The sequence below is a fragment of the Hevea brasiliensis genome, chromosome 18, assembly GCF_030052815.1.
Source record: "Hevea brasiliensis isolate MT/VB/25A 57/8 chromosome 18, ASM3005281v1, whole genome shotgun sequence".
NCBI lineage: Eukaryota > Viridiplantae > Streptophyta > Magnoliopsida > Malpighiales > Euphorbiaceae > Hevea > Hevea brasiliensis.
This window is the reverse complement of record NC_079510.1, coordinates 49,502,448-49,621,331: the sequence shown is the minus strand read 5'-3', so window position 1 is coordinate 49,621,331 and position 118,884 is coordinate 49,502,448. Positions and strand designations below refer to the sequence as shown.

Sequence of the window (118,884 nt, the reverse complement as noted above, 5' to 3'; positions counted from 1 at the left end):
GAATCCAATAAACCTGCCTAGAAGCTTCGTATGCATTCTTATCAACATATTTTCCATCAGCGGTGATACTTCGAGGTGTACTTTGCCTGTTATCTACTGAGAATTACTTTAGTATAGTTGGAAACACTTCTAATTAATCATCCTGGAATTACAGAGTGTCTCAGCCTACATGGGAGCCAAGCTTTCGGGAAAAATTTTGGCAACTTTTTTTAGGGGAAACCTCGTGTGCATAGAGGGAAAGCATACTCATGCTGCTTGTGGTTCTCCTATCCTGGCAAAATAAGGTGATGAACTGGGAGTGTAAGCCATGTAATCAATTTCCAAATGTTTAGTTGCCTTGTCTTTCTGTTTTTGAAACTAATTCCATATTTGTGGTGTTAGATTTAACTCTTCAAACTGATATTCTTTTTACTTATCCAGGTTTCAAACTTGTTATCTAATTGAGGGTCGGGTGCCAACCAGTTGACGGAAACGATCGGTTCGATTTCGAACTGAAATAAATAGATAAAATTAAAAATTAAAAATTAAAAATTTTGAAAATCGAACTAAACCGATCACTAAATATTTTTCGATTCAGATCAAAATCTGCTCAGCCTGGTTGCCAACTTCCGCATCAGCAATTTGCTGGCACTAAACATTTGGGCTTGGAGTTGATAGTTCACTACCTGCAACTAACTGTGAAATGTATGAATGATCCACTGCCAAAATGAAATTATAAGCAACATTTTAAAAATAAACTATTTGGCGAAGTCCATTCTAGTCTATCTCTATTATAATTTTCTATTGAAATCTTAACCATAATAATGTTCCTCTCTCTATGTGTGACAAACTAGGGCCAAATAACAAAAATGCATTTCACGCTTGAAAAATGTCAGAGATATTTAGTGCAGTGAATTAGTTTAGGTAAATTAATTATGATATTTATCATAATTAATATCTATTATATAAAAAATTTATTACTTAAAGTTAATATTTAATAAAAAAATAAATACTAAAATTTGTTTTTGTCACACAATTTCTCTCTATTAGTTTTTAACTTTTATATTTAATACATTTTATAATATATTATTATTTTAAACCTAAGTTTTATTATTATTATTAACATTTGTATTCTTAAATTATTATTATTATTATTATTATTATTATTTTGATTTTTTTTCTCTTGGTTTATGGCTAAATTAATAAAATCAAGGGAATGGATAAGAGTGTATAATAAAACTAAACTTCAAAAATGATTTGATCTATTTTTTTAAAATATAAATATTTAAATGCTGATATTAATTATGCGATAACAATATAATAAAAAGTTAATTTATCCATTTATTTAGATACATGGCATGTTCCCACGTCATCATCTTATTCATCTCTGCCATCTATACATTCCAGTTTTCAGTTAATAACTGAAAGGAAAGGGATAAGAAACCTGAAACCCTAATGAAACAGAAAACTGAACTTCAAATGCTAACGATAACCACCGTTCTCCACTAAAATCCCTCTATGGAACTCTCCAATCATTTCATCTCCTTTAAAAATTCTCCAATTCAATTCTCCAAACCCTTCAGATTCAATACTCTAAAACCCCTCTTTTCTCTCCCCACCTCGCCCGATTCACCCTTACCTCGTCTCTCTCTGTATCGTTCTCTGCAATCAGAAACTCTGAAAGCCCTAGAATGGAGCTCTCTTTGCGAGCGTCTCTCTGTCTTTACGTCAACCTCAATGGGCTATTCAGTAACTCAAAACGCAGCCATTCCCATCGGGAAAAGCCTTCAGGAGAGCCGTAAGTTACTCGACCAGACCGCTGCGGCATTGGCCGTAACGCAATCTGGGACGTTGGACTTTTCGGGGATCGAAGACATATCAGGGATTGTGAATTCTGCGGTTTCCGGAAACTTGCTTACGGTTAGTGAGCTCTGTGCGGTGAGGCGGACGCTGAGAGCTGCAAGGGCCTTGTTTGAGGGGTTAAAGGACAGCGGAGATTGCTCGGAGAGGTATACAATTCTTTTTGAAAAAAAAATTATTATATTCTTTCTAGCTTGGTTTATTGTTTTTATTTTTAATATTTATTTATTTATGCATTAAGATTTATACTGGCATTTTAAATTTCAAATGGTAGAGATATGAGGTAGGATACCTGTGTGCAATGGTGAAAGTCTGAAAAAACAATGAGGTTTATTTTATTATTTTAGACAAATATTGTTCAATCTATTTTCAGAATAACAGATAGGAAATGCATCTGTTCAAGGCATCTTAGGCTTTCAAGGTCTTAATGTGATCTTATTTTACGCATAAGAAATCTCTGATGCATCTTTGAATAGGTATTCTCTTTTGCTTGAACAAATTTGGAGAGGCATAAATTTGTGATTGTCATGGATTCTCTTGTCTCAGTGAGCACCAAAAGAAACCTGATTTTGAAGGTATTGTTGCAAGAGGGTTTATTGCTTTTATCTTTTTATCTCTTGGAAAATTTGAAGCAGAGCTTGCCAGCGTTGAATTCCATGTTTTTTTTTTTAAGGAACTTTTTTTTACAGGATCTCATCTATCTTATTTTATTTGGTTAGGTATATGCACCTGCTTGAAATACTCCAGGGTTGCAATTTACAAATAGAGTTGGAGCAGAAGATAGGATTTTGCATAGACTGTAATCTCTCAATAATCCTTGATAGAGCTAGTGAAGAATTGGAAATCATTCGGTCTGAAAGGAAGAAGAACATGGAAAATCTGGATACTTTGTTGAAGGGAATATCAGCACAGATTTTCCAGGCTGGGGGTATTGACAAACCTTTGATAACTAAGCGCCGTTCTAGGTTGTGCATAGGAGTTAGGGCTACCCACAAATATTTGATTCCTAATGGTGTGATTCTCGATGTTAGTGGTTCTGGTGCTACTTATTTTATGGAGCCTGGTGATGCAGTGGAATTGAATAACTTTGAGGTCATGCTCTCAAACTCTGAGAAAGCCGAAGAAATAGCCATTTTAAGCTTGCTTACATCTGAAATAGCAGAATCAGAGGGGGACATAAAATATTTATTGGATGGAATTCTAGAACTTGATCTTGCTTTTGCTAGGGCTGCTTATGCTCAACAGATGAATGGGGTCCATCCAATTTTGACTTCAGAAGATTGTGAAGGTGGACCTTCCAATAGAGTAAATTATGCACTATCAATAGATATTGAAGGTATACAACATCCATTACTTCTTGGATCATCTCAAAGAAGTTTGTCTGAAGTCTTTGGGTCCAACTCCGAGAAATCAGCTGAATTGGATGATGGAGACAGTGTAATGGCTACTGAAAGCCTGTCCAAAAGAGCATCTGAATTTCCTGTGCCAATAAACATTAAAGTGGAATGTGGAACCAGAGTGGTTGTAATTTCAGGACCTAACACTGGAGGAAAAACTGCATCTATGAAAACTCTAGGTATAGCATCTCTTATGTCAAAAGCTGGCTTATTTTTGCCTGCTAATAACACCCCAAGGATTCCGTGGTTTGATCTTGTTCTAGCAGATATTGGGGACCACCAGGTAATTATTTCCCTTATCATGTCCTTGGATCAATTGGTTGGTCCATTTCATTCTGACTCGGTTTTTCCCTCTTTCTTTTTCTTTTTCTTTTTTTTTTTAATAATTTTTTTTAAACATTGAAGTCACTGGAACAAAATCTCTCAACATTTAGTGGGCACATATCACGCATTTGTACGATCTTGGAAGTGGCCTCAAAAGAATCACTTGTCCTTATTGACGAAATTTGTAGTGGAACTGATCCTTCTGAAGGGGTAGCGCTTTCAACCAGCATCTTACAATATCTTCGAGATCGTGTTAACTTAGCTGTTGTGACAACTCATTATGCCGATTTAAGTCTCCTAAAAGATAAGGATACTCGATTTCTGAATGCAGCCATGGAATTTTCTCTTGAAACCTTACAACCTACCTATCAGATCCTCTGGGGGAGCACTGGTGATTCAAATGCTTTAAGCATTGCTAAATCACTTGGTTTTGATAGTCATATGATTGAACGTGCACAAAAGTGGGTGGAGAAGTTAATGCCTGAAAAGCAGCAGCAGCGGAAAGGTTTGCTGTACCAATCTCTAATGGAGGAAAAAAACAGATTGGAAGCTCAGGCCACTAAAGCTGCATCTCTTCATTCAGAAATAATGAGGCTCTACCATGAGGTATAGTTCAGAAATTCCAGCATAGCACAACATTTGTTGCCTTATAATGCACTTTGTGCTATGTGGTCAAGATTTTTCTTTGTAACTTCAATTCAGTTTTAGCTAAATCCTCAGCAATGATGGTGGAATGAAATGCTTTGCTGAATTGCATCTTTTAGTGGCCCGTTTAGAATATGGCTATTAGCTTTGACCATTGACTTCAACCATTGGCTTTGACCATTGGCTTCAACCATCGTCAGTCCGGCTGTTCTATGCTGCCACACTTTGCTTGGCTGGCCCTGATGGTGAATACTTGAATCAGTATTTAGTTCTGCTATTGCATATGGTTGCACATAATCTAGTAATTTCCTCGCTGGGAAGTCAAAATTGGTCTTTCTTACGGTTCCCAAATTAGCTTTGTTAGCACTTGAGAAATGTGATTTGATTGTTGGTACCTTGAGTGAATATCATGGTACTAATTCTTATCTCTTGGTTTCTTTTTCTGTGTTTTGTCCCTGATTTTAATAATCAAGATTCAGCATGAGGCAGAGGATCTTGACAGGCGTGTGATAGCACTCTTGAAAAAAGAAACCAAACAAGTCCAACAGGAGCTAAAGGCCACAAAGTCTCAAATAGAAATTGTAGTTCGTGACTTTGAAAATCTCCTTAGAAAAGCCACTCCAGATCAGTTTAATTCTCTGATTAAGAAGTCAGAATCAGCAATTGCATCCATTGTTGAAGCTCATTGTCCATCTGATGGTCTCCATGTTAATGAAGTAGATGTTAGTTCATACACTCCACAATACGGAGAGCAAGTCTATGTGAAGCGACTGGGAAGTAAGATAGCTACTGTAGTTGAAGCACCAGGAAATGATGAGACAATCTTAGTCCAATATGGTAAAATCAGAGTTCGTGTGAAGAAAAGTGATATTAGAGCCATTCAAGGTAATGAAAGGAGTGATGCAACAAATGTGGTCCCACGATTAAAGCGGCAGGTAGTTGCTATATACCGCTGTGGAAAAGTTTACTGTTTTGGTATATGACAGGCTTTCCACTATCATGTTTGCATTTACTTGGGCTGATTCCTAAGAAGCTAAACACACTTCCCTGTTTAATGAAATTTTGCTCTATAAGATTCATGAGTGTATTTATTTTTTGCAGTATTCTTGAGTTTCATATGAGCATATAATACCAACTGCTGTTAAATGGCTACACTTCTCAAGTGTATCCTCTGTAAAAGCATGTGGATTTAGTAGACTTGTGAACCACACATTCTTTAGTTTACATGTTTAACTGACTTAACAATGTCTTGCTCACTACAAAACGTGTTTTTGGCCAGTGATTGGCATCTAATTCTCTTCAAAATAAAGTCCATATTTGCTGAATCTGCTCCTCTTGGTCAATATTGCAGGGTCAGCAGATTCATCCTGAGGTCAACCAGAATGAGGAGGTTTCCTATGGCCCTAAGGTACAGACATCAAAGAATACTGTGGATCTACGTGGTATGCGAGTGGAAGAAGCTGCTTTCCACCTCGAAATGGCATTATCTGCAAGGGAGCCAGGTTCGGTTATCTTTGTTGTACATGGTATGGGCACCGGTGCTTTGAAGCAGCGTGCACTGGAGATATTAGGAAAGCATCCACGCGTGGCCAAGTATGAACCTGAAAGTCCAATGAATTTTGGTTGTACAGTTGCTTATATAAATTAAATGACATTCTCTGATCGCTCAGGATAGTTTAAGTGTCATATCACCTTCCCGAAAAGTCATCAACCTGTTAAACTCAATCCTGGTCGATCAATTCACCTTTTAAGAGAATTTTTTTTTTTTTTTTAAATGAATTTGAGGGGTAAATCAAAATGGTCAAGCGACCGATTATCCTAGTTTCAAAACTAGGATCACAAGCTTATTCAACTTACAGAAGACTATCGGTTTGTGTAAGATTTGTAGAATTAAGAACTTCACTAGATAGTCCAGATTACTTCCATGCTTCAACTCGAATCTATACTAAAATCTAGTTTATAAATATGAAATGTCTCTGGTAACAAGGGCTGGCATTGAAACTCTAAAAGGCCTTATTAACCTGCACAGCACTGCACATTAGGACGCCTAGTTTACGCTACCAGGCATATCCATGGATTCTTTTGGCTTTTGATGGTGATTAGTTATGCCCTGCAGCCACTTCTGAGGGCCAATCATCTTGATTCTTTTGGCTGGCATGACTATTGGTCCAAAAGGAAGTAACATAACCAAGGTATCCACCATCTCCTCCACAAGCACCACCATATGCGCAATTTATTGGTTTGCAGTTTAGAGGCTGACCGCCCTTGCATCAAAAGGGGAGAGTACCGATCCCTGGTACTTGACACCAGTAGGGAGCGCTGCTGTCAAAGTATATCCTATATCCCTCACAATAGCTAACGCTATCATTTGGACAATTCATTGGCCTGCAAGTAGCAGGCGAACCTGAAGGATTTGAAGGGGTGGGATATCTGCCTCCACTGGAGATGCTTCCACAGCCACCTCCACCACTCCTGGTAGAGTCACAACTGCAACCACTAGGCCCACTATTACCACCTTCAAACCATCCGCTGCCGCCTCCTCCACCACCATCACCAAAAGAACCTTCTCCAATAGCACCTTTACCACTACCAGTAGTGAATCCTGGAATGGTAAAAAACGGAATCCAGCTACCACCATTGACATGAACAAAACCGCCTTTCCCATCTCTTGCATAATTACCAAAATCCTGACCATTACCAATACCAAGGAAGCCAGCACCTGGTCCGATGCCTAGAAAGGGAATACCTTCCCATGTTCCTCCAAGTCCTGCTTGGAAGCCTGGATTGTTAGGTTCAAAAGTTCCTTGATCCTTTTCATCAGTGAGGATTCTACAAGAACCGAATCCAAACCTAAGTATAATCAAGAAGACCACGTAAATCAATTTCAGCGCTGCCATTCTCTGAATGATTTCCATACCTTGAATGGCTCTCAGCATGAGGTTGATTAATTTATACCGAGGAAGTTACATGGGCTTTGTGAAACATTATTCTTGTTTGGCAGTAAATAGGCATCAAAACTGGTATTGGTTGAGGAAAGATTTCAAGAAAGAAGATGATTTTCTGCAACTCTGTTCTTGAAATCCGGAGTCATGGCGCTTGCGTGAGCAGAAAATTAATTGCAAACTGTCAATTCTTAATTGAGTTTATATAGCATATCCAATTATCCATGGGCTCTGACCTGTTTGGTTGTACCCCATCCTAGTTGTTACGCGATGAGACTAGGAATTAAGGGATTAATGTATGTATATTTTTAAATTTTATTTGCTTATTCGAATCCATTTCTTATATTGAAATATTATTGAGGTAGCCGTTAAATTATTGTAAACAGAAGTACTTCACTCATAGATAATTTGCATTACTTGTCTTTAAATTGATCAGTCTGGAGATTTTATTGAGGTTTAAGCTTATTACATTAACTATACATAACCAGTAAACCAAATAGCTGGATAGTGTGTAATGAAAGTGCTTGCTATTTGCTATGGCTTGCTCAGTCCGACTGGTTTATTATGGACTCTAGAGTCGATTGATGAGAAAGCCCCGTTCTTGATCACTTTATTCAGTTTTTGGATTGCAAGATTGAGTTGATGGATAATAGGTTCGCGCGGAGGAGGAACAATAATGGGATCATATGTCGGTTCACACCGAGGAGGAGTAGGAATAGGTTCGCAAGGGTTGCCAAGATGGTCTCCTTCTGAGGGAGCAGGGTGAGGATCAAAGGCAATAAGATCTTATTGAATTGCCTTGCTAGCATCCGTCGGGTGGGCACCGCGTATAATCCTATAAGCCCTTTTGCTTTCAGCATGATCAACCTTACTGTGCTCAGGAGCTGTGACTTTATAAGCATTGTTACTTATTAGCTTTTTTGTGGCAGTTTCGGGCTTGCCCTCCTTGCGGACTGGAACTTGTTTAGCATCTTTCACATCGGAAACAACATTTCCATGAGCAGTACACATCTCTAGGGTTAGTGAAGCAAACAAAGCTACGTAAACCAATTTTATTGCCATTTTTGAAGGCGATGTGGATAGCTCCACTACCAAGCGATGATGAATTATATTGTGAAGACTGAAGAGTTTAATTACAAGTACAATTAAAACACGAAACTAGCTAGTAGGCTAGCTTCAATGGACTAATGATCATGCTCTTCTAGTTTAAATATTAATTCATGGTTCCTGCATGAACTGGTAGCATTTGTTTCGTGCTGTTAATTGCTTGTACCAATTAACAAGTCAATGTGAGCTTGTTTCATTTAGCTCAAACTTTTAAGCCACCTCCACCAATACACTGCCTCCAGCCACCACAACTACCACCTCCACCGTATCACGGAATGACAAATTAAACCCAGAATCCTGCCACACCACTGGCATGATCTATCAGAATCAACTCTGAACAACAAAAAAAGCAAGAAAGCCTAGTTCCCCCTCCCTCTTTCCGACAGTAAGAAACTCTATGGGATATGTTGGTTGGTTGCTTGGATTTGTAGCTCGTGCCTAGATGGATTGTCCCAAAACATTCTCTGCTTCATTCCCTGTTGTTGTTCAAGGCAAAGAATGGTCTTTTGCTCTTACCCTTTGGTTGTTTTGTTTTGGGCTGCTTGTCTGTGATATTTTTTCTGCATTTTTATTGCTTGGCTATTATCCTATGGTATGGTCTAGGCCAACTAATTTCTTTATCATTTTCTGGCTTTCGGCTTCTCAATGAAATGGGAAATTCTTGCTTAATTTAAGTCATGGAGACACAGATAAGTAAAACTCATATATTTAATAAATAGATTAATATATATATATATCATAAAATATTAATGGCATAAAAGTAACTTCATATGATTTATTTATGCTATATTAAAATTTAATGTTTTAATTTATGTGTCTTTTTTAAGAGTAGTGTATATTTTTTTCCCTGAGAATGAGTGAGGTGCTTTTTCTTAATAATTATTAAAAATGTTATTATTATGTAATGTGTGATGACAAGTTATTCATATTTATTTATTTTTATGCATTCTATTTAATTTAAATTATTTAAAGACAATTTATTAACAAAATCCTTGAAATTAATCCACTCTCTTAACAAATAAAAAAAAAATCTTCTAGAAATTCACTTGAATTCAAATAAAAATAATAATAAATGAAATGCATCGTGGATAACGATGTCTCTTATGAATCACACCACTTCCTACTTATAATTAACTTTTTTTTTTTTTTTTTTTTTTTTTTTTTGTCTCGTACCCATTTTAACATTGTGTGGGACGAAAATAGAGAGATTTTCTCACCATCTTAAATTCTATAGCTAATCTTAATAATAAGATTTTTTTTATTAAAAATTAATTATTTTAATATATTTGTGTCTTTTATGGCTACTTGTTTCATACAAAATATAATTATTTTATTATAAAAAAATAATTTAACATAAATTTATAACTCATCTCATCATATTTTTATAAAATAATTTTTTTCATAAAGCAATTAATTATGAAAATTTTATTAACTTATGAGAAAAAAAAATTTCCTCACATAAAAAATACACATAATATTTTTTATCATATGGTAAATTTTATTAAAAAGTTATAGGATATATTTTGAGTTTATTAAATATTTTTATTTAATTTTTTTAAAAAAATATTATATATATTTTTTAAATGAAGAAAATATTTTTTCTCATTAAGTTAAGGAAGTTTTCGTAACTAACTACCTTACGAAAAAAGAAAAAAATTTCATAAAATGAGTTGTAAATTTATATTAAATTATTTTATTTTTTATAATAAAATAATTATATTTTATAAAATTAAGAAATGATAGAATACACCATAATTTTAATAAAAAAAATATATTATTATAATTATATTTAAAACTTATATTTTTTAATAAATAAAGTTATATTTTATAATAATATATTAAAATAAAATGGGAAACTCAGCCGTCCTGCACTCCTTGGTGAAGAAGTTCTCTTTCCAAGCCTTATTTTACGCAGGAAAGAAATGAAAAGGCAATGTCCCTATATTTATTAAAAATTTTAATTTAATTAATTTTTAATTTTTTATTTAAATTAATTCAAAATTTTAAATTAAAGTTTAACTTACTTTATAAATTAAGAAAGTAAGTTTTTTTTTTTTAATTTTTAGATTTAAATTACAAAATTTAGTTAAAAATTAAGGAATTAAATTTATTAATTTTTTTAAATAAAAAATAAAAAAATCAGCATATAAATTTTAATTTTAAAATTAAATTAAATGTAAATTAAAATTTCGAATTAATTAAAAAAAATAAATAAAAGCATCTAAATTTTACTTGTGAGGGCTCAATTTGAACATTTTGCCATTATATTTTTTCCCAGGATAAATAAAATCTAACGTGATGCGTGGACTATAAAATTGGGATCAATCAACAACTTCGCGAGGGGGGGGAGGGTCAGGGTTTCTACTTTGTACTTTATATTTTTATCCACGCGCCGAAAATACAAAGGATATTACACGCTCCACGAGGAGCTTTCAGAGGAAGTAGGAAGAAGGAAGCAGGAAGCAGGAAGCAGGAAGCAGGAAGCTAGCCAGCAGTATAAATTGTATAGCAGTTACAATGAAGACGCGTTAAGAAGGGAATCAAATCCCACTGTTGCAGATAAGCAATTGAGCGCCAAAGGAAGTTCATTTTGTTTTTCCGCTGCTCCTCCTCATTTACTCACTCGAAACCTCGCAGGATAATCCATAGCGCCTCCAATCTCTCTCCTTAACTTCTCTGGTAATTCCCTTCAATTTGCATTCTCATTCATAGATAGAAACAGAGCCCGATTGCGGTGTTTCCGTTCTGATTTTGATTGATTGGTTTTGTCAATTTCTTTTCTCTCTCTCTTTTTTTTTTTTGGTAATTCGTTAGATTTTGAATGCATTTTGTCTGTGTACTCTGCTTGCTTGAATGAATGAAGTTTTAATTTGTTATTTCTATTGAATTGAAATATCATTGATTGTAGATATCTGAATGTGCCTCCTGTTGATTTCTTTTTCATAGTTGATGAAAGTGGCTTTTAGTGCGCGATTTTGTTGTGTTTTCGGAATGATATGGTTGCTGCTTAGGTTAAATGCCCCAATCATTAATAAGCCAATTGAGTGTATGCTGGTGGCTGAAACTTTTGCCTTCTAAAGCAGCCATTTGGTTGAGGATATCACATGTAGTTTCATTATTTAGGTGAACACGTTTCACATTGTGGATTTGGCTTCTCTTTATTTCGTTTGATACTTGTGTTATTAAGGATAGTGTTGTTGTTGGCTTATTTATGAATGGTTGTATTGAAAGTTAATGGTAGCCTCTGGAACAATTTCATTATTTTTATTGCTTTGCATAGTTTCAACAATTTTACTCCTTTTAGTTAGCAAATATGCATTTGAATAGTCATTCTTGTATATTGAGCATTTAGAGAGAAAAGTAATGCATATGTGTAAATGGGGTGAGCAAGTCTTGCTGAGCATCTCTATAAAGCTGCCTTTGCACCTAGCAAATAATGTGTTTTACCTCTCTCTCTCTCTCTCTCTCTCTCTCTCTCTCTCTCTCATCATTTTCTTTCCATTGTTTTGATTTTGATGTTTCATTGCCTCTTTAGCTATTTGTGTTAAATTATAAATTATGTCATCCTTCCATGTGAAGTCCTGAATTGCATATTAAACCCACCTTTCTCTTTTTTTTTCCCCCCCAAATTTTCAGTTTCAAAATATATTTAAATGGAAGCATCTATTTTGAACACAAAATATGAAGATAATGATGGAAAGGCGTTGAAAGCTTTGTTTGAGGCATTTGGCTCCTTGTTTTCTCTTCAAGATATAGCTTCTGCTTATTACAAGGCAGACCAGAATGCAGATTTGGCTTGTGAAATCCTTTATGACATGCAGGAAAGCACCTCTACCTCTTCTGTTGTTGCAACCAATGGAGGGGGAAGAAGTGTAGAATCTTCCAAATCATCTTATGATATAATTTCTACGAGATCGTGTTATGCAAATGGAAAGTTCAGAGCTTCAAAGCAAAAATGGCGTCCAGTTTCAGGAGGCACTATTTCAAGCATTCTTGGCAAAGAATATACTAAGTCCATGCCAGTAGCCAGCAGTTCCTGTATGGGAACCAAACCAATGAAATTGGATGCAAAGGAATTGCCAGCGTCTGAACTATGGGGAGAGGAAACTAAACTGAACCCATCAAAGAATTATCATATGTATAAGGATATGGAAAATTTTCTTTTCAGAATGCTAGGAGATGGTTTTCAGCTGGAAAGAGATGAGATTCGACAAGTTCTTGGTATATCGTGCTTTATATCTTTGCTATTTGTATTTTATTTTGGGAAAGATTGGGGGGAAGGGGTTCATATTCTTAAGCGATGTATTTGATTTTGCATTATATCATGTTGCTGCAAGTAAATGGAGTATTTAGTAAAACTGCTGATCAGGTTTTAATTTTGAATATGCAGATAAATGTGGATATGACATTGAAAAGGTATGTATACTATACTTTTTATGCTACAAATGCCCATTTATTTTCCAATCGCATAACTATTTTATCAAAGGAAAATCTTACATATGCTCATTGCCATTCATGTTGATGATACTTATACGTGCCCTATATACTATTAGTTAACATTTACTTCTATCACGAGATTGGAAATAAGCCACTATTGTTGGTTTTTCAATGATTAAGCCTTATAGATTAGTTAACTGAAAAGACTAAAATGGTTCCATGGACGAAGGCCTTGATAAATGAGGGTAGAGTCACCAACCACAAAACCTCAGGTGCAAATGTGATAAAATTTGTGATTACATCTCATCATTGTGTATACCCTCAAAATTTTTGTCCTTGATCACTTTTGAATGCCTTCTCTTTTTCCCCCCATTTTCTCCTTAAAAGCCTGTTTCTTTTTGGTGCTCTATTCTATAGCGGCCACATGTATGGCTATATTAAAGGATATAAGTTTAAGGACCTTTGTGGCATGGAAAAATTGAATTGAAAAAGGAATAGAGTAGGTTTTTGCCCCATCGTATCATATCTGCTTGCTTGTCAACCATCTGAATCAACTGCTTTATTGTTTTCAGCATATTCATAAGAAATCAGGGGGTGTTCCTATTAGGTTGCCTTCCCTATGAACTTTACTCTTATCTTCTGTCATCTTCCTTGTGATAGCAAGTTGAATCTCAAACCAGACCTCAAGTTGTAATTTTGGGAAATTCAATTGTGAATTCTTCACCTCTTTCTCTCTTTCTCTCTCTCTCCCTCCTTGTCATAGATGTTTGGGGATTTTAGAGCCTACTCTATAATTCATTAGTTGTAATATTGACATCACTTCTTCTATTTCCTTAGATCTGGTTGATTGCCTTTTCATATTACTTCGTTGGTGTTTTAAATGTTGATTTGGTTTGGTCATTTCAGATTCTACAGGGATTTTTAAAAAACCTTGCCTGTTTGGTAGATTGTTTTTTACTATTTCTATTTTTCTCCTTCCAATTTGTGCAACCCTTTTCCCCTTTTCAAGTTGGTAATGCAGTTAACTTTATTCTATCAGCTCTGATCCCTGTTTTTGGATGCATGGAAGCATATTTTAAAAACTATCAAATACTTAAACAATCTAGTATCATTAATTTTCATTCCAATAAAAGGAACGAAACACACATTTTAATAAGGTTTACTTCTCTGAACAGTAGGGGGTTTATCTATGTGTCCAATCATGTGCTAGGATCTTGCATTTAAGATAACAGAATCTTAAGAAAATATTAAATTGACCGAAAGAAAAAAGAATTATATCAATGTTTCTTTCATCTATTCCTTTTGTGTGGCACATTAACAAACCTAGAATATTGATCATATTTTATTCAAGAAAACTTGGGTATTCATTATCTACAAAAATAAAAAAATGTTAGGGTTAATGATTCTTTTCAATTTGTTCAGTTCCTTTTTTTTTGTTCTATTTATTTTTAGAAGCAATTTTTATGCTTTTCTTTTATAACTCAGAGAATGCAGCAAATGCTTGAACATCTTTGATGAACATGGCCGTACCTATTGTGATTAACATTTTTTATAAAGTATTTATGTAGACACTACATAGTTTAACCACTGAAATTTCATTGAGCTTCAAACTTTTTCTTTTATCTTTTTTGAACCTTTCAGAGTATGGAGAAACTGTTAGATTTGTCTGCAGTGAATTTGGAAGAAGAGAACAAATGCCTTGGTAAATCCACTGGAAAGGTCAGTATGTCTGCCAAAATTTAAGAATGCATCTTGTTGGTTGTAGCATGCTGAAAAGGCAGTTGATCCTCTTAACTAATTGAAGTCAAAGGGAAGGCCAATTTAATTAGTGTTTTATGGAGTAAGCATCAATTGGTATTACTTTAGATAATTTGTAAGGCATGCAACTACCACATCTTTGAAATTATGGATTTTTGAGATATGCATGTAGTGAATAGTTTCTTCTCTTGCTTTCTTTGAATCTCTGGGAATGGATTATAACAAAGTTTTATATGCTCAAATTTATATTTGTTCGGTGATTTGCCCTGAACAATATTGATTTTCCCTTCTGATTCTTCTTTGTCTGCTTGCTAGTATTGCACATTATCTTCAACTTGTTTACAATTTTGCTTAATCTAAAATGAGGAAAAAAAAAACTTGGTATTGCTTTTTTTTTAAGCTCATGCGCTTCTTGACTTTTAACTGCCATTTACACATTTTACAAAGTAAATTGAGGTATGAATGTCTCAAGTGTGCAAAAATGTTCCTAGCCTTTTTATACAGCAATAACTTTATGTTGAATATTAGTTTTTTTTTTTCCTATCTACCTATATTAAGCTGTTTGATTAATGCTTCTTTTTCTTATTAAATGTTCTTTTTACAGATGGTAGATGTGCATTCAAATTCTGAAGAACATTCATATCAATGCAAATCACCACAAATGAATTCCCTCGGGGGGTATGTTACTTGTACATTTCTAGTATGTTATTGTTATCTTCCAAGAAGGGGATGTTCATTAAAATTTATGCCATAAACTAGTTTTCCTTATAAAGAGGGAAAGATAGAATTAACTTATGATTTTTTTTTTTTCAGTATCCTGATGCTCTCTTTCTCTCTTCTCTCTCTCTCTCTCTCTCTCTCTCTCTCTCTCTCGTTCTTGTATTCATCCAGTGATGCAAATGGAATTTCAAACATAAATGATGGAGGACAACCTGAACAAGACGAGAGAAACGATCTTCAGAAGGAAGTATTAGTTGCATTGTTTAATTCTGCTGATAGATCTGAAGAATTATCTAGAAGAGCAGCAAAGGGAGCAAGGAGATCTAAAGTATTTGGAGAACTAGTGGTTGAACCTCCAAGAGACTTTACCTTAGAACACAAGACTGATTCTGTTGGTTCAAAGCAAGATAACGGCAATGGTATGTACTTTCTTGCATGTTTTGTGAATCATCATTGACCAAGTATTTTATATGGAACTTTGATGCAGGCATGCAGCCAGCAAGAAACTTTAGAGAAAGCAAGTTTAAAGAAATTTAGAATCATATAAATAAGCTGTTGGACTATTATTCTGTGACTTTTATGAGTCACAATTTTTAACCTTGTTGGAGGGGTGTAGGATGTACTTCTTGGTTATTACTTTTACTTTTTTACTTTAATGGTTTTATTTATTGTTGAAGAGTTCAGTATTTAATTTTCTTAGTTTTGCATTTGAAGTCAAAATTACATAAATATTAGGAGTTTGTTGAGTGTATATTTATATATATTCTTGTAGTATTTTATTTTCAGAGTTTTAGCTAGTAAAAAGGAAAATGAATTTACAACAATTGCTATTTTGGATTGTGTAATGTAATTCAACCCCAGATGTTATGCTTAAGGAAATATATTTAAAACTTAGAATATCATCACCTTTTTTTTGTCCAATTTTGCAAGCTGACTTTTATATAATTTTAGGTCTGAAATCTCTATTATGAAACCCTAATTAAGTTACATCAATTTATTCACAACTTACTGATCACAATGCTAAACCTCAATTGCAGAAAGCTCATAAAATCTGTTCTTTTATCTGTTATTTTACTTCCTAATTGTATTCATTTGCAAACCCTCGTATTCCAAGTTCATTTGTACTCTTCTGAGCTTTCAAGCCTACCCAAAACCAGTCCTAAATATTCTAGTTTGCTGGATGTCTTATATCAACCCTGCAGAAGGTATGAACACTTCAGAAATATGGGGCTTGATGTCCTTTTAACAGAATCTCGTTGGTTTTCATCCTGAGTCAATTGTCAATTGCAGATGAAGATGAAGAGGGTAGTTACCAGCAGCTTCGTAGGGCTGTGAAGGAGTATCGGGTCACAATGAAGGAATATTATAAAGCTGTAAGTTGCTTGTCCCATTATTGTCTCCTTAATCATCCTTACACAGATAGTAAAGGCTTTTACATTTATGTTCTATTAATTTTTATTTCTAATATTTAATAAAATTGATTGTTATTTTTGGTGCAAAAACTGTAACATACTTTCAATAATCTTACTAATGGATAAAATTTTTCTGCACATGAATAAATGATTCATAAATAGTTAAGGGCCTGCTGTGCTTACTTGCTCACTTGTTTATACATTTATAATCTGCAATATTGTTCGTGTCTTGCTTTTTATCTTGACATGATGAAATAAGCATATGCTTGTTTCTTCTCAGGCTGTCAACGCATTTGCTAAGGGAGACTATGATTGCTCTAACAAACTTATGGATGAGGTAAGGCTTCTGACTGTCATCACAAAGGAGTATAACAGTGTAAAAATTTGTTCTACTGATAATTATAATGTTTATTTTTTTCTCTGACAATGTGTCTGGCACTCAAAATATAAGTGAGGTTTACTTATTTTTCTCAGTTGATAAGGTGGGTGAACCCCAAGATAGAAACCAAATTGTGCAAGGTTCAAAGAGTATAAGCAGCAAAAATGGAAATGATTTCAAATGGAAGTGTCATGTGATTGACCTTTAAGCTATATGAATCTTTGAAGGGCTCTTGTAGAGATCAATATTATGTTTTAAATTTTCCCTTTGTATGGTTTAATGTTATTAGCTGTAAATGTCATTGGTGTTGCAGGGACATTTTTTTCATGGAAAGGCTCGCGAGGCAGATGAAGAATCTAGTCAGAAGATTTTTGAAACCAAGTTAGTGATTATCTTCTCTAGTGTTTGCATCTAATATTTTTTTATTCTCTTTCATTTATATTGTACTCTTTTGTTTTCTCTTTCCATAAATATTTATCTTTCTTTGTTTCTTCAGAAATGTAGATACAAAAGACGAATTGACACTTGACCTGCATGACCATGGTGCCAAGGAGGCAATGCGTCTTTTGAAGTGTCATCTTTCTTCACTTTCAGGCATCTCATGTATGTCAACATTACCTTGTTCTTTCATTTTGCTTTTAAATCATGTCAAATAACAAAAAATGATCCAAGTCACCTTTTGCGCCAGCAATTAAGTACCTGAAGGTCATCATTGAGACAGATGAGGAAGATACCTCAAAAGGGGCTCGTAGGAGATTGGTAAGTTTTCCTAATTTATTGAACCTTGCCTTTTCTGTCTTGAATTCAATGGGACTGATGGTGTGAATACTATTTTCGGTTCTTTTACAAGGATTTAAAATTTTCAGTTTGATAGAATGAAACTGATAATTGTAATTTTCTTTTTGAGAAGGGATATTTGTAATTTTTATATTACCTCTATTATAGAATTGAAATTCATGATTCTCCACAAAGATAAAACATAAATGAAGGAATGCCATGAATCATTATTGATTTGTAAACTGAAATCATTTTAGTGTTGTCAAGAGCTATATGTTTGCCACACTCTTCTCTAACTTCTTGTATGTTGATTTGTTTTGATACTTATTGTAAGATTTATTCAATAAGCATATTCTAATCTGTAAGCTTTAGTGCTAGAGTTTCAAGGTTTCTTTTGATTTCCAACCTACTACTTCTGATGAAAATTATAGGGTTACATTGACTTCAAGTTATTATTTTGCATAGGTTATGAAGCTGTTGGAGAAGGAATCAATCAAGTGGGCAGAAGGAGAAAATGCTGGGACACTATTAATTCGTTTAGATAACATCAACCGAAAATCATTGAGTTTTGCTAAAAGATAGTATGCAGCTTGGGATATTCGTGATTGCTCATAAATTTTTCATTTTCAACAAATTGCAAGTCACTATCGTGATGAGAAATGGGAAAAGATTTCCCCAGTGAGATACATTTTGAAAGTCAGGAGTTTTCTGTTTATTTTATAAGCTGCGACTCGGAAATTATTGTCAGAGCTTGTAAACTCGAGCATCATTCGAGTTGTCTCAAACTCCAGAATAGCACTAGATGAGGTCTAGGCATTGTTTTGGTTTTAATTTTTTGCATTTTGAGTATGAAAAATGCCTTTTCATTTAGTTTTTAATTTATCATCACACGAGTAATAATTTTAAAAAATAGTTAGCTGAGGATAGGTTTTTTTATTTTTAAAATCTATATTTAATACTAGCAAGCAATATGTAAATTAAGTAAATGGTAACCAATTTTTTATAAAAAGAACAGAAAATATTAGTGAGTCGTGGGTGGTGCGACCTACGATTAATATATTTAAACTGTTGATTCATACAAATTTTAAATATATTAAATAATGAAATTTATATGAATCAATGATGTTTTCATTTTCATTTTGATTTCCATTTAATTTTGATTTTATTTAAATTGAGATAATCCCATTATTAAAATAACTTTCTAACTTTTGTTAAAGAAATTAATAAATTAAATCACATGGATCTGTTTGATTGAATTAGGGCTAAGTATTCGATTCAAATTAAATTAAATCAAATCAACTGTATCATCAAAATTGAATTAATCGAATTATTATATTTTAAAAATCAAATTATTATATTTTAGAAATCAAATTGAATCAAAATGAATAAAAAATTAAATCGAATTGAATCGCTCTATTTTGGTTTGATTCTGCTTGAACATACTAGTTTTTGAGTTTTGATGGATTTTTTAATTTAGATTTAATTTTAAAGTTATTTGATTTGATTTTGACTTTGATTTGGGCCTAATAACAATTAATCAATCAAATTAAACAATATATATATATATATATATATATATATATATATATATATATAATTCATAAATTTCCTATAAAAATAAATCAGTTTAAAAATTAATAAAATAATTTAGTTCGATTTGGTTCAATCATTTTTTTAAATCAAACCGAACTGAAATAATTAACTCAACTCAACTAAGCCTTTATTCCAAAAATTTAGGATCGGCTATATAGTTCTCTTTCTCCATTTTAAACGATTTTGGATTAAATCCTCGGAAATGTGTAATGCTTCTAGGTCATATTGTACTACTCTCCTCTAGGTCAGTTTAGGTCTACTACTTTTTTTCTTTCTATCATCTAACCTAATGTGCTCAACTTATCTAATTGAAGCCTCCGTATGTCTACGCTTCACATAATCAAACCACCTCAATCTCCCTTCTCTCAACTTATCCTCAATTGGCACCACTCCTACTTTTTCTCTAATACTCTGGTTACAGACTTTATCTAGTCTAGTATGATCACTCATCCATCTTAACATTCTCATATCCGCAACTTTTATCTTAGACACATATGACTCCTTCAAAGCCAACACTCACTACCATATAACATGGCCGGTCGTATAGCTGTACGGTAAAATTTTCCTTTCAACTTATTGGGAATATTGCGATCACATAAAACTCCTGTGGCACGCCTCTACTTCAATCATCTGCGTTTAATCCTATGACTAACATCCTCTTCACATCCCTTATCTACTTGAAGGACTGAGCCGAGATATTTAAAGTGATTACTTTGGGACAGTACCACTCCATCCAAACTAACTCATTTCCTATCACTAGTTCGACCTTCACTGAACTTGCAATGCATATGTTCTGTCTTTGTTCTACTTAACTTAAAACCCTTTGACTTTAAAGTACTTCTCCAAAACTTTAGCTTTCTATTGACTCATTCTCGCATCTCATCTATCAGAACTATATCATCCGCAAACATCATGCACCAAGGGATACTCTCTTGTATATGTTTCGTCAGTTCATCTAAAACTAATGTAAAAAGGTAAGGGCTTACAGCTGAACCTTGGTGTAATCCAACTGAGATAGGAAAATCTCTTGTGTCCCCTTCCACTGTGCGTACAATAGTAATTGCTCTTTCATACATATCTTTCAATACTTGTATGTACCTAATAGATATCCTCTTTTGTTCTAACATTCTCTATAAGACATCTCTTGGAACACCATCATAAGCCTTCTCCAAATCGATAAAAACCATGTGTAGATCTTTCTTCACATCTTTATATTTCTCCATCAAGCTTCTAATGAGAAAGATCGCTTCCATAGTTGAACGATCGGGCATGAAGCCAAATTGATTGGGAGAGATAGAAGTGTCATGACATAGTCGATGTTCCACAACTCTCTCCCATAGCTTCATAGTATGGCTCATGAGTTTAATTTCCCTTTAGTTTGAACAACTCTGTATGTCTCCCTTATTTTTAAAAATGGATACTAAAATACTCATCCTTCATTCATCAGGCATTTTCTTTGAGTTTAGAATCTTATTAAACAATTTAGTTAATTATGCCACCCCCATATCTCCCAAACACTTCCACACTTCAATTGGTATTCCATCGGGTCCAAAGGCTTTACCTACTTTCATTCTCTTAAGTGATTCTTTTACTTCTAAAGATCTAATACTTCTAGTATAATTCACATTCTTTTCTATTACTTGTAGTCTATGTTCATACTATTACCATTTTGACTATTATTAAAAACATCATCAAAATAATTTCTCCATCTTTCTTTAATGTCCTCATCTTTCACCAACACGTTTCCTTCTTTATCCTTAATGCACCTAACATGATTGAGATCTTAACATTTCTTTTCTCTCCTCCTTGCTAATCTATAAATATCTTTCTCCCCTTCTTTAGTTCCAAGTTTCTCATACAACTTTTCAAAGGCTTGCACTCTTACTTGACTAACTGTTTTTTTTGCCTCTTTCTTTACTATCTTGTACTGTTCATATGCCTCATTATTATCACATTTAGATAATTTCTTATACTATTCCCTCTTTCTCTTCACTGCCTTTTGTACTTCCTTATTTCACCACCATCTCTCTTTTGAGGGTGGTCCATGTCCTCTAGACTTTTCAAGTACTTTTTCTAGCTACTTCTCTAATCTTTGATGCCATCTGTATCGACGTACCATTGGCCTTCACATCCAGCTTCCATGCTTCGGACTCGAGAAGCTCATTTTTGAACTTTACTTGCTTTAATCATTTCAACTCACATCACTTTGTTCGAGCTATACTATTTCTTCTAACCTTACTTGAATTGTTCTTAAACTTGACATCCAAGACCATTAATCGATGTTGGCTTGTTAATGCCTCTCCCGGAATGACCTTATAATCTTTACATAGAGCTCTATTTGTCTTCCTGGTTAAGAGGAAGTCAATTTGACTTTTATGTTGCCCACTTTTAAAAGTCACTAAATGTAACTCTCTTTTTATAAAGTAGGTATTTACTAGTATTAGATCGTATGGCAAAGCAAAATCCATGATACTTTTTCCCTCCTCATTTCAGCTGTCAAAATAAAAAATCTTAAAATTTAAAATTAAATTAAACAGAATTATTTTAAAAATTAAACTAAATTACTGAATTAAAACACTTTGATTCGATTTATTCAATTTAAATCAAACAACATTCATTTCTAAACCAACCCGTGGATTTTGGTACGGACTACTAACGAGTAATGACTCTATAGCAGGCCCAAATCCTTAGACACAGCCCATGTAATAGTGAATCAATCAGGAGCAACCACGCAGTCAATGCTAGGCTTATAGGGGACCCACTAACGAATAACCAAGTGGACGGTGACAGATTCTAATGTAGTGTATTCCACAAGCGGTCTATGATTCCTCAACAATAATAAACCACCACGTGATAGATATAGGGAGTGATTTTGAGAGTAGGGTTCAGGTTTGGACAGAAGGGAGCAGAGCATAAACAAGGAAAATAATTTGTGGGTCAGTGAAGGAAGTGCAGTGTAAGGATTTGATTGGTATCGAATTTGGAGGTCAAAATTATTTTTTTGAGGTCAAAATTATTTTTTTAAATAAAAATATTATTTTAAATATTATTAAAAAAATAATTTTAATATTTTTACAATTATAATATTACAAAGAATTGATTTTCTGAAGAGCTGTTCTAACAGCAACAATGCCAAACAAATCTTTAAGTCGGAGCTAGATAACTTGCGCAGCAGTGGCACACCGTTAATCGTTCACTTCTGGGGGTCATGGTGCGAAGCCTCCAGGCACATGGACCAAGTCTTCTTCCACCTTGCCACTGATCTCCCCAACGCCCACTTCCTCAGGGTTCTCTCTCTCAACAAAAAATATGTGTATATAGATGCTTCTTCTTCTTTTATTGGGATTTTGAATTGGTTATGGTTATTGTAGGTGGAGGCTGAGGAGCAACCAGAGATATCGGAGGAATATTTTGTTTCTGCTGTACCTTTCTTTATTTTCTTCAAGGTATGTTTTATGCAGGGCATCTACTCTTTGCTTGTTACTTCTTAGCCAATTTCAAGTTTTGGTTTTTGGGTTAGTCTGCAATGGAAGTTGATTACTATTGAGTTTTACCATATACAATAACAAAGAAAGATGATGCTTTTATGAAAATTTTAAGTTTATTGCAAATGTTTTTCTGATAAAGTTATTCACAGAAGGCGCCAAAAACGTTTGTTTGTTTGTTACTCCAGTTTGGCATTCCGTTAAAGGCTACTTGTAGATTGTACAGCTCAGCTAGCTAGCATTCCAGAATTATTTTCTTGTGTTCTAGATTATTCTTTTCACTCATATATATAGAGCCTTCTTGTATCATATCAGACATATGAAATGAGAATATAATTCTCTCAATTATCTTTGCTTTTCTGTTTGGCTATTTTGCCTTACTTGCTGCATGGTATCAGAGCAACGATTACTGTGGCCTGAGATACTCTGAGTTTTTTCTTCATGGATGAGGAAATTCTGTCCAGCACTCAGAATGATGGGGTTCCTGCCAACACTGCTGATTCTGCTAATGATGGGATTCTCATCAACAATATAATTTCCGATAATGATCCTTACAGCCTCCAGAACTCTGATCACCCAGGAATGCTACTGGTGAGTGCTCCTTTAACCGGGCTTAATTATTTCTCATGGAGTCGATCTATGAAAATTGCTCTCAAAGCTAAGGATAAATTGGGTTTCATGAATGGGAAGTGCGTTATGCCTAATGTTGAGTCTCCATCGTTTGAAAAATGGGAAAGGGTTGATAGTATGGTTTTGTCATGGATACTAAATTCTATTTCTAAAGACCTGGTGGAGGCGTTTCTGTATGCATTTACGGCATGTGAACTATGGAATGAGCTTAAACAAAGGTTTGGTGAGAGCAACGGCCCGTTGCTCTACCAAATCAGACGTGAAATTAGCTCTTTCACTCAAGGGAATCTATTGATAATGGTGTATTTTACAAAGCTGAAAAAGCTTTGGAACGAATTATCTTGCTTGAGAAACTTCCCAGTTTGCAATTGTAGGGTTGCCAAAATTGTTGCAGATATTAAAAATGAGGATAGATTAATTCAATTCCTCATGGGCTTGAATGATGGGTATGACCATGTTCGTAATCAAATTCTTTTGCTCGACCAGTTACCTATTATGAACAAGGCATATTCCATGGTACTACGTGTTGAAAAACAACGCGAAGTTCTTTCTCTACCAGATTCATTAGATCATGCTAGAGTAATGATGGTTAAGGAATCAAATTATAAGGCTGAAGGTGCAAAAGAAACAAATGTACAGAGGAATCAGAGTTCTGGTTGTAAGAAGCTTGATTTTGTTAAGAAGGATGATCATTTTTGTACTCACTCCAAAGCATCAGGTCATATGTGTGATTCTTGTTTTAAGCTTCATGGCTTCCCAGATTGGTACAAGGAGCTGAAGCAAAAATGAGCTAATCCACAGAATCAAGCTTATACAGCTCGTACTCATGACACACCCATGGATGATGCCCCAGTTGATAACTCCCCACAGTCAAATGATTGGACTATAAATCTGTCCTCTGTTATCCAACAAGAAATAGCCAAATACATGAAGGGTAAAGCAACTATAGAGACAAACACTGCCAACTATTCAAATTTTACAGGTAATGGTCCCCATTATTGTTTCTTTAGCAAAGGTGATGAGGATACCAGTACCTGGATTATTGATACAGGTGCAACCAGTCACATCTATTCAAATATACACTTGTTTATCCAAACACAAACCAGTTTTTTTACCTGATGGAACAAAACAAAATGTCACATATGTAGGCACTATTTTTCCCCACCCAAAATTAATTCTCAAAGATTTATTATATGTGCCTTCTTTTAAACACAACCTTCTCTCTATTAGCAAGCTATTACAGACCACTAACCTTTTGATTCACTTTTTCTCTTCCCATTGTACTTTGCAGGACCGCTCGACTAAGGAGGTTGTTGCTATTGGAAAAGAATGTGCAGGTCTATACAAGCTGAATATATCATCTTTTTTTATTACCTCTCTACAGTTTAGCTTGAATTGCAATAATCATGGTTTAGTCACAAACTCTTGTACTCTGTGGCATGAACGGTTGCGTCATGTAGCCAAGTCTACCATATTTAGAATACCTACTCTTAATATTTTTGTGAATGAATCTTCACCTTGTGAAGTCTGTCCTTTATCAAAGCAACATCGTTTACCTTTTCCCAGTAGCACAATATCTAATAAAAGTGTGTTTGAATTAATACATGTAGACCTATGGGGGCCATATCATATTCAAACAATATCTGGGGTAAGGTTTGTTTTAACCATTGTGGATGATTTTAGCAGATCGACTTGGGCTTACCTAATGAGGGATAAAACTCAAACTCTCTCTTACCTTATTATGTTCTTGAATTTAATAGAGACACAATTTCATAAGAGAGAAAAAATTATTCGTTCAAATAATGGCTCGGAATTCATAAACACCTCTTGTCAATCTATGTTCAAAAGCCGAGGAATAATGCACTAGAAAACTTGTCCACACTCACCCCAACAGAATGGGGTAGTCAAACGAAAGCATAAACACATGTTGGAAGTGGCCCGAGCATTACTGTTTCAGTCCAACCTACCTAAACATTTTTGGGGGGAAGCCGTATACTTAATAAATAGATTGCCATCTTCAGTCCTACATTGGAAAACACCATATGAAATTTTACACCACAAACCACCAGAATATGGGCACCTCAGAATATTTGGTTGTTTGTGCTTCGCTACCAATACCAAACCACATAAAACCAAGTTTAAACCTGGAGCTATAAAATGCTTGTTTCTTGGGTATGCTACTGGATACAAGGTCTTTGATCTCAATGCCCAACAGATGTTTGTATCAAGAGATGTAATCTTTCATGAGTCAGTTTTCCCTTACAAAAATAAACCCTCTGGTTATCCTCACTCAAATACAGTTCCTCTACCCATTGTTCCTCTCACCACATCTAAGCAAATTGATATATTTCCAGCTAAAGTCCAGTCACCATCTAACACTACAACAGAGTCACCCATTGTTCTCATCACTATCAGTCAAACTGAAATTCCAGCATCTTCTTGTCAAGAGTCATCACCTAATAATTTTATCGAGTCATCTCCTCTTCCTCTCCGTAGAAGTACTAGACAAACATCAAAACCAACATAGCTACGGGACTTTGTGGCTCACATCACATATGATACTTCTTTTCCAATAGCAACATTTCCACATCAAGGTGGTGCTGCAGGTATAACTCTTCCTTATAATCATTTTATTTCCAATCCTGTCCTTAACCATGAATATCTTGCCTTCATTGCTAATGTATCAACTGTCAAGGAACCTTCTTCTTATCATCAAGCTAAGGATGACATACGATGGGTCCAAGCGATGCATCAAGAATTGGAGGCACTTGAAAACAATAATACATGGCAGTTAACTGAACTTCCAGCAGGGAAGAAACCCATAGCATCAAAGTGGGTATATCGAGTCAAGTATAAAACAGATGGTACAGTTGGCAAATTCAAAGCCCGGTTGGTAGCCAAGGGCTATAAACAGGTTGAAGGAATCGATTATATTGATAGTTTCTCACCAGTTGCCAAAATAGTTACTGTGCGTATCTTCCTTGTAGTTGCTTCAGCTAAGCAGTGGCCAATACATCAGATTAATGTAATAATGCATATTTACATGGTTTCATTGATGAAGAATTGTACATGACACCTCCGGAAGGCTACACAAAAACATCAAATGGGTAAGTATGTAGGCTTGCAAAGTCCCTTTATGGATTGAAACAAACAGGTCTGCAATGGAATAAACAATTTACAAGTAAACTCAAGGAATTTGGTTTTCATCAGTCCCCTTCAGATCACTGTCTATTTATAAAGTCCTCCAGAGATGATTTCCAAGCACTTCTTGTTTACGTCAATGATGTTCTTATAACTGGAACCCATAAGCAATCCATTCTTCTAACTAAAAGATTCCTAGATGCTGAGTTTACAATCAAAGATATAGGATATGTTAAATACTTCCTGGGTATTGAGCTTGCACGATCAACAGAAGGATTGTTTATTAGTCAGCATAAATATATACTTAACATGATACAGGATGTTGGTCTTTCACATGCAAAATCAGCTTTTTTTTCCTATGGCAAAGGGCCTTTATCTATTTCTAGATATAGGAGAATTAATGGCAGAACCAGGAAAATATCGAAGAATTGTTGGAAAATTATTATACTTGAGCTTAACAAGACCAGATATCACATACCCTATCCAACAGCTCAGCCAATTTCTTCAAACACCAAGAGTTCCTAAGTGGCAAGCTGTAATTCAAGTACTCAAATATTTAAAGGGATGTCCGGAGAAGGGAATTTTCTTTCCAACTACATCATCTTTTAAACTTCAAGCTTATTGTGATAGTGATTAGGCTGCATGTCGCACAAGCAAAAGATCAATTACAGGATTTTGTATTTTTCTTGGCTCAGCACTTATCTCATGGAAATCAAAAAATTAAACGACTATAAGTCGTTCCTCCGTAGAGGCCGAATACAGAAGCATGGCTAGTACAACGTGCGAGCTCAAATGGATCACTTATCTCTTGCAAGATTTCAATATTCCCCTCCATACTCCTATATCGTTACATTGTGACAACTAAGTCGCCATTCATATCAGCAATAATCCAATGTTCCACGAACGTACAAAGCATATAGACATAGATTGCCATGTTGTCCAGGATCATGTAAACAACGGCTTTCTTTATCCAACTTACATCCCATCGCAGCTTCGATTGGCAGACGCATTCACTAAGTCCTTATCTGCAGTTGCCTTAACATTTATTATGTCTGAGCTGGGTCTAGTACAACTTCACCAGCCTCCAGCTTGAGGGGGGGATGACAAAGTTATTCACAGAAGGCGCCAAAAACGTTTGTTAGTTTGTTACTCTAGCTTGGCATTCCGTTAAAGGCTACTTGTAGATTGTACAGCTCAGCTAGCTAGCATTCTAGAATTATTCTCTTGTATTCTAGATTATTCTTTTCACTTGTATATATAGAGCCTTCTTGTATCATATCAGACATATGAAATGAGAATATAATTCTCTCAATTATCTTTGCTCTTCTGTTTGGCTATTTTACCTTACTTGTTGCATTTTCTTCCCTAGATTAGTATTAACAAAAGGTTAAACAAACTCATAGTGGTTGGACCCGCTTAGTTGATTGACAGAATTGTATGGATCTGATGAAAGACTTGTGAAAGAAAAAAAAATGAATTTAGATATTGTAAAAAATAAGTGATTGGTAGAGGTGTAGTTTTATTACTTAAATAAATTGAATAGCTACTCTTTTAAGCCAGTTTTTAAACCAAATGATAACTTTTCCTCTTCTATTTTTGGGAAAAGATGTTGAATATGGCAAATAAGTTGATTTTCTAACCAGAATGTTTCTTGAGGAGTTTGTGTACTGCACAAACTATCTAGGTCAGCTGAGTATGGACTATTTTTCTTTGTTGTGGAGTGATTATTTAGGCAAGAATTCTGCATATGAGGCTTTACACTAAATGCAATGTCAATAAAATGGTGCTTACGCTAACAACTAGGTTATGTGCAAATTGGATAAGTCCCTAAAATCAAAGACGCCTTGGTGAGCAAATATTTTGTGAGAGGAAGATAATCTGTTTAGCATCATTTTTATTGTTCATTTAAGACATGGACTTGCACAATTGTTGACAAAAGTTGAAACCTACTTACTTGCCTTGTGTTGTTGTTATCGCAAGAGTTTTTGCGGTCGCCAGACGAATTCTCACCGAAGTAGGAAAAATAAGGAGTCGCCACTTTAATTTTGAGGGCAATTAAAGAAAACTGTTTGCTAAAAAAAAATCCACTTTGAAAACAGAGATTCTAGATTCGGGGTCCGTATACAGGTGGGGAAGGTGTTAGGCACCCCACCTCGTCCCTCAATGAGGATAAGCAGATTTAATGTTATGCTCTTTATAAATTGATAATTTAGGGGGTAGAATGACGATGTTAATCCTTTGTGCGAATAAAAGGAATATTTGATATTTCACTATTTAGGGTTGCCCAAGAACACGAGAACATGAGCTGATCCTTCAGTGAATAGGTCTTGTGTAATGGATTTTTGTTAGGGGTTAATTTGAATGCTGAAGTTGTGATATTTTAGTTTGAATTTAAGCTAAGAGAATTCGGGTAAGAACTCTCTCCCGATCTCTTAATGTATTCTGTTAAATTTTAGCGGATTTCGGGTAAGAACTCTTTCCCGATCTCCACATATTTTATTAAGATTTTGACTGAGAATTCGGGTAAGAACTCTCCCCTGATCTCTTAGTATATTCTGTTAAAATTTAAGCGAAAGATTTTAGATAAGCACTCTCCCCCGATCTCCACATATTTTATTAAGATTTTGACCGAGAATTTGGGTAAGAACTCTCCCCCGTTCTCTTAGTGTATTTTGTTAAAATTTAAGCGGAAGACTTCGGATAAGAACTCTCCCCCAATCTCCATATATTTTATTAAGATTTTGACTGAGAATTCGGGTAAGAACTCTCCCCCGATCTCTTAATCTATTTTGTTAAAATTTAAGCAAAAGACTTCAGGTAAGAACTCTCCCCCAATCTCCACATATTTTATTAAGATTTTGACCAAGAATTCAGGTAAGAACTCTCCCCCAATCTCTTAGTGTTAAGAATTTAAGTTGAGAACTCGGGTAAGAACTCTCCCCCAATCTCTTAGTGTTAAGAATTTAAGTTGAGAACTCAGGTAAGAACTCTCTCCCGATCTCTTAATGTATTCCGTTAAAGATTAGACTGAGTTCGGGTAAGAACTCTCCCCCGATCTCTTAATTTGTTGCATTAAAAATTAGACTGAGTTTAAGTAAGAACTCTCCCCCGATCTCTTAATATGTTTATTAGAATGGCATTTTATAAGAACTTTAAAGCTAAGGATTCTGATAAGAGGTCCTTCTTGACCCCTTTTTATATGGGAATGAAGTACCGAAGGCGCAGGAAACCTGTGTAAAGCTTTTCCTAGCCTACGGGACCTTATAACTAGATGGTGGACGAAAGACAGAACTCCTTGCCGATCTTTCGCATGATCGCTTTATCAGAACTCTTCGATTTGCGACATCCGAACTCTTTTTAATCGCTCGCCCAGGATCCAAACTTATCTTAATTCCCGATCTATTATCTTATCGACTGGGTTCGTTCCAAGACCCGATCTCATAACCTATTTATTTGACATAATTTTGTTCACGTCCTATTCAACCTTTGCTACACCTATCTTCCTTTATCATTTTTTTTTCATTTATTTAGACCAAAAAAAAAACTCATGTTAAAATACTCTCGCCTATACTCTTTAGAGTATTTACGAGTCACCGATGACTCGAACATCTAGTCTTGAAAGGAATGAAAACTAAGAGACGATAAATGGAGTTTACGAATGAATAAAAATAAGGGACAGGAAATAACTACTGGCCTAGATAACCTATTCTGAGATTTAATGTGACTGGATATAAAAGAACTTTAAAAGAAAACTGAAGAAAACAAACTAAGGATATTCAACAAAATGAAAGTTTAGACGCTTACCTGTAGAAAGTTAAGGAGACAGGCAAGCTGACTCCGGTATCCCCAAATCTTGGAGAGGTGAAAGCTAACGGTCGAAGGACTTGAGCTTACTCGAGGTAACAGGAATGGACCAGAACGAAGTTGAGCTCGGAAGGTAATGCACTGATATTAGAGCGGTGGGAATGAAGCGGAGTGAAGATGGTTTCACAAGGTGATGCAGAGGAACTAAAAATGAAAATCTCAGGATTTAGAGCTCCTTCGGATGAAATACTTCAGAAAACTGGTTTATAAAGTTTCTCAACACTTTGAAAGCTCCGAATGACAAGTAGGAATACTGAATCAAAATCCATAGTCTTTCCACGATAATACCACCTTCTTTTTTTTTTTTCAACAGTATTGCATGCAGGTATTTATAGGGAACGGGTGTCCAAAATGAAGGGTCAGGATCTTATCAGGGGGAGACGGAGGGCTTAGATCCAAAAGGACATAATCTGATGTCTGAGAATTAAATAGAATCAAAATGGAGGGTCGGGATTCCATTCAGATTATCTGTCATTTCTCTCCTTAATCCAATGGTCGAGGGTCTCTCCTTATGAAATGGATCCCAAGGCTGAGAATAAAAAGCACTGAATCTTTCATCTGCTTTTTGATCCGAGGGCTCCGAATCCATCCTTACGATTATAATCAACGGTGTAGATCGGGATGTACATGGCTACTTTAACTATTTTGGCGTCTGGCAGCTAGGAGGGTGTCCTTGCTAATGAAATGTGTGGTGAGGATCTGATCATGCTTGCAATGCATTAACTAACTCGGATCTGACGTTGGGGAAAGCTAATTGAAGGCCATGATTGGTAGTTATTCAACTCCCTGAGTTCTCCGATCTCATGGGTCGTTCCTGGCTTTTCCAATATTCCCGTTGTGACCATTCCCTTTTTAGGGTTATTATTCCGATCTCTACCTCTTGCATCGGGTCCCCTCTCATTTCCTGATCTCTCTCACTCGCCCAACTGATGCAATCAGATCTTTTGAGATCGCCCAAATGATGTGATATGATCTTTTGGAAATGAAATGAATTTTTTACTTTGAATGTTTTTTTGTTATTTCATTAGTTATCTTTCCGATCTCTGATAAGTATACTCAATCTGATCCCTAGATAGATCGCCATTCGCCAATCCGTGGGTTTGGAAGTTTGTTCAATCCGATGACCTTAGTTGACCGATCTCATTTATCTGATTTTTTACTATGTTTCTGGAACCTTCTTACGACGTATCAAGGAGGCGGCCTGATTCCGCTAACCGATGCGTCACTTGGGACTTTGTGAGCATTTAATGCTCAAACGGGTATAGGTAGGGGAGATGTGAGTCACTTGCTTCCTTATGTCATTTTCAGACTTTCCCGTAGCAATTTCAACACTTATTCTCGCTTTCTAAAGTTTTCAGGCACCGATTTATACTCCGGTAAGGGTTTTGATCTTTTCTCGATTAATTTTCTTTTTATTTTTTGAAAATGAGCGGTACCGACGGTCAGAGAGCTGCTAGTCCTCCCTCCGTTCATATCTCATGGACATCGGACGAAGTTAAAGTGGTCAGGCCGAGCGGGCGACCCGAACCTTCTACAACCTCTGTCTCAGCCCACGGTCAGGCTGCTCAATCAAAGTAAGCATCTTCTTCAGGGAAAGAAAACTTACCCATGGATGAGTTGTCGTTAGTCCTCAAGAAAACCGATCTGCAGTCCATTAGTTAAGAGTACAACCTTCGGACTGACTTCTTCAGGCTCATCAGATGTCATGGCGATCTCCGAGCTGATCATTTCTTTGAAGAAAATGACATGATCATGGTATATGAAGAACAATTGAAGGCCAGGCTTTGATTCGCCCTGGACGAATTCTTTAGAGCCGTTTTGAAGTTCTATCAAGTATGCGTAGCCCAAGTGCACCCGAAATCTTGACGGATTCTGGTGGCTTTTAGAGGCTTATGCTGAGCTAAAAAGCTCGAGCCCACAGTAAAGGTTTTCGCTGAGTTGCATAGACTCACTCGATGAAAGGACGACGAGTATTGGTTTCTCCAAGCCAAGCTGCACTATGGGCTTTTTACTGATCTCCCTTCTTCGTTGAAAAATTGGAAGAACCGATTCTTTATATTGAGGAGTAAGAACCCAAATGGCTTTAAGGGTATCCCACGCAGTTGGTAGTATCTAGTCCCTTCAGTTCCAAAGAAGATCGCCCTAAATAGAGACGAGGACATTATGGTAAAGGAATTAAAGGATCAGGCGGCTACTTAGAAGTATTCATGTCTAGATGCAGTTGTGGCCGAACTGAAGTGGTGGCTGATGCAGATGATCGCCCATGAGGATTATGAGCTACAGCTCTCTGACCTCAGACCCGGGATCGGTATAACCTAAATCTTTATCCTCCTGACTAAGATGATCTCACTAACTTATTTTCCATGCAGGTATGGCTGGAGGCGAGGGCGCGAAGGAGAGCCGTAAAAGAAAAATGGAGGTTGCCCGAAAAGTACGGGAAATGAAAATTGCTGTTATATCTCAGACGCCAAGGCGAGACTCGATAGAAGTGCCGGGCTCTTCGTCCTGACCTTCGGGACAGTCGACCCCAGAGATAGAGATCACTCCTTCCCCTCCTCGACAAGATGAACCGCCACCTCCGCTGGTGTAACACCCCTAATTTTTAAATTTATTATTTTGTGGGTAAATATTAATATTTTATTTTATTTAAATTTTAGAAAATTATTTGAGATTTTTTGGGTTTTAGAAATCGGGTTTGATTTTCGAAAATTAAAAACTTTGATGATTTTTAAAAATTAATTTAAAGACCACGTGGCAAAACTAAAAATATATTTAGACTCTACGAATTTTTTTGAGTTTTCTAGAATTTTTTCAGAATTTTTAGTCCTCGTTTTCGGTCCCAAGGCAGAGTAAAAATTCAAAATTTTGTATCTTAAATTGGACCAGCCTCTTTCTTCCTTTTCTTTCTTCCCCGCACGGGTCCCATCTCTCTTCCTCTCTCTCTTGTTTTCTCTCTCCTCCCTCCTCCCTCCTCCCCACGCTAGCCAGTCACTGCCCTAGCCTCCCCAGCTCATCGGTGCCCCTCCAGCAACCATCCCCTCGCCGGCCGCCACTTGGAACGCAGGGAAAGTGCGCGCGAAGAAATGCGATGGGTAGCGCGACACCTCACCTTCTCGGCTAAAATCCGACCGATCTGACTACTGTTTGGGTCGGATCTTGTATCTAAACTCATCTACACCTCGAGAGCTTTCCATAGACACCAAGAACACTAAAATCCATCGAGCGGTTTGCCCAATTTTTCTTCGGGAAGTTTTAGCCCATTTTAATTTTTGGGTTAGATTTCTCGCAAACCGTGAACCCCACGAGAAAACTGAGAGTACCAAAGCACTCCACTCGTCAAGAGCTTTGCGGCAATATAAATTTCAAAATTTTTTGACATCGTTTTTTGGTGGGTTCCACGAAACTTCGTAGTATTTTTTTGAGCTCTAAATGAGCTTAGAAAATTTCGTAAAAATTATGTACTAACCTCCGTGTTGTGGGCTTCGTGTAGGTATCTTCAATTCATGAAAATTTGGCAGTTGTCCAGGTCTGTGAATTTTTTGCCAGACAGACAGGCTACCGAAAAAGTCTAGGAATTGGGTTGAGATTTTAGCTACCCCATTATTGTCAGACATCTCGAGCGCGTTCCAGAGGTCGGAATCGGCATAGGTAAATCCGAACCTTTCTTTTTCTTAATTGTCTGGTGCTCGAATTGGATTAAAAATCTATAAAATATTTGTGGTAGCTCAAAAAATTATGATTCTTTTTGCATTAGCTTAGTAATATTGCTAAGGACCGCGGGGCAAAGTTTTAGAATTTTTAGAGCTCATTTGGGTAGCTTTTGCAAAAGGGTCAATTATAAATACTAAACTGTAATTTTACATATTGTGATTGATGACTGTTTGGATGGGCCCAGGAGGGGTTGTGTGATGTGATTGAGTTATGGGTGTATGGTTTGTGGATATAGAAGTGTGTTTTAAGTCCTTTTGCAGGTTAAGTAGGTCCTAGGTATAGGGGAGACTCTGCCGGATTTTCAGCACGACTTAGGACATCTTTGGTCTTTTTCTTAGCTTGTATTGAGTCAAATGTACTAAATAATTGTAATAAAATTTGTAAGGTGAGCCGGGACAGCCTTCCTCCTCCACCCAGTTGCCACAGTAACTTCGGTTAAGTATGTGAGTAAAATATTAATTTTAATTATAATTTTGATATTATTATATGTCTAAGCATGTCCATGTATCACTTATATGTATGTATCTATGTAGTTAAAAATAGGCATGTTTTACATTGCATTCATAAATATTGAAGTGCCATGGATGTTGTTACGGTAATTTGGAGCAGTGTGCGTGTGTTGGCGTGCGTGTGGTATAGTGTTGGATATGGACAGGACGGGTAGACACGGCTTGAGATCTTCACTGGGACCTGGTCCTTCGGGGTGGACGTGGCTTGAGTTCTTCGCTGGGACCCTGTATTGGTTTATTAAGCGAAAGTCCAACTTGAGTTCTTCACTGGCAGAGGTTGGATTAAGAGAGCTGTATAGGGGATCAGCTCCCATATATTTATGGTTTGACATTACTGGGTGTGTGAGTGCTTCAAATTACCTTTTTGCTGTTATGATGTGAAAATATTGATGATGTTGCATTTCACTCTACAGGGTACATTAGCTTTAGATAGTTATAGAGATTATGGTTAAAATTAATATTTTACTCTCTGAGTCGAACGCTCACTCCTGTTCATTATTTTTCTAAGCTACAAGAGGATATTTGTTGTGGTTAACCTGCTTTTCTTCTTCGCAGGTTGTCTATTAATGTTTGTATAATTCTGTTAACTCCTAGAATTTCGCATGTGTTAGAAATATTTATTTGATTTGGGTCTATAATATAATTTGCCATGTTGGACCTGTAAACTTATTATATGCATGTATGTTGGACTGGATGAGGGAGCTGAGCTCCCATTTGACTTTATGTTATTATGAGTATGTAGAGGGTGAGTTGAGCTCCCTAATTGATTATATATTGTGTTTACAGGTCGGGTGAGTAAAAAACTCCCCGTTAAAAAGTTCATTTTATGGTCGGACTCTGTCCGGTTGAATTCTTGAAATTGGGCCCAAATGGGCCCTAGAGTTGGGTTAAGGAATAGTTAGGCTTACTATGGGCCTCGGGGGCTTTAGGCTGGCCCAGGTCCTAGTGCTGGTCCGGCCCATAGGTTGGGTCGTGACAAATATGGTATTAGAGCTTAGGCTCCAGATTCATAGGAAAAAACTGTCTAAAGTGTTGGGAAGAGTCTAATAGGAGTCACATGCGGAAAATAGTGTCCATATTCGTCTTGCATTATCATCTTTGCTTCTAGTTTCTGCTTTATATAATTTTGTGTAAATATGAGTCTAAAGAGTTGTGTAACATGCCGTTTTGAATTTTGTGGGCTAATGCTGCTGAATTTCAGGAAAATGCGTAGAAGGTAAGAGCCGCCATCGCACTGAACTGGATGTGCCTGACGAGGTGTCGGCACAGGATGAGGTGCCTGCCCCGAGGAGGCGGGGTAGGAGTCCTAGAGCTACTCAAGTAGAAGAGCAGCTGCCACTAGTTCAGGATCAGTCTTTTATGGCTCAGGGTCCTGTGGACCCAATGGCAGCTACTCTAGCTGGTTTGCAGAGAACCATCAATATGATAGCACAGTATATGGTTCACCCTCCCTAATAGCAGCAGTCCACCGCACCAAAAGGGGAACCTTATAAGCAAATAATAAATTTCAAGAAGTTGATGCCTGGTACTTATGATGTGTCAGACGATGCCTATCAGTTTTTGAATTCCTGCAGACAGGCAGGGACAGAGTTGCAGTTGAATGATAAGAGACTTATAGAGTGTGCGCAGCATGTCATGGGGCCTATGCCTAGACAATGAATGAATGACTACATATTACTTCAGATGGAAGGTTTGTCATGGACTCAGTTTGTGGAACTGTTTATCAACAGGTTTGTGCCAGAAAGTTTCAGAGACCAAAAGCAGTGGGCCTTTGAGGCCTTAAGGCAGAATGGCAGGTCTGTGATGAATATGCTACAGAATTTCTGAAACTGAGCAGTTATGCCCCTACAGCAGTGGTTACAAAAAGTATGAAGGTAAAAAGGTTCTTAAAGGGGCTGGACAGGAGGTATGCAAACTTGGCCATGATGTCTGATCATTCTTTTGATGTGGTAGTTGATCGAGCCCGATAGAATGAGATTAGCTATACTGGAGATGACAGTGGAAGGGCAAAGAAAAATAGAGCAGAGGATTCTTCAGGTGTTCCCCACACAGGTACTACGGATAGCGGAGGCCAAAGTAATTACAGAGGAAGAAGTAGGAATAAGAAGAGTGGTTTTAGACACAAGTCTCGAGGATTCAGACTAGGGTACAGATCCAGCAGTGGTCACAGTTTGGGAAACAGCAGTTCTGGGTCTGGTTCAGGATCCTCCTTTGCACCTTGCGCACAGTGTGGAAGAGGATATTCAGGACCTTGTATGATAGGTTTAGGAGTATGTTTCAGGTATGGCCAACAAGGTCACTTTGCTAGGGAATGCCCCGTGTTCAGCGAGCCACAGATGGGGTCACAGGGTTCTATTGCAAATGTTCCTCATCGATTTTATCCTGGTGCTTCCAACATGGCAGGCAGTCAGTTCAGTGGCCAACAAGACCGGGGACAAGGAGGACGTGGATTTGGCGGCAGATCAGGAGGTAGAAGTCAATATCAGGGTTCTGCAACGCAGGGTAGGGGTTAAGCTCTGGTTTTCACCCTGACCCACTAGGATGCTCAGGCTTCCAATGCAGTTGTGGCAGATATTCTTCTAGTCTGTTCCTATGAGGCTCGTATTTTGATAGATTCGGGTACTACGCACTCATTTGTCTCCTTAGTGTTTGCCATGAGATTGGATAGGAACCTTACAACTTTAGAATGCCCTTTGTCTGTAGCTACCCTGCTTAGTGATAACATAGATGTAGATATGGTTTTTCCGGGTAGTCCAGTAGTAGTGGATGAAAGAATCCTCCCAGCAGACTTGGTTCCTCTACCAGTAATGGATTTCGATGTAATTTTAGGAATGGATTGGTTGGCAACTCATTATGCCACTTTAGACTGTAGGAACAAAAAGTGTATTTTCACATACCTAGTATGGAAGAGTTTAGCTTTAATGGTAACCAGAGTGTGGCTCCATATAATTTAGTGTCAGCAATTAGTGCTAGAAAAATATTGAGGCATGGATGTCAAGGGTATTTGGCATTGGTGAGAGATGCATCTGTTGAAGGTGTCAACATGGAAAATGTTCCTGTTGTCAGAGAATTCATGGATGTCTTCCCTAAGGAGCTTCCAGGGTTGCCACCAGGAAGAGAAATAGAGTTCTGCATTGATGTTGTGTCGGGTACAAACCCCATATCAATGTCGCCTTACAGGATGGCACCAGCAGAATTGAAAGAGCTAAAGGAGCAACTATAGGAGCTTTTGAACAAGGGTTTCATACGTCCAAGCACTTCACCCTGGAGTGCTCCTGTTCTATTTGTGAGAAAGAAAGATAGGTCATTGAGGTTGTGCATTGACTATAGACAGCTGAATAAGGTGACTGTGAAGAACAAGTATCCACTTCCTCGGATCGATGATCTCTTTGATCAGCTCCAAGGGGCTAGATTCTTTTCCAAGATAGACCTATAATCAGGCTACCATCAGTTGAGAATCAGGAATGAGGATGTGTCCAAAACAGCATTCAGGACAAGATATGGTTATTATGAGTTCTTGGTGATGTCTTTTGGACTCACTAATGCACTAGCAGCCTTCATGGACTTGATGAACAGGGTGTTCAGGCCATTCCTGGACCGTTTTGTCATTGTATTCATAGATGACATTTTGGTATACTCTCAAACCAAGGAAGAACACGTGTGGCATTTGAGAATGGTGTTGCAGACTTTGAGGGAGCACCAGCTATATGCTAAATTTTCAAAATGTGAATTTTGGCTAGAAAGCATCTCATTCTTGGGACACATGATTTCTAGTGAAGGCATTCAAGTGGATCCCAAGAAAATTGAGGCTGTAACTGATTGGTTTAGGCCTATAACAGTCACTGAGGTGCGAAGTTTTCTAGGCCTAGCTAGTTACTATAGGCGTTTTGTGCAGGATTTTTCCAGGATAGTAGCTCCCCTAACTAAGTTGACTCAGAAGAATGTTTCATTCATTTGGACAGATGATTATGAGGAGAGTTTCCAGAAGCTTAAGGAGTGTCTAACCACCCCCCCTGTGTTGACACTACCGATGAGTGGTGAAGGATATACCGTGTACTGTGATGCGTCCAGGGTTGGCGTAGGGTGTGTTCTGATGCAGAATGGAAAAGTAGTGGCTTATGCTTCGAGGCAGCTGAAGAGGCATGAGCAGAACTACCCCACCCATGATTTGGAAATGGCAGCTGTAGTTTTTGCACTAAAGATTTGGAGACATTACCTGTATGGTGAAGTGTGCGAGATATACACCGACCACAAGAGTTTGAAGTACATCTTCCAATAGAGGGATTTAAATTTGAGACAGAGGAGATGGATGGAGCTTCTGAAGGACTATGACTGTACCATCCATTACCACCCTGGGGAGGCCAATGTAGTAACAGATGATTTGAGCAAAAAATCTTCTGGAAGCTTGGTACACATATCAACGAAGAAGTGACCGTTGATTCAGGAAGTACATGAGTTGATGGATCAAGGTCTGATCTTAGATCTTTTAGATGAGGGGGTATTGTTGGCTCATTTTTCAGTGAGGCCAGATTTGTGAGACAGAGTCAGAGTTTCTCAGCACAGAGACTAACAACTGATGAAGATCATAGAAAGAGTACAGCAGGGTGAAGGTGGTGAGTTTGGATTTGCCAGTGATAGCGCCCTTATGCAAGGTTCCAGGATATGTGTGCCCAATGTAGACAATCTCAGAAATGAAATCATGCGAGAGGCACACTACACACTATACAATGTCCACCCAGGCTCCACCAAGATGTACCATGATGTGAAAGATAGCTATTGGTGGAATGGTATGAAGAGAGACATAGCAGACTTTGTGTCCAAGTGCTTGACTTGTCAAAAGGTGAAGTTTGAACACCAGAGGCCTTCAGAGAAGCTGCAAGAGCTCCCTATCTCAGAATGGAAGTGGGAAATGATTACTATGGATTTTGTGACTAGGTTGCCTTGTACCACGCCAGGATACGATTCGATATGGGTGATTGTAGACCATCTAACTAAATCAGCTCATTTCTTGCCTGTGAAGACCACATATTCTGTTGCACAGTATGCCCGGCTCTATATTCGGGAAGTAGTCAGATTGCATGGAGTTCCTGCTTTCATAATATCTGACAGAGTGCCCCAGTTCACTTCTCAGTTTTGGAGAAAGTTGTAAGAGGCACTTGGCACGCAGTTGAATTTTAGTACCACTTTCCACCCTCAGACAGACGGACAATCCGAAAGGACAATCCAAACACCGGAAGACATGCTTCGCATGAGTGTTTTGGATTTTGGAGGTCAATGGGATGATCAGCTATCTTTGGTGGAGTTTGCCTACAACAATAGTTATCATTCCAACATAGGGATGGCACCCTATGAGGCACTATATGCCAGAAAGTGTAGGTCTCCTCTGTGTTGGACAAAAATGGGAGAAGCGAGGGTGCATGATATAGACCTAGTGCAGTACACTTTAGAGATAGTTCCTTTAATCAGGGAACGATTGAAAATAACTTTCAGTAGGCAGCAGAGTTATGCAGATCCCAGACGGAGGGATGTAGAGTTTGCAGTAGGCGACTATGAATTCTTAAAGGTTTCTCCCATAAAGGGAGTCATGAGATTTGGGAAGAAGGGCAAGTTGGCACCTCGGTATATTGGACCTTTTGAGGTTACTGATAGAGTTGGAACAGTTGCCTACCGGTTGGAGTTACCACCCAACCTTTCTCATGTTCATCCTGTATTTCACATCTCCATGCTCAGGAAATATATACCTGATCCTTCTCATGTGCTACAGCTGGATGTAGTAGAGCTGAAAGAAAACTTGACGTTTGAGTAGCAACCTGTAGCCATAGTGGACTACCAAGTGAGGCAGCTAAGATCAAAATAGATCCCTATGGTTAAGGTTTTGTGGAAGAGTACACCTGGGAGTCAGAGCGGGACATGTGTAACAAGTATCCTTAACTATTTAATGTGTAATTCTGTACTTTATTCTGCCTTGTATAAAATTCGAGGATGAATTTTCTGTAAAGGGAAAAGAATGTAACACCTCTAATTTTTAAATTTATTATTTTGTGGGTAAATATTAATATTTTATTTTATTTAAATTTTAGAAAATTATTTGAGATTTTTTGGGTTTTAGAAATCGGGTTCGATTTTTCGAAAATATAAAACTTTTATAATTTTTAAAAATTAATTTAAAGACCACGTGGCAAAACTAAAAATATATTTGGACTCTACGAATTTTTCTGAGTTTTCTAGAATTTTTTCGAAATTTTTGGGCCTATTTTTTGGTCCCAATGCAGAGTAAAATTTAAAATTTTGTATTTTGAATCGGACCGACTGAATTGAACCAGACCAGATCGGACCGACCTCTTTCTTCCTTTTCTTTCTTCCCCGCACGCGTCCCGTCTCTCTTCCTCTCTCTCCTATTTTCTCTCCCCTCCCTCCTCTCCATGCTAGCCAGTCACCCCCCCAGCCTCCCTAGCTCACTAGCGCCCCTCCAGCAACCATCCCCCTCGCCGACTGCCGCTTTGAACGCTGGGAAAGTGCGCGTGAGGACACGCGATGCGCTGCTCGATGCCTCACCTTACCGGCCAAAATTCGGCCGATCCGGCCACTGTTTGAGCCGAGTCTTGTGTCTAAACTCATCTACACCTCGAAAACTTTCCATAGCACCAAGAACACCAAAATCCATTGAGCGATTTGTTCAATTTTTGTCCATGAAGTTTTAACCCATTTTGACTTTTGAGTTAGATTTCTCGCAAACCGTGAACCCCACGAGAAAACCGAGAGTACCAGAGCTCTCCACTCGTCGAGAGCTTCGCAGCAATATAAATTTTAAAATTTTCTGATATTGTTTTTTGGTGGGTCCCACGAAACTTCGTAGTGTTTTTTCGAGCACTAAATGAGCTTAGAAATTTCGTAAAAATTATGTACTAACCCCCATGTTGTGGACTTCTTGTAGGTATCTTCAATTCGGGAAAATTTGACAATTACCCGGGTCTGTGAATTTCCTGCCAGACAGACAGGCTATCGAAAAAGTCTCAGAATTGGGTCGAGATTTTGGCTACCCCACCATTGTCAGACATCTAAAGTACGTTCTCGAGGTCGGAATCGGCATAGGTAAACTCAAACCTTTTTTTTTCTTAATTGTCTAGTGCTCGAATTGGATTAAAAATTCATAAAATATTTGTAGCTCAGCAAATTATGATTTTTTTTTTGCATTAGCTTAGTAATATTGCTAAGGACCGCGGGGTAAAGTTTTAGAATTTTTAGAGCTCATTTGGGTAGTTTTTGCAAAAGGGTCAATTATGAGGACTAAACTGTAATTTTACATATTATGATTGATGACTGTTTGGATGGGCCCAGGAGGGGTTGTGTGATGTGATTGAGTTGTGGGTGTATGGTTTGTGGATATAGAAGTGCATTTTAAGCCCTTTTGCAGGTTGGGTAGGTCCTAGGTATAGGGGAGACTCTGCCGGATTTTCGGCACAACTTAGGACATCTTTGATCTTTTTCTTAGCTTGTATTGAGTCAAATGTACTAAACAATTGTAATAAAATTGCAAAAGGATCTATTAATGTTTGTATAATTCTGTTAACTCCTAGAATTCCGCATATATTAGAAATATTTATTTGATTTGGGTATGTAATATAATTTTCTATGTTGGACCTATAAACTTATTATATGCATGTATGTTGGACTGGATGAGAGAGCTGAGCTCCCATTTGACTTTATGTTATTATGAGTATATGGAGGGTGAGCTGAGCTCCCCAATTGGTTATATATTGTGTTTACAGGTCGGGTGAGTCAAAAACTCCCCGTTAAAAGGTTCATTTTATGGTCGGATTCTGTTCGGTTGAATTCTTGAAATTAGACCCAAAAGTTGGGTTAAGAAATAGTTAGGCTTACTATGGGCCTCGGGGGCTTTAGGCTAGCCTAGGTCCTAGTGCCGGTTCGGCCCATAGGTTGGGTCGTAATAGCCGGTTTCTTCAAGTGCGGAGGGAGGGTCTTCCCAACCTACTGTGAGGACCCTCTCTCATGATGCCCAGGTCCTCATCCACTTGCTAGAGAAGAATCGCTCGGTTCGGGGGAATCCTGGACTGGCCAAGGTTTTGGGTGCCACCATTTGCTTCAAGGATGACCGGAATAGGCTGACTCTGGATAGTATTGACGATCTCCTGGCTCAGACGATGAGCTTGAGCGTAGAGAGCCTTGTGAATCAACATATAATCAGAGAAAAGGCTCATCTCTTGAGACAAGAAATTCTGAAGGCGGTCCAAGACGTGACTTCCGCCAAATCCCAACTTTCGTCTGCTCAAGACTACATCGCCGAGATTGAGGGTCGGACGAAATCTTATGAGGATAGGATAGCTAAACTGGAGCGGGAACTCGAAGAAGCTCGGGCCTGCCGAACTGCCGATGTCACTCGCCTTACCGAGAAGATCAGAGTGAAAGAAGAAGAGGCCGTGATGAGGGAAGCTGGTGCTTATGTGAATGCGCATGGCGATCTTCTGGCCGAGCTTGTAAGGCGCTATCCTGAGAAAGACTTCTTCTGGATGGTGGATCTTGTCCCTAGAGGTGAAGAGGAGAGCAAGGAGGAGCCTGAGAGAGAGAGAGATGATGATAGAACTGATAATGTACCTGGAGAGCCGGTTGGGGGAGACCCTCCTACAGAATGACTTGTATATTTTTATTTTGAAATGAATTGAAGTCTTTTATATTCAATTTCTTGATGAGATCGGAAATCATCCAAACAAAATTGTCTGAATACTTAATTGATTGAATGTAGTTGAACATTAAACCTAAGAGCGATTGTTAATCAAAAGATAAGAGATCGGAAAAACATTACATGCAAACATGAGATCGGACTGAGTCATGACCAAATACCGGATGGAACCTTAGAATATTAGAATTGCAAAGATTTGACACTGGCTTGAACTTTTAAGGTCAGAACTATTATTAGACCGGATAAAAACCTTAACTTCATTTTGAGGAATATCTGGGGCCTTTAAGCGAGAAGCACGATCACAACATTAGTCAAATGAAGTTCTACGATATTTGTACACAGAGAGATTGGAGAACATCAGTAGGCAAGATTGGATGGTCCGGAGACCTGATATTGACTCGAACTCATCTGATAAAGACCAAGAGATCGGAAAACAATCTAAGTTGAGCGTGAGATTGATTTGTTCCAGGGATGAGCGATCAGCAAGTTTGGAAAAGTTACCTGTGATCGTGACATCGGTCGAGAATAGATAATAAAGTTTCCATTTTAAAAAACCCTTGCCTTCGAAAGTCGGCCAAAATATGGTGTCTATAGTTGTTGTTGTTTCATCTTTTTTCTTTTTTTTTTGGTGAATTTAGTCTGTACATTGGATTGAAACAAGAAAATACAGCATAGATGATTTCAGAAAGTAAGAAAAGACGTTGGATTGAAACAAGAAAATGCAGCATGGATGATTTCAGAAAGTAAGAAAACTAAGAACCTGTGGTATTTTCATTGAGAGTTTTATACACTGTTACCAGTTAATGGGATTTGTGCTCTTTAGAGTATGTGGAGATGCTAAATGCTAAACAGCATAGTGATAGCGACAAGGTTTTTCTTCCCTCAATTTATGCAAGTTTCTAAGTGCAAAGGAAGGGTTTGTAGGACAAAGTTTTCACGACATGCACTAGCATAATTTGTGTCTAAGAAGACTTAAAGTTGGAAATCCAGTCCTGATAGCCTTGTGAGGTTAAAAAAAAAAAAGCTATATATTGATCTAACAGACATTAAATTTTGGAGGCTGTCTCTATTTCCTTAATCCTTCGTCTAATATCTATACTCCACTTTCAGCTTTCTAATCCATTTTAAGAGATGCTTTGACAGCATTAGAGTTTGTCATGGTTGATTGGATAGGCTCATTGTTCTACCTGTGTCATCTGAGTTGTGCATATTTTCCATGTAGAATATACTCCAAACTACCTGTGACTTTGTTGTGTATGATTGAAGTTAGAACTGTTGATGAATTTCATATATATTGTTTTTAATTTTACAGTTTTCATGCATGCCAAATAGTGAGCTCTATTCTTCACAAGTAGAAGACAAGTTAAAATTTCGAGTTTGATTTACTATGTTTCTCTTTCCTTTTACCTTAAAATTCTCTGCTCACAATTATTAAGTATTATTAAAATGGTCTTCATTAGGATGGCAAGAAAGTTGACATATTGGAAGGTGCAGATCCCTCCATTTTGGCCAACAAAATTGCTATTGCAGCCCCTGCCAGCCTTGGAATGGCAGTTGGGCCCAGTATTCTTGAAACAGTGAAAGAGTTGGCAAAAGAAAATGGCTCTTCCCAGGTGGCAAACCAAGTTCAACCTGGCCTCAGTGATGCATTAGTAAAGCAATTGCAACATTTGATTAACTCCCATTCAGTGATGCTGTTTATGAAAGGGAGTCCTGAAGCACCCAGATGTGGGTTTAGCCAGAAAGTTGTAGATATTTTGAAGGATGAGAATGTGGAGTTTGGAAGTTTTGACATCCTATCTGATAATGAGGTCTGTGAAAGGTTAAAGAAGTTTTCTAACTGGCCAACTTTTCCTCAGCTCTATTGCAAAGGGGAGCTCTTTGGTGGATGTGACATAGCAATTGCAATGCATGAAAGTGGTGAACTAAAAGAAGTTTTTAGAGATCATGGAATTGATACTAAAGGTTCTGAGGAGCTGAAACAGAGTAACAGTGGAAGTGGAAAGGGTGGCATCTCAGAATCTACTGGATTAAGTGCAACCTTGACATCCCGTCTTAAAAGCCTGATTTTTTCAAGCCCAGTTATGTTGTTCATTAAGGGAAAACCGGATGAACCCAAGTGTGGTTTCAGTGGAAAGGTGGTTGAAATCCTTCGAGAAGAAAAGGTCAATTTTGAAAGCTTCGACATTCTTTCTAATGATGAAGTTTGACAAGGTCTTAAAATTTGTTCAAATTGGTTGAGTTACCCTCAACTATATATTAAAGGTGAATTGATTGGTGGATCAAACATTGTACTGGAGATGCATAAAAGTGGAGAGCTCAAAAGCCTTTTTATTGAGAAAGGGATTGTTCCAAAAGAGACTCTTGAAGATCGTCTGATGAGTTTGATTGCTTCTTCACCAGTGATGCTTTTCATGTAAGGTAACCCAGACGCTCCCAGATGCGGTTTTAGTTCCAAAGTTGTAAATGCCTTGAGGGAGGAGGGTGTAAGTTTTGGGTCCTTTGATATTTTATCTGATGAAGAAGTGAGGCAGGGACTAAAGGTGTTCTCAAACTGGCCAACATTTCCCCAACTTTATTACAAAGGTGAGCTTGTAGGTGGTTGTGATATTGTAGTGGAGCTCTGAAACAATGGAGAGTTGAAATCTACCCTATCTGAGTAGGGTTGACATAGTTTCTGCCAAATGATACCAGACAAACCTAGACTTCTACTTCATGTCAGTAGCGCCTATGGATGTGATACAAGAGATTCAAATTTGCGTGATATGCTTCCCCGTTGATAATCTGATGCCTTGATTTGATATGGTTTTTGGTGTTCATCATTCACAAATGTGCTTTTTCTGTGAATATTATATCTAACATTTGACTGAACCATGCACTTAAATCTTAATCTACTTACAATCGATTCAATTTCCCACTTGTAGGACTTGCAACTTTAATAGAGGACACCAGTACTATTGCTTCACTGTCAAAAATAACATTGCCTCAATGCTAAAGCTTACCTTTTTAATTAACCGAGGATCTCCTGAATAACCATTTATCGTTTGAAATTCCACCTCTGATCTGAAGGGGCCGTATTATTTGCATTTTTGGGGCATATTCTGCTCATCTCCCATGCACAGAAACACCTCAGAGGAAGATTTGATAGCCTTTTTAACTGAAGCAAGCAATAGGATCTGGAATTTTGTGATAACTCTAGACCACCAGTAAATTAGTAAAACCTGCCAAACTAAGGCAAGTAGCAAATACAACACTACAAATACTGAAAGTCTTCAATAAACAACTCGCAAAGGAGATCTTGAGGTCAGTCTTGAAAATAAAATGGGACCGAATTCTCTGTTCTGGAAGTAGAACAGATTTCGTGCACGCTAGACGGACCAGCCCAAGACATCAAAATATTGAAGAACTCCAACCACCAACTCATATCCGCATCAGTATGCACAGACACATTGTAACGGTCGGGCTCCAACCACTAGAGAAATTGTCCGCTTTGGCCATAAGCCTCACGGTTTTGTTCCATAGGTGGAATGGAGAACTTCCCAGGAGGTCACCCATCCTAGGATTTCTATTAAGCGATCACGCTTAACCCTGTAGTTCTTCCAACTTTCTAGGCCACCAAAAGGCACCTTTAGTGATTAGTTCCCCCATTTTATATATCATTACTTTTTGAACCCAAGACCAACTCCGTGCTTTGCCGATGTGGGATTTGCCTAAGGGACCTTTCTCCCCCCCTTATGGGACTCAGCGTCCTCGCTAAGGTTTGCCCCACCATCGCCCAAGAGGAGATGCGAGCAGCTCTAATACCACTAAATGTGACACCCCTTACCCGTCTACAGTATAGCCGAGTAAGATATGCCACACCGTATACCGGAATACCCTATTTTATTTCAATCATTTTTATTTTTCTTTTTTATTTTTTTCATAGTTATGAAGTACAATTTGTGAAATATCATTCATTTAAGTCATTTATTATAATTATAAATTTATTTGAGGTTCCGCAATTTTTATAGAAAATCCGGCAGAGTACCGGCTAAAAATGGAGAAAACAATTTCTTCGGAACCTATGAAAAACACTTCCAATATGTTTTCAATCATTCCTAAACTCCATTTCATCAATAAAGTCTCAATATTTTTCAACAATATTTTCATTTCTCATTCATTCATTTCTCATGATATTTATATACAAGTCATAAATAAATACTCAATTTTTTATTCATAAACACAATTTTTACTATTTACATTAATACTAAAATACATTACATAAGTCTCAATTACACATGAGAAAATAAAAGTTAATTACAAAATACCAAAATGAAACCTAGTGTCCTGCCAATGCATTGAAGACGGTGAAGTGACACGGATACTATGCAAAGCTGCGGATGGTCTCACCCAGTCTGTGGTCTACTGGGCTCTCTGTCGGTCTCTCAGAACCTATGCGTGGCAAAAATGCAACGCGCTAAGCAATAATGCTTAGTAGTGCCAATAATAGAATAAAAAAAAATAACAGAAAATAAATATGCAGTGAATGTATTTGTCACGACCCAACCCATGGGCCGGACCGGCACTAGGACCTGGGCCAGCCTAAAGCCCCCGAGGCCCGTAGTAAGCCTAACTATTCCTTAACCCAACTCTAAGGCCCATTTGGGCCCAATTTCAAGAAATCAACCGGATAGAGTCTAGCCATAAAATGGACCTTTCAACGAGGAGTTTTTGACTCACCCGACCTGTAAACACAATAAATAATCAACTGGGGAGCTCAGCTCACCCTCCACATACTCATATCATCATAAAATAAATGGGAGCTCAGCTCCCTCATCCAGCCCATCAAACATGAATAAAGTTATGCGTCTACAGGTCCAACATGATAATAATATTACAGACCCACTCAAATAAATATTTCTAACACATGTGGAAATTCTAGAAGTTTATAGAATTACACAAACATAAATAGATGACCTGCGAGGGAGAAAAGCAAGTTAACCTCAAAAATATCCTCCTGTGGCCTGGAAAAATATTGAACAGGAGTGAGCATTCGACTCAGAGAGTAAAATATTAATTTTAACTATAATCTCTATAACTATCTAAAACTAATGCATCCTGTAGAGTGAAATGCAATATCAGCAATAAATTTCACATCATAACAGCAAAAAGGTAATTTGGAGCACTCACGCACCTAGTAATATCAGTCATAATATATGGGAACTGGTCCCCTATACAGCTCTCTTAAATCCAACCTGTGCCAGCAAAGAACTCAGCTCGGACTTCCACTTAATAACCAAATCGGGGTCCCAGCGAAGAACTCAAGCCGTGTCTACCCCGAAGGACCGGGTCCCAGTAAAGATCTCAAGCCGTGTCTACCCGTCCTATCCATAGTCCACACCACATCACATGTACGCCAACGCACGCACACTGCTCCAAATTACCACAACAACATCCATGGCACTTTAACAGTTGTGAATGCAACATAAAACGTGCCTAGAGTTTAACTACATAGATATATACCTATAAGTGATGCATGGGCATGCTTGAACATATAATAATAGTGAAATTACAATTAAAATTAATATTTTACTCACAGACTTGACAACGGTCACTGTAGCGGCTGGACGAAAGAAGAAGGCTGTCCCAGCTCACCTGATAATTACATTACAATTATTTAATACAATTGACTCAATACAAATCAAGAAAAGACCAAATACGTCCTAAGTCGTGCCGAAAATCCGGCAGAGTCTCCCCTATACCTAGGACCTACCCAACCTGCAAAAGGGCTCAAAACGCACTTCTTTATTCACAATCCATATATCCACAACTCAATCACATCACACAGCCCCTCCTGGGCCCATCAAATCAGTCATCCATTACAATATGTAAAATTTTAATTTAGTCCTTATTATTGATTATTTTTGCAAAAACTGCCCAAATAAGCTCTAAAAATTCTAAAACTTTACCTCGTGGTCCTTAGCAATATACTAGGCTATTGCAAAAAGAATCATAATTTTCTAAGTACCACGAATATTTTATAGATTTTTAATCCTATTTAAGCACTAGAAAATTATGAAAAAGCAAGGTTCGGGTTTACCTTTGCCGATTCCGACTTTGGGGACGCGCTCGAAAAGTCTGACAATGATGGGGTAGCCAAAACCTCGATTCAATTCGGAGACTTTTTTTCCTAGTTTGCTCATGCGCCGGAAATTCACGATCCAATCGTCGAATTTCCGCGAATTGAAGATACCTACACGAAGCCCATAACACGGGGGTTAGTACATAAATTTTTCAGAATTTTCTAAGCTCATTAAATGCTCGGAAAAACACTCCGAAGTTCCGTGGGACCCACCGAAAAACGGTGTCAGAAAAATTTGAAATTTATGTTGCCGCGAAGCTCTCGATGAGTGGAGCGCTTTGGTACTCTCGGTTTTCTCATGGGGTTCACGGTTTGTGAGAAATCTAGCCCAAAAGTCAAAATAGGCTAAAACTTCCCGGACAAAAATTGGACAAACCGCTCGATGGATTTCGGTGTTCTTAGTGTCTATGGAAAGCTCTCGACGAGTAGATGGATTTAGACACAAGACCCAGTCCAATTGGTGACCGGATCGGCCGAATTTCGGCAGGGAAGACGAAGCGGCACGCTTTCGCGTCGGTTCGCTTCGGACGCCGTTTTCTGGGGTTCCAGGCAGCGGCCGGTGGGCTGGGACGGCTGGGGACAGGAGCCGGGGAGCTGGGGTGGCAGAGGAGGCGGCGGCGCGGCAAGGGGAGGAGGGAGGAGAGAGAAAACGAGAGAGGAAGAGAGGAGGGTCGGGACGTGCGTGGGGAGAAGAAGGAAGAAAAAGAAAAGGCCGGTCCGATTCGACCGGTCCGATCCGATCTGGTTCGATTCAGCCGATTCGATTCAGGATACAAAATTTTAAATTTTTACTCTGCCTTGGGACAGAAAACGAGGTCCAAAAAATCTGAAAAAATTATAGAAAACTCAAAAAAATTTGTAGACTCCAAATATATTTTTAGTTTTGCCACGTGGTCTTTAAATAAATTTTTAAAAATCATCAAAGTTTATATTTTCGGAAAATCGAACCCGATTTTTAAAATCCGAAAAATCTCAAATAATTTCTTAAAATTTAAATAAAATTAAAATATCAATAATACTCATAAGATAATAAAATTTAAAATTTTGGGGTGTTACAGTATTGATGTCTTATGCAAACAGATTTTTGATAATTATATGTAGTCTTATTTATTTTGTACTTGTTACATTCATTATTTCATTAAAATTATTAATTTTCATTTTTGGTTGCCCGAGTAACCTATACTGGATGACTGGACTGGATAAATGGATAAACTGGACTGGATAAATGGATAAACTGGCACTGGTTATCAAGTATCTTGGGCCGTCACACCATCGGTCACATATGTATCTCCCAGTGTGCAACAGAACAGCTAATAAGCTGTAATAACATTAGGCACAAGGCCAAATATCAACACAATATCAGAATGGCTAAAAACCATGAAATCACATAGTGGCATAATGCCATGTGCAGTGCTATTAACTGAACCCTATTGGCATGTCAACCTATCCAAACCAACTTTGCTAGGTTACACTTTTAAATTTTTCAATTCTTGAAATTTAAGTTTAAGTGTTACTATTCATTTTATTAGTCAACTAAAATGTTGACTTTTGCATAGACAATAGGTACATTGGTTCTAATACTCCCAATATACTACATTTTGCATTCTACAGTTGTTGGTATTGGATGTCAATACCATTTCTAAGCTTGGTGTTAGTTATTCAAAACTTTCAGATTTCAAGCATTATATTTACTATTTCATTGGTCATTTGTACAGTAGGAATTTGGTAAAGTTGTCTCCATAAAAGTTGTTCCTTATTGTGTCTAGTTACATTTCTTTTTTTGAATCACCCCATTTGGAGTTTTGTAGCTCAATTTATGACTTAAACACTATAACTGGCCGGATTGCAAACTTTCCAGATTTTCTGGACAGAACCAAATCTACAGTGTTTTGTGCATTGACTGTAGGTCAATTTTTGAACATGTTATGATCAAAATTTAGGTTTGGTTTCTTCATGAAAGTTGTAGGTCTATATCTCAACTTTTCGCTAGTAAAATTTCAGGTCAATTGGACCTTTCTACACTGAGTTATGACCAAATGAATAAATACTGTTTATTTGGTCATTTTGCCCAGGTAGAATACAAATCACTCGGATTAGGGCAATTTTTAGGTCAACTTGTTTGGTTTTCTGGGCAGGGTTTCTTCACCAAAGTTGTGCCATTATGTGTTTAGTTTCATGTCCAATTAGCCTTGCACCAATTGAACCTCTACAACTCCATTTATAGCTACCCAAACCTACTGGACTCATACTCAGTCCTGCAGGTCACCAAGGGCAGCACACCAAATTTCAACTCCAACATCCTTACTCACTTCAATTCCTTCCCACACACATTCAAATGGTCACTAATTGACCATTACAAAGTTAACATACCATTACATGAGCAAACCCTAATGTTGTAAAGTGTCCACATTTTTTTCAAGTTCATTCATGTATAATCCTTGCATTTCACTTACACAACCATGTTTCATCACTCATCTAATACCTAGGGCTGCTTATAACCACTTTGCTATCAAGCAAAATCATCAAACCCTAACTAACCCTAGCTACCGAAATTTGTAGGGTGTACACACACATATGTTTATTTTATTTTCTTGTAATTCCTACACAATTCATGCCATTAAACATGAACTAAACCAAAAGGAGTAAGAGTTGGACACTAACCTTGTTGGAGCTGAATTTCAAGCTAACCAAACTTATTTTTTCCTTCCTCTTTTGGCTGCCTAGAGGATGTTCAAGTTGCAAGATTAAATTTTTGTGAAGCTAAGTAGTGGTTTCAAGGTGAGATTTGGTGAGGTTTGAAGCTTTGGTAAGCTTTAATGGAGGTTTGGGTATGAAGGAGAGGGAGACGGCTGGGTTGGTTTGGAGAAGTTGATGACTTTTTTTTTTTTCCTTTATCTTCTTTTATTACTTAAATTAGTGGCCTTTAATTGTGATTGGTGGAGAAAGGGTTGATGACATCATGTGATGTCAAAATTGTCATTTAATCTCATTTTCTTTCCTTTTCTTCTCTACTCATTTTCAATTTTATTTTTAGCAATATTTATTCATATTTTATGTCATAATAATTATTTACTTAACTGGACAAGTCGGCCAAAAATCACCTCTGAAGGAGAAATGACCAAAATGCCCTCCGTTTGGCTTAACAGACTAAAATTATCTGTACCGATTAAAAAATTTTTCTAAGCATTTTCTTGGCATTCTAATGCCTTAGAAACCTCAATGACTCTTCTTTGAAGTCCTAAAAATTATTTTATGAATTTTCTCCCTAGTCTAGGACTCTTAGTTGCGAGGACTGTAACTTCCCACTGGGTTGCCCATCGCTAAGACACCAGCTCATTTAACTTTGTTGTATTTTATTTCTAAAATTTTTTCTAAATTTTTTTTATTAATATTTGAGTTAATTATGGTTCTTCACTTTAGTTTAAATATTTTTCTGTATATTGATCACCAGAACAGTAGAATATACGAAATTGCTATAGGGAGGAGGGTGTTACACACATCCAATCAAACGGATACTAATTTCATGATGGTCCCCACACAGCTTACATACAGAGTCAATAGACACACCACAATGACCGATATTCACCTTAGTTGGAAATTAAGTCACACATGCTCACCATACGAAGTGCTCTATCTTGGCAGGAATATAGGAGCCACAGTTTTTTCCCAAGGCCTCTAACCATATTTGAAGATGATGCTTCATTCTCCAATCTGATAGAGAATTTCCTCTGATATGCTAGATGGTAAGCTGACCACAAAGAAAACGAGCTATTATTTGAGGCCTCCCAGAATAATTTATATTATTTGAGGCCTCCCAGAATAATTTATACGAAGGAAATTGAGGCCTTCCACAATATTAGTTTAGTTTCACATGAGGGTGTTTGACTTCGCTAATTACTTTTAACTTAATTGATTAAAATGATCAGAAAGATATATAATTAAATGTTATAATTATTATTTAAAAAAAATTAGTATAATATAGTCTTTTATTTGATTAAAATATAATTTTAAAATAAATAAATAAATGAATTATAAAAGATATCTTATTTATGACTTTTGACTTAATTTTAAATAATTTTTTAATTTATAAGTTAAATTAAATACTAATTTATTTTTAATTTTTTACTTATAAGTAAATTTAATAAACTTATAAGTTAAACTAAATACTTTCTATATCCTAATTGCATTTTCATACTGGGTTAGGGTTTTGGAAAGCAGCCCCAAGCAAACGTTACAGATTTTGGTAGAGAAGAAAATAAGACGATCCGAGGAGCAAGGATGTTTATGCAGAAGGGGATAGTAAGCTCTTCGAGAAACGGGCTTGTAAGTTGAGTTATTTTTTATTTTTTTAATTAAATAAAAAAAATATTTTAATAAAAAATATTTTTTTAAAAAATATTTTTCATAAAAAATATTTTTTTAAAAAATAATTTTCATAAAAAATATTTTTTACATATATGTAAGTTATTTCAAAATTAAGATTTGTAATTTTTTTTTATAAAATAATTATTAATGTTAAATTTTATCAAACATGTGCATAACCTTAGCTAAACTCAAAATTACTAAAAGAAAATTAGATTTTTAGCTACAAAATTAATGAAGAACTATTTTTTGATATAATTGACTTTATTGCAACCTAAACTTAACCTCACAGTTACAACTGAAGTATAATAAAATTAAAGCTCATTGATAATTATTTTTAATTATTAATAGCACAAACTAAGAATAAAATTAGATATTTGCTCAGTGGTTGGATTCGACCTCGATTTTTTTTTTTTTTCTCCTGTTTTTATGAGGGAAAGAAAAACACAAATTTTAAGTTCCCAATTGTTTACATAATTGTAGGGACTTATATCAAGTGATTAGTCTATTGCAAGCCATGAACTTTAGACAAAGCACAATTGCTGGGGGAGACATAAAAGCTATGATTGTACTCAATTGTAAATTTTGTTTTTTCTGGAATTTTTCCAAGCCCCCTAACATAGCCTCCTTATTTTGTTCTGGTGGCTTCCCATATATTGAGAAACGCAATCCAACAACTTGATTTCTAGTGATTTGAATTTGGCTATTTGCATTTGCAGTTCCAAATTCTCTCTTTTAAGGTTATTATTCTCCTCTAAGAGTACTGAACGATAATTTTCCTCCACAGCAGTTGTTGCATTCTCTTCATTGGAAGCCTTTAGATATGCTGGAAAGATACTGGGTTCGCATTTCTTCCGAGTGATCTCCACTAGCAAGTGCCTGCTACCTTTCTGGAATTTCTCATGCTTGAACTCCCATAGCTTGGATGATGTTTTCTTGAATCCCTGTGCATTGATTTTTTGGAAGGTAATCGCCATTAAAATGTCATAACATGTATATGATCAGTGCAAAGTTTGTTTATCTTACATCACATCACTAGCTAGTATGCATGGTGTTATAGTTATATACGTAACTGAATCAACTCGAGTCTACATATTATTATTATTATTATTATTATTATTATTATTATTATTATTATTATTATTATTATTATTATTATTATTATTTAATTTAAAGCTCGATTCTAGTTTTAATTTTCATGTTTAAACTCCTTTCAATAAATTTTATGGTCTATATATAAGATAGATCAAATCTAGATAAATATTTTTCAATCGTTAAGATGTGTTTAACTCTCAATACGGCAAACTGATCGAAACTGCATAAACACCTGAAACGTAAAGCATGAGTGTGCTTAAGGTTTGATTAATGTTCGCAAACCAAATATTAATTATCAAACTCAATATTAATTATCAAACTCAGACAGCGGTGATGAAAGTCTAGTTTACAAAATATAGGCGTAGTGTGCTTGTTTTGACTATTACAAATTAAGAAAAACATATCATAGATTTTGAGTCAAATGTTTCACATTTATATTTTGACCAACTGGGTACTGTTAAGAACCAAAACAAGGGAAAAACTTGTTTACACTCTTCGAGACACAAACATATAGGTTTCATATAGATAATAGGTTGAAGGAGTAAGAAAATGAAATATTTACCGTTGATTTTTCTCGAGATTTTTCTCATTGGTTGCATCATGCAGAGAATTTTTGCAGATCAAATCATGAAACTGACTCAAACATCAATATCAGGTTATATCAGCCATAGAATCTCATCATGTACTAGTTCAGATACATAAAATCTCAACCACATGCGATCTTATAGAGATCATTTTGGAATTGCAGAAAATCAGAAATAGCTCTCAAAATTGCATAGACAATATGATCGATTAGGTTTTTCATGTTTAAGTAAATGTAAGAGCTAGTATAGATATGAGATAATATTACTCACATAGGTGTTAAGCTGGCGAATGAAGCTAGAGAAGTTGTTGTGCTTGAAGTATCTAGGCAAGGTATTCTTCGAGAACACGGCAGGAGACCAAACTATGAACCCAGTTCCTTGAGCATTCCATGAAACAATTTTCTTGCCATCATCAACACCACCAATATCTGCTCCTGTTGATGAAGATTCTTGCTCATTTTCTTCCAATAAATCGTACGTTTTTGATAAAAAAGGAGCAGGGCTCTTCGTTCTTAGAGACTGCTGGCTTGATGAAGATGATGATGCTGCTGTTGCTGAAGATCCCCTGCTTATTATGCTTCTATTAAGCTCTGATAGATTATTTTTTGCCATTTTCCTTTGGCTGAGCTTTTTGGTATCCAAAAGTTTCACCATCTTGGATACTACTAGCAGCATGGAAGCTAGGAGGTCTGCTTTCCTTCTTTAAAATTCTTTCTTTTCCGCTTTCTGTTTAATTTTCTTTTTGATAATTCAAGAAAGAAATAATGATATTTTAAAGATGGATGGTATCGACAAAACTGTGATGTGATGTTTTCTTTTAATGAGATTCCAACTTGAAATTTTACCGTTTTAGAACATTGAAACTTATTGGTGCAAGTTTTTCTTCTCTTTTAATTACAAAAGGGTGTGGAAGTTCAATAATATTCCAAATTTTTAGCATTGAATATATAAGACATCTTGCACATATTTCTATTTTGGAATTTGGAAGGAAGACCAAAGCCGCGTCTAGGACGTTAATGATCTATAATCTATATTGATTAGCATAACATAAGACAAACAATATCTAATTAAGAAGATTGGATATCTATGAATTTTAAATTGCTTAATTTAGTCAAATTGATTCATCATCAATAGCTAAGTATATCTGTTTTTCATTCTATTATTTGAAGAATGCATGCTTTTGTCAAATCGCACCTTTCTCAAACAAAATATCTTTTAATTATATGCTTTTATAGAACTTAATTAATTGCCCTTTATATGTCTTATTAAGAAAAGGTAAAATTTTATTAAAATAAATGTTTTTCTCCTTTATAATTAATCCATTAATCTCAATATAAATAATCAAAATTAGAAAGGCATGATTATGATTAATAATACTTTATAAATCCAATTGAATGTAGAAATAAATACGACAATATGATGAAAAGACGGCCGCGATCTCTGACCCAACCTTGGAAGGGTGTGGCAAAGTCTAAAGTTGGCTACACTTATATATATATATATATATATATATATATATATATATATATATATATATATATATATATATATATCTGCAGCCAATATTGTTCAGAATTTGTGCTAATTGTGTTAATTATATTAGTCCACAAAATCGTTTTATCTTAATTTTTTCTGAGATTCTCAAAATGTGTCGGTAATTAGAAATTTTATTTTAATCAATTATATTTTGTTAATCCTAATTATCAATTTATCACTTTCTTCGTGTTTTAGTATGGCTCTGATTGAGATTCATAAGTAAATCAGATATATCCACGAGTTAGCATTTTAGAATCTCATATCGAGTGCAGAGTCTGTGTGTATACTGTGGGTTACATAGAAATAAAGATTTTATTAAAATTGACCGTAATTTTAATAATGATTCATTTCTATTACTAATTCGTATGCACTTTTAAAAGTTGAGAGAGTAGTAAATAAAAATTTATCTTTTCAACTTTTAAAGGTTGAGAAGGTATTTTGACTAGATTAAAAAAATTATATTACTATTTTCATATTTAATAATTAATTTAATCGTTATTTTTATCAAATATTTTTAATTTAAATTATTATATAATTAATTAATTATTAATATTTAATATCTAATCATTAACTTATAATAAAATAATTAAAAATTATTAAAATATATAATATTACCGAATAAACCCTTAGTATTTACTCATAGCCGGTTGCAGGCAATAGCACAGAGGGACGAGACAAAGAAGCACTAAAACCCGCTTATCTTTTCTACTTTTTATCTTTTTCCTTGATAACAAAAATTCCACTTGTTTGAAAAGATAAGATAAGCATTCTTTATTCAACGATTAATTCTCCCCCTAAAATGTGATGGTTTTCTAGGTACTGCCATCTTATCTTTTCGGCTTATATTTATAACTATATCTATAAAAAAAATTAGTTTCTTCAATAACTTTGTCGAAGTTGCTGTGGTGTAGTGGTTATCACGTCAGTCTTACACACTGAAGGTCCCCAGTTCGATCCTGGGCAGTAACATAAGAGTTTATTATTATTATTATTATTTTGCTAGTTTAATGGGGTATATTTTATTTTATTTATTTATTTATTTTCTTGAATCGCAATTCGTTGCATTAAAGCCCATTGGGGTGTATTTGAAATTTTGTTGATTATTTAAAAAAGAAAACCATAAATTGAATGGCTTGCTTTCGGATAAGACAATATATTATTTATTAACAATGTAATTATCATTTCTCTAAATAAAGAGAAAAACAAACCAATTAATTTAGTTTGAGAAAAAAGCTAATTAATTTAATGAAACATATTTGTTTAATTAATAAGGTTTTTTTTTTTTTTTTTTAATGAAGCCACATGGGATGCAGATATATATCATCAATCAAGTAGGACTCGGCTTCAAAAGAAGGCCTCATCCTCTCAGCCAATGTTGGTTGGAAAAATGGTTTAGCTGCAGAAAAGTTGGGCTAAGCCTGGCCTGAAATGAACATAAATATGAGCTCAAGCTTCAGTTTAGCCACCACCAACTTTACCACATGTAAATTTTTTATTTAATAAATTATAATAAAGCTGAACTACGAAAATATTTTAAGTAATTTAACATTTAAGTTTAATTATTGTATGATCTTTTTAATATGAAAATAACAAGTGGGGCACTCATATAAATGTTATTTAGAAGGTGTTTGGTTCACCTGTTGAATGTAATTGATAGTTGATAGACACTCAAATAGGTGAACTAGAATGTTTGATAAATTTAAAAAAATAAAACTGATAGCTGATAGATAGTTGATATGATATTTATCAGCTATAGTTTATATCAGCTCTATTTTTAAAGTTATTTTTCATCGGCTGATAGTTGATTTTATTTTATTTTTTATTTTAATCATATTTTTTTTTATTTAACTTAAAAATTAATATTATTAATATTTTTATATTTTTCATTTATAATTTTAATATTTTAATTAAAGAATTTTAAATTTATTAAAATATTTTTTATTAATAACATAAAATATAAAATATTTATTTATATCTAAAAACTTAAAATTAATTATAAATTTTTTCTTTATCAATAATAATAATTATTTTTTTTATTTTATCTATATTTTAAAAATTATTTAATTATTTTTTAAAAATTTTAATTATTTTTTTATTTCAATAATAAAATAAATAATATAATATAATAGATTAATAATTATATATTTATTTTAATAATATAATAAATAATATAATATATTAATTTAATAATTATATATTTAATTAATAATAAAATAAATAATATAATATAATAAATTTATAATTTTATATTTATTTCAATAATAAAATAAATTATATAATATATATTTTTATTAACCATTTCACATATCAACAATAATAACAGTTAAATATGATTTTATTAAACATTTAACATAAATCAGTTATTATTAATTATCAATTATTAATTATCAATTGATAATTATTGATTATATTCAATAATTAAACAAAACAAATTCTCGGTAGAGTCACTATTAGCTTGATGATTTATTTATTATTATTATTTTTAATTTCTTTTTCCTTTTGTATCGTGGAATCGACGGATCATTATACTTGAAACGCAATCGTTAAACCTTTTGACCCTTTGCGATACTCATTATTGATAAAAAAAAATTTCAATCGTACTCCGTGGTTTTTTAAAAGTCAACTTTTCTAAGAGTGAAACATTGCATTAATGAGCTTACTTATTACTAATTTTAGATAAAAAAAAATTATAAATATTATATAAAAACTATATAATATTATATTAAAAATTATATAATATCATATAAAAAATTATTTATTATTTTTATGTAAAATTAGTAATTAATAAATATATTTATTAAATTTTGATAAGTGTAATATCACACTCATTAAAAAATCGTTGTAAATTATATTTTTTCAAATTAATGTTTTTCACTATACATAATAAATTTTAGATTTAGTAATAATTTTTATAATAAAATTATTGCATAATTTTATATAAATTTACTTTATGTTAATTAAATTATCACATATATAATATTAATTTTTTATAATAAAAAATTTAACTAATTTTTTTTATATTATACAGCATTAGTAATTTTAATTTTAAATATTAATAAAATTTTTATATAATTTATGAAAATAAATATATTTTCTTCAAAAATTTTGGTATTATTTAATAATTTACTTCTAAAAATTAATAAAGTCTAATTTACTTAAGATTAACACTTATGTAAATATAATTTAATGAATGTAGAATTTAGATTTTAAAAAATTAATTAATTAATTAAATAATTTATTTATATTTATAGAGATATAATATTTAATTAATTTTTTATGACTTATTGGTTGAATTAATAATCTAGCAACTGGATTTCTTAATTAATCGAATTATGGTAGAAGCAAAATTCGATAGCTATTATTTAAACTTTTAAAATTTTTAATAATAAAAAGTAGAAAAACATCAACAATTTTATGATTATGGAAATCTAACTGATTCATATTATTTTGTAGCGTTTGAGGTATTTAAAAAATAAATTAATGATAAATTTTTTTATTAAAAAATAAATTATTTTAAAAAAGTTACCGTTATTTTATGAATTTTTATAATTTTATTAAAATATATAAATATTTATACATATATAATATAAGCATATATCATTAATTTTTAAAAATATATTATTAATTTAATATTATAAGTAAATAATAAAAAATATTTAAAAAAATAGATTAATGATAAATTTTTTTATTAAAAAAATAAATTATTTTAAAAAAGTTACCGTTATTTTATGAATTTTGATAATTTTATTAAAATATATAAATATTTATACATATATAATATAAGCATATATCATTAATTTTTAAAAATATATTACTAATTTAATATTATAAGTAAATAATAAAAAATATTTAAAAAAATAGATTAATGATAAATTTTTTTATTAAAAAAATAAATTATTTTTAAAAAAGATGTAGTTATTTTATAAATTTTAATAATTTTATTAAAATATATAAATACTTATACATATATAATATAAACATATATTATTAATTTAACATTATAAGTAAATAATAAAAAATATTTTTATAAAAAATATTTTAATAAAATAAAATTTTTATGAAAAATATTTATTTATATAAATTACTTTTTTGAAAAAAATATATTATTAATTATTTGCCAAGCTTCCATTAGTTTAAGTTGCTTTCAAATAATTCAATTATATATACGTATACAAACAATTAATATATTAAGAGTTTATTTAATATTACTATTTTAAGTATTATCAAAAATATTATTTTAAATTTATTAATTAAATTTCGTATGTTTTAATTATAAAATTTTAAAATAATCAAACATTTTTTAAAATTAATTTTAATAACATTTTGGATATATTTATAAAAAAAATATAAATTTTAACTTTAATATTAAATAGTCCACATTTAAAAAAAAAAAAGCTGAAATTTCGAATCAAACAAGTCTTTGAAGATGGGTGGTTTTTAGGTTTTAGGAAAAGACATTTTAACTTGAAGACGACTTTAGTAAAATTGTCCGAGGAAAAATATTTAATTTTAATATGTGAAAATTAATCTAAAAATATTTAATCACGTATTAAAAAAATGTTACTTAGATATTCCATTTTTTTTATCAAATAATAGATGAGAATTTAGCATGACAAATAAAAAGTAATTGTAATATTATTTTATGAAAAAAAATTAAAATTAAATTATGTGTGTTTTTCTTTATTTATAATTAATGTTATTATCAAGTTAATTAATAAACATGGAAGTTAAAATAATATAGGAATTGTAATTTTAAACTTTTATTTAATTAATTTTAAATTTTTATGTAATTAAGTTTTTCATTTAAATTTTACTGTTAGCATGAAAAAATATAATATTTTTAAATGATTGTGATTTTTCCTTTTTATTTTTAATTGCATTTTTTAATTTATTACTTAAGCAATTTATCTTTGGATATGTAAATCCAGTTTATTAATGAAGTAATTTATGAATATTATATGATTTTTTTAATATTCGATTATTACTATTTAAATATTTTATTTAAATAAATATATAAAAATTTTTTAAAAAATTATTTAGTTATATATTTGCAAAAATTTAGAATACATAAAAATATATTGTTTTTAATAGGAAAAACCAGGTTTATGAATAGGTTAACCACACACCCAATAAGAAATATTGTGACATTCATATTTCACACACACTGAATGAATATTTCTTATCACTTGTATTAACTCTTTAAGAGTGTATATATATATATATATATATATATATATATATATATATATATATATATATATATATATATATATATATATATATATATATATAATTTTTAATAAAGGTTGAAAAATTTTATTTTTGATTTTTTTTTAGAAAAATACTGAATTTAACAAATATTCAATCAAAAAATTATCTTTTTTTTTATTATGAAAAGTGTCAGAAAATTGATGCATGAACTGATTCCATTCAATAATTAATATTCTATATGAAGTCAAGCAACACAATTGGATGAAACTTATTAATCTCTAACTTTCAAAAAAAAAAAAAAAAACCATGCATGTACTTGCAAAGATATTAACCATTAGATACAGTGGGAAAAAGTTCATCTAATGGATCAAATTTTATGAACACATTCTTTCATCTTTAAATATGTAAGGTAAGTTTCAACTTCAAGTCTTGTCATACATTTATTTCAAAATTTATCAATTTCAAGACTATAAAGAGAGAAAACTACATATTATCCACTAATTATTGTTTGAATTATTAAATTTTTATTAAATAAAATAAACTTTAAAATAATAATTATTATGAAGGAAAAAAAATAAAGGAAAGCTATCTATTTTAAAAGAAGAAATTTGAAAAATATAAAAAAGAATTAGATTTATTTTTATTTTTATTTTGATAATTATTTTTTATTTATTTAACCTTAATTAAAACTTGATAACTACAATATTACCTAACTAAAGCTGAATAGTAAGAATTAGGTTTGTTAGTAACACAATGAGGTTTTCTTTTAATGGATGGGAAGAAAAACATGGACATTTTAATATTTGATAATCACTATTTTCCAAACATTAGCTTGATAATTAAAATATTGTCAAATGATAGAGATGGCACTCGTCCAAATACCGTTCACTCGAAACATGCTAGTCTTAATGGATGATCCACTCATCGCTCAGTAGCCTAAAAAGATATTTAGACACAGCTAAAAAACGGAGATTTTTCTCCTCATACATAATTATGAGATGCTTGATGAGTCAGAGTTCTAATCTGAAAATGACTCTTAAATCAATAAGGACTTTATCAATAGATAATCCAAAATATCAAGAGATTAACTCCTATCACAATACAACACTCTTAATCCCAATAAGAGTTTAACTGATGCTTATAGATTGATAGGTAAGCAGAATTCAACCTTTATTCTCTGAACTTTCTCTCTTATTTTTACAATTCTCAACACTGATTTAAACATTGAAATGGTGATCAATTAACTCACTTAGTGCTCTTTTATTTTGCAAATTCATACCATGGAAATTTTTGTGATATATATGATGAAATTTCTTGTAATACTCTAAATTTTTAAATAATTATTTTTATGTGCAGTTATATAATTTTTATTGGTTTGACGGGTCTATGAGAAGCAATATGATGTTGTTGTGATGTGATGTGGGCCTAAGGCCATTGGATTTAGAAGTGTTGTTTGAGTTGTCTTGCAGGTTGAGTAGATTCTAGGTACAAGAAAAACTCAGTTAGATTTTGAGTATAAATTTATGATGTCTTTAACTCTTTAACTTTCTTGTTTTGTTTTAATATTAATAAATTAATGGATATAATTGTTTAGGTGTTCCGAGTTAACTCTCCTCCTTCGCCTAGCTGTTTCAATGATCTCTGATTAACCAGTGAATAGATATTAATTTGATTTATGATTTTAATATTATTGAATATTTAAAGCATGCCCATGCATTCACTTGTAAATATATATATATATAGCTATTATTAGGCACGCCTTATGTTACATTTTTGTTTGATGAAATTAATGTGGATATCGTCTTAGGGTAATTTGGAGCTGTATGCGTGTATCAGCGTGTGTGTGGTGTGATGTGGGTTATGGGTAGGACCGGTAGATCAGCTGGAGCTAGTCTCGTTGGGATCCAATCCTTTTTGTGATAAGTGAGGATGAGTATGGCTTTGAATGGATCTCACTGACCCCCACATTTGGATTATTAAGAGAAAGTCTGACTTGAGTTGATTTCATTAGCAGAAGTTAGAATTATAAGAGCTATATAGGGGATCAGCTTCCATATATATATATCTGTGTGTGTGTGTGTGTGTGTATTTATGTGATTGATGTGACACACAGGTATATGAGTGCTCCAAATTATCTTTTATGCAAGTATTATTTGAATTTATTTGAATATATTTGTATAAGTTGCATTTCATACTTAGGGATGCATTCGCCTTAGATAGTTATAGAAATTATATTTAAAATTAATATCTTACTCTACGAGTCGAACGCTCACTCCTATTTACCTTATTTTTTCAGGTTACGGGAGGATTTCTTTTTTAGTATAACCTATAATCTTTCTTACGCGTTCAGTCAAAGAATGTCATGACCCAACCTATGGGCTGGATCGGCACTAGGACCTGAGCTAGCCTAAAGCCCCCGAGACCCGTAGTAAGCCTAACTATTCCTCAACTCATGACTAGGCCCACAATTTAGGCCCAATATGCATATAAAATAATTTAAATTAAACTGTTATAATTTTATTTTGGGCCAACTTAGCCCAGTAATTATCAGAAACTAAAATTAGAAAAGTCCAGCTCAACCCTGTTACATCATTTACAAACTATTCAAGACTTATAAAAATTTTTCATTTGTTAATATAAAAACTTAAAATTTATGCAGTCCCTGACAGGATTAATGCTACTACTAGTACATGCGGAGTTCTAAATTACAAATTTAGATAATAATAATACAGTTAAGAAATTTTTTATTTTCATAACCTGAGGGGAAAGAAACAGGTTATTCTGAAAAAGGTCTTCTCCTGTAGTCTGAAAAAATATGGTGAACAGGAGTGAGCGTTCGACTCAGAGAGTAAAATATCAATTTTAACAATAATCTCTATAGCTATCTAAAGCTAATGAACCCTATGGAGTGAAATGCAACATCGTCATAAATTTCATACAAATCACATCAAAAAGGTAATTTGTGTAACAACCCAAAAATTTAAAAATAATAATAATAAATAAATATATATATATATATATATATATATATATATATATATATATATATATATATATATATATATATATATATATATATATATATATATAATTTTGGACCTAATTGTAAAACTCTAAAAAGTTGGGGGACTAATAGTATAATTAGAAGTTAAAAAAAAAAAAAGAGACAGAAACCCAAAAACGCAGCAGACCCCCCCTCCCCCCCCCAGCTCCCTTCTCTTTCTCCCCGACTCTCCCTCCCATTTTCTTCTTGTCGGCAAGGAACCGGCTGCCGGTGACCACCCTAGCGGCTTTAGCGTGACCGGGCGACCACCAGGGACGGGAAACGACGATGGAAGATGGCTGCAGTGACGAGAACCGAAGAGAGAGAGAGAGCGACGGTGAGGACCATCCAAAGCTGTTTTCAGCCATCTCCGACGACGGGAAGACAAGGGACACCGGCAGCGAGCTTCTGGCAGCATTGGGTTCCTCGTCTGACCAAGACTCACCGGTTTTAATAGAGTTTTTCGACAAGAAACGAAGAGAAAGAAAGAGGAGAGAGAAAGCGACGTCAGTGGTTTTCCGATCACTTTTCCGACGATCCGACCTTCAGATCGAAAATCCAAGGCCATCGATGGACTCAGGACGATGAGATCTTCGAGATAGGACTGATCCCGCTCCGATCGGACACCATTTGAAAAAGGCGATAATCGGACAGTCCAGATCGCTTGGTGAGATTTTTGAAATTTTTTGATTTCCAAAATTTAAAAATATTTTTATGATAATTATTAATAAAATTTGGACTTAATTTAGATGCGATCGGATCGAGGATAGCTCACCGGCGTCGGGACCGCATTTTCAGCCAGATCCAGCTGTCCGACGGCCCGTCTCAGAATGTAGTCAATATTACAGTCAATCCTAGCATTTTCAGACGTTCTGGACATGTTCCAAGTGTCAGAATTGGTATAGGTAAACCCGAACTCTAAGTTGCTCATTTTCGGCTAATATCGATTTAGAATAAAATTCATAAAATATTTGTGGATGATCGAAAAATTATAATTCCTTTTGCAATAACCTTATAATATTATTAAGGACCGCGGGGCAAAATTTTAAAATTTTTAGAGCTCATTTGGGTAGTTTTTGCAAAAGGGCTAGTTATAGGGACTAAAACGTAATTTTTTAAGTTTATGACTATTGTCTGATTTGGAGGGCCCAGGAGGGGCCATGTGATGTTGATGAGATGTGATTGTGAAAATTTAGAATTCAGAAGTGTTATTTGAATCTTTTTGCAGGTTGGGTAGGTTCCAGGTATAGGGGAAACTCTGCCAGATTTTCGGTATGAATTAGGCTGTCTGTTGCCTCTTTAGAGTTTTATTTTGACTTAGTGCTAATAAATTTATAATTTAATTATTAGGTGATCGAGATCAGCTATTTTTCTGCATGCAGCAGCCACAATAGTCATCGGTGTACTATGAGTAAAATATTAATTTTAATTGTAATTTCGATGTTATTATATATTCAAGCATGTCCATGCATCACTTATAAATATGTATCTATGTAGTTAAACTTTAGGCACTTATTATGTTGCATTCATAACTGTTAAAGTGCCATGAATGTTGTTGTGGTAATTTAGAGCAATGTGCGTGAGTTGGCGTGCGTGTGGTGTGGTGTTGGCTATGGACAGGACGGGTAGACGCGGCTTGAGATCTTCACTGGGACCCGGTCCTTCGGGGTAGACACGGCTTGAGTTCTTTGCTGGGACCCCGATTTGATTTATTAAGTAGAAGTCCGAGCTTGAGTTCTTCGCTGGCACAATTTGGATTAAGAGAGCTGTATAGGGATCAATTCCCATATATGTATTGTTTGACATTATCAGGTGTGTGAGTGCTCCAAATTACCTTTTTGCTATTATGATGTGAAAACATTGATGATATTGCATTTCACTTTACAGGGTGCATTAGCTTTAGATAGCTATAGAGATTATGGTTAAAATTGATATTTTACTCTCTGAGTCGAACACTCACTCCTGTTCACCTATTTTTCTAGGCTACAGGAGGAAATCTTTTTCAGAATAACCTGTCCCTTTTCTCTCAGGTTATGAAAAGATTACTTAATTGTATTATTATTCTCCAAATTTGTAATTTAGGACTCCACATGTACTAGTAGTAGCATTAAGCCTGTCAGGGATTGCATGAATTTAAGTTTTTGTATTAACAAATGAAAAATTTTTATGAGTTTAAAATAGTTTGTAAATGGCGTAACAGGGTTGAGCTGGGCTCCCCTAATTTTAGTTTATGATAATTACTAGGTTAAGTTGGCCCCAAATAAAATTATAACAGTTTAATTTAAATTATTTTATATGCATATTGGGCCTAAATTGTGGGCCTGGTCATGGGTTGAGGAATAGTTAGGCTTACTACGGGCCTCGGGGGCTTTAGGCTGGCCCAGGTCCTAATGCCGATTTGGCTCATAGGTTGGGTCGTGACAATTTGGAGCACTCACACACCCGATAGTGTCAAACCATAAATATGTGGGAGCTAATCCCCTATACAGCCCTCTTAATCCAACCTCTGCCAGCGAAGAACTCAAGCCGGACTTTCGCTTAATAAACCAATACGGGGTCTCATTGAAGAACTCAAGCCGTGTTTACCCCGAAGGACTGGGTCCCAGTGAAGATCTCAAGCCGTGTCTACCCGTCCTGTCCATATCCAACACTATACCACACGCACGCTAACGCATGCACACTGCTCTAAATTACCACAAACAACATCTATGGCACTTTAACAGTTGTGAATGCAACATAAAACTTGCCTAGAGTTTAACTACATAGATATATACATATAAGTGATGCATTGGCATGTTTGAACATATAATAATATCGAAATTACAATTAAAATTAATATTTTACTCACAGTACACCAAGGACTATTGTGACTGCTGGATGGAGGAAAATAGCTGACATCGATCACCTAATATTTAAATTATAAATTTATTAGTACTAAGTCAAAATAAAACTCTAAAGAGGTAACAGACAGCCTAATTCATGCCGGAAATCCGGCAGAGTTTCTCCTATACTTGAGACCTACCCAATCTGAAAAGGCTTTAAAATACACTTCTATATCTGCCAATCACACAATCACAACTCAATCACATCACAAGGCCCCTCCTGGGCCCACCCAAATAGTCAACAATCCACAATTTGAAAAATTACAATTTAGCCCCCATAATTAGTCCTTTTGCAAAAACTACCCAAACGAGCTCTAAAAATTTTAAAATTTTGCCCCGCGGTCCTTAATAATATTATAAGGCTATTGCAAAAGAAATTATAATTTTCTGATCATCCACAAATATTTTATGAATTTTTATTCTAAATCAGTATTAGCCGAAAATGAGCAACTTGGAGTTTGGGTTTACCTATGTCAATTCTGACACATGGAACGCATCCAAAACGTCTGAAAATGCTAGGATTGACTATAATATCGACAACGTTCTGAGACGGGCCGCCGGGTAGCCGGATCTGGCTGAAACTGCGATCCCAACGCCGGTGAGCTATCCTGGATCCGATCACACCTAAATTAAGTCTAAATTTTGTTAATAATTATCATAAAATTATTTTTAAATTTTGGAAATCGAAAAAGTTTGAAAATCTCACCAAGCGATCTGAATCATCTGATTATCGCCTTTTTCAAATGGTGTCCGATTGGAGTGGGACTATCTCAAAGATCTCGTTGTCCTGAGTACATCGGTGGCTTCGGATTTTCGATTCGACGGTCGGATCACCAGAAAAGTGATCGGAAACCGAGAAACCCATATGATTTTCTTCCAACTTTCCATCGCCGGTTCTCTTTCCTCTGGCCACCAAACGGGGTGTCACTGGTCTCATCTGAAAGTTCATCATCTTGGGAGTCCGTGGCACTTGAAATCACCTAGAATGGCAGCCGGAGTAGGCTGGGGTGACACCGCAAAGTCGAGCCCCTGTCGCGCGCGGTCTCCCTCTCTCCTTCTCTCTCTTTCTGTTGCCTCCTACTCGGTTCTGCCGCCGTCCGGTGGTTGTTCCGACACGGGGGAAGGCCGGCGGTACCTCGCCGGCACTAATGCTGGCCAGCCGGATGAAAATGTGGGGGGGGGGGGGGGGAGAGGGGCTGCTGCGTTTTAAATTTCTGGGTTTTTTTTTTAACTTCTAATTACACTATTAGTCCTCCAACGTTTTAGGGGTTTACAATTAGGTCCAAAATTATTTTATTATGTTAAAACTTAATAAAATTCTAGTAATGATAAAAATAAATATAATATAGGAAAATTTAATTATTTTATTCTCATTTACTAAATTAACTTTAATTAATTTATTTATTATTACTTTATTTATTATTATTATTATTATTATCTTCATTTATTTTAAAATCAGTTCAAATAAATCCTATAATATTAATAACATAATATTTTCTTTTTATTTTATTTATAATTTAAAAATTTTTGAGTTGTTACAAAGAAGTTCTATTGTGTTCTTCTTTTTCTTTATCTTCATTCTAGAATTTCACATACATTAATAGTGTAATATTTATTTAAGTTTAAAATAACTAAACTTTGGAGTTGTAATATTATATATGTGATTGTGTATGGATATCTGAGATAGACTGTGTTATGGATGAGAGAGCTGAGCTCCCGTTTGATTAATTTGTGATGGATTAAGGATAGTAAGAGTGAGCTGAGTTCCTTAATTTAATATATTTTATATTTATAAGATGAGTGAGCTAAAAACTCTTTATTAGATAATCTAATTTATAGTCAAACTCTATCTATTTATTTTTTTAAAATTAAACTACTGTGATGAGCCTCATAGTTGAGTTAGAAATAATTGTACTTACTATAAATTTTAAGAATATTATATTAATTTAAATTTTAATGTCAATCTAACTCATAATTTATACCGCAAAGTTTCTGTTACCAAAATAATTTAATATATATCAACATGCATCTAATCAAGCATCAATTAATTATAACAATGTAATCTGAAAATTCTTTAAAAAAATATTAAATTTGCTAAGATGAGTTTGTTTTGATGGTACGCCCCAGCCAATTGTTTTGGATCCCATAGAATCAAGCGACTAAAAAATTAATGTTTCAGTAAAAAATAAATCATTCACATGCAAATTAATGGTATTCACAGGTGAACCAGTAAGGAAGCAGGACCGCCATTTTTGTTCATCATTATTAGGCTTCAACTGACACGATAGTTGAGTATTATATTAAATTCAGAAGTTGACAGGAGCATTATCAGCAACCAGTACAACATGTTCATATGCTGTCACTGTGGCTCCACCACCACCCAAATCCACTAGTAGGCTTGAACCACCAGTCTCACAATAAAAGCATTTCTGCTTCTATACCATGCTATGGAGCAAGGCTCTAGAGTAATTAGTGCCTCACCCATACAAAAGAATTTTATTCTCTTAATTGTGGGGAGGAATGAGGAACGGCAATATGTTGGGTTTTTACAGATATTTTATTTTATTAAATTTTAATAAGATTAGTCTAAAGAGTATATAATTATTTTTTTTTAGATAATAATAAAATTTTAAATGAATTTAAATTTTAAAAATATTAATCAAGTTTAATTTTTTTTGTGTATCTTATCTATTATTATGATGTTTATTTAAATTGTGTAAGTCTCCTTTGTAAATGTCGAATTTTGTGTTCTTGGGTTTGGACAAACATGATATGATGGCTAGAAAGAAAGATAGAATCTTGGAAATGGATTTATTATTTAATTGGACGCCACTCTTCTTCTTCTTCTTCTTCTTCTTCTTATGTTTGCAAGAAAAGAAATGGCCAGAATAAGTCACTTTCTCTCTCTCACCACTTGCACGTAGGTTGATTGCATAACAGTTGCCTTTCTGTGCAACGGGGAGGTGGAGTCCAGACTACAGGGGTCACCGACAACAATTGAATATAGGGGCCTTGTCTACGAAGAAGACTGAAAGAGGCCTAACAATCATAAATATCGAGGCCAATTAGTTTTAGTTTAATAATATCGAAATTATTTTTAAAATTATAAAATCTTAAATTTAATTTTTCATTCAAAATTTAATTAAAAAAAATAAATATCGGACAAATTTGATAAGCTTACCCGACTTGAAGTGGAGGCACACCAATCCACCATCAAATGAAGGTCAACTTGAGTTTGGAGTCATCATTTCAATAGCCATCGTGCATTCAATGATGAAACATTAGCAATACAGGCAAGTCATGATAATTCTATACCAATCCTGTGGTGCCAAGCATAAGGACGTATCACTATGGACAGTTCAAATCTTTGCTACTCAGCTCTTCCTATATCTTTAGTATCGTTCACAATCACACAGCGCCAGTGCAATGCAATTGAGCCTGAATATAAAGATTGGTATCAACACATTCAACATAAAGAAGCTCAACAAATGACACAACATCTAATAGACAAAATGGCATACGTTTTAATATTAAATTTCTAATATACCGCATATACATATATCTCATTCTACTGATGTTTCATAACCTTACAACCGATGCTTTTTACAAAGTATACAAGACGCACAATGGTTAATGGCCTAAAATCTACTTTCAGAATACGATAAGACATAAAAGAAAGCAGCAGAAGAGGAAAATTGAGATTCTGTTCAATGATTTGTATGCCTGCATTTCCTGCCTTCTTAACCTGGGGCTACTACTTGCCATTGGGTGATATGAATTTGGATATGTATACAAGCTCTCTGAATTTCCAAAAACCCTTGCATAAACCATCTCACCAAACATCCCAACAAATGGGTGGTGGAATCCAGTCACTCTGGTGCCTCCAAGATTAACTAGAGGTGATGATGATGCCTCTTCAAAACTGCTGTATGGATCAGGATTATAGCTATGATTTTGATAAGGATTATGGTATGGAAGCTGCTGACCAGTTGGAGATGTACTAGATACCAAAGCTTGCGTACCATAAGCTGACGGCCTAGGAGGTATGACCATGCCCCTATAGGGTGCTTTTCCCTCGAGCTCAGCTTCAACTGCAGCTTGACCACGGCCATAAAGGGGGACCATGGTGGTGTGAGATATATCAGCCTTGCAGACTGGGCATTGTGGGTGCTCATCAGAAGCAAGAGAGGCACTCTGGACATGGAGCCATTTATAGATACAGGGCCAGCAGTACAGGTGCCCACAAAGGGTGACCACTGGCTCACGTGCAAAGTCGAAGCAGATATTGCAATCAAAGCAACCATTAAAACTTTCCGAGCCAGTTGCTGCACTAGAAACTGATTTCCATTCCCGGGCAAAATATTGCTCAAAGTCCATAGATCTGCCTTTGAAGCTTGTCTCAGGTACAGACTTCCTTTGACTCTGAGAAAGAAGAAAAAAGAAGACCACATTAGCAACTGAATTTTATTGCAACATTTAGTAATATAGATTTTACAACTCAACCTTGTAAACATAAAAGTTATGGAACTCACAGCTTGAAAGGAAAAGCATCAAGAACAGATTATAGAACATGTAACTATATCAGTCGCATAGAAAAGCTTAACAAAGCAAATACCCTAAGAATTGCATAAAGTTCTGAGCAATTATGTTGCTTCAACCAAGAAAAATATAATATTCCAAATTCCAAACGAAAGGTCCCACCACGCAATTCAATATTCAACAAAGGGCCAAAGGCTAAAGCAACTCATCTACCAAATAGATAGATAAATTAAGAAGACCAACAGATCAACAATTTGGTTATCTAATCAAATAAGGACGATACATGTGAAGTCCTAGTTCTCAAGTAGTTTTTCATTTCTTCTATTTTTAGATTTTTCCTTTTAAAATTGCAAATTTTATTTGTTGTGGCTTAATTCCATTGCTAATGCAACATAGCTACAAAGCATTAACTTTCTGGTAAGGATTCTCTCAGTCCACTTATTATAGAGTTTTAAACAGCAAGTCTTTGAAGTATTCTAAAATTCCATCCTCTATATAAACACAATATTCTAGATCTCTATTAGGAAAAGAAAAATAGATATAGAATAAAGTTGTAAACAGATTTTAAAAAATGAATTATGAAAAGAAAAAAAATTTCACAGAGAGGGAGAGAGGGAGAGTTTCATATCTTTTGCCAGTGATTGGTGTATTCAGACTAATTCTATTTAATCCAAAAGCAAATTCCTCCCATACTCCATTTAGGCACAGTGATAGTGAAAACAAATGGCTGAATAATCAGCAAATTGATCGTTTAGGGAATCCAATATGAGCCCACAAGTGCATTTATACTATGATATAATTATTGTCAATTTCATTGATTAAAATATGGTGGACAAAGTCCAGCACATAAAAAATAAAATAAAAATATTTAATTGGAAGAAATAATATGAAGCTTCCAAGCAATGATCAGTCACTGACTCCTCTAGAAGACAAATCCTGACATTTAGATATTCAAGCAAATGGGTCCTTGTTGAAACGTGTAATTCCGGATTTCCATTTTACATCAAAAACCTCATTCAAATGCAATTAGCAACAATTCGAAGACTCAACAATGTATTCAAAACTCCACCCCATCTACAGCCAACATAAGTGCTCTCAAGCAATGAAATATTTCTGAACACCGGTTTTAGGATATATTTCTGAGATTTAACCATATAAATCTCCAAAACAGGTTAACTCAACAATGATAAACAGTGCAATAATATCGGGAAAGATTCCACTAAAGTAAACCTAACAAATGAGAGAGTTATTTTAAAAATTCAAAAAAAAAAGGGGGGGAGGGGGAGAGACAGGAGAATCAAAGTGAAAAATATGCTCAGGTATCCATGTATCCCTAAAGAAATTTCACTGGATCTGGAATGTGAGCCCACCATATATTTAGAAATTTGAGAAATATGCCTGCATAAGCTAATAGATCATGCATAATGATAAAGAACAAGGTACATAAATGAATCCTCAGGAAAATTAGGAACAAGTTCCTCTAATGATCTTTACTTAGTTAAGATCCACCAGGCATCCATTCAGGGTAAGAGTGTTAATTCCTCTCCTCATCACTTTCCTACCACTTCAACTCTAGCAATTGCCAAACCATGAAGGTACCACTTTCATGTCTATTACTGTTTTAACACAACCACAACAGCCAACCATTATTGTCCATCATCAATTGTCAATGCCATCATCAACCAACAAAACATAAAAAATTATCTCATGAAAGCACAAATGATTGTTTGATTTAACAAATGAAATAAAGCCACAAATAAATGAGACCAAGATGCTCACGATCAAGCAACAGTACAAATTTTCAACATGGATGAGAGAGAAAAAGCAATTGTTGTTCTACCAGGCACAAATAAGTACGATCTTTTTATTGCAACAAGGAAGTAAATATAGTTGGCCTGTAAATTTTTGAAGGAAAATGATCTCCAAAGAAAATGTTTATAGATGGCAGAACTTTTTATTTCTGCTTAGAAAAAGGGAAAAAGAAAAAGCCTTCCACTTTGAACAGCCACAGGGAAATATCTAACAAAAATCCATGATTATTTATCAAAGCAAGATACAGGACAATAGCTAATTAAAGCATCTCTTTTGTTGTTAATCTTCTCAGACAAAACTTATATTAGCGCACTTTAAGATAATCAAGTTGTCCCTGCTCTTGAGCTTGTTTTTGACATGAGCAGAAAGGAAGAAGTTCGCAAATATGACCATTTCTATGATCCGTCAATAATCGTAGAAAAGTGTAGCAAAATCAGGTAAATGTCACATTAAGACTTAATCGAAAAGAAAAAACTTGACCAACTCAGCTTTACCTAAAGATTCTCAAAGCTGAAACTCCAAACTCTGCCAAGCCACAACACGAACTTTGAGCAATTGCAAATAAAATTGTCAAAAAGAGAACTTGAATTTGAATAGACCCTCGCCAATTAAACCTGATTAGTTTTGATTATCTGCAATTTTCTAGCTTCAATCTAAGATACAACATTTGTTTCCCGAGTTTGAATCAATAAATAAATACAGAAAACATTTTCCCACCAATATAGTTCCCAAGATGCCTAAATTTCTCAAGCCAGGAGAGCGATTTTCTAAAATTTTCCTTTTCCTCTTCTCGTTCTTTCCGAGAAAAGAAACAAACAAAACGGCACATAAATTTCTAGCCCAAAATTCTATCATTTTCTATTACTTTCCCACAACACACAAGGAAAAAATGCATTTCAAAAAACAGTGAGATATCAACAGAAGCTACAAAACACACAGGATCCATAATTTTTTTCCTTCAATCAGCACACATGAGTGAAGCCAAGAAAGAAAAGATTAATCAAACCAGTTAAAAGTTGAAACATACCAGGAAAAAAAAAATCAATAAATGAGAAGAATTGGCTCTTGGTTTAGGTGATTGAGAGCTCCTCTGTAGCTTCAATAGATAAAAGAGAAAGGAGGAGGAGGACGAGGAGGAAGGAATTGAGATGGATTAATTAAACGGCTTGAGAAGGGAATGGTATATCGCGTCTTCCGTTGTGGGGTTCTTATAGAGAGGGAATCCAATCAGTATAACGACAACAGGCCACAGTAGAAATGTCGATCGGCTTTAGTGACGTGGAGCCATCCACTGCGTGATGCGCGCGCGTGCTTTCACTTCTCACATCATTCATTTTAAGCTGGATTTTCTTTTTTTTTTTTTTCCCTTTTTAAACGCAAAGGCAATTTAGATTCTCTCTATAGTTTTAAATATTTATAATCTAAATAATAAAATATTTCAATTTTTATAATTAAATATTAAAAAAATTATAAAATGCCCTTAGTATATTAATTTCCTCATGAATTATGATTTATGAGATGTAAATCTATCTCATAGTGAGTTTATATATATATATATATATATATATATATATATATATATATATATATTAGAAATTATTATAATGTATTTAAGATTTTTTTAATATTTTCAATCGACTTATTAATTAATTATATTTAAGTTGTTAATTATAATTAATTTATAAATTAATTATTAAATTTTTATAAATAATTATTTTTTGTCACGACCCAACCTATGGGCCGGACCGGCACTAGGACCTGGGCCAGCCTAAAGCCCCCGAGGCCCGTAGTAAGCCTTAACTATTCATTAACCCAACTCTAAGGCCCATTTGGGCCCAATATCAAGAAAACAAACGGACAGTCCGCCATAAAATGGACTTTCCAACGGGAGTTTTGACTCACGACTGTAAACACAATAAACAATCCATTGGGGAGCTCAGCTCACCCTCCACATACTCATCAACATAATAATAAATGGGAGCTCAGCTCCCTCATCCAATCCATCAAACAGACTTAAAATATTTAAGTTTACAGGTCCAACATGATAAAAATATTACAGACCAAATTCAAATAAATACTGCTAACACATGCGGAAATTCTAGGAGTAATTAAAATTACACAAACATGGATAAACAACCTGCGAAGGATAAAAGCAGGTTAACCCAGAATAAAATATCCTCCTGTGGCCTGTAAAAATTTTTGAACAGGAGTGAGCGTTCGACTCGAGAGTAAAATATCAATCTTAACTATAATCTCTATAACTATCTCAAACTAATGCAACTTTGTAGAGTGAAATGCAACATTAACATCATATTCACATCATAGCATCAAAAGGTAATTTGGAGCACTCACGCACCTGTAGCATCAATCATAATATATTGGGGCCGATCACATGCGACTCTCTTAAATCCAACGTGCAAGAACTCAAGCCTGACTTTCGCTTAATAAACCAAATCGAGGGTCCCAGTGAAGAACTCAAGCGTGACTACCCCTCGAAGGAACGGGTCCCGAAGAACTCAGCGTGACTACCCCGCCCTATCCATAGTCCACACCACATCACGCACGCCAACGCACGCACACCGCTCCAAATTACCACAACAACACTCATGGCACATTATGATTATGAATGCAACATAAATCGTGCCTAGAGTTTAACTACATAAATATATGAATATAAGTGATGCATGGGCATGCTGAACATATAATAATATCGAAAATATAATTAAAATTAATATTATACTCACATACTTGAAGACAAATAAATGTGGCGGCTGGGCGGAGGAAGAAGGATGACCCGGCTCACCTGACAATTCCATTACATCTAATTAATACAATCTGACTCAATACAAACAAAGAAAAGACCAATTACGTCCTAAGTCGCGAAAATCCGTGAGTCTCCCTATACCTAGGACCTACCCAACTGCAAAAGGGCTAAAAACGCACTTCTATATTCACAATCCATATATCAACAGTTCAATCATATCACACAGCCCCTCTGGGCCCATCAAATCAATTATCCATCACAATACGCAAAATTTCAATTTAGTACTTTTTATTGATCATTTTTGCAAAAACTTCCCAAACAATCTCTAATAATTATAAAACTTTGCCCCGCTTGCCTTTGCAATATTACTAAGCTATTGCAAAAAGAATAGTAATTTTATAAGCTACCACGAATATTTACGGATTTTTAATCCTATTTAAGCACTAGAAAATTACGAAAAAACAAGGTTCGGGTTTACCTTTGCCGATTCCGACTCGGGACGCTGGACGCGTCGACAATGGGGTAGGCAAAATCTCGGCCCAATTCGAGACTTTTCCGTGCATGCAGTCCGAAATTTGCGCTGGTCAATCGCCGAATTTCCGCGAATTGAGAATACCTACGAAGCCCATAACACGGGGGTTAGTACATAAATTTTTCAGAATTTTCTAAGCTCATTTAATGCTCGGAAAAACACTGCGAAGTTCCGTGGGACCCACCGAAAAACGTTGTCGGAAAATTTTGAAATTAATATCCCGCGAAGCTCTCGTCGAGTGGAGCGTGCTGGTAGCCTCGGTTTTCTCGTGGGATTCACGGTTTTCGAGAAATCTAGCCCAAAAGTCGAAATGGGCTAAAATCTTCCCGAGCTAAAATCGGACAATCCGCTCGATGGATTTCGGCGTTCTTGGTGTCTATGGAAAGCTCTCGCCGAGTAGATGGTTTTGGACACAAGACCCGGTCCAATCGGTGACCGGATCGGATTTGGCCGAGGAAGGCGCGCCGCAGGGGGAGAATCGCGCGCGTTCCGGCCGGCTGGGACGGCCGGGAGGCGCCGGCGAGGAGAAGGGGAGGCTGGCGAGGGAGGAGAGAGATAAAAGAGAGAGAGAAGGGGAGGGCGTCGCGCGCGGGAGGAAGAGGAAGAAAAAGAGAAGAGACCGGTCCGATTCGACCGGTCCGATCCGGTCCGGTTCGATTCGGCCGGTTCGATTCGAAATACAAAATTTTGAATTTTTACTGCCTCGGAAAAACGAGGTCCAAAATTCAAAAATTCGAAAACTCATAAAAATACTTAGACTACAAATATTTTTTTAGTTTTTCGAATTGGTCTTTAAAATAATTTTTTAAAAATCAACAAAGTTTATATTTTCTGAAAATCGAACCCGATTTTTAAAATCCGAAAAATCTCAAAAAAATTCCTAAAATTTAAATAAAATTTAAATATCAAAAATACCCATAATTAATAAAATTTTGGGGTGTTACATTCTTCCCCCCTTACAGAAAATTCGTCCTCGAATTTTTACACAAGGCAGAATAAAGTACATGATTATACATTGAACAAGTAAGGGTACTTGCTACGCATGTCCCGTTCTGACTCCCAGGTGCACTCTTCCACCGACTGACTCCTCCACAAAACCTTAACCATAGGGATCTGTTTTGATCTCAGCTGTTTCACTTGGTAGTCCACTATGGCTACAGGCTGCTCCTCAAATGTCAAGTTCTCTTTTAGCTCTATCACATCCGGCTGCAGTACATGAGAAGGATCGGGAATGTATTTCCTGAGCATGGAGATGTGAAACACGGGATGAACGTGAAAAAGGTTGGGTGGTAGCTCCAACCGGTAGGCAACTGCTCCAACTCTATCAGTAACCTCAAAAGGTCCGATATACCGAGGTGCCAACTTGCCCTTCTTTCCAAATCTCATGACTCCCTTCATTGGAGATACCTTCAGAATACATAGTCGCCTTGCAAACTCCACATCCCTCCGTCTGGGTGCATAACTCTTACGCCTCTTTGAAGTCTTGATCGTTCCCCGACTAAAGGAACTACCTCAGAAGGGTACTGCACTAGGTCTACATCCTGCACCTTCGCTTCCCCCAATTCTGTCCAACACAGAGGAGACCTACACTTTCTTCCATATAGTGCCTCATAGGGTGCCATCCCTATCTTTGGAGTGATAATCGTTGTTGTAGGCAAACTCCACCAAAGCTAGTCGCTCATCCCATTGACCTCCAAAATCCAAGACACTCATGCGGAGCATGTCTTCCGATGTTTGGATTGTCCTTCAATTGTCGAGGGTGGAAGGTCATCTTGAGTTCAATTGTGTGCCAAGTGCCTCCGCAACTTTCTCCAAAACCGAAGTGAATCGGGCCTCTGTCGGATATTATGGAAGGAACTCCATGCAATCGACTATTTCTCGAATGTAGAGCCGGGCATCTTGTGCCAGAGTATGTAGTCTTTCTGTAAGAAGTGAGCTGATTTGGTCGACGGTCTACAATTACCCATATCGAGTCATATCCTCGCGTGGTACGAGGCAACCGTCACAAAATCCATAGTGATCATTTCCCACTTCCATTCTGGGATAGGGAGCTCTTGCAGCTTCCCTGACGGTCTCTGGTGTTCAAACTTCACCTTCTGACAAGTCAAGCACTTGGACACAAAGTCTGCTATGTCTCTCTTCATGCCATTCCACCAATAGCTATCTTTCACATCATGGTACATTTTGGTGGAACCTGGGTGGATACTGTACAGTGTGTAGTGTGCCTCTTGCATGATTTCATTCCTGAGATTGTCCACATCGGGCACACATATTCTAGAACCTTGCACTAGGGCGCCATCATTGGCAAATCTAAACTCACCACCTTCACCTTGCTGTACTCTTTCTATAATCTTCATCAATTGTTGGTCTCTGTGCTGGGAAACTCTAACTCTGTCCCTCAAGTCCGCCTCAGAAAAGTGAGCCAACAATACCTTCATCTGAAAGATCTAGGATTAAACCTTGATCCATCAACTCATGTACCTCCTGAATCAATGGTCTCTTCTCTACTGAAATGTGCGCCAAACTGCCAGAAGATTTCCTACTCAAAGCATCTGCCACAACATTTGCCTTCCCAGGGTGGTACTGGATGGTGCAATCATAGTCTTTCAGAAGCTCCATCCATCTCCTCTGTCTCAAGTTTAAGTCCCTCTGTTGGAAGATGTACTTCAAACTCTTGTGGTCGGTGTATATCTCGCACACTTCACCATACAGGTAGTGTCTCCAGATTTTTAGTGCAAAGACTACAGCCGCCATTTCCAAATCATGGGTGGGGTAGTTCTGCTCATGCCTCTTCAGCTGCCTTGAAGCATAAGCCACTACCTTTCCATTCTGCATCAAAACACACCCTAGGCCAACTCTGGAGGCGTCACAATACACGGTGTATCCTTCACCACTCACAGGTAGTGTCAACACAGGGGCAGTGGTTAGACACTCCTTGAGCTTCTGGAAACTCTCCTCACAGTCATCTGTCCAAATGAATGGAACATTCTTCCTGGTCAACTTAGTTAAGGGAGCCGCTATCTTGGAGAAATCTTGTACAAAACGCCTATAGTAGCCAGCTAAACCCGAAAACTTCGCACCTCGGTGTTGTAGGCCTAAGCCAATCGATTCTGACTTCAATTTTCTTGGGATCCACTTGAATACCGTCTCTAGAAACCACGTGTCCCAAGAATGAGATGCTTTCTAGCCAAAATTCACATTTTGAAAATTTGGCGTATAGCTGGTGCTCCCTCAACGTCTGCAACACCATCCTCAAGTGCCACACGTGTTCTTCCTCGATGCGAGAGTATACGAATGTCATCTATGAATACGATGACAAAGCGGTCCAAAAATGGCTTGAACACCCTGTTCATCAAGTCCATGAAGGTCTTTGGTGCATTAGTGAGTCCAAAAGACATCACCAAGAACTCATAATGACCATATCTTGTCACGAAGCCGTTTTGGACACGTCCTCATCCCCGATTCTCAAGCGATGGTAGCGATCGCAGTCTATCTTGGAAAAGAATCTAGCCCCTTGGAGTGATCAAATAGATCATCGATCAGGAAGTGGATACTTGTTCTTCACAACACTTTGTTCACTGCCTATAGTCAATACACAACCTCAACGACCCATCCTTCTTTCTCACGAATAGAACAGGAGCACCCCAGGGTGAAGTGCTCGGACGTATGAAACCCTTGTCCAAAAGCTCCTGTAGTTGCTCCTTCAGCTCTTTCAATTCCGCTGGTGCCATCCTGTAAGGTGGCATGGATATGGGGTTTGTACCCGGAATAACATCAATGCAGAACTCTATTCCCCTTTACGGTGGCAACCACGAAGCTCTTCAGTGAAGACATCCATGAATTCTCCGACAACAGAACATTTTCCATATTGACACCTTCTACGGATGTATCTCTCACCAATGCCAAATACCCTTGGCATCCACGCCTCAACATTTTTACGGCACTAATTGCTGACACCAAATTATATGGAGCCACGCTCCTGTCACCATCAAAGCTAAACTCTTCCACACCAGGTATGTGGAAGTATACCTTTTTGTTCCTGCAGTCTAAGGTGGCATAATGAGTTGCCAACCAGTCCATCCCCAGGATTACATCGAAATCCATTACTGGTAGAGGAACCAAGTCTGCTGGGAGGATCTTTCCATCCACTACCACTGGGCTACCCGGAAATACCATGTCTACATCTATGTTGTCACTAAGTGGGGTAGCTACTGACAAAGGGCACTCTAAAGTTGTAGGGTTTCTACACAACCTCATGGCAAACTCAGGGGAGACAAATGAGTGCATAGCACCCGGATCTATCAAAACACGAGCCTCATTAGAACAGACTGAAGAATACACGCCACAACCGCATTTGAAGCTTGAGCATCTGGTGGGTCGGTGAAAACCCGAGCTTGACCCTACGAGTGGCGTAACCTTGATATCGACTTCTACCTCTGATCGCCTCCAAATCCACGTCCCCCTTGTCCTCGGCCTGTTGGCCATCGATCGCCATGTTGGAAGCACCAGGATTCAATTGTGGAGGAACATTTGCAATGAACCTGTGACCCCATCTCGTGGCTCATCAAAACGGGCGATCTCTAGCAAAGTGACCCGGTTGGCCACACACAAGCATACTCGACCCCATCAAACAAGGTCTGAATGTCCTCTTCCACACCGTGGACACGGTGCCAAAGAGGATCTGAGCTGAACCAGGCTGCATGTGACCCTTCTTGGATCCGAATCCTCGTGGTTTGTGTCTAAAACCACTTTTCTTGTTCCTACTCTTTCCTCTGTAATTACTCGCCACCACTATCCGGAGTACCCATGGAAGGACACACGAGGAACCCTCTCGCTCTGTTTTCTTTGCTCTTCCGTCATCCACGGCATAATCGATCTCAATCATCTAGCTCGATCAACCACCACATCAAAAGACTGATCAGACATCATGGCCAGGTTTGCATATCTCCTGTCAAGCCCCTTTAGGAATCTTTTCACCTTCATCTTTTCTGTAGCTACTGCTGCAGGGGCATATCTGCTCAATTCCAGAAAGCATATTCATCTGGACACGCCATTCTGTCTTAAGGCCTCAAAGGCCCACGCTTCGATCTCTCAAGCTTTACGCACAAACCGATTAATAAAAAGTTCCACAACAAGCGAGCCCATGTCAAACCCTCCATCCGGGGTAACACGTAGTCATTCATCCACTGTCTAGGCATAGGCCCCATGACGTGCTGCATACACTCTACCAATCTTCTATCAGTCAATCAGAATTCTGCTCGCTGCGAGAATCCAAAACCGATATGCATCGTCGACACATCATAGGTACCGTGCACCAACTTCTTGAAATTTATAACTGCTTGTAAGATTCCTCTCTTGGTGCGGCTTTTTCTTCTGTGAAGGGTGGACCATATCTTGCGCCATCATGTCGATGGTTCTCTGTAGAGTAGCCATGGGGTCCATGGGACCTGTGCCATGAAAGACTGTTTCTGAGCGTGGGTAGCGCTCTTCTACTTGAGCGGCTCTAGGCCTCCTACCCGCCTCCTGGCAAAGCGCCTCATCTGTCTTGACACCTCGTCGAGCACATCCGCTCTGGTGCGATGCGGCTCTTACGCTTCTACGCATTTTCCGAAATTCAGCGAGATTAGCCCACAAAATTCAAAGCGCACATTACACTCTATAGACTCATATTTATACATAACATATGGAGCAGATACTAGATGCAAAGATTACAATGCAAGACGAATGTGGACCCTATATTTCGCATGTGACTCTAGTAGACTCTTCCCGACACTTTAGACAACATTCCCTAAGAATGGAGCCTAAGCTCGATACCACATTTGTCACGACCCAACCTATGGGCCGGAACTAGGACACAGGCCACCTAAAGCCCCGAGGCCCGTAGTAAGCCTTAACTATTCATTAACCCAACTCTAAGGCCCATTTGGGCCCAATATCAAGAAAACAAGCGAAGTCCGGCCATAAAATGGACTTTCCAACGGGAGTTTTCGACTCACCCGACCTGTAAACACAATAACCAATCCATTGGGGAGCTCAGCTCACCCTCCACATACTCATCAACATAATAATACATGGGAGCTCAGCTCCCTCATCCAATCCATCAAACAGACTTAAAATATTTAAGTTTACAGTCCAACATGATAAAAATATTACGGACCAAATTCAAATAAATCGCTAACACATGCGGAAATTCTAGGAGTAATTAAAATTACACAAACATGGATAAACAACTGCGAAGGATAAAAGCGAGTTAACCTGAATAAAATATCCTCTGTGGCTGTAAAAATTTTTGAGCAGAGTGAGCGTTCGACTCGAGAGTAAAATATCAATCTTAACTATAATCTCTATAACTATCTCAAACTAATGCAACTGTAGAGTGAAATGCAACATTAACATCATATTCACATCATAGCATCAAAAAGGTAATTTGGAGCACTCACGCAACCTGTAGCATCAATCATAATATATTGGGCGATCCTGCATGCCTCTCTTAAATCCAACACAGTGCAAGAACTCAAGCCGGACTTTCGCAATAAACCAAATCGAGGTCCCAGCGAAGAACTCAAGCCGTGACTACCCCTCGAAGGAACGGGTCCCGAAGAACTCAAGCGTGACTACCCGCCCTATCCATAGTCCACACCACATCACACGCATGCGCCAACGCTGCTCTCCAAATTACCACAACAACACTCATGGCACATTATGATTATGAATGCAACATAAATCGTGCCTAGAGTTTAACTACATAAATAAATTCATATAACTGATGCATGGGCATCTTGAACATATAATAATATCGAAATTATAATTAAAATTAATATTTTACTCACGGACTTGACGACAAATTGGCGGAGGAAGAAAGGCATCGGCTCACGACAATTACATTACATCTAATTAATACAATCGACTCAATACAAACAAAGAAAAGACCAATTACGTCTAAGTCGTGCGAAAATCGTGAGTCTCCCCTATACCTAGGACCTACCCAACCTGCAAAAGGGCTAAAAACGCACTTCTATATTCACAATCCATATATCAACAGTTCAATCATATCACACAGCCCCTCCTGGGCCCATCAAATCAATTATCCATCACAATACGCAAAATTTCAATTTAGTCCTTATTATTGATCATTTTTGCAAAAACTGCCCAAACAAGCTCTAAAAATTATAAAACTTTGCCCCGCGGTCCTTAGCAATATTACTAAGCTATTGCAAAAAGAATCGTAATTTTCTAAGCTACCACGAATATTTTACGGATTTTTAATCCTATTTAAGCACTAGAAAATTACGAAAAAACAAGGTTCGGGTTTACCTTTGCCGATTCCGACCTCGGGGACGCGCTCGGGACGTCTGACAATGGGGGGGTAGGCAAAATCTCGGCCCAATTCGGAGACTTTTCCGGTAACGGGTCTGTCTGGTCCGAAATTTGCAGACCCGGTCAACTGTCGAATTTCCGCGAATTGAGAATACCTACACGAAGCCCATAACACGGGGGTTAGTACATAAATTTTTCAGAATTTTCTAAGCTCATTTAATGCTCGGAAAAACACTGCGAAGTTCCGTGGGACCCACCGAAAAACGTTGTCGGAAAATTTTGAAATTAATATCCCGCGAAGCTCTCGTCGAGTGGAGCGTGCTGGTAGCCTCGGTTTTCTCGTGGGATTCACGGTTTTCGAGAAATCTAGCCCAAAAGTCGAAATGGGCTAAAATCTTCCCGAGCTAAAATCGGACAATCCGCTCGATGGATTTCGGCGTTCTTGGTGTCTATGGAAAGCTCTCGCCGAGTAGATGGTTTTGGACACAAGACCCGGTCCAATCGGTGACCGGATCGGCTGGATTTGGCCGAGGAAGTGGAGAATCGCGCGTTCCGGCCGTTGGCTGGGGCAGGCGCGCCGCGAGGAGGACGCAGGGAGGCGGTGGCCGGCGGGGGAGGAGAGAGAAAAGAGAGAGAGAAGGGGAGGGCGTCGCGCGCGGGAGGAAGAGGAAGAAAAAGAGAAGAGACCGGTCCGATTCGACCGGTCCGATCCGGTCCGGTTCGATTCGGCCGGTTCGATTCGAAATACAAAATTTTGAATTTTTACTCTGCCTCGGGACCGAAAACGAGGTCCAAAAATTCCGAAAAAATTCTAGAAAACTCAGAAAAATACGTAGACTCCAAATATATTTTTAGTTTTGCCACGTGGTCTTTAAATTAATTTTTAAAAATCATCAAAGTTTATATTTTCGGAAAATCGAACCCGATTTTTAAAATCCGAAAAATCTCAAAAAAATTCCTAAAATTTAAATAAAATTTAAATATCAAAAATACCCATAATTAATAAAATTTTGGGGTGTTACATTTTTATTAAAAATTAAAATTATAAATTAATTGTAAAATTAAATATTAATTAATTAATTTTCAGTTAATTGTAGAAATTGATTGTGAATTTATTTTTTTTAATGATTTTAAAATAATAAAAAAATTTATTTTCCTGACCGACTGCGTACACCGAGGTGCTCTCACATCTTCATTAACGAGGCACAGAGTATAAAAATAAAGGCAAGTGACGTCTTCATAAGTGATAAATAATAATTTTCAAAGGAGCTGTAGACAACGGCCTGGTCCATATAATTCTTTATCAAGGGAAGTGGTCCGCAATCTAGAAGACCTAACTAGTGTAGCAAAATAAATATTATTACTCCAATTTAATTTTAATTAAGTTTTGTGACAATAAGGTCTTTTTTGAGAAATACATATTTTAATAGTTAAGGAAAGAGAGAAGTGAGGGTTTTAAGAGAAATTTTAGAATATAATAATAATAATAATAATTTTATTATAATTATTAATTATAAAGTGAATTTATGTAAATCTGATCTTAATAAATGATTGATTTTATAGAATAATGATGAAAAGACTTAATTGATTAAATGTTAAACTCATTTTAAATCATTCAAATTTTTTATCAAATTATTGTACTGTTAACATTTTATTTTGATTTATTAGATTTTTAAATTTTATTATAAAATAAATTATTAATATATTTTACTTTATTAATAAATTAAATTTATTTATTTTTATTGATTTGACTTTAATTGATATTAAATTTAAGAGTTGAGAATTTAAAATTTTGAAAACGACTCTCATGTTAATAAATTGAAATTAAATGATATAAGATATGAAAATAAAAAAAAAAATAAAAGTTGAATATATTAAAAACAATTATTGTAACTTAGAAGTGCAATGGACCATCTAGAATTTTAGATGAAGTTTCTTTCTAGCAAAAAACTCTCGCCAGAAGCCTAGCAGGCAACTGGTGCATTCAACTTTCGAGGTAAACGTCCATAGAACAGTAGCATATTATAAATATCAAAAGCACTTAAAAATAATATTTTTCTCTTATAAAAAAATAAATTTTATTTATAATATAAAAAATATAAATATCTATGATGTATATGAGTTGGGTATTCTTAATAATTTCTCTGTAAATTTACTTTTAAAAGTTTTAAAATAAAAAAATATTGAATTTAAATATTTTATCTGTTATTTTGAAATTAATTATTTTACATTTAAAATAAAAATGAAAATAATTATATTTTGCTGAGTAACTTATTAATTATTATTTTTATTAAATTTAAAAAATAAAAATTTAATAGTATTTAAATTATACTTATGTAAAATTAAGGTAATGGAAATCTACATTTATCAAGTGAGTAACGTGCTTTAAAACGCTGAATCAGATATAGTATTTTATTTTTCTTTAAAAAATTTTAAATTTTAAATTATTTATTAGAAAAAAAAAATATATATATATATATATAAATTTTTTTCAAAATTAATTTTATTTGATTTAACTAATAAGTTACATATAATTTTAAATTAAAGCAATATCATGAAATTAAATAAATTTACTTGAAAAATGAGTAGAGCAGTTGAGATCAGGTGAATTTAGTATTAATTGGTTGCGTACATATATGGTTTAGCAGTAGAAATGTTATTAATTTCGTGTAACTATCATTAATATTAAAAAGATATTATACATTTATAAAAAAAAAATTATGTATTACCTAGTAAATATTAAAATTATTTAACAATAATTTTTTAAATTGAACACTTATATATGAAATTTAAAAATATTATTAAAATATATGTAAATAAAACCTAATAAATATTAAATTTTGATTTTAAATATTAATAAGTATCATATTTAGAAGGTGATTGATTTGATTACTTATTTTTAATTTTTAACTTAAAATATATTTTTTAATTTATGAATTAAATTAAAATTAAGTAATTAATTATTAGATAAAATTATTTAAAAATAATTTTTAAATAGTTTAAGTGTCTAGTTAAAAGATATTTAAAAATAATTTTATTAATTAAAATGACAAAAAAATATGTAATTAGGTGTTATATTTATTAAAATGAGGATAATTTTAATATTTTTAGAAATTGTTAACATAATATAATTTTTTACTTATCAAAAAGTAGTTTTAAAATGAATAAATAAGTTATATGACTTCTTGTTTATTTTAAGTAAATTTTTTTAAGTAAAATTAAATATTAATATACTAATTTGACGAACTTATAAATCAAATCTCTCTCACTGCGTATGTGTGTGCATGAAAATGATCAAATCTCAAGTTTGCATGGCATGCATGGTGACGGTGGTGAGTTAGAATTCATTTTGTTTGACACCTTAGAAAATTGAGTAAAAACATGGCAATATGCTACTGTTATATCGTCTTCTTTCTCCTTCTTGTTACTTTCTGTTTTGAATGATTATGATAATCAGTTTCAGTTCCGGATAATTACAGGAGGTTGGTATTAGCTCGATTTCTTAATGTTGTCTAGCAGACATCATTTTCAAATTTGAACAAGGGAAAGGCAGTTCATGCGACCTGAACAACTGAGTGATCGCAACGTTTAACATCACTGCTTTTTCTTAGCGAAACATTATAACTATTGTTATAATTCTGTTATGGGTCCATGTCAGAGAAAAATACGATATCTGAAAAAGAGAAAGCTTGCGCTGATAAAATTGGAGATATCTTTGAAAAAGAAAAAGCATACTGATTGCAGGCGTAAAGCTGATGATTCCTGGTTCTGCAGCAGTGTCTCAAGCTTTCTTTGAAACACAGGATGACAAAACTTTCCTGGAAAACGCTTCAGGACGAGGACTTCCCTCCCTCCTGATGAATAATTACATTAACAAGCAATTAATGGTGCAAGAGTTTAACTGTGGAACTTTTTCCAATTTTTTACTCGGACGTACACAGCTTGTTGCCGGTTTAAGTTTGAACAAGCAAGCCGGACGTTCGGCGTTATGAAGAAATAATAAAAAATTAGATATATGATTAAGACCATTTGCTACTTCTTTCGCATATTAATGGGAACCTTCACGCTACGAACAAGTTACAAAGTCAACGCGATGCTCCGTGTGCAATTTATCAATAAATTTTGTAATATAAATAAACAAAATTATCATTTATAATCTATCGTAAAAGTCATTTAATTTAAATCAAAAGTAGAGCTAAATAAATTAAAATAAAATAAAATAAAATAAATATGTAATACAAACAAACTAATATTAATAAAAATTATTAATTAAAAAATAAATAATTATATTGGAGATTAAAAAACTGATTCAAATTTGATCGAATTAAAATTTAATTAAATTCGCAGGATGGGTCCTTAATGGGCTAGTACCAGAAATTTTTATTTTTTTCCAAAACTAGTACCAGAAGTTCAGTGCATCACGCAAGCCAAAAACTTGTTGTACCATTTCCGTCATAATAATTTTTGCAAGCAATCGGTGCTGTTTCAGCGCTTAACAATATGACTCACAATCAGTGTTAATACACGTTAAAAAAAAAAAAAATCAATGTCAATACGGTGCGTGTAATGCTTAAAAATAAATAAATTTTAAAATTGATTATTATTGTGGTTGAAGTTACTTATGAGAAAAATATTTTTTAAATATTTTAATTAAATAATATTTAAAAATAATTTTAAAATCAAATTTATAAATTTTTATCATAAAAATATTAAAATAATAAAATAATTTTTTATAATTATTTTATTATGTTTTTTATATTTTAATTTTATGATAAATTAAATTTAAATAAATTTTTTTAAAAAAATTATTATTTAAATCCAATTTATGATATAGATATAGAATTCTCTTTTCTGATTTTTTTGAATTTAAAGGTAAATATTATCATGCACCTTAAAATCATGGTTTAAGTTAAAAAAAATAAAATAAAAGTTTTTTTTTTTATTTCGAATAGGATTAAGTAGCATGGAATTTAAAGACCAAATTCACGAGAGCAATTCGTTTCTCAATATTAATATGCACTATCATATACAGCAACTATCACAAACAAAATCGCAGGCGAAAATAATATCTATAAAATAAAAACCATGTTGATTTTCATTACCAACATCTAAAGATGTAACATGCCTTCTCCAAGAATGGATTCACGACAGAGAAGCTTCGAATGCTCCTTCTCCACTTGCATCCACACATCAAATCTCTAAAGCCGATGTGAGTCTGCTCCCATGCATCTCTAGGAGAAAAGAAGCATTAAAGAAAATTTGCAGGATTCTCAATACAGCAAGGAGGATGTCGAAATTTCCGTTCTGTCCAGAAACATTATATTCATTGCCTTTCAATCCTCGTGTCCAAATGTTGTCCTCGACAAATCTATGTACCCCACAGCTCATCAAAGAGAGCAAGTTTCAAGTTACAGTCAGTTCCATTAGGCTCCCTTTTTCTTTTGTTCTTTGGATGGTTTTTCATCTTTTGTGAGCATCCTTGGTGCTTTGGCCATGGCCATGAGCTCTTGGAAGAGCAGCTTACAGGCATAAGGAATGTGCACCTGCATATACAATAAATTGCAGAAGATAAGAAACACCAAAGCTCTCATTTGGTGACAAGAATGGCACAAGCAAATCAATAAAATGGGAGCGGAGATGATCACCTGAACAATGTCAGTCTTATTCTTGCAACCTCTGCATTCAAAAGAATTCTTCTTGAGATTTGCAACTGCTATCAATCACACCACTCACAAACATGGACCCAATAGGCATCGCTCTGATCAAACAGCCTCTCTTTGAGAAAGTGTGCCGCACCATGTGCGATCATGCAATCTCGTTCCATTTCCCCAAAGCGGAGGCCGCCATCACGTGATCGTCCTTTAGCAGGTTGCCTTGTGAGGATCTGCACAGGACCCCTTCCACTTGAATGGATCTTGTCATCAACCATGTGCTTCAGCCTTTGGTAATAAGTGGGGCCAAGGAAAATCATAGCAGTAAGCCGCCGGCCAGTGTGGTCATTATACATGGTCTCAAACCCACGCATTTGATACCCACGTTTATGGAGAGCCCTGCTAATGTTGTCCACCTAAAAATCAAATGAGAATAGATGATAAGTACACATCAAATAAGTTGACATCAGATTACTCAAATACAGACTCGAGCAATCTACAGGGACGTCGGTAAATGGAGTAGCATCCCCTTCCTTTCCCATGTGAGCTGCAACCTTCCCCATAATACACTCGATAAACTGACCAATTGTCATTCGAGAAGGAATAGCATGAAGATTTACAATGATATCAGGAGTGATGCCTTCCACAGTCCAATGCATGTCTTCTTGAGTGCAAGTCATGCCTACTGTTCCCTTTTGACCATGCCTACTGCTAAACTTGTCTCCAATCCGAGGTATGCGAACAGACCTCACCCTTACTTTAACAAACCTCAAGCCATCAGCATTGTTGTCAGAACCTACAAAGGTTCATATGATCAGAACAATTGCACCAAAATAGCAGGTTTCAAACATTACTGGAAGCATAGACATAAATTAGGGTAACCATAATCGTAAACAGAGCTAAGTACAACACGTTCACAATTCATCAGAAACAATTAGCTCACAGAATTGAAATTGCAATACTAAAATGGGGTTTTATAATTGATAAGCCTTTGGTGAAATAAACAAGATACCCTATTTTTAAATTCTTTATATAACAAACACAACCCAAAATCAAGCTTTCTTGATCCACCATCCCTGTTTCACTATGAAGCAAGCTTATGCTGTATCACGCTTTGTATAACGTGCAGACTGTCCCTGAGCTTCATCTTGGGAAATAGAAGTGGTCTTTCCAATGATTACATCCTCACCTGAAACTCTGGTACCCTAACAATAACATAATGGAATGCTTTCAGAAAATAAATGAAGAAAATAGTATTTCTGATAACTTGCAAAACAAAATGTCAATAAAATAAGTTGAATATGCTTACTGGAGGTGCAAGACCATCATCAGCCAATTTATCATAAGAACCATGCCGCATGCCCTGTAAAACAAATTCCGAGTTCAATGCTCAATATTTTCTTTTTTTTTAGGAAGCAAGAAATAGACAGATGAAAACTAGTCATCACCATTGTATTAGCTCTGTCTGGACGCCCAAAATCCTCTCTGACAAGTGTGCCCATCTTTTTCTCCTCATCCCTGTAATTTGGAGGGAGTTATGAACAACACTACTTGCAAAGAATCAGAACCAAATAAGCCAAAAGCTGTCAGCACTTCACTTACCTATATGAATGGAAGAAAGTGATCTGAAGAATCCATGGTCAATTGATGATTGGTTCATAATGACAGAATCTTCTTGATTGTATCCAGAACAGCAGGCAATGGCAACAATAGCATTCTGAGGCAGAAAGGAACATGCAGACAATATTATAAACATGGTAAAAACTAACAAGAGAAAATAATAATTATTATTATTATAACAACAAAAATAATAACATGTCCTTACAATGCCAGCTGGAAGCTGCCTAAAGTGAAGGTGCTCCATAGCTCTTGTAGCAACAAGTGGTTTTTGAGGATAATAAAGAACATAAGCCAATGTCTATGCATGCCAGAAAATAACCAAAATAAGCATTTGATCAAACACACGAAGTGAAAGATAAATGCAAATAACAGAGTCAACTGCCAAAAACATACCATTTGAAATTGATAGTTGGTAACATATATTCCCATCGCTTGCTTTCCCATAGCAGATTGATATGTGTTACGTGGGGACTAAATGCATCAACAATAAATAAGCACAAGGGGAACAAATATAGAAGCATTTCAACCGAGACAAAGTCACCCACAACATGACAAACTTGCCTGGTTATTATCTGGAAAAGGAATAATTGAAGCACAAGCACCTAAAATCAATGATGTGTGAATCTCACAGTGGGTGTAAGTATCAGCATATGCTTCCTATGGGTTAAGCCTTGCTTGTACAAGATCCTGGACCCATAATTCGCAATTGTGATTTCATCTGTTGTTCACAACCTCCTAATTACATAGCGTAGAGATGCATTACATTAGCAGATTTCTATCAATCAAAACTGTTTTACTTAAATGGATGGTCATGGATATCATAGTGGTCTCTTCTTCCTCTGTGTCAATATATTCCATAAATCCTTTTGCCACAAGATCATGCCAACAACCCTCTTCTAAGGATTCCTGTTGAAAAAAGAATCACACTGCTGTAACTATTGGAGATGGGAAGGGGCATTTTTAGATAAGATAATTATTAAAAAGTCAATTTCCTCACCCTCTGCTTCAGAGCATGAATGTCCTTCTTCTTGATGAGAAGCCTTTGTTTCTCAACAATGAATAAAGGACGACTACAACACCCATAGTCAGTGTATATTCGCAGCTCTTTCAAACGAATATCTCTAACCAACCCAACTTCAGTATTGACATCAACCTGTATGTCAAAAGATCATCAACATTCTAACACATATTCTTTGGCTCATACAATTATCAACCAAAATAACAGATTAAAACAAAATTATTGAACTAGGATTTCATAAAAACAGCATGTCACCAATCCCTCTATTCTGTTTGCAGTGACCCAGGTTTAACAGCACTTAAATAGCAGTTTCCATGCACTCTAGGTGTAACTCAAAATAAAGACACTAATAATATTTTTTATGTACAATTGATGGCATAGTTGGTACATAACTTAACAAGGCAATACTGAATTTATCCCTTTTTTGCAGATTGCAAACCACTGCCAAGCCAAAAGAAGCATACAGATCTTGTGGTCTCACAAATTCGTTCCACTGTCAGTTCTTCCACCCAAACCAAAGAATCACGCACAAAATAAACACATGCCAAGTGATCCTGCAATGCCCTGCCCTAATATGAGTTGCAACCATTTCACACAAGCTCATATTTTGGTCAATTGCAAATTAACTGAGATTCTTTTCATGTGGTTGCTACCATATGAATGAATGAACATAGCCGTCTCCTCAGCCGTCTCAATGTCTTGACCAACATATCAGGATTGCGATGGATGCCTACCCAGCAAACATTAATTTTTGTAGCTTGAGGAATAACTACAGGAGATATTTCCTATGATGAAGGGGAAATATCAAAACAGGAAATAGGAAACAGGAAATCAGAAAATCAGTATCTATTCATACAGAAGACAAAAAGGAAATACCTCAAAATTCTCAGTACCCCATTCTTCCAAAAATTCCAAGATAGGATATGCAGCTGATCCAACAGTTATGTACACCATCAAGGCGAGATTCTTCACCAGTCCACAAGCCTAATGTTACAGCAGAATAATATGCCCATCAGAAACGTCCAACAACTTCAAAAACAGAATATTGCATTTGCACAAGATACTACACTCACTTGTCCTTCAGGTGTTTCAGCTGGACACATCATTCCCCATTGCGAATTATGAAATTGCCTGGGTTTAGCCAATTTCCCTGGTTACAAAAACCCTCAATTGAGATCAATGATATGAGAGATAACAAAAATAAATAAATAAAGAAATAATAGTCGCACAATGCCGTCGAGGAAAAAAACAAGAAAAGTGAGATATCTCAAAGTTGCTCCAATCTGTATAAGCCAATACTCAGCATCAATCACGATAGAATCATACCTTCACGCCCAATTGGAGGATTCAATCTTCGCAAGCATGACAAGGTAGATGCACATGTCAAACGATTCAACACCTGTATTTTTTTTTTGGAAAACAAAAAAAAAATATTTTCTTCGCAAGTAAGCAAAATTGCATTTCAGAAAATTATAGTTGAAAAATGAAAAAAAATAAAGAGCAAACATAATATTGGACAAATACACAACATAAAGAAGATAATAATGGCTCATACCTGTGACACTCCAGCTCTTGTACCAGCTGCATTTGCTTGCCCCCAGTTACCAGTGGCTAGTGAGCATTTAAGACCACTAGTAATGGTTTTTTATTTAATGGAAAATTGCAAATTAACATCCTTTCCGTTATCTACACACTGTGCCATCCATGAGAAATATAAGTAAACAACCTCAGAGAGAAATTTAAGCAACATGAACTAATGAAAGCTGGCTTTATCAAGGAGAGGGGGCAGGGGGGGAGGGGAAACCTTTTGCACATAAGATCTGACATCCCTAGTCAACTTTCTGAATAACTGCATCAAACAGTGTATCAAAGTTCAGAGAAACTAAGAACAATAATGTAACAGTGAAATCTCAAGTATCCTAGCACTTCTACACACAAAAAATAATAATAGTAATAAAAAGTAACATTCTAAAAAGTCCACCAAGCAAAGGACCATCAAGGTCAAGTCTCTTATTGCCATAATGATCTCTGTCATCCTCTGCCCTCCAGCCAAGTGCACAAAGCAGAAGGTAGTGAATGATATACCTGGCAAAAACAATTCTTCAGTCATAAGCCACCAGAACAAATATACTCGTTGAAAAGGATGTACCCAAAATAGTAAGCTTTTTGGGTCTCGCAATATTCTCCAACACCAACATGAGGAAGCATTTCCTTTTGAAGGATCTCTTTAGCATACCTATGAGGATGCATAGAAGATTCCCATTTAGCATTTAAAAAATTCACTGAAAAATTTTGCAAGAGAATAAAGTTGTAAAAACATACTTGATCCTTTTTTCCCTAGTTACAGCTCCACGCTTTCCAACGTAGTCGAGTGCAACCTGCAGAAACAGATAACCTCATCAGAAAAGCTCAATGACAAGCAATAGAACTAAAAAAGAGAGCACCGAATTTCTTGGCAACAAAACTTGCTATAAAATTTGACTTTAAATATAGGAAAATTCGCAAGTATAGAGAGTTAAAATCCTTAGTTTTGATAAAATATGCAAAGGCAAATGTTTCTATGAAAAATGAACGGGCAAAAAATGCTGCGTGAGAACAACAAAGGGGGGAACAAAACTCCTAAATTGGCTCATAAAGATAAATTTGTCCTTATTATTAAACATGATTAGATTAAACAGAGAAATTAAACCAGAAAAACTGACTTAGCATAAAATATAAGAATGGGTCAGTTTTACAATGAAATAAATGCATATTTAACAATAGTAGTTCAGTCCATCATTCCGCAGAAAGACTATATTCTTTCACATTATTTAGCATCGCCAAAACAAACATAGCAACACTTCCAAGCATAAACTGCCAAAAGAGGAGAACATTAAACAAACTAGAAAAAAAGGAACCTGTTGATTTTGGATCACAAATGCTTCTTCAAGAGAAGGCTGAAGCAACTCCATCATTTGGATATCAGAAAAATCATAGCATATGTGCTCTAATATGTCTTTGTCAGCAACAAACGCCAGGGCTCGAAACACAATAATAATTGGAATTTCAGTGCGAATATAGGGAAGTGTAGCACGAATTTACTGCCCTGAAGAGCCCTGAAATAATGAAAATTAAGACAAAGGAAACACAAATACTGTAAAATACTCAGTAAGAATGAATTGAAGAATCAAACTAAACAAGAAATAATCAAATGCAAGCATCTCTTGTACCCCCTTGGCACTAGTTCGGGATAGCATCCGCACAAACATAGTAGTCAGTGGCCGGTTCTGAGACTCTGCCATAGACCGAACTTCTGCCACATATGCATACTTGTTTGGCTGACTCTTCTGGAAAACATAAACATGATTGGTGCTCATTTTCTCATGAGCGATTAGAACCTTTTCACTTCAATTGATAATAAAATACCCACCCTCATCATAAGGACACTCCCCAAGCTCTGTAAGATCTTTCTCTGAATTCTGGTACAATGTGCAATAACTCAATCTAAGCATTATAGGAACCTACAGCAAATAATAGAACGGTGAGGCCTTCAATTATAGAAATAGATTCATTAGCTCATCAATGAAGAATTCATTGTTCACACCTTTCCAATGAAAACCTTGGTGAAATCATTAGTTTCGGTGACTGCTTCACAATTATGCCCTTTCTTTATGACCCTCTTTGTAGCATCCACATACAAGGGGGCTGAGCATGTTAGGTTCCTCAACCTTGCAGCTTTAGGAAATAACGTTGCAGTTTCTCCATCAGACTCAGTCAACATGGGCTTGCTCAAATAAATCTGGCCAAAGCTTATCTCATAGATGGTCTGTAGGAAAAGCCAACAGTGTTAAAAACCAAACACAATGCAGCAAAAGAGAAATAAATACAAGTTGGCTTTGGATTTAATCCTCTGAGTCTGAAAGTTCTTGTTATTCGAACAATGGCAAGAATAAAAATTCTTCACACATGTGAGACTAAGAGCACTATATCATTGACAGAAGCATTTTATGTTTGCACATGCATCTTCTGGCCAGAGCTAGAAAAACAAACTATTCAAATTCTCAGCAATACTCCAATACCATATCCATAGCCTTTGAGGGATTAATGATACATTTTTTATTAAGAATTTTTTAGAAATTAAAGAACAATCCCATTAAAGATAACAAGATAACTGTCAAACAGCATAAATATGTTTTTGCCAAAGCTAAATCTAATATATTCTATGCATTAAGACAAGTTATAGAATTAAGCATCCCAGATGATAAGAGATTCTATAATATTTCATTTACCACTTCCCAATGAAATAAGAGCAAGTTGAAGATATCAGACTGATGAAAATAGCTGAATAAAGCCACGTAACATTTGTATCACAATTCACAACAAATAATACTCTAATCTCCTTTTGCCCTATAACATTTTAAGCCAATCCAAAGGGAAGGATAGTGGACCTATCAGTATATCACCAATAGTGCCTTATACTAAGTTTTTATTTCCAAAATTCCAACAATGAACATTGTCCGCCCAGACAGCCCAAAGGCGCTCAAAGCAAAGCATTTGGAATAATTTGAACTTTTCCACAACCAGTTAAATGATTATACCCATAGACTGGCATGCCCTTAACATCATCCACCCAAAATTCAATAGCGAAGTGAGAAATGTTGAGAGCAGAAATATTTCTAAGATAGCCAATTTACAAGGAAACTCTTCCTAGAAACAGTAGAACAAAAAACCAAGCTAACCCACCGCTTTTTCCACAGAAAACAAAACACAGCTCCCAAAAATCCTCTCCTCATAAAAAAATTTCAAGTACCTCAGCGAAATTAGACTGGTGGCCGGGATTGTGCTGACTTTCGGGGCGCATCTCAATGTCAGCAGACTCATCGACTATTTCATGCATAGTATTCTGAATAAACTCATCGAATGAATCGAGCTGTTGACGCACAAGACCTTTCTCTACGAAATAGGCAGAGATAACGGCCCATGCGTCCTCCTGCGTAATCTCGTTATCGTCTTCCTCTTCCTCCTCGTTTAGAGGCTGATCGGACTCATGGTCATCGTCCAATTCCATGTCCCTTGTTTGGATAATTAGTGGTTGTTAATGAAGGATTTTACTTTTTCAGAAATTTTTTTTTTATTTATGCTTAATTAGTGTTCACAGTGAGTAAACCCTAGAAGAGGTTTTAGACAGAAAAAATAAGAGTACGGTCATGGAAAGCCGTTGCGAACTGAAAGAAAAGGAGGAAGCACGGTGGTTGTGATCAGGTAGACGGAGAGTGATGAGGTGGACTTTTTTTTTTTTTTGTCTCAGCGAGTCGGTATCCAGATGCTATTTTTCTCTCAGCACAAAAGTCCCTTGTGCTGTTTTCTGTTGGGTACTCCGACTAGTTGCTGAGGTGGACTTGTTTAGGTAAAATAAAAATCATAAAAAAGAAAAATTCTCTCTATGCCAAAGTGGCATTTAATAATAAAAAAAATATTTTCTCTCTCTCAAAACTCAAATTTTCAAGGAGCTAAAGAAAAAAAAAAAACAAATGTAAAAACTCAAATATTAAAGCCAGATGTTCAGTCCGATCAAAATCAACAAGCTTAATTACAAGTATTCTAGCAGCCTCAATTGAATCAACACGAGCACGTCTTCTTTGATATTTAAAAGGGGTGTTTGATTCACTTATTAGATATAGTTGATATTTAAATAAATTAATTAAAATATTTAATAAATTTAAAAAAATAAAATTAATAATTGATGGGTAATTAATATAATACTCATCAACTATAATTTATATTATCTCTATTTTTAGAACTGTCTCTCAATAGTTGATGGCTGATTTTTTTTTTCATTTTAACTATATTTTTTTTTTATTTAACTCAAAAATTAATATTATTAATATTTTTATATTTTTTATTTATAATTTTAATATTTTAATTAACACATTTTAATTTTATTAAAATATTTTTTATTTATAATATAAAATATAAAATATTTATTCATACTTAAAAACTTAAAATTAATTATAAATTTTTTCTTTATCAATAATAATAATTACTTTATTATCTTATTTATATTTTTAAAGTTATTTAATTATTTAAAAAAAATTAATTATTTTCTTATTTCAATAATAAAATAAATGATATAATATAATAGATTAATAATTATATATTTATTTTAATAATATAATAAATGATATAATATATTATTCAATAATTATATATTTAATTTAATAATAAAATAAATAATATAATATATACTGTTATTAGTTATTTCACATATCAATAGAAACAGCTAAATATAGTTTTATCAAACACTTAATATAAATAAGCTATCATTAGTTACCAATTATTAGCTATCAGCTAACAGTAATAACTATCGGCTAACAATTATTAACTATGTACAACAGTTAAATAAAATAAGCCCTTTGTCTGCTGCTGCGATATTTTGCCACCGAAAATTTTGCATTCTCCATGTGCTTTGGTTGCCCAACACCTATTTTCTTGTCAAGAATAAATCTGAAGAAACAAAAGACCTAGATTTAAAATTATCGAAAAACCCATCTGGTCTCATTAGATTAACAACAGAAATGGGCAGAGATGGAATTGGGAAAACATCTCCTTGTTAAAATAAAATTTCGAGAAAGGAAAGCTTAATGTCAAGTTCAAGCCTAGGGTAAAGATTACTAGGACAATTTGTCAAAGACAATTTTGAATGAAAATTGTAACGCTCCAAAATTTTAAATTTTATTATTTTATGAGTATTATTGATATTTTAATTTTATTTAAATTTTAATAAATTATTTGAGATTTTCGGATTTTAAAAATCAGGTTTGATTTTTCGAAAATATAAACTTTGATGATTTTTAAAAATTTATTTGAAGACTGCGTGGCAAAACTAAAAATATATTTGGAGTCTACAAATTTTTCTGAGTTTTTTTGAATTTTTTTCGGAATTTTTGGACCTTATTTTCGGTCCCAAGGCAGAGTAAAAATTTAAAATTTTGTATCCTAAATCGAACCGGCCAAATCGAACCGGACCGGATCGGACCGGTCGAATAAGACCAGTCTTCTTCTTTTTCTTCCTCCTCCCCGCGCGCGTCCGACTCCTCTCCCTTTCTCTCTCTTTTCCTCTCTCCACCCTCCTCCCCTTGCCGCGCCGCCGCCTCCCTTGCCACCCCAGCTCGCCAGCGCCCATCCCCAGCCGTCCAAACTCACCAGCCGTCGCTTGGAACGCAGGAAAACGACGCCCAAAGTGGAGATCGTTCGACTTCCCGGCCAAAATCCGGTCGATCCGGCCACCAATCGGACCGGGTCTTGTGTCTAAACTCATCTACTCGTCGAGAGCTTTCCATAGACACCAAGAAAACCGAAATCCATCGAGTGGTTTGTCCAATTTTTGCCCGGGAAATTTTAGCCCATTTTGACTTTCGGGCTAGATTTCTCGCAAACCGTGAATCCCACGAGAAAACTGAGAGTACCAGAGCGCTTCACTCGTCGAGGGCTTCGCAGCGACATAAATTTTGAATTTTTTCGACACCGTTTTTCGATGGGTCCCACGGAACTTCGCAGTGTCTTTCCGAGCATTAAATAAGCTTAAAAAATTCTGAAAAATTTATGTACTAACCCCCGTGTTGTGGGCTTCGTGTAGGTATCCTCAATTCGTGGAAATTCGGCGATTGACCGGCCGTGAATTTCCTACGCATGCACTTTACCGGAAAAGTCTCCGAATTGGACTGACGTTTTGGCTACCCCCCCCCCCATTGTCAGACATCCCGAGCGCGTCACGGAAGTTGGAATCGGCAAAGGTAAACCCGAACCTTATTTTTTCGTAATTTTCTAGTGCTTAAATAGGATTAAAAATTCATAAAATATTCGTGGTAGCTCAAAAAATTATGATTATTTTTGCAATAGCCTAGTAATATTGCTAAGGACCGCGGGGCAAAGTTTTAGAATTTTTAGAGCTTATTTGGGCAGTTTTTACAAAAATGATCAATTAGAAGGACTAAATTGAAATTTTACATACTGTGATGGATGACTGATTTGATGGGCCCAGGAGGGCTGTGTGATGTGATTGAATTGTGGCTATATGAGTTGCGAATATAGAAGTGTGTTTTGAGCTCTTTTGCAGGTTGGGTAGGTCCTAGTTATAGGGGAGACTCTGTCGGATTTTCGGCACGACTTAGGACATATTTGGTCTTTTCTTCATTTGTATTGAGTCATTTGTATTAAATAATTGTAATGTAATTGTCAGGTGAGCCGGGACAGCCTTCTTCCTCCGCCCAGCCGCCACAGTGTCCGTTGTTAAGTCGGTGAGTAAAATATTAATTTTAATTGTAATTTCGATATTATTATATGTTTAAGCATGCCAATGCATCACTTTTATGTATGTATCTATGTAGTTAAACTCTAGGCACATTTTATGTTGCATTCATAACTATTAAAGTGCTATGGATGTTGTTGGGGTAATTTGGAGCAGTGTGTGTGCGTTGGCGTGCGTGTGATGTGGTGTGTACTATGGATAGGACGGGTAGTCACTGCTTGAGATCTTCACTGGGACCCAATCCTTCGGGGGTAGTCACGGCTTGAGTTCTTCGCTGGGACCCCGATTTGGTTTATTAAGCAAAAGTCTGGCTTGAGTTCTTCGCTGGCACCAGGTTGGATTTAAGAGAGCTGTATAGGGGATCAGCTCCCATATATTATGATTGATATTACTAGGTGTGTAAGTGCTCTAAATTACCTTTTTGCTGTTATGATGTGAATTTATTGCTGATGCTGCATTTCACTCTACAGGGTGCATTAGTTTCAGATAGTTATAGAGATTATGGTTAAAATTGATATTTTACTCTCTGAGTCGAACGCTCACTCCTGTTCAATATTTTTTTCAGGCTACAGGAGGATTTTATTGTGGTTAACCTGCTTTTCTCCTTTGCAGGTTATTTATCAATATTTGTGTAATTTTATTTACTCCTAGAATTTTCGCATGTGTTACAAGTATTTATTTGATTTTGGTCTGTAATATTATCATCATGTTGGACCTGTAAACGTATAATGATATGCATGTTTGATGGATTGGATGAGGGAGCTGAGCTCCCATATATTTTTATGATCATATGAGTATGTGGAGGGTGAGCTGAGCTCCCCAATTGAGTATTTATTTTATTTACAGGTCGGGTGAGTCAAAAACTCCCCGTTGAAAGGTCCATTTTGTGGTCGGACTCTATCCGGTTGAATTCTTGAAATTGGGCTCAAATGGGCCTTAGAGTTGGGTTAATGAATAGTTAGGCTTACTACGGGCCTCGGGGGCTTTAGGCTGGCCCAAGTCCTAGTGCCGGTCCGGCCCATAGGTTGGGTCGTGACAAATGTGGTATCAGAGCTTAGGCTCCAGATTCATAGGGAAAAATTGTCTAAGTGTTGGGAAGAGTCTACTAGGAGTCACATGCGGAAAATAGGGTCCACGTTCGTCTTGCATTGTTAACTTTGCTTCTAGTTTCTGCTTCATATATTGTGTGTAAATATGAGTCTATAAAGCTGTGTAACCTGTTGTTTTGAATTTTGTGGGTTAATGCTGCTGAATTTCAGGAAAATGCATAGAAGCAGGAGAGCGCCATCGCACTGTAACTGCATTTGCTCGACGAGGTGTCGACAAAGTTGAGGCGCCTGCCCCGAAGAGGCAGGGTAGGAGGCCTAGAGCTGCTTAAGTAGTAGAGCAGCTGCCAACAGTTCAGGATCAATAATTTATGGCACAGGGTCCCATGGACCCCATGGCAGCTACTCTAGCTGGGTTGCAGAGAACCATCGACATGATGGCGCAGTATATGATCCACCCTCCACAACAGCAGCAGTCCACCGCACCAAGAGGGGAACCTTACAAATAGATCATCAATTTTAAGAAGCTAGTGCCTGGTACTTATGATGTGTCAGATGACGCATATCGGTTTTTGGATTCCTGCAGACAGGCAGAAACAGAATTGCAGTTGACTGATAGAAGACTAATAGAGTGTATGCAGCATGTCATGGGACTTATGCCTAGACAATGGATGAATGACTACATATTACCTCGGATGGAGGGTTTGTCGTGGACTCAGTTTGTGGAACTGTTCATCAATCGGTTTGTGCCAGAAAGATTCAGAGATCAGAAGCAGTGGGCCTTTGAGGCCTTAAGACAGAATGGCAGGTCTGTAGATGAATATGCTACAGAATTTCTGGAATTGAGCAGGTATGTCCCTACAGCAGTAGCTACAGAAACTATGAAGGTGAAGAGATTCTTAAAAGGGCTGGACAGGAGGTATGCAAACCTGACCATGATGTCTGATCAGTCTTTTGATGTGGTAGTTGATCGAGCCAGACAGATAGAGATTAGCTATGTTGTAGATGACAGCGGAAGGGCAAAGAAAAACAGAGCAGAGGGTTCTTTATGTGTTCCCCACATGGGTACTCCGGATAGTGGTGGCCATAGTAATTTCAGAGGAAGAAGTAGGAACAAGAAAAGTGGTTTTAAACACAAACCTCGAGGGTTCGCACTGTGGTACGGATCCAAAGTGGTCACGATTGGTACAGCACTGGTCCGGTCAGATCCTCCTTGGCACCTTATGCACAGTGTGGAAGAGGACATTCAGGACCTTGTATGATGGGTTCTGTAGTATGCTTCAGGTGTGGCCAACCAGGTCACTTTGCTAGGGAATGCCCCGTGTTCAGTGAGCCACAGATGGGGTCACAGGGTTCTGTTGCAAATGTTCCTCGCCAGTTGTATCCGGGTGCTTCCAACAGGGCCGAGGACAAGGGGGACGTGGATTTGGAGGCAGATCAGGAGGTAGAAGTCAATATCAGGGTTCTGCCACTCAGGGTAGGGATCAAGCTCGAGTTTTTACCCTAACCCATCAGGATGCTCAGGCTTCAAATGCAGTTGTGGCAGGTATTCTTCTGGTCTGTTCCTACGAGGCTCGTGTTTTAATAGATCCGAGTGCTACGCACTCATTTGTCTCCCCTGTGTTTGCCATGAGATTGGGTAGAAACCCTACAACCTTAGAATGCCCTTTGTCAGTAGCTACCCCACTTAGTGACAACATAGATGTAGATATGGTTTTTCTGAGTAGCCCAGTAGTGGTGGATGGAAAGATCCTCCCAGCAAACTTGGTTCCTCTACCAGTGATAGATTTTGATGTAATTTTGAGAATGGACTGGTTGGCAACTCATTATGCCACTTTAAACTGCAGGAACAAAAAGGTGCATTTCCACATACCTGGTGTGGAAGAGTTTAGCTTTGATGGTGACAGGAGTGTGGCTCCATATAATTTGGTGTCAGCAATTAGTGCTAGAAAAATGTTGAGGCGTGGATGTCAAGGATATTTGGCATTGGTGAGAGATACATCTGTAGAAGGTGTTAACATGGAAAATGTTCCTGTTGTCAGAGAATTCATAGATGTCTTCCCTGAGGAGCTTCCAGGGTTACCACCAAGAAGGGAAATAGAGTTTTGCATTGATGTTGTGCCGGGTACAAACCCCATATCAATGCCGCCTTACAGGATGGCACCAGCAGAATTGAAAGAGTTAAAAGAGCAACTACAGGAGCTTTTGGACAAGGGTTTCATACGTCCGAGCACTTCACCCTGGGGTGCTCCTGTGCTATTTGTAAGAAAGAAAGATGGATCATTGAGGTTGTGTATTGACTACAGACAGCTGAACAAGGTGTCTGTGAAGAACAAGTATCCACTTCCTCTGATCGATGATTTGTTTGATCAGCTCCAAGGGGCTAGATTCTTTTCCAAGATAGACCTGCAATCAGACTACCATCAGTTGAGAATCAGGAATGAGGACGTGTCCAAAACGGCATTCAGGACAAGATATGGTCATTATGAGTTCTTAGTGATGTCTTTTGGACTCACTAATGCACCAGCAGCCTTCATGGACTTGATGAATAGGGTGTTCAAGCTGTTTTTGGACCGTTTTGTCATCGTATTCATAGATGACATTTTGGTATACTCTCGGACCGAGGAGGAACACGTGTGACACTTGAGGATGGTGTTGCAGACTTTGAGGGAGCACCAGCTGTATGCCAAATTTTTAAAATGTGAATTTTGGCTAGAAAGCATCTCATTCTTGGAACACGTGGTTTCTAGGGAAGGTATTCAAGTGGATCCCAAGAAAATTGAAGCTGTAATTGATTGGCTTAGGCCTACAACAGTCACTGAGGTGCGAAGTTTTCTGGGCCTAGCTGGCTACTATAGGCGTTTTGTGCAGGACTTTTCCAGGATAGCAGCTCCCCTAACTAAGTTGACTCGAAAGAATGTTCCATTCATTTGGACAGATGACTGTGAGAAGAGTTTCTAGAAGCTTAAGAAGTGTCTAACCACTGCCCCTGTGTTGACACTACCTATGAGTGGTGAAGGATACACCGTGTACTGTATCGCCTCCAGAGTTGGCCTAGGGTGTATTTTGATGCAGAATGGAAAAGTAGTGGCTTATGCTTCAAGACAGCTGAAGAGGCATGAGCAGAACTACCCCACCCATGATTTGGAAATGGCGGCTGTAGTCTTTGCACTAAAAATCTGGAGACCCTACCTGTATGATGAAGTGTGCGAGATATACACCGACCACAAGAGTTTGAAGTACATCTTCCAACAGAGGGATTTAAACTTGAGACAGAGGAGATGGATAGAGCTTCTGAAAGACTATGATTGCACTATCCAGTGCCACCCCGGGAAGGCCAATGTAGTAGCAGATGCTTTGAGCAGAAAAATCTTCTGGCAGTTTGGCGTACATTTCAGCAGAGAAAAGACCGTTGATTCGAGAAGTACATGAGTTAATGGATCAAGGTTTAATCCTAGATCTTTCAGATGAGGGGGTATTGTTGGCTCATTTTTCAGTGAGGCCAGACTTGCGGGACAGAGTTAGAGTTTCCCAGCACAGAGACCAACAATTGATGAAGATCATAGAAAGAGTACAGCAAGGTGAAGGTGGTGAGTTCGGGTTTGCCAATGATGGTGCCCTTATGCAAGGTTCTAGGATATGTGTGCCCGATGTGGACAATCTCAGAAATGAAATCATGCAAGAGGCACACTATACACTGTACAATGTCCACCCAGGCTCCACCAAGATGTACCATGATGTGAAGGATAGCTATTGGTGGAATGGCATGAAGAGAGACATAGCAGACTTTGTGTCCAAGTGCTTGACTTGTCAGAAGGTGAAGTTTGAACACCAGAGATCGTCAGGGAAGCTGCAAGAGCTCCGTATCCCAGAATGGAAGTGGGAAATGATCACTATGGATTTTGTGACTGGGTTGCCTCGTACCACGCGAGGATATGATTCGATATGGGTAATTGTAGACCATCTAACCAAATCAGCTCACTTCTTGCCTGTGAAGACTACATATTCTGTGGCACAGTACGCTCGACTCTACATTCGAGAAATAGTCAGATTGCATGGAGTTTCGGCTTCCATAATATCTGACAGAGGGCCCCAGTTCACTTTTCGATTTTGGAGAAAGTTGCAGGAGGCACTTGGCACACAGTTGAACTTTAGTACGGCTTTCCACCCTCAGACAGACGGACAGTCCGAAAGGACAATCCAAACACTGGAAGACATGCTTCGCATGAGTGTTTTGGATTTTGGAGGTCAATGGGATGATCAGCTAGCTTTGGTGGAGTTTGCCTACAACAACAGTTACCATTCCAGCATAGGGATGGCACCCTATGAGGCACTCTATGGAAGAAAGTGTAGGTCGCCTCTGTGTTGGACGGAAATGGGAGAAGCAAAGGTGCATGATGTAGACCTAGTGCAGTACACTTCAGAGGTAGTTCCTTTAATCAGGGAACGATTGGAAAACTTTCAAAGAGGCGTAAGAGTTATGCACGGACCCGGATGGAGGGATGTGGAGTTTGCAGTAGGCGACTATGTATTCCTGAAGGTTTCTCCAATGAAGGGAGTCATGAGATTTGGAAAGAAGGGCAAGTTGGCACCTCGGTATATCGGACCTTTTGAGGTTACTGATAGAGTTGGTGCAGTTGCCTACCGGTTGGAGCTACCACCCAACCTTTCTCATGTTCATCCTGTGTTTCACATCTCCATGCTCAAGAAATACATTCCAGATCCTTCTCATGTACTACAGCCGGATGTAATAGAGCTAAAAGAGAACTTGACATTTGAGGAGCAACCTGTAGCCATAGTGGACTACCAAGTGAGACTGCTAAGATCAAAACAGATCCCTATGGTTAAGGTTTTGTGGAGGAGTCAGTCAGTGGAAGAGTGCACCTGGGAGTCAGAACGGGACATGCGTAGCAAGTACCCTTATCTGTTCAATGTGTAATCATGTACTTTATTCTGCCTTATTTAAAATTCGAGGACGAATTTTCTGTAAAGGGGGAAGAATGTAACACCCCAAAATTTTAAATTTTATTATTTTATGAGTATTATTGATATTTTAATTTTATTTAAATTTTAAGAAATTATTTGAGATTTTTTGGATTTTAAAAATCGGGTTCGATTTTCCAAAAATATAAACTTTGATGATTTTTAAAAATTTATTTAAAGACCACGTGGCAAAACTAAAAATATATTTGGAGTCTACAAATTTTTTTGAGTTTTTTTGAATTTTTTTCGAAATATTTGGACCTCGTTTTCGGTCCCAAGGCAGAGTAAAAATTTAAAATTTTATATCCTAAATCGAACCGGCTGAATCGAACCAGACCAGATCGGACCGGTCGAATCGGACCTATCTTCTTCTTTTTCTTCCTCCTCCCCGCGCCCGTCCGACGCCTCTCCCTTTCTCTCTCTTTTTCTCTCTACTCTCTCCTCCCTCCTCCCCTTGCCGCACCGCCGCCTCCCCTGCCACCCCAGCTCGCCGGCGCCCATCCCCAGCCGTCCCAGGCCACCGGCCGTCGCCTGGAACGCCGGAAAACGCCGTCCGAAGTGGAGCGATTTCCCGGCCAAAATCCGGCCGATCCAGCCACCAATCGGACCGGGACTTGTGTCTAAACTCATCTACTCGTCGAGAGCTTTCCATAGACACCAAGAACACCGAAATCCATCGAGCGGTTTGTCCAATTTTTGCCCGGGAAATTTTAGCCCATTTTGACTTTCGGGCTAGATTTCTCACAAATCGTGAATCCCACGAGAAAACCGAGAGTACCAGAGCGCTCCACTTGTCGAGGGCTTCGCAGCGACATAAATTTCGAATTTTTTCGACACCGTTTTTCGGTGGGTCCCACGGAACTTCGCAGTGTCTTTCCGAGCATTAAATGAGCTTAGAAAATTCTGAAAAATTTATGTACTAACTCCCGTGTTGTGGGCTTCGTGTAGGTATCCTCAATTAGCGGAAATTCGCTGATTGGCCAGTGAATTTCCCGCATGAACTCTTTACCGGAAAAGTCTCCGAATTGGACCAAGGTTTTGGCTTCCCCCCCATTGTCAGACGTCTCGAGCGCGTCCTCAGAGTTGGAATAGGCAAAGGTAAACCCGAACCTTACTTTTTCATAATTTTCTAGTGCTTAAATAGGATTAAAAATCTATAAAATATTCGTGGTAACTCAAAAAATTATGATTCTTTTTGCAATAGCCTAGTAATATTGCTAAGGACCGCGGGGTAAAGTTTTAGAATTTTTAGAGCTTATTTGTGCAGTTTTTGCAAAAATGATCAATTATAAGGACTAAATTGAAATTTTACATACTGTGATGGATGACTGATTTGATGGGCCCAGGAGGGGCTGTGTGATGTGATTGAATTGTGGCTATATGAGTTGCGAATATAGAAGTGTGTTTTGAGCCCTTTTGCAGGTTGGGTAGGTTCTAGGTATAGGGGAGACTCTGCCGGATTTTAGGCACGACTTAGGACGTATTTGGTCTTTTCTTGATTTGTATTGAGTCATTTGTATTAAATAATTGTAATGTAATTGTCAGGTGAGCCGGGACAGCCTTCTTCCTCCGCCCAGCCGCCACAGTGACCGTTGTCAAATCTGTGAGTAAAATATTAATTTTAATTGTAATTTCGATATTATTATATGTTTAAGCATGCCCATGCATCACTTATATATATGTATCTATGTAGTTAAACTCTAGGCACGTTTTATGTTGCATTCATAACTGTTAAAGTGCCATGGATGTTTTTGTGGTAATTTGGAGCAGTGTGTGTGCGTTGGCGTTCGTGTGATGTGGTGTGTAGGACCGGTAGTCACGGCTTGAGATCTTCGCTGGGACCCGATCCTTCGGGGGTAGTCACGGCTTGAGTTCTTCGCTGGGACCCCGATTTGGTTTATTAAGCGAAAGTTCGGCTTGAGTTCATCACTGGCACCAGGTTGGATTTAAGAGAGCTGTATAGGGGATTAGCTCCCATATATTATAATTGATATTACTAGGTGTGTGAGTGCTCCAAATTACTTTTTTGCTGTTATGATGTGAATTTATTGCTGATGCTGCATTTCACTCTACAGGGTGCATTAGTTTCAGATAGTTATAGAGATTATGGTTAAAATTGATATTTTACTCTCTGAGTTGAATACTCACTCCTGTTCAATATTTTTTTTCAGGCTACAGGAGGATTTTATTGTGGTTAACCTGCTTTTCTCCTTCGCAGGTTGTTTATCAATATTTGTGTAATTTTATTTACTTCTAGAATTTCCGCATGTGTTACAAGTATTTATTTGATTTTGGTCTGTAATATTATCATAATGCTGGACCTGTAAACGTATAATGATATGCATGTTTGATGGACTGGATGAGGGAGCTGAGCTCCCATATATTTTTATGATGATATGAGTATGTGGAGGGTGAGCTGAGCTCCCCAATTGAGTATTTATTTTGTTTACAGGTCGGGTGAGTCAAAAACTCCCCGTTGAAAGGTCCATTTTATGGCTAGACTCTGTCCGGTTGAATTCTTGAAATTGGGCCCAAATAGGCCTTAGAGTTGGGTTAATGAATAGTTAGGCTTACTACGGGCCTCGGGGGCTTTAGGTTGGCCCAGGTCCTAGTGCCGGTCCAGCCCATAGGTTGGGTCGTGACAAAAATTAAGAAAAAAAAGACAAAAGGAAGGAGAAGAACATAAACACATCGATTATTGAAGAAATTGCTAACGCAATTGAAACAAAAATCAAAGCACAAATAATAGATCTTGCATGACACTTTAGTTGATAGAAGTTGCCCACCAGCATACAAAACATTAGAATGCTACAAACACTTTTTGAGAAAACAAAATAAAGGAGAATATTGTGAGGAGGAAGATAAGTCGTGCTTTAGAGAATACTAGACCAATGAGATAATACCGACCACAGTGTCTTGTATATGGGACAAATGATGAAATCCCAAGTTGCAGATTTGAAGGATAGGCTATAAGAAATCCTTGGAAGGGAGGCTTTAAAACTTCGAGCAAATGTTACTTATATGGCATAAGTTTTGAAACGACATAGGATTGTGATGGATAAACAGATGTAGAGGAAGATTTGTTTGCCTATATTCATCATAATACCCAAACTTAATTATCGATAGAGACTTGGGATGAGTTGACGAGGCGATTTGCCACTGCAAGTGGTGACAAGGTGAAAGTCATACTGTGAAGAGTTGTGTCCAGGGACGGTGTAAGAAAGAGAGAGAATAGAGAGAGAGAGGACATAGATAATGGAGAGAGAGAGAGAGAGAGAGAGAGAGAGAGAGAGAGAGAGAGAGATATAGAAAATATTGTTTCATTGCTAAAATGCCACTTGGCATGAGAAATAGTTTTTATTACACTTAGGCATGTCCACGTTAGCAATTGGTCAGAGTACCCATCAAAAAACAGCTTAAGGAAACTTGTTTTGTGTTAAATTGAAATTTAAGTATTTTTATAATACAAATTAAAGTTCAAAATTTTAATTAAAATAATCTCTAAAATTTAAGAACGATGGATGAAAATTATCCGAAAGGGTTGAGTGACCAGCAGAGTGCAAGGTGGAGCCCCGCTTTGATAGATCCATTAATGCTATAAGTTTGGGCTTCTAGTTAACCAACATAGACAATCCAGCCAGATGATCCCCGCCAATTTTATCATTATCTATATCTATATTATATATAAATATATATAAAAAATATTAACCTCTCAATTTTTAAAATAATTACTATTATATTTTTATTATTTAAGTTAATTTTAAAATTTATATAAATTTAAAATTCTTAATTTACTTATATTTAACTTCAATTAAATATAAAATTTTATATTAAGTAAATAATTAAAATAAAAAATTAATAAATAAAAAATATAATTTAATCGTATTATAATATTGAGTAAAATATTTTATTAGTTTTTAATTTTTCATATTTATATTTATAATTAATTATTTATTATATATATATTAAAAAATATATTACTGATATAAAAGGCTAGTAAATTGACTAGACTAGAGCTCACACATCCGAGTTCGTAACTTGACAAAGCTTGCTCATCCAATCTCAAAACTTGACATCTAAAAGAAATAGAGCTCTAATAAGATCTCTGAGAGTGTTCCGACCTATTTTGAGAGATCGGAAAAATCGGAGAGATTGGTAGTCTCTTCGAGTTTAAACCAAATGAAAATCACACCACCGATTATGTCTAATTTTCAGCATAATCTGAATATGATTACCGTTACAACTTAAATAGAAAATTTGTGAATTTCTGGCCAAGATTTCATCTAAATCGCTATATAAATAAGATAAAGCTTCAGAAACATATATGCAAACAAAACACTCTCACTTCCATTGTATTGAATACTCGATTCATATTTCGATTACTGACTTGAGCATCGGAGTGATTGCCAATCACCACCAGCTCTTATTTGTTCATTGATTTTCAGAAGACTTTCAATCCAGTCAAATCTAATATTCAGAAAATCCATGACAACATCTCTTATAATTATAAAATATCTATAAGATAATATATTAAAATAATATATTTTACTTAAATGCATTTTAATTTACAAATACTTTTAAGCTATACAAATTTATCCAATACAAATACTTTTATCACTAAATGAAAAATCAGAAGAAAACGAAATACAAACAAACAAAATTAATCAATTATATTTTTAACAATTAATTTTCTGGCAAGTGGTTATTAATTTGGTAACAGTCAAAAGAAAAAAGTAGGACAAAATTTCAAAAGAAAAAGGGCATACTTGAGAGAAGCAATGCAATCAATGAGCCCTGTAGGTATAATTTCATGCCGTTAGAGAAGTTGAAAATAAATTATCAAATAAAATTAATTATCAATGACGTGTTAATCTAATAGTAAATTGATGAAATTTGTCTCAGAGAGAATAGGTGCACACATTTCTCATTCCCATCTCAACAACAGTGAGAACCCTAAAAATCATATTTGGAGAGATATCTTAAAACATTCACGTCCAATTTCATCTTTGTTTACCTTTATTCCTATTAAAAAAAAAAAGAGAAATAATAACAGATGTAAAAATTAATCAAAACTTTTTTAAGTATTTAAATTGAGTTATAAATCAACAAATAACAGCTATGGAATTAACAAAACTATAGCTATTGTATGTTAATGTGAGGAATTATTAGGTGCACCCGGTGCACATACATCTTCTCTCACAATCATGTGGGATCATTTTCCTATATAATAGGAAGGACCCACTTTCTATGAGAGAGAGAGTAATATTTTTTAGTGCACCGGGTGCACTTAATAATTAGCCTGTTAATGTTAAATGAGTTATTATCAACTAGTATATAAGAGCAAAACTGACACATGAAGTAGGCAGAGTTTTAAATTTATATAATACAGACACATAGATAAACAAACTCCGTAAAGGGAGAAAAAACTCATCTGCCATTAAAAATAATTCAAGTTGTTAAAAAATAATATAATCTCAAATCTTATAGAGGTCATACCAAATTACAGATATTTTGGATAATAATTAGTTTTCTTCAATATATTGTCAATCAATTTGTTTAATAAACTAATATATATTTTTTAAAATATACAGTTGAATAAAATGAATTATCACGCATATATGATAATGTAACAACCCAAAATTTTTAAATTTATAAATAAAATAATTTTGGACCTAATTGTAAACATCTAAAAAGTTGAGGGACTAATGGTGTAATTAGAAGTTAAAAAAAAAGAGACCCAAAAATGCTGCGCAGGACCCCCCCCCCCCCCCCCCAGCTCTCCTTCTCTTTCTCCCCTACTCTCTCTCCTCCCTCTCATTTTTCTCCTTGCCGGTGATCACCTCAACGGCTCCAACATTGACCAGTCCACCTCCAGCAGCCATGAACACCGGCCAGAAGAGCAGCAGCAGCGGCGGGGAGCTCGACCAACAACCCAAAGGCGCACGAAGTGGGAGAGCTTCCAGGCCATTTTCTGGCCGTTTCCGACACCGAGAAGCCTGCAAGCAGTGGCAGCGTGGCTCAGGCATCCCTTAGGGACCTTCTTCGCCGGCGATAATGGAGCTTTTCCAGTGAGTTGAAGAGAGAGAAAGAGGAGAGAGAAAATTTGGGCAGTGGCTTTCCGGCCACTTTTCCGGCGATCCGACCGTCGGATCGGAAATCCGAGGCCACCGATGGACTCAGGACGACGATATCATTGAGATAGGACCGGCCTCGCTCCGATCGGATACCGTTGGAAAAAGGTGATAATCGGACGGTCCAGATTACTTGGTGAGATTTTCGAACTTTTTAGATTTTCAAAATTTAAAAATAATTTTATGATAATTATTAACAAAATTTGAACTTAATTTAGGTACGATCGGATAGAGGATAGCTCACCGGCGTTAGGATCGCATTTTCAACCAGATCCGGCTGCCTGGCAGCTCGTCTCAGAACGTGGTCGATATTATTGTCTATCCTAGCATTTTTAGACGTTTTGGACGCATTTCAGGTGTCAGAATTGGCATAGGTAAACTCGAACTCCAAGTTGCTCATTTCTGGCTAATACCGATTTAGAATAAAACTTATAAAATATTCATGGATGATCCAAAAATTATGATTCCTTTTACAATAGCCTTATAATATTATTAAGGAACGCAGGGCAAATTTTTAGAATTTTTAGAGCTTGTCGGAGTGAATTTTTATGAAATGTCAATTATAGAGACTAAAACGTAATTTTTCAACTTTATGACTATTGTCTGATTTGCAGGGCCTAGGAGGGGCCATATGATGTTGATGAGATGTGATTGTAGAAATTAAGAATTTATAAGTGTTATTTGAATTTTTTTGCAGGTTGGGTAGATCCTAGGTATAGGGGAGACTCTGTCGGATTTACAGTACAACTTAGGACATCTTTAGTTTTTTCTTAATTTGTATTGAGTTAAATGTATTAAATAATTGTAATAAAATTATCAAGTGAGCCGGGACAGCCTTCCTCCTCCGCCCAACCGCCACAATGACCTCAATTTAAGTATGTGAGTAAAATATTAATTTTAATTATAATTTCGATATTATTATATGTTTAAGTATGCCCATGCATCACTTATAAATATATATCTATGTAGTTAAATACTAAGCATAATTTATATTACATTTTTTTAAATTGATGAAGTGTTATGAATATTATTTGTGGTAATTTGGAGCAGTGTGCGTGTATTGGCGTGCGTGTGGTATGGTATTGGATATGGACAGGACGGGTAGATACAGCTTGAGAGACACTCGCTAGGACCAGGTCTTTTGAGGTAGATACGGCTTGAGAGACACTCGCTGAGACCTCACATTTGGTTTATTAAGCGAAAGTCCGGTTTGAGAGACACTCGCTGGCAGAGGTTGGATTAAAGAGGGCTGCATAGGGGATCAACTCCCATATATGTATTGCTTGACAGTGTTGGGCGTGTGAGTGCTCCAAATTTGCCTTTTTGCTATTATGATATGAATTGTATGCAAAATTATGACGATGTTGCATTTCACTCTACAGGGTGCATTAGCTTTAGATAGCGATACATATTACAGTTAAAATTGGTATTTTACTCTCTGAGTCGAACGCTCACTCCTGTTCACCATATTTTTTCAGGCTACAGGAGGCAACCTTTTTCAGAACAACCTGTTCCTTTTCCTCGTAGGTTATGAAAAAAAAAATACTTAACTGTATTATTATTGTCTAAACTTGTAATTTAGAACTTCGCATGTACTAGTAGTAGCATTAATCCTGTCAGGGACTGCATGAATTTAAGTTTTTGTATTAACAAATGAAATTTTTTTTATGAGTTTTAAATAGTTTGTAAATGATGTAACAAGGTTGAGCTGGGCTCTCATAATTTTAGTTTCTGATAATTACTGGGTTAAGTTGACCTGAAATAAAATTATAATAATTTAATTTAAATTATTTTATATGCATATTGGACCTAAATTGTAGGCCTGGTCATGTGTTAGAGAACAGTAAGGCTTACTACGGGTCTCAGTAGCTTTATGCCGGCCTAGGTCTTAGTGCCGGTCCGGCTCATAGGTTGAGTCGTGACAGATAAGTTAGTTAGATATTTACAATATAAAATTTGTGATTTTGATGGTTCATAATTATTATTTCATACACATTTATATTATAAAAATTTAATAAAATAACTGAAAAAAAAGATTATGTAAATATTGATGATAAAATAATTCAATATAATAAAATTTTTATCAAAAAGTTAGAGTAAGTAAAAATAAATTAATATGTAGCCTATACTTTAATCAATTATTTTAATATATCACTAATCAATAAATATGTAAATGAATTTTTTGATTTTTAATTATATATTTTGATTAATAAAAATAATATTATATAGGTCATAAATTATATTTTAATTTTCATGAATTTTATCAAATAATTACTCAATCATGAAACCTGTAAATGATGATTCAAAAATAATTTATATCTAAAAATTTCCAACTATATTTTGTTAAAATCTATATATTACTAATCAAGCTAATAGAAAAATAAAATTTAAAATGTTTTAGTAACTAAAATAAGAAAAAAAATTAGATTATCACTTTGGTAAATACCAATTACACTGTTAATATTTTTTTCTTGGAAAAGCATATTAGCTGTTCGTCTTTTAATAACTCTATTATAATACAAGTAAACTTCTAACACTAATTCAGGAAATTATAAAATTTCTTATTTATATATAAAAATCTTAAATTTTGAAACAAATTTTATTTTTATATTAATATTTAACGAGAATAAAAAAAAATAATTATTTATAAATTTATAATAAAACTCACAAAGTTTTAGAATTCTATAAATTGAAACGACTAAAGAATATGGATGGATTATTAAAGCCTATTATTTATTTATTTTTTTAATAAAAGCCTACTTTTAACTAAATTTTATTTTATTATAGCATATGTTAAGTGTTAAAAATATTAATTAAAGCTGAATTCCACTCAAACTTTAGTTTTAGTAAAAATAAAAAAAAGTTATTATAATATGAATAAACTATTTGATTACTCTAATTAAACATATGTTCCGCAAAATAGAAAAAGTTAAGAAACATTTTTTTAATATTATACAAATATTATAACATATCCATAAAATTAAAATATGCATATAATTTGTTATTTTCAGTTGTGTCCTTTACTAATTCCTTTAGTGACAAATAATTTATTGCTAATAATTTGAACATGTGACAAATTAAATCAATAAATAATTTAATTTTTAATATTACTATAATTAATATAAATAAAATTTTAATATTATTTTAATAGCAATTCTACTTATACTAAAAATTATATTATTATTAAAATCTAAAGTGATTTCATTTGTATATGTTTTGTGATCTCCATATAAGATTCATTGTATATATGTGTATATTTATATAGCATTCATTAATTCATATATGTATTTTAATTTTTTAATATAACATATTAATTCTCAAGAAAAAAAAATTCTCAAAATATTTTAAGATTAGTTAGATAATTAGTATGAACTTAATTTTATTAAAATTGCATATATATATACATATATATATATTAATTCATGAGTACAAACAATAAATATAACGTGCAAAGCACATTGAGAAGAAAAAAATAGTGATAGAAGGGAAGAACACTAACTTTAATTAAATTGCCCTTCATTATTTAATGTGTTTGTAATTATATTTTTTAATATTTAATTTAAATTTAAAGTTTATATAAACTTAAAATTTTTAAGATTTAAAATTTAATTGTTTATATAATTTTAGAGTTTATATAAATTTAAAAATTTTTAATCTTACTTATATTTACACTATGTTTGGGAAGGGGGGAAGGAAAATAAAAGTGGGAAGGAAAATAAAAATGGAAAAGTAAGAAATAAAAATAAAAATTATTTTCCTTCCCCTTGTTGGATTGTGAGAGGAAAATATTAGAGGAAAAATTGTTTTATGAATAGTAAAATTACATTTACCCTTAAATTTAAAAAAAAAACTATTAAGTATAGGGGTGTTTTTTGTATTTTTAAATATTTTTCTCTTACTTTCCCCTTATTTTGGAGAGAAAGGAGAAAAAGACAAAATAATTTTATTTTCCCTCCAATATTTTCCCTCCCCCTTTATTTTCTACTCAATCCAAACAAAAGAATGGAAAATAAATTTATTTTTTCCTCACATTTTCTTTCCCCTCTTACTTTCCTCCCTTCCCAAACATACTTTAAGAGTATACTTAATTAAATTTTTATTACAATATAATTTTAAATAAAATTTTATAAAAAAACCTTCATGATTTATATTATTTACAAAAATAGGAAGGAATTTTATTTATATAAATATTTTTAATAAATCCTAATAAATTTTATCTCTATCTTATAAATATTTATGTAAATTTATTTTAACATAATTATATTTGAATTTATATAAAAGGACAAGAAAAGAAATTAATTTTTGTCAGTCAAATATATGAATTCTTCTGTTAATGTTTTTTAAATTCTCATTTAATTTAATTTCTTATAAGTTCATTAAAAACTATTTCATATAAAATAAATTTATATTTTTCTTAATTATAGATATATTTCTAAAATTCTTAATTATTATATTAATATATAAATTAGTTCTAATTAAAATTGAATTTATAAGTCTTATGTAAATACTACTAATTCATAAGCATGTTATTTATATGTATTCAACAATAAAAAAAAAAAAATCATATTCATTGATTTATAAAAATACTTAATTAATATGTAATATATATTAAAATTATACTAATCTAAAATTTTTAAATATCATATATTAGAGTTAATATATTTTTCAATCTTATTTTTAAAAATTTTTCTCCATATCATAAAAAATATAAAATTATGTAAAATATTATACATCAAATAAAAATTAATAATATTAATACTTATTGATATGGATATGTACAATTAATTTTATCAAATAAAATTAAAAATTCAAATTGAAAATAATTAAAAATAAAAAAAATTAATATGAAATTATACCAAATTGAATATATTTTTCTATTATGTGTATAAACTCTTGAATAGTGTTAGAAAATGTTCAGATTTTTCACGTTAATTATATATATATTTTATAAAAATTATAAAATAATAAAAATTAGTTAGTCT

General features: G+C 35.4%; 5 protein-coding genes, 1 long non-coding RNA gene, 1 other non-coding gene and 2 pseudogenes across 10 annotated transcripts; 4 read left to right on the top strand and 5 right to left on the bottom strand.

The window, feature by feature from the left end:
* Positions 1 to 1,354: 1,354 nt before the first annotated feature.
* On the top strand, positions 1,355 to 6,138 carry LOC110635112 (uncharacterized). Of its 3 annotated transcripts, XM_058140716.1 has the most exons (6): positions 1,855 to 1,988; positions 2,316 to 2,414; positions 2,559 to 3,519; positions 3,642 to 4,166; positions 4,679 to 5,140; positions 5,557 to 6,138. In XM_058140716.1, the coding sequence occupies exons 3-6, from the start codon at positions 2,563 to 2,565 to the stop codon at positions 5,851 to 5,853; spliced, it is 2,241 nt and encodes a 746-aa protein (XP_057996699.1). In that variant the 5' UTR covers positions 1,855 to 1,988; positions 2,316 to 2,414; positions 2,559 to 2,562; the 3' UTR covers positions 5,854 to 6,138. The 3 variants fall into 3 exon arrangements, with proteins under 3 accessions (XP_057996698.1, XP_057996697.1, XP_057996699.1); XM_058140715.1 differs by lacking the exon at positions 2,316 to 2,414 and having other exon boundaries at positions 1,355 to 1,988; XM_058140714.1 differs by lacking the exon at positions 2,316 to 2,414 and having other exon boundaries at positions 1,362 to 1,988; positions 4,685 to 5,140.
* A 337-nt stretch (positions 6,139 to 6,475) lies between these two features.
* Positions 6,476 to 7,102, bottom strand: LOC131175909 (uncharacterized). The gene has a single exon (XM_058140602.1). It carries the CDS (start codon positions 7,100 to 7,102, stop codon positions 6,476 to 6,478), a length of 627 nt encoding a protein of 208 aa, XP_057996585.1.
* Positions 7,103 to 10,604: 3,502 nt separating this feature from the next.
* LOC110635109 (putative nuclear RNA export factor SDE5) lies at positions 10,605 to 18,615 on the top strand. Its single transcript, XM_021784322.2, has 12 exons — positions 10,605 to 10,933; positions 11,891 to 12,475; positions 12,645 to 12,670; positions 14,333 to 14,410; positions 15,054 to 15,127; positions 15,341 to 15,588; positions 16,460 to 16,542; positions 16,862 to 16,918; positions 17,274 to 17,341; positions 17,457 to 17,563; positions 17,649 to 17,719; positions 18,203 to 18,615. Exons 2-12 carry the CDS (start codon positions 11,908 to 11,910, stop codon positions 18,317 to 18,319), a joined length of 1,497 nt encoding a protein of 498 aa, XP_021640014.2. The 5' UTR covers positions 10,605 to 10,933; positions 11,891 to 11,907; the 3' UTR covers positions 18,320 to 18,615.
* Positions 18,616 to 21,374: 2,759 nt separating this feature from the next.
* On the top strand, positions 21,375 to 46,031 carry LOC110635123 (monothiol glutaredoxin-S17-like; annotated as a pseudogene).
* Positions 46,032 to 54,338: 8,307 nt separating this feature from the next.
* LOC110635098 (heat stress transcription factor B-2a) lies at positions 54,339 to 56,263 on the bottom strand. The gene is made up of 2 exons (XM_021784309.2): positions 55,801 to 56,263; positions 54,339 to 54,795 (listed from the first exon to the last, which is right to left on the bottom strand). Exons 1-2 carry the CDS (start codon positions 56,203 to 56,205, stop codon positions 54,466 to 54,468), a joined length of 735 nt encoding a protein of 244 aa, XP_021640001.2. The 5' UTR covers positions 56,206 to 56,263; the 3' UTR covers positions 54,339 to 54,465.
* A 1,699-nt stretch (positions 56,264 to 57,962) lies between these two features.
* TRNAV-UAC (transfer RNA valine (anticodon UAC)) lies at positions 57,963 to 58,035 on the top strand. The gene has a single exon. It is a non-coding gene; the product is annotated as a tRNA-Val (tRNA).
* A 13,673-nt stretch (positions 58,036 to 71,708) lies between these two features.
* LOC110635115 (E3 ubiquitin-protein ligase RMA1H1) lies at positions 71,709 to 75,754 on the bottom strand. Of its 2 annotated transcripts, none has more exons than XM_021784329.2 (2): positions 75,581 to 75,754; positions 71,709 to 72,624 (listed from the first exon to the last, which is right to left on the bottom strand). In XM_021784329.2, the coding sequence occupies exon 2, from the start codon at positions 72,577 to 72,579 to the stop codon at positions 71,854 to 71,856; it is 726 nt and encodes a 241-aa protein (XP_021640021.1). In that variant the 5' UTR covers positions 72,580 to 72,624; positions 75,581 to 75,754; the 3' UTR covers positions 71,709 to 71,853. The 2 variants fall into 2 exon arrangements, with proteins under 2 accessions (XP_021640021.1, XP_021640022.1); XM_021784330.2 differs by lacking the exon at positions 75,581 to 75,754 and adding an exon at positions 75,048 to 75,574.
* Positions 75,755 to 76,572: 818 nt separating this feature from the next.
* On the bottom strand, positions 76,573 to 85,675 carry LOC131176058 (uncharacterized). Its single transcript, XR_009146208.1, has 3 exons — positions 85,424 to 85,675; positions 85,164 to 85,321; positions 76,573 to 76,740 (listed from the first exon to the last, which is right to left on the bottom strand). It is a non-coding gene; the product is annotated as an uncharacterized LOC131176058 (long non-coding RNA).
* Positions 85,676 to 90,154: 4,479 nt separating this feature from the next.
* Positions 90,155 to 98,780, bottom strand: LOC110635108 (DNA-directed RNA polymerase II subunit RPB2-like; annotated as a pseudogene).
* Positions 98,781 to 118,884: the final 20,104 nt, after the last annotated feature.

Excerpts from the sequence above, each read along its gene's own strand:
- LOC131175909 (XM_058140602.1), bottom strand. The coding sequence starts at position 7,102 with ATGGCAGCGCTGAAATTGATTTACGTGGTCTTCTTGATTATACTTAGG.
- LOC110635098 (XM_021784309.2), bottom strand. The coding sequence starts at position 56,205 with ATGCTGCTAGTAGTATCCAAGATGGTGAAACTTTTGGATACCAAAAAG. Across the intron at positions 54,796-55,800 it reads TTCGCCAGCTTAACACCTAT|GGATTCAAGAAAACATCATC; the intron begins GTGAGTAATATT and ends ATCAATGCACAG.
- LOC110635109 (XM_021784322.2), top strand. The coding sequence starts at position 11,908 with ATGGAAGCATCTATTTTGAACACAAAATATGAAGATAATGATGGAAAG. Across the intron at positions 15,128-15,340 it reads CAAATGAATTCCCTCGGGGG|TGATGCAAATGGAATTTCAA; the intron begins GTATGTTACTTG and ends GTATTCATCCAG. Across the intron at positions 17,342-17,456 it reads CAGAAGATTTTTGAAACCAA|AAATGTAGATACAAAAGACG; the intron begins GTTAGTGATTAT and ends TTGTTTCTTCAG.
- LOC110635112 (XM_058140715.1), top strand. The coding sequence starts at position 1,498 with ATGGAACTCTCCAATCATTTCATCTCCTTTAAAAATTCTCCAATTCAA. Across the intron at positions 3,520-3,641 it reads CAGATATTGGGGACCACCAG|TCACTGGAACAAAATCTCTC; the intron begins GTAATTATTTCC and ends TAAACATTGAAG. Across the intron at positions 4,167-4,678 it reads TAATGAGGCTCTACCATGAG|ATTCAGCATGAGGCAGAGGA; the intron begins GTATAGTTCAGA and ends TTAATAATCAAG.
- LOC110635115 (XM_021784329.2), bottom strand. The coding sequence starts at position 72,579 with ATGGACTTTGAGCAATATTTTGCCCGGGAATGGAAATCAGTTTCTAGT.